Source organism: Oncorhynchus tshawytscha, linkage group LG07 (assembly GCF_018296145.1).
Source record: "Oncorhynchus tshawytscha isolate Ot180627B linkage group LG07, Otsh_v2.0, whole genome shotgun sequence".
Classification (NCBI taxonomy): domain Eukaryota; kingdom Metazoa; phylum Chordata; class Actinopteri; order Salmoniformes; family Salmonidae; genus Oncorhynchus; species Oncorhynchus tshawytscha.
In genome coordinates, this window is record NC_056435.1 from 17511347 (window position 1) to 17645731 (window position 134385).

The following is a 134385-nucleotide window of genomic DNA, read 5'->3' on the forward strand; positions in this document are numbered from 1 at the left end:
GGGAGAGAAACCTTCGGGAGGAACATCCTAATGGGGCACCTAAAATTGAAGGTTAAAGATGTTCTATGCCTTCAGGGAACCCAATGGAGAAGGGGTTTGATGTAACCCTATATTTGGAAGAAAAACACAATGAGATTATGAAGACGGTGACGGAAGGGAAAGAAGAAGGTCCCCTGTGTCATTACACGGTGACCAGCCTGGCAAGAAACAACTTCAGGGTGGTCACCGTAACCATGTACAATCCGCACGTGAAGGACGAAGAAGTGAGGGCCTTTCTGGGGAGGTACATGGACAATGTCTCCTCAGCGAGGTACCTCAGGGACTCCCTGGGTTTCTGGAATGGGAAGAGAGGCTTCCAGGCGTTACTCAGGAGTCCCGAAGAGTGTGGATGGCTACCTCCATCCTCCGGCAATGTTCTCCCTGGGGGCTGACAGGGGAACCCTATACTATGCACGTCAGCCCCCGTTCTGCAGGCGTTGTATGGCCTATGGCCATATCCTGGCCTCGTGCAGTAACAAGAAATGTCGGTTTTGTGGGTCGGAAGAGCACAAGGCCAGGGAGTGTGACGAGCCCAAGGCTTGCCACGGGTGTGGCTCCAGAGAACACCTGTGGCGTGATTGCCCGGATCGTCACAGGTCATACGCGTCTGCAGCTGGGGGGGGAGCGGGGGATGGGGGGAGGAAAGAAGGGACGCGTGCGGATTGTACGGATGGCACAGGGGAAAAGAAGGCAAGAGAAGAGGATGAAAGAAGGAAGAAATGAGAAGAAAGAGGCGGGAAGAAGGAAAGAGTGGAAAAGAGAAGGAAAAGAAGGCAGAAGAACGTAAAGGAGCAGTGAAGGGGACAGTGGTGCGAGAAGGAGTGGAAGAGGGAACGGGGACAGTGACGGAGAAGGAGGGAGGAGTGGAGGTGGGAGGGGGGAGATGGGGGAAGGAGTGGGGGGACAGCCTGCCGGGCTTCCTCGAGGTCGAAATGAGGGATTTGGTGGAGGAGTTAGCGGGGATGGGACGTTGTGTCTCCCCGCTACCTCCTTCACCAAAGAAGAAAGGGATGAAGAGGGGAGCTTGGCAGGAAGTGAGAGGGAGGGGTGTGTGGAGGGGAGGGGGGCTAAGAGAGTGGCGGGGGGAGGGGAGGGTAATTTGTCCTCCCGGTTTGCCTCAGCCCCTTGCATTTTAGTGGATGACTCCAGTGAGGGGTCGGTGGGCTGTTTGCTAGAGGGATCCCAACTCCTGTTTGAGGAGGTGGGGTCCCCTACATGCAGCCCCGAGGCAAACAGGGAGGGGGATGGTGGGTGGGGAGGGAGGGAGGACCCAACACACTGCCTGGGTCATGGGTTGGGATGGAGGACGGGGGGTGTCAGGAGAGGAGAGGACGTCCCCGCCGGTGGAGATGGACCAGGGGAGCATCGGGTGAGTCTCCTGTTTTTTTTTGGTTTTTGGGGTTTTTATTTGTTGTTAATAATTAAATGAATAGTTCTGTTTCTTTTTTTAGTCTAAATGTTAGGGGGTTAAGGAATAATGTTAAAAGGAGGGCGGTTTTTTGTTATTTAGAGGGTGTGGGGTTTGATTTCTGTTTTTTACAGGAGGTTCACCTGAGGGATGGTGGGGATGTGTGTAGATTTAAGAGGGAGTGGGATAAGGGGGAATCTTTTTGGGGCATAGGAGGGGTGCACTCAACAGGAGTAGGGATTTTGTGTGGGCATAGAGAGGTTAAAATAGAGAACACTTTTGTAATAATGCAGGGTAGAGTTTTGGGGATAGATGTTAAGTTTAGAGAAGCTAGATATAGGTTAATTGGGGTGTATGGGCCACAGGTGGCGGCAGACAGGAGGGAGATGGTGGACTGTCTGGCGCCCCTGTGTGTTACAAACAGGCACTTGGTGATAGGAGGAGACTTTAATATAGATTTAGGGGTAGGCGGTGATAGCAGTGCAGGTGCCATCTCTGGGCTAATGGCTTGCCATGGTCTGGTTGATGGTGGCCTGCACACTACTCCGGCAATGGTCGGTCCTACATGGCGCAACTCCAGGGGGGTTGCGCGGAGGCTCGACTACATTTTTGTATCCAGGTCTTTGGGTCAGTTGTCTGGGCGGCTGTTGCCTGTTTTCTTCACGGATCACGACGGGGTGTTCCTGCAGGTGGGGTCGCCAGTCTGCCTCTTCGGTAGGGGGTACTGGAAGTTAGATCGGGATATACTGGAGGAGCAGGCTTTCGTTGACGCATTTTTTGTTTCTTTCGGAGGCTTGACGGCCTCCGGTCCATGTGCGAGGGGGTGTTAGAGTGGTGGGATTTAGTTAAGGTGAGGATTAGGGCTTTTATAATAGGATATTGTAGAAGGAAAAAAAAGGGAGGAAAGGAGGGAGGTGGATCGTATCCAAAGGTTAATTGAACTCGAGTACGAGGCAGGCAACCTCGGCGGGTCGATCGACTGGGAGAGATTCGCAGCCCTAAAGGCGCAGCTCAGGGAGCTGCAGGAGCAGAAGGCTCGAGCTTTCCTGGAGCGTGCGCATAGTGGCTTTCTAGAACATGAGAGTTGTTGAGACTTGACTTGAGACTTGTTCCGCTATGTTCTTTAAGTCGGTTAGGGCCAGGCAGAGTAGGAAGGTAATGCAGGGAGTTAGGGAAGAAAATGGTAGTATAGTAAGTAAACCAGAGGAAATGGTCAGGGTGACAACTGATCATTTCCAAGGTTTATTTAAGGAAAGGGAAATAGATGTAGAGCAGGGAAACGTGTTTTTAGAACACTTGTCCCGGCGGTTGCCAGAGGACATTAGAGACGTGATGGAAGCCCAGATCTCACTAGAAGAGGTTGAGAGCGCTCTTAGGAGGATGGGAAAAGGGAAGGTGCCTGGGATGGATGGGTTGCCGGCTGAGTTTTACCTCAAGTTTTGGGGTATACTTGGACCAGTGGTTCTCGAAGTCTTGAAGGCCATCCTTGAGACGGGGGTCCCGGGGGGATCAATGGTGTGGTGTGCTGTCACTTCTTTATAAGAAGGGGGAAGCAACTGACCTTGGCAACTGGCGGCCATTGACCATGCTGTGCGTAGATTACAAGATTCTTGCAAAGGTTTTAGCAGACCGGTTGCGCACAGCCCTTCCCTAACGTCGTCCACGAGGATCAGACGTGCGGGGTAGAGGGCCGCTCTATAAGATGGAACCTACAGTTGATCAGGGATTCCATCGCTTGGGTTGAAGATAGAGGGCTGCCTTTAATGGTAGCAGCGCTAGATCAGGCGAAAGCTTTTGATCGCGTGAATAGATCTTTTCTATTCAGGGTGTTAGGTAGATTAGGATTTGGGGAGAAGTTTATAGGATGGATCCGTACTTTATATGTCGGAGCGGGGTGTCGAGTTAGTGTAAATAGTCACTTAGGTGACGTTTTTGACCTCTCGTCTGGGGTCAGGCAGGGATGCCCACTCTCGGCTCTCCTCTTCGTTCTGTACATGGAGCCTCTGGGGGCTGCCATTAGGGCAGACACAGGGGTGGAAGGCTTGTTGATCCCTGGAAGCGGTGGGCTGCGTGTTAAGATGACGCAGTACGCCGACGACACTTCCTTGCTGTTGTGCAAGGACTCGTGCCTGACAAGGTCCCTTGCCATCTTTGGGGATTTCACCCGAGCGTCGGGAGCAGTTCTGAACCATGCAAAGTCTTCCGTCAAGTTTTTCGGAAGATGGCGCGGTAGAACGGATGTGCCTGGGGGGTTCTCGCTCTGTGAAGGGGCCCTGAGGATTCTCGGGGTTCATTTTGAGACCTCCGGCTCAGCGACGCTAAACTGGAACATGCGTCTCGCAGTGGTACAGAGGAAGCTAGCAATGTGGAAGGCTAGGTTTGTCTTTTATGGGCAAAGTCCTGGTCCTAAAGGTGGATGTGTTGCCGTCTCTTTTGTATTTGGCATACATCTACCCATTGCCGGCTTGTCTGAGGAGGCCTCTAGTGAGGCTTGTGTTTCAGTTTATGTGGAGTGGCAGGTGCGAGTGGGTCGCCAGGGCACGCATGATCTGTCCCATCGGGTAGGGGGGTACCACATTTCCCCTTCAAGCTGGACGCCATTTTTGTTTCTTTCTTGTTGACGGAGCTTGCTCGTCCGGTTATACACCCGTCCGGTTACCTCCTGTGGGTGTTCTTCTCGTATAAGGCGAGAAGCGTAATGGTGGTCTAACGCGGGTCCTCGGGCGGAACAGCTGCCGTGGCACTTTGGCCATGCGGCCAAGTGGCTGCGTGCGCACCCTGAGGTTGAAGTTGCCCGAGTAGGTTTAGACCACAGGCACCTGTACGAGGAGGTCAGGCAGGCAGGGAGTCCTGCGCCTGTAGCGGGCATCTCGTCAGTGGTCTGGGAGGGAGTGCAGGCGCGGGGCCTGGACAATGGGCTCAAGGACCTGAATTGGTTGGGCCTCCATAAGTGCTTGCCGGTACGTGCCATCTTGTACCGGTATAGTTTGGTGCAATCCCCCACCTGTCCAAGATCCTCTTGTGGCAGGGAGGAGACTGTGCGCCATGCTTTCTGGGACTGTGCCTTTGCCGGACTAGTCTGGGCTAGGGCACGGGTGATGCTAGGTGTGGTTAGGAGTGATTTTGTTTTGACATGGGCTAGGCTAGAGAGAGGCGTAGGGAGAGCAAAGGGAACGGATAGGGACAGGTTTCTGCTCTGGCTTCTCATGAGTCTCTTTAAAAGGGGACTGTGGGAAGCCAGGCAGAATTTAGTCAAGACAGGGAGAGATTGGGGGTGGAAGGGATAGTGAGAAGGGTGGAAGGTGATTTGAGGGGGAAGATGAAGAGGGAGGAGAGGAAGTGGGGAAGCATGCGGCACGGGAGAGGTGGAAGGGGGTTTAGGGCTGGGAGTGTTAGAGTGAGTTTGGTAAGGGGATAGATTAGGGAAGGGGAGATAGGGAAAGGGTTAGGTATTGGTTAGGTATGACGGGGAGGGACAATGCTCCCGAGGTTTGTTTTTGTTTGATGTTTTTGTAAATAGAATTAATTAAGAATGAATGAGAATTATGATTTTGTAATAGTATGAATGGTATGGATTGTAATAAATTATTTTAACCACCTTTTTGTTCTCTTCCTGTCTTTATTTTTATTTTTTTTGTGTGTTGCTTTTCCTCTTTCCATTGTGTTGCATCCATGTCTAAAATGTGCTGTATTAATAAAGCTGGATTTGAACATATTGTAAGTCAAATGAACCTGTTGACCAATCAACAGACTCTTGGTCCCTCTTAGTTGAAAAACAGTATCAATCCCACTTTTCCAGTCTGCTGAAGGCGTGGTAAACACCACCCTCGGCTCTACCAGGGGCTTGAGGTGGTCTCCCACAGCTCTGATTATGTCATGTTCTGTGGCCTTGCTGTTCCATTTCTTGACTGCAACACAGAAACACATTTAGTCACATTATATAAATCACTCAAAGTAATAGATATGGAGCATCTATTTTCTCAGTTACACCTGGCACCTAAATGTGACTTCTGTCATCTGATCACTCCAAGCAGCATTAGGTTCAGATCTACCAGGATGGGCATTTGACATAGTCTGGATGTAGTCAGGCCACCAAATATAAATAAGCAATGTAAAGAGATGGGGTGAATGAGTGGGGAAAAACGTATTACACAAATTACCTTCATAATATCAAAGAACAAATGTGTGCCTGAGGGGAAATTAACTTTCATACAGCCAAGAGGGGTGAGAAATTACACCAATATCAGTGGACAACTTGCACTAATGTAAATAAAGATTGTTCCATCATCTTACTCCCTTTTGCTGACGTGATGAACCGCTAAGGGGACATAAATATTTACCATCTAAACCATGTGTGACCTCTCACCTCTCTGGCTGTAGAAGTGTTCTTCCTAACCAGTCCCCCAACAGCTTTCTGACTGAGCTCCACTCTCACTGGGTCTTCAGAGGAGAGGAAGGATCAGTCAGTGAATTAAGTGTATAGCTGCTGTCTGACAAAACCACAATTGATTCCACTCCATCAATACAAGCAGTGAACATTTGAAATTCACATTCACCTTTGATGCACATGAAACAAGTTATCTGCACATTTTGATAAAGAGGGAGAAGTAAGGCTTCAGCACAGACCTATACAGGAAACCATATAGGGATAACCAGGGATGTTCTCTTGACAAGTGAACCCTTTTCCTGTCCTGCTAAACATTCAAAATGTAACAGGGACTTTGGGTTGTCAGAGAAAATGTATAAGTGCAATATTTTCTTTAGGAATGTATTGAAGTAAGTGAAAGTTGTCAAAAATATAAATAGTAAACTACAGACACCCCCCAAAACAACCTGAGTAGTATTTTTACTATTTTAAAGAATTTTTACTTAAGTACTTTTACAGCACTGTAAGAATTTGACCCAGGATGACAACCGCTCAACCTCCCCTCCCTCCAGACCAACATGCTCAATGCTTCCTTCAGTACTCCCCAAACCTCCAATTCTCCCCCAAATAGGCCAAGCCTCCAAAGACCCTGTCTTGTATTGACAAACAGAACAAATCATTTAACATTCAAATATGTCATTTGAAACAGCTCAATTCAATCCAGCTGGGCCTTTTTAACACAGACAGTTGTTCCGGCTGTAGACGTTATGCTTTTGTACAGATCTAGGATCAGTTCTCCTCCACAATGCATATACAGTACCGGTCAATTGTTTGGACACACCTACAAATGCAATGTTTTTTCTTTATTTTACCTACATTGTAGAATAATAGTGGAGACATCAAAACTATGAAAACTAGTTTGGAATAATTTAGTAACCAAAAAAGTGTTAAACAATATATTCAATATTGAAAGATTAGTGGAATCTGTGTGGGTAGCTGGACAGGTAGGATGACTGACAGTGAAGGTGAACAGATGGTCACGTGTCAGGTGACAGGAATGGATGAGACTGAGGCAGGAATTCCTTTAACCATAGTGGTATATTTACTGAGTAGTCTGTGCTGCATCACAAAGGAAACAAATAACATGTATCCAATCAAATTCATAATCAAAGATCAAATCATATCATTCATTATTAACATAATTTAGGGAATTCAACAGTCCAGTTCATTAAGAAGTCAATAGTAAACATCCGCGAGTCATTTAGGCTCGTAACTATTTATCATAAATTATGAAAGAATACAAACAGTGAATGGTTCTTCAATCTATAATCCCCATTATCAAAGTCGATCAGTTAGCAAACAATGACGTTTCTCATTTCACTCTTTCAATTGTCTTCATGTGCACATATAATTAATTTCAATACTTAAGAACCATATCGATTGCATAATTGGCCTATGAGGATCCGTAGGGCCGTGATCATTGACAATTCACATTACACAATATGTTTGAAGCGTGCGCAACAAGCCGCGCTCCGCGGTAATAACTATAAACAATAACTGACGGCCCATCTCCGGATCGCAACAGATAGTTCAGATGAAAGGTAACATGAACCGTAACAGAGTCGGTGGACTTACGTGGATTCATGGACGCACAGAACTTCTGGATCAGATGGAGATAAGGAAGAGAAAGCAGCGAGATCAGGCGATGGCAATTTCCTCCTTTTATGGAGTTGAGATCTGTCGGACATTTCCACCTGACCTAATTATTAAAGCGCCCCTGGCCCAATAAATGGCAATGAATTAAAGGATTATTCCACCAACTCCATTGGCCTTTTCTACAAATATTTTATATTCTCCAAGTTAATAATTTTAAAAGGCTAACTGATCATTAGAAAACCCTTTTGCAATTATGTTAGCACAGCTGAAAACTGTTGTTCTGATTAAAGAAGCATAAAAACTGTCTTTCTTTAGACTCGTTGAGTATCTGGAGCATCAGCATTTGTGGGTTCGATTACAGGCTCAAAATGGCCAGAAACATAATAACTTTCTTCTGAAACTCGTCAGTCTCTTCTTGTTCTGAGAAATGAAGGCTATTCCATGCGAGAAATTGCCAAGAAACTGAAGATCTCGTACAACGCTGTGTACTACTCCCTTCACAGAACAGCGCAAACTGGCTCTAACCAGAATAGGAGGCCCCGGTGCACAACTGAGCAAGAGGACAAGTACATTAGTGTCTAATTTGAGAAACAGATGCCTCACAAGGTTTCAACTGGCAGCTTTTTCAAATAGTACCTGCAAAACACCAGTCTCAATGTCAACAGTGAAGAGGCAACTCCAGGATGTTGGCCTTCTAGGCAGTTGCAAAGAAAAATCCATATCGAATACCGTTTTAAAGAAAAGATTAAGATGGGCAAAATAACAGACATTGGGCAGAGGAAGATTGGAAAAAAAGTGTTATTGATAGACAAATCTAAGTTTGAGGTGTTCGGATCACAAACAAGAACATTCATGAGATGCAGAAAAAATGAAAAGATGCTGGAGGAGTGCTTGACGCCCTCTGTCAAGCATGGTGGTTGTCAATGTGATGGTCTGGGGGTGCTTTGGTGGTGGTAAAGTGGGAGATTTATACAGGGTAAAAGGGATCTTGAAGAAGGAAGGCTATCACTCCATTTTGCAATGCCATGCTATACCCTGTAGACTGAGCTTAATTGGAGCCAATTTCCTCCTACAACAGGACAATGACCCAAAGCACAGCTCCAAACTGTGCAAATAACAATTTAGGGAAGAAGCAGTCAGCTTGTATTCTGTCAATAATGGAGTGGTCAGCACAGTCACTGGATCTTAACCCTATTGAGCTGTTGTGGGAGCAGCTTGACGGTATGACACTTAAGAAGTGCCAATCCAACTTGTGGGAGGTGCTTCGGGAAGCATGGGGTGAGATCTCTTCAGATTACCTCAACAAATTGACAACTAGAATGTCAAATGTCTGCAAGGCTGTAATTGCTGCAAATGGAGGATTCTTTGATGAAAGCAAAGTTTGAAGGACACAATTATTATTCCAAATATAAATCATTATTTATAACCTTGTCAAAGTCTTGACTATATTTCCTATTCATTATGCAACTAATTGCATGTATGTGTTCATGGAAAACAAGGACATTTCTAATTGAACCCAAACTTTTGAACGGTAATGTAGGTTCAACAGGTTTGAGCAACACAGAATTTAGAAGAGTCACATTATTATAGATGACGTCCAACACGCCCTCGAGCGTGGCCAGCGTAGCCTTTATGTCGGCCAGTTGATAGCAATTTGTGTGCCTCTTTGATAGTAGCCTATGCTATCCTAGCGTTGCACCCGGAAATCGAGCACGCACTTTAACTTGATGTTAAAGTTGCTCGATTCCTTGGTGGGATGAACGAGGATGACCGTGTTTGTCATGTTAATTGAATGGCTCTCTGTCCTCTTTCTAGCACAGATCTCATCTCAACACGGCGTGTTAACTACAGACTCCCACAGCAGAAATGACAGCGACGGAGACGAGAAACCCCAACAAGCAACAAAACAGAGATGCTGTGGTGGCAGAAACGTCTACGAGAGATGATGTTTTTGATGATAGCTATAAAGCAAAAGAGGGCCCTAAACGGCGGATGAGATTGGTGTGGAGAAACGTCATATTAATGGTTTTATTACATGCTGGAGCGCTTTACGGACTGATGCTCGTGCCCTCTACCTCGGCCTTAACTCTGGCCTGGACTGTTGTGTGCTTCTTGCTCAGTGCCCTGGGTATAACTGCGGGGGCCCACCGCCTCTGGAGTCACAAGTCCTACAAGGCCTCCACCCCTCTGCGAGTCTTCCTGGCCCTTGCCAACTCCATGGCCTTCCAGAATGATATTTACGAGTGGGCGAGGGACCACCGGGTTCACCACCAGTACTCCGAGACGGACTCGGACCCCCACAATGCACTGCGGGGCTTCTTCTTCTCTCACATTGGCTGGCTGCTCGTCCGTAAGCACCCTGACGTGATCGAGAAGGGAAAGAAGCTGGAGCTGACGGACCTGAAGGCAGATAAAGTTGTCATGTTCCAGAGAAAGTACTACAAGCTCTCTGTGGTTCTGCTGTGTTTCCTGGTGCCCATGTGGGTGCCCTGGTACCTGTGGGGTGAGTCCCTGTGGGTGTGCTACTTCATCCCGGTCATGCGGTACACCCTGGTGCTGAACGCTACCTGGCTGGTCAACTCTGCAGCTCACATGTGGGGCAACCGACCCTATGACCATAACATCAACCCCAGTGAGAACCGTTTCGTGGCCTTCAGTGCCATTGGCGAGGGCTTCCACAACTACCACCACACCTTCCCCTTTGACTATGCCACCAGTGAGTTTGGCATTAAGATGAACATCACCACTGCCTTCATAGACCTCATGTGCTTTCTGGGCCTGGCCAAGGACTGCAAGAGGGTGTCCCACGAACTCGTTTCAGACCGTGCCCAGCGAACAGGTGACGGCAGCCACAAGACTGGCTGAGTAATGTTGTCTCAAACCGTTACGGACTTGATGCGACCGATACCAGATACGATAAAACAGGCTAAACCAATGAAAGAAAGAATGTAGCTGTAGTAAATTGCAGTATTGATGATGGAGTTAGTAGTGCTGCAGTTAGTAGTGATCAAACCATGGTCCATTGATGTCTGCTTCTGTGTTATGAGTTAAAAACCTATACTTGAGTTCCTCAGACGAATATTGGCTTTAAAATCGGTCCTAGACCTTTCAGTAAAGTGTTTTTTAATTTTTTAATTTTATTTTTATGAATGACGCGTGAGGTGACTAAGCAAAGTGATCTATTGGCCTGGCTATGCTAGGTATGTTAGCACAGAGATTTAACGAGTAAGTCACTATTGGTAGAAAAAACTGAAGTGTGTGTGGCGGAGATAGACGCTGTAATGCGTGACACTATTACACCAACCAAACTACCTGCCTGTGCCATCTTTACCAACAATGAAGATGGTAGGACATTAACCTCTAATTTATTCATGAGCTATATTATTTTGAAATTGTGAAAAACGTTTGAGGTTTCTTCACATTTTAGGCTAAGTAGGTGAAATTTGTTTTGATAATGTGTCGATTTCAATTTGGGCTGAATGATTCTGACATATGGATCCAAATCTTTCTATCAGTCACGCTTTGTTGACATTCATTCACTAAGCGTGGAGTAAAAATTCTTTAAAATCCTTGAAGTCCACCTTTTGTCAAAAGTTTACATTTACATTTAAGATGAAATGTAAGTTTTATAATTTAACATGATTTGCTTTTTATTAAGCCACCCTACTTCAGTCTTATTTTACTATAAGCTGCTGTGTTGAAACAGCCCTACTTACTTCTAAGTCAACATACTGTTGAGCTGTCATTGTATACCAGACCATATTCCATATAGGCTGGTGTAGAAGTGCAGTTGTGCGGCAGCATTGCATATTATTGCACCAGTTGACTCCTCCTGTCCAAGTTGCTCTTCACAGGAGATTATTTCCTCTTGTAGAAGAGGATGAAGGTATCAGATCTCAAGTTGCACATATATTCCCTGTATAGTGCATTACTGTTGACCAGGGACCATTGTGGGCTCTGGCCAAAGGTAGTGCACTGTATATGGAATCAAGTTCCATTTGGGATGTACATAAGGTCTCTTCATTTGTGTATAACACGATTTATATCTCTGGATATTTTGTAGGGGCGATGGTGCCTGTGACTACAGTCGGATGGTCGAACAGAAGCCTGGTTGGGTTTTTTCCAATCCTGCTTCAGACACTTCTGCACTGAAACGTAGTTAAAACGCAAACTCTGATCAGTCTTTATTATACAAAATAATACTTGTTTGTATTTATTTTTTACTCTTACTGCAGCTGAAGTTAAAAGCGTTAGGGACTTCTGTCTCCCTCCAATAAGACAAGGTGAAAGAGGCTGAGAGCATTTGCGTACGTGTCGTCTCTCGGGATCTTGAATTAAATTTAGTCTACTCTCGCCCACTTAGTAGACGTGGACATGTCTAGAAAAAGATGGATGCGACAGGGGAGGTAAAGGACGAGCCAATGGTTTAGTTAATTTGGTTGTACATCAATTGTAAGTTAACACTCTAGGGGGACTATAGGAATTCTACTTCTGAGTACTGAGGGGAAAAAATGGCATTTTGAATATTTGCTTTGGAGCTGTGGTTGAGTTATTTAATGACTTAATAGCTATATGGGAGAGAAAGTAATGGGAATAACTTATTTAACTCAAAAGTAAAAGGAAAGACCATGTGCTTTGCATCCTTGGGATATTCTGTTTAGTATCAGATTCTGAGGGATTAAGGACACATTTTTGCATAATGGTTAAACAAATGTGTTTGGCTCTGAAGAAAATAAGATTCCAGATTAGTTACGAACTCATGATATTGTCATTTGTCACACTTTGGTCTACCTTTCTCAGTGCAATTATTGTGTGCAGTGTTAACTTCTTGAAGTCTGAATGCCTTAAAAAAAACTGCAGCATTTTTTTCTAAGAATGTTCTACCCACTGTAAATAAACCAAATTTTCTACATGTTGAAAAGCAAAAAAAAAAAAAAAACGTAGCCTTTATGTCATCTACTAAACCCACTGGCCATTTTCGAGAGCATTGAAATCCATGCTGAATTGTGGGTAAATGGTGACTGGCTGACTGATTTATAAATAATAATGAGTAGTTATTTATGATGTAAGGTGATTTGAAAATCAGTCAGTTGGCAGTCGCCTGCAGTGTCGAACAAGCCCAATACCAAACAAATCAGGTTGTTGTTCGATGAAATGAAGCTTCAAACGTCATTGATGACGTGCTGTTGATAAAGTGATATCGGCACACTCCAGGGCGTTTTGAAGTATACAGTTTAGCGATTTCGAAGCATGCCTCGTAGCTCCGGAATAAACATAATTTACCTACCGAAAAGTTGACAAAACCAAAAGGAGCAAGCAGGTATGATTTTCTCATTGGTTTTGAGCCCAATGCAAGAAGGCACCAGACCTACCATGCTAATGCGTTCCCACTAGAAAACACAACCACACGGTACATGGAAAACATGAGGTGTGGCTAACATTTGCAAGCTTGAGCTAGCTACCAAGCACAGAGTACATCCTCCAAATGGCATTGAGAAATAGTGCATTGTGGGAAGTTTAGAATATATCTGGATAAGTGAATAAATATGTAAAGACGCAAAAACATAACTGTTTGTGCTTATAGGTAACCAGTTACTAATGCTTCAACCACACTGTTTTGTTACACTGGTGAGTAAAAACGAATGCTTTCTACACTTTAACCTGTTGTCTGAAGATAAAATGTACATTTTACTCAACTTCGTTACCCACTCCAGTCAGCAGATGGCGGTGTGGGAATTTACGGTTATGCTGTTGGTGTGACGAATATTCTAGTGGACGGAACGCTTCTTTCAACAGCAGCAAAAGTTAGCCAGACACCTCTGTAGCTTGCTAGACAAAATAGCCGAACCAATAAAGCTCTTTAGACGCTTTCATATATATTAACCACTGTGTTCTAAACCCTCTTCCGTCGTCTAGTTAGTTATCCGATTGAATTTAATATTTACGGTGTTGTTATTAGTCAGCTAGCGGGGCTGGTTAAATTCGCATTAGCCTAGCTAGCTAACATCCCCGACCATGAGTTTACGAAGGTACTCTCCTAAGAAAGAAGAGGAGGTCTGCTGGACGGAGAAAGAGGGTCTGTGGCTGAACGTTGTCGTGAAAGAGGAGGAAGAGGATGTCAAAATACAAAAACAAGTAGAGAGTGAGGCTGTTACAGTGAAAGAAGAAGAGAAAGACCTTTCAGTGAAAGAGGAGGAAGACGCATTCAGAGTGAAAGAGGAGGAAGATGTTACAGTAAAAGTAGAAGAGGATGAGGAAGATGCCGTTTTTGAAGTTAAAGCGGTGGAGGGGGAGATGACTGTCACATCGAGAAATGAGGAGGAAGAAGAGGATGAAACTGGATATCTGGGCCATAAGATGGTTTTGAGAAACCGGGCCCTGATGAACACTAGTAAGTACTGGCACACATTTGTGCCGTAGTCTAGTTACATGTTGTTACTATAGTCTAGTTCCATGTTGTCACTATAGTCTAGTTCCATGCTATTACTATAGTCTAGTTCTATGCTATTACTATAGCCTAGTTCCATGCTGTTACTATAGTCTAGTTCCATGCTGTTACTATAGTCTAGTTCCATGCTATTACTATAGCCTAGTTCCATGCTGTTACTATAGTCTAGTTCCACGCTGTTACTATAGTCTAGTTCCACGCTGTTACTATAGTCTAGTTCCACGCTGTTACTATAGTCTAGTTCCACGCTGTTACTATAGTCTAGTTCCACGCTGTTACTATAGTCTAGTTCCACGCTGTTACTATAGTCTAGTTCCACGCTGTTACTATAGTCTAGTTCCACGCTGTTACTATAGTCTAGTTCCACGCTTTTACTATAGTCTAGTTCCACGCTTTTACTATAGTCTAGTTCCACGCTGTTACTATAGTCTAGTTCCGCGCTGTTACTATAGTCTAGCTCCACGCTGTTACTATAGTCTAGTTCTATGTTGTTACTATAGTCTACTTCCATGTTGTTACTATAGTCTAGTTCCACGCTGTTACTATAGTCTAGTTCCATGCTGTTACTATAGTCTAGTTCCATGTTGTTACTATAGTCTAGTTCCATGTTGTTACTATAGTCTACTTCCATGTTGTTACTATAGTCTAGTTCCATGCTACTATAGTTACTTAGTCTAGTTCCATGTTACTATAGTTACTGTAGTTACTATAGTCTAGTTCCATGTTGTTACTATAGTCTAATTCCATGTTGTTACTATAGTCTAGTTCCATGCTGTTACTATAGTCTAGTTCCATGTAACTATAGTTACTGTTGTTACTATAGTCTAGTTCCATGTTATTACTATAGTCTAGTTCCATGTTGTTGCTATAGTCTAGTTCCATGTTGTTACTATAGTCTAGTTCCATGTTACTATAGTTACTGTAGTTACTATAGTCTAGTTCTATGCTGTTACTATACTCTAGTTCCACGCTGTTACTATAGTCTAGTTCCACACTGTTACTATAGTCTAGTTCCACGCTGTTACTATAGTCTAGTTCCATGCTGTTACTATAGTCTAGTTCCATGCTGTTACTATAGTCTAGTTCCATGCTGTTACTATAGTCTAGTTACGCTGTTACTATAGTCTAGTTCCATGCTGTTACTATAGTCTAGTTCCACGCTGTTACTATAGTCTAGTTCCATGCTGTTACTATAGTCTAGTTCCATGCTGTTACTATAGTCTAGTTCCACGCTTTTACTATAGTCTAGTTCCGCGCTGTTACTATAGTCTAGCTCCACGCTGTTACTATAGTCTAGTTCTATGTTGTTACTATAGTCTAGTTCCATGCTATTACTATACTCTAGTTCCATGCTATTACTATACTCTAGTTCCATGCTATTACTATAGCCTAGTTCCATGCTGTTACTATAGCCTAGTTCCATGCTGTTACTATAGTCTAGTTCCATGCTGGTACTATAGTCTAGTTCCATGCCGTTACTATAGTCTAGTTCCATGCTGGTACTATAGTTACTGTAGTCTAGTTCCATGCTGGTACTATAGTTACTGTAGTCTAGTTCCATGCTGTTACTATAGTCTAGTTCCATGCTGTTACTATAGTCTAGTTCCATGCTGTTACTATAGTCTAGTTCCATGCTGTTAGTCTAGTTCCATGCTGTTACTATAGTCTACTTCCATGTTGTTACTATAGTCTAGTTCCATGTTGTTACTATAGTCTAGTTCCATGTTACTATAGTTACTGTAGTTACTATAGTCTAGTTCCATGTTGTTACTATAGTCTAGTTCCATGCTATTACTATACTCTAGTTCATGCTGTTACTATAGTCTAGTTCCATGCTGTTACTATAGTCTAGTTCCATGCTGGTACTATAGTCTAGTTCCATGCTGTTACTATAGTCTAGTTCCATGCTGGTACTATAGTTACTATAGTCTAGTTCCATGCTATTACTATAGTCTAGTTCCATGCTATTACTATAGTCTAGTTCCATGCTGTTACTATAGTCTAGTTCCATGCTGTTACTATAGTCTAGTTCCATGCTGTTACTATAGTCTAGTTCCATGCTGGTACTATAGTCTAGTTCCATGCTGTTACTATAGTCTAGTTCCATGCTGTTTCTATAGTCTAGTTCCATGCTGTTTCTATAGTCTAGTTCCATGCTGTTACTATAGTCTAGTTCCATGTTACTATAGTTACTGTAGTTACTATAGTCTAGTTCCATGTTGTTACTATAGTCTAGTTCCACACTTTTACTATAGTCTAGTTCCATGCTGTTACTATAGTCTAGTTCCATGTTGTTACTATAGTCTAGTTCCATGTTGTTACTATAGTCTACTTCCATGTTACTATAGTTACTGTAGTTACTATAGTCTAGTTCCATGTTGTTACTATAGTCTAGTTCCATGTTACTATAGTCTAGTTCCATGCTATTACTATAGTCTAGTTCCATGCTATTACTATAGTCTAGTTCCATGCTGTTACTATAGTCTAGTTCCATGCTGTTACTATAGTCTAGTTCCATGCTGTTACTATAGTCTAGTTCCATGCTGTTACTATAGTCTAGTTCCATGCTGTTACTATAGTCTAGTTCCACGCTGTTACTATAGTCTAGTTCCACGCTGTTACTATAGTCTAGTTCCACGCTGTTACTATAGTCTAGTTCCACGCTGTTACTATAGTCTAGTTACTATAGCTGTTACTATAGTCTAGTTCACATGTTGTTACTATAGTCTACTTCCATGTTGTTACTATAGTCTAGTTCCATGTTGTTACTATAGTCTAGTTCCATGTTACTATAGTTCCTGCTGTTACTATAGTCTAGTTCCATGTTGTTACTATAGTCTAGTTCCATGCTATTACTATACTCTAGTTCCATGCTATTACTATACTCTAGTTCTATGCTGTTACTATAGCCTAGTTCCATGCTGTTACTATAGTCTAGTTCCATGTTGTTACTATAGTCTAGTTCCATGCTGTTACTATAGTCTAGTTCCATGCTGTTACTATAGTCTAGTTCTAGTTCCATGCTATTACTATAGTCTAGTTCCATGTCTATTACTGTTATAGTCTAGTTCCATGCTGTTACTATAGTCTAGTTCCATGCTGTTACTATAGTCTAGTTCCATGCTGTTACTATAGTCTAGTTCCATGCTATGTTACTATAGTCTAGTTCCATGCTGTTACTATAGTCTAGTTCCATGTTACTATAGTTACTATAGTCTAGTTCCATGTTACTATAGTTAGTTCCATGCTGTTACTATAGTCTAGTTCCATGTTGTTACTATAGTCTAGTTCCACACTTTTACTATAGTTACATGCTGTTACTATAGTCTAGTTCCATGTTGTTACTATAGTCTAGTTCAGTTTTACTATAGTCTAGTTCCATGCTGTTACTATAGTCTAGTTCCATGCTGTTACTATAGTCTAGTTCCATACTGTTACTATAGTCTAGTACCATGCTGTTACTATAGTCTAGTTCCATGCTGTTACTATAGTCTAGTTCCATGTTGTTACTATAGTCTAGTTCCATGCTGTTACTATAGTCTAGTTCCATGCTATTACTATAGTCTAGTTACTATATAGTCTAGTTCCATGCTGTTACTATAGTCTAGTTCCATGCTGTTACTGTAGTCTAGTTCCATGTATAGTTACTAGTTCCACGCTGTTACTATAGTTCCATGCTGTTACTATAGTCTAGTTCCATACTGTTACTATAGTCTAGTTCCATGCTGTTACTATAGTCTAGTTCCATGCTGTTACTAAAGTTCTAGTTCCTTACCATGCTGTTACTATAGTCTAGTTCCATGCTGTTACTATAGTCTAGTTCCATGCTGTTACTATAGTCTAGTTCCATGCTGTTACTATAGTCTAGTTCCATGCTGTTACTGTAGTCTAGTTCCATGTTGTTACTATAGTCTAGTTCCATGCTATTACTATAGTCTAGTTCCATACTGTTATTATATTCAAGTTCCATGCTGTTACTATAGTCTAGTTTCATGCTGTTACTATGGTCTAGTTCCATTTTACTATAGTTACTATAGTCTAGTTCCATCCTGTTACTATAGTCTAGTTCCATGCTGTTACTATAGTCTAGTTCCATGCTGTTACTATAGCCTAGTTCCATGCTGTTTACTATGGTCTAGTCCCATGCTTTTACTATGGTCTAGTTCCATGCTGTTACTATGGTCTAGTTCCATGCTGTTACTATTGTCTAGTTCCATGCTGTTACTATGGTCTAGTTCCATGCTGTTACTATGGTCTAGTTCCATGCTGTTACATGGTCTAGTTCCATGCTGTTACCATGGTCTAGTTCCATGCTGTTACTATGGTCTAGTTCCATGCTGTTACTATGGTCTAGTTCCATGCTGTTACCATGGTCTAGTTCCATGCTGTTACTATGGTCTAGTTCCATGCTGTTACTATGGTTTAGTTCCATCCTGTTACTATAGTCTAGTTCCATGCTGTTACCATGGGCTAGTTCCATGCTGGTACTATAGTTACTGTAGTCTAGTTCCATGCTGTTACTATAGTCTAGTTCCATGCTGTTACTATAGTCTAGTTCCATGCTGTTACTATAGTCTAGTTCCATGCTGTTACTATAGTCTAGTTCCATGCTGGTACTATAGTCTAGTTCCATGCTGTTACTATAGTCTACTTCCATGTTGTTACTATAGTCTACTTCCATGTTGTTACTATAGTCTAGTTCCATGTTACTATAGTTACTGTAGTTACTATAGTCTAGTTCCATGTTGTTACTATAGTCTAGTTCCATGCTATTACTATACTCTAGTTCTATGCTGTTACTATAGCCTAGTTCCATGCTGTTACTATAGTCTAGTTCCATGCTGGTACTATAGTCTAGTTCCATGCCGTTACTATAGTCTAGTTCCATGCTGGTACTATAGTTACTGTAGTCTAGTTCCATGCTATTACTATAGTCTAGTTCCATGCTATTACTATAGTCTAGTTCCATGCTGTTACTATAGTCTAGTTCCATGCTGTTACTATAGTCTAGTTCCATGCTGTTACTATAGTCTAGTTCCATGCTGGTACTATAGTCTAGTTCCATGCTGTTACTATAGTCTAGTTCCATGCTGTTTCTATAGTCTAGTTCCATGCTGTTTCTATAGTCTAGTTCCATGCTGTTACTATAGTCTAGTTCCATGTTACTATAGTTACTGTAGTTACTATAGTCTAGTTCCATGTTGTTACTATAGTCTAGTTCACTTTTACTATAGTCTAGTTCCATACTATAGTCTAGTTCCATGCTGTTACTATAGTCTAGTTCCATGCTGTTACTATAGTCTAGTTCCATGCTGTTACTATAGTCTAGTTCCATGTTACTATAGTCTAGTTCCATGTTACTATAGTCTAGTTCCATGCTGTTACTATAGTCTAGTTCCATGCTGTTACTATAGTCTAGTTCCATGCTGTTACTATAGTCTAGTTCCACGCTGTTACTATAGTCTAGTTCTATTACACGCTGTTACTATAGTCTAGTTCCACGCTGTTACTATAGTCTAGTTCCACGCTGTTACTATAGTCTAGTTCCACGCTGTTACTATAGTCTAGTTCCACGCTTTTACTATAGTCTAGTTCCACGCTGTTACTATAGTCTAGTTCCGCGCTGTTACTATAGTCTAGCTCCACGCTGTTACTATAGTCTAGTTCTATGTTGTTACTATAGTCTACTTCCATGTTGTTACTATAGTCTACTTCCATGTTGTTACTATAGTCTAGTTCCATGTTACTATAGTTACTGTAGTTACTATAGTCTAGTTCCATGTTGTTACTATAGTCTAGTTCCATGCTATTACTATACTCTAGTTCCATGCTATTACTATACTCTAGTTCTATGCTGTTACTATAGCCTAGTTCCATGCTGTTACTATAGTCTAGTTCCATGCTGTTACTATAGTCTAGTTCCATGCTGGTACTATAGTTACTGTAGTCTAGTTCCATGCTATTACTATAGTCTAGTTCCATGCTATTACTATAGTCTAGTTCCATGCTATTACTATAGTCTAGTTCCATGCTGTTACTATAGTCTAGTTCCATGCTGTTACTATAGTCTAGTTCCATGCTGTTACTATAGTCTAGTTCCATGCTGGTACTATAGTCTAGTTCCATGCTGTTACTATAGTCTACTTCCATGTTGTTACTATAGTCTAGTTCCATGCTGTTACTATAGTCTAGTTCCATGTTACTATAGTTACTGTAGTTACTATAGTCTAGTTCCATGTTGTTACTATAGTCTAGTTCCACACTTTTACTATAGTCTAGTTCCATGCTGTTACTATAGTCTAGTTCCATGTTGTTACTATAGTCTAGTTCCACACTTTTACTATAGTCTAGTTCCATGCTGTTACTATAGTCTAGTTCCATGTTGTTACTATAGTCTAGTTCCATGTTGTTACTATAGTCTACTTCCATGTTGTTACTATAGTCTACTTCCATGTTACTATAGTTACTGTAGTTACTATAGTCTAGTTCCATGTTGTTACTATAGTCTAGTTCCATGTTGTCACTATAGTCTAGTTCCATGCTATTACTATAGTCTAGTTCTATGCTATTACTATAGCCTAGTTCCATGCTGTTACTATAGTCTAGTTCCATGCTGTTACTATAGTCTAGTTCCATGCTGTTACTATAGTCTAGTTCCACGCTGTTACTATAGTCTAGTTCCATGCTGTTACTATAGTTACTGTAGTCTAGTTCCACGCTGTTACTATAGTCTAGTTCCATGCTGTTACTATAGTCTAGTTCCATGTTGTTACTATAGTCTAGTTCCACGCTGTTACTATAGTCTAGTTCCATGCTGTTACTATAGTCTAGTGTCATGTTACTATAGTCTAGTACCATGCTGTTACTATAGTCTAGTTCCATGCTGTTACTAAAGTCTAGTTCCATACTGTTACTAAAGTCTAGTACCATGCTGTTACTATAGTCTAGTTCCATGCTGTTACTAAAGTCTAGTTCCTTCCTGTTGCTATAGTCTAGTTCCATGCTGTTACTATAGTCTAGTTCCATGCTGTTACTATAGTCTAGTTCCATGCTGTTACTGTAGTCTAGTTCCATGCTGTTACTGTAGTCTAGTTCCATGTTGTTACTATAGTCAAGTTCCATGCTATTACTATAGTCTAGTTCCATACTGTTATTATATTCAAGTTCCATGCTGTTACTATAGTCTAGTTTCATGCTGTTACTATAATCTAGTTCCATTTTACTATAGTTACTATAGTCTAGTTCCATCCTGTTACTATAGTCTAGTTCCATGCTGTTACTATAGCCTAGTTCCATGCTGTTACTATAGCCTAGTTCCATGCTGTTTACTATGGTCTAGTCCCATGCTTTTACTATGGTCTAGTTCCATGCTGTTACTATGGTCTAGTTCCATGCTGTTACCATTGTCTAGTTCCATGCTGTTACTATGGTCTAGTTCCATGCTGTTACTATGGTCTAGTTCCATGCTGTTACCATGGTCTAGTTCCATGCTGTTACCATGGTCTAGTTCCATGCTGTTACTATGGTCTAGTTCCATGCTGTTACTATGGTCTAGTTCCATGCTGTTACCATGGTCTAGTTCCATGCTGTTACTATGGTCTAGTTCCATGCTGTTACTATGGTTTAGTTCCATCCTGTTACTATAGTCTAGTTCCATGCTGTTACCATGGTCTAGTTCCATGCTGTTACTATGGTCTAGTTCCATGCTGTTACTATGGTCTAGTTCCATGCTGTTACCATGGTCTAGTTCCATGCTGTTACTATGGTTTAGTTCCATCCTGTTACTATAGTCTAGTTCCATGCTGTTACTGTAGTCTAGTTCCATGCTGTTACTATAATCTAGTTCAATGCTGTTACTATAGTCTAGTTCTATGCTATTACTATAGTCTAGTTCCATGCTGTTACTATATTCTAGTTCCATGTTGCTTTAGTTACTATAGTCTAGTTCCATGCTGTTACTATAGTCTAGTTCCATGTTACTATATTATAGTTCCATGTTACTATAGTTACTATAGTCTAGTTCCATGTTGTTATAGTTACTATAGTCTAGTTCCATGTTGCTATAGTTACTATAGTCTAGTTCCATGTTACTATAGTCACTATAGTCTAGTGCCATGCTGGTACTATAGTTACTGTAGTCTAGTTCCATGCAATTACTGTAGAATAGTTCCATACTGTTACTAAAGTCTAGTTCCATGCTATTCCTAAAGTCTAGTTCCATGCTGTTTCTATAGTCTAGTTCCATGCTGTTTTTATAGTCTAGTTCCATGCTGTTTCTATAGTCTAGTTCCATGCTGTTTCTATAGTCTAGTTCCATGCTGTTACTATAGTCTAGTTCCATGTTACTATAGTTACCATAGTCTAGTTCCATGCTGTTTCTATTGTCTAGTTCCATGCTGTTTCTATTGTCTAGTTCCATGCAATTACTATAGTCTAGTACCATGCTGTTACTATAGTCTAGTTCCATGCTGTTACTAAAGTCTAGTTCCATACTGTTACTAAAGTCTAGTTCCATGCTGTTACTATAGTCACGTTCAATGCTGGTACTATAGTCTAGTTCCTTCCTGTTGCTATAGTCTAGTTCCATGCTGTTACTATAGTCTAGTTCCATGCTGTTACTATAGTCTAGTTCCATGCTGTTACTGTAGTCTAGTTCCATGCTGTTACTGTAGTCTAGTTCCATGTTGTTACTATAGTCAAGTTCCATGCTATTACTATAGTCTAGTTCCATACTGTTATTATATTCAAGTTCCATGCTGTTACTATAGTCTAGTTCCATGCTGTTATTATAATCTAGTTCCATTTTACTATAGTTACTATAGTCTAGTTCCATCCTGTTACTATAGTCTAGTTCCATGCTGTTACTATAGCCTAGTTCCATGCTGCTTTAGTTACTATAGTCTAGTTCCATGCTGTTACTATGGTCTAGTTCCATGCTGTTACCATGGTCTAGTTCCATGCTGTTACTATGGTCTAGTTCCATGCTGTTACCATTGTCTAGTTCCATGCTGTTACTATGGTCTAGTTCCATGCTGTTACTATGGTCTAGTTCCATGCTGTTACCATGGTCTAGTTCCATGCTGTTACTATGGTCTAGTTCCATGCTGTTACTATGGTTTAGTTCCATCCTGTTACTATAGTCTAGTTCCATGCTGTTACTGTAGTCTAGTTCCATGCTGTTACTATAATCTAGTTCAATGCTGTTACTGTAGCTTCTTTCGATACTATGACTGCTTCTTCAGTTCTGTCCCCACAGCGACTGCAGTGAGAATAGCTATTGCATGAAATCTGTCTCCTTCTGTCCTGTTATCTCTGTTGTTTCTTCACGTCTGTTGAGGTGGCCTCCTGTATGCAGGAGGTGTGACAATATTATTACAGAAAACCTCACTTTTGGGGATGTGGCCTCCTGTATACAGGGATCTGTAGCTAGTCTTTCTTGTGAGGTGGCCTCCTGTATACAGTGATCTGTAACTAATCTTTCTGGTCAGGTGGCCTCCTGTATACAGGGATCTGTAGCTCGTCTTTCTGAAGAGGTGGCCTCCTGTGTGCAGGGATCTGTAGCTAGTCTTTCTGGTGATGTGGCCTCCTGTATACAGGGAACTCTAGCTAGTCGTTCAAGCGTGGTGCCTTCTCTGACAAACCCATTACTGAAAGTTGACAACAGTGTCTGAAATGACAACACTATCTCTGCTATTCTCACTGTGATCTGGTTATGTGTAACGTTCAATTTAACGTCATAGTCTGTGCATTGTACACAGTTAGCTGTCCTTCTACTACCAGCTATCCCCTGTAACAATATACACAGAGGAGTGGTGTCGTTCCCCAGAGACCCCAGAGACTCTATTAGCTGTCCCTCTCCTACCAGCTATCCCCTGTAACAATGTACACAGAGGAGTGGTGTCGTTCCCCAGAGACTCTATTAGCTGTCCTTCCTCTACTACCAGCTAATGCCTTGGTCTCCAGTCATATTACATTCTGCTCTCCCAATTCCCTGTAACATTAATACCTTGGTTTTTGGGACTCCATAGAATGACTGATATCGGTCCTGCCAGAATCTGCAACTAACATTCCATAAGACTGACCCTTGAACCCCCCCATCATACTGTCTACACTGTTGGATCTCTGTCAGTCACTAGTTCAGCCCCTAAATGAGTCTGTAAGTCTGTCTTAATCTGCTCATATGCATCTTCTTCCCCCTGATGCTTAACTCTAACAATAGTTTGGTTCCCATATTCCCCCCTTAGGATGTGGTCCAGATTATAATTACCCCAACAAGCTCTCTCTCCACTCCTCTACTTACTGTACTAAAAGACATTACTGGTGAAAATAACTCTCCCAGACAACTTCACCACACTAGTTGCTGTACTAAAGGACATTACTGGTAAATAAAACTCTCCCTGACCACTCCTCTAGTTGCTGTACTAAAGGACATTACTGGTAAATATAACTCTCCCTGACCACTCCTCTAGTTGCTGTACTAAAGGACATTACTGGTGAATAAAACTCTCCCTGACCACTCCTCTAGTTGCTGTACTAAAATAGATTACTGTTGAATAAAACTCTCCCTGACTGTTTCCCTCCTTCGGGAAACAGTAGTTATAGTCGTAACGTTAAGCTTGTCATTTGATGAACTTCAACTTAAATACGTTTGGACAGTTTTTTTTTTGTATTCAGATCTCTGAAATCAAATCAAATCAAATTTATTTATATAGCCCTTCGTACATCAGCTGATATCTCAAAGTGCTGTACAGAAACCCAGCCTAAAACCCCAAACAGCAAGCAATGCAGGTGTAGAAGCACGGTGGCTAGGAAAAACTCCCTAGAAAGGCCAAAACCTAGGAAGAAACCTAGAGAGGAACCAGGCTATGTGGGGTGGCCAGTCCTCTTCTGGCTGTGCCGGGTGGAGATTATAACAGAACATGGCCAAGATGTTCAAATGTTCATAAATGACCAGCATGGTCGAATAATAATAAGGCAGAACAGTTGAAACTGGAGCAGCAGCACAGTCAGGTGGAAGTTGAAACTGGAGCAGCAGCATGGCCAGGTGGACTGGGGACAGCAAGGAGTCATCATGTCAGGTAGTCCTGGGGCATGGTCCTAGGGCTCAGGTCAGTTGAAACTGGAACAGCAGCATGGCCAGATGGACTGGGGACAGCAAGGAGTCATCATGTCAGGTAGTCCTGGGGCATGGTCCTAGGGCTCAGGTCCTCCGAGAGAGAGAAAGAAAGAGAGAAGGAGAGAATTAGAGAACGCACACTTCGATTCACACAGGACACCGAATAGGACAGGAGAAGTACTCCAGATATAACAAACTGACCCCAGCCCCCCGACACATAAACTACTGCAGCATAAATGCTGGAGGCTGAGACAGGAGGGGTCAGGAGACACTGTGGCCCCATCCGAGGACACCCCGGACAGGGCCAAACAGGAAGGATATAACCCCACCCACTTTGCCAAAGCACAGCCCCCACACCACAAGAGGGATATCTTCAACCACCAACTTACCATCCTGAGACAAGGCTGAGTATAGCCCACAAAGATCTCCGCCACGGCACAACCCAAGGGGGGCGCCAACCCAGACAGGATGACCACAACAGTGAATCAACCCACTCAGGTGACGCACCCCCTCCAGGGACGGCATGAGAGAGCCCCAGTAAGCCAGTGACTCAGCCCCTGTAATAGGGTTAGAGGCAGAGAATCCCAGTGGAAAGAGGGGAACCGGCCAGGCAGAGACAGCAAGGGCGGTTCGTTGCTCCAGAGCCTTTCCGTTCACCTTCCCACTCCTGGGCCAGACTACACTCAATCATATGACCCACTGAAGAGATGAGTCTTCAGTAAAGACTTAAAGGTTGAGACCGAGTTTGCGTCTCTGACATGGGTAGGCAGACCGTTCCATAAAAATGGAGCTCTATAGGAGAAAGCCCTGCCTCCAGCTGTTTGCTTAGAAATTCTAGGGACAATTAGGAGGCCTGCGTCTTGTGACCGTAGCGTACGTGTAGGTATGTACGGCAGGACCAAATCAGAGAGATAGGTAGGAGCAAGCCCATGTAATGCTTTGTAGGTTAGCAGTAAAACCTTGAAATCAGCCCTTGCTTTGACAGGAAGCCAGTGTAGAGAGGCTAGCACTGGAGTAATATGATCAAATTTTTTGGTTCTAGTCAGGATTCTAGCAGCCGTATTTAGCACTAACTGAAGTTTATTTAGTGCTTTATCCGGGTAGCCGGAAAATAGAGCATTGCAGTAGTCTAACCTAGAAGTGACAAAAGCATGGATTAATTTTTCTGCATCATTTTTGGACAGAAAGTTTCTGATTTTTGCAATGTTACGTAGATGGAAAAAAGCTGTCCTCGAAATGGTCTTGATATGTTCTTCAAAAGAGAGATCAGGGTCCAGAGTAACGCCGAGGTCCTTCACAGTTTTATTTGAGACGACTGTACAACCATTAAGATTAATTGTCAGATTCAACAGAAGATCTCTTTGTTTCTTGGGACCTAGAACAAGCATCTCTGTTTTGTCCGAGTTTAATAGTAGAAAGTTTGCAGCCATCCACTTCCTTATGTCTGAAACACATGCTTCTAGCGAGGGCAATTTTGGGGCTTCACCATGTTTCATTGAAATGTACAGCTGTGTGTCATCTGCATAGCAGTGAAAGTTTACATTATGTTTTCGAATAACATCCCCAAGAGGTAAAATATATAGTGAAAACAATAGTGGTCCTAAAACGGAACCTTGAGGAACACCGAAATTTACAGTTGATTTGTCAGAGGACAAACCATTCACAGAGACAAACTGATATCTTTCCGACAGATAAGATCTAAACCAGGCCAGAACATGTCCGTGTAGACCAATTTGGGTTTCCAATCTCTCCAAAAGAATGTGGTGATCGATGGTATCAAAAGCAGCACTAAGGTCTAGGAGCACGAGGACAGATGCAGAGCCTCGGTCCGATGCCATTAAAATGTCATTTACCACCTTCACAAGTGCCGTCTCAGTGCTATGATGGGGTCTAAAACCAGACTGAAGCATTTCGTATACATTGTTTGTCTTCAGGAAGGCAGTGAGTTGCTGAGCAACAGCCTTCTCTAAAATTTTTGAGAGGAATGGAAGATTCGATATAGGCCGATAGTTTTTATATTTTCTGGGTCAAGGTTTGGCTTTTTCAAGAGAGGCTTTATTACTGCCACTTTTAGTGAGTTTGGTACACATCCAGTGGATAGAGAGCCGTTTATTATGTTCAACAAAGGAGGGCCAAGCACAGGAAGCAGCTCTTTCAGTAGTTTAGTTGGAATAGGGTCCAGTATGCAGCTTGAAGGTTTAGAGGCCATGATTATTTTCATCATTGTGTCAAGAGATATAGTACTAAAACACTTGAGCGTCTCTCTTGATCCTAGGTCCTGGCAGAGTTGTGCAGACTCAGGACAACTGAGGTTTGGAGGAATACGCAGGTTTAAAGAGGAGTCCGTAATTTGCTTTCTAATAATCATAATCTTTTCCTCAAAGAAGTTCATGAATTTATCACTGCTAAAGTGAAAGTCATCCTCTCTTGGGGAATGCTGCTTTTTAGTTAGCTTTGCGACAGTATCAAAAAGGAATTTCGGATTGTTCTTATTTTCCTCAATTAAGTTAGAAAAATAGGATGATCGAGCAGCAGTAAGGGCTCTTCGGTACTGCACGGTACCGTCCTTCCAAGCTAGTCGGAAGACTTCCAGTTTGGTGTGGCGCCATTTCCGTTCCAATTTTCTGGAAGCTTGCTTCAGAGCTCGGGTATTTTCTGTGTACCAGGGAGCTAGTTTCTTATGAGAAATTATTTTAGTTTTTAGGGGTGCAACTGCATCTAGGGTATTGCGCAAGGTTAAATTGAGATCCTCAGTTAGGTGGTTAACTGATTTTTGTCCTCTGGCGTCCTTGGGTAGGCAGAGGGAGTCTGGAAGGGCATCAAGGAATCTTTGTGTTGTCTGTGAATTTATAGCACGACTTTTGATGTTCCATAATGCTCTCTAAGTACGTAACATTTAGTGTCTCCTTATGTTATGCTGGGAAAACAGTTTTCATTTGCACAGAAATCCAAAATCATTTCAGAGTTTCCTTTATCCAATGGTTTTAACTGAGAGTCACCTTAACTTTATTGACAACACCCAAATGGAGACTGATTAATGCGGTTCTTCAATAATTACACATAATACTTAATACTGTAGCTGTTTAGTTAGTCACATGTTCAACTGTCATCAGCTAATCCAGATACAGTCACATGACAAACATCACGACATGCAACCACAACCAAAGTGCTTCTTCATTCATTACACTGGTAAAGACCGGTATGCTGTGCTCAAGTATGTCTGTAGTTATTGTGGTTCGGTGAAGTTTTGAGTCCTACAGTAGGTCTATGTTGTTAGGGGAAGTTATGGGTCCTACAGTAGGCCTATGTTATTGTTATGTGAAGTCATAGGTCCTACAGTAGGTCTATGTTATTGTTAGGTGACGTTATGGGTCCTACAGTAGGTCTATGTTGTTGTTAGGGGAAGTTATTAGTCCTACAGTAGGTCTATGTTATTAAGTGAAGTCATGGGTCCTACAGTAGGTCTATGTTATTGTTAGGTGATGTTATTGGCCAATTTGTTAAACACTTAGTGTACAAACCCTTTTTGTCAGGCAGATGAAAAAGATGGCCAAAGAGCATATTACTGGTTGAAGTGTTTTTTAAGTGTAAAGCAGATGATTTGCGACAATAACACAAACATATTAAGCAGGAGATTCAAACGAGCCTTACAATTATAATCCAAAAGTAATGTGAAATGCACTCATATGCAACCGGTAAATGGAGGCTATTTTTGCTGTCAGCCTATGAGAACTCCCCTGAGTTTTCCCCCATGGTGGTGAATTAGTGAATAGACACAGAGCTTAATGTGAGTTTCCTTGAGTAGCACTCCTGATCTTACACTGATAGTGAGCTGTAATATTCAGAATACATTGTGAAAAACGATCATCTTCGCTCACCATTTTTGCTCCTTGCAGATATACTACATCCATAACTGGTGGTTTCGTCATTAGCATGGAGGAGTTTCTGCAACCAAATTGCATGTGCATCGCTGCAGAAATGGAAATGGGCCTATATTGGAGGCCAAAAGTCATCTGGCACACTGCTTACGTCTTGACTGTCTTAAAATAGATTATCAAATCATTTAACAGATGTCAATTGTTGTACAACTTCATGGGTACTCTCTGGTTATCCCTTTTTACCTCAAATAAACAGTGGATTTCTGCTGTTGTGGGCATTTAACCATCTGTCTGACTTATTTGTTCACACAGGACAGATACGGGACAATCGTGGATCCTCTGGGGAGCCTCAACAACATCATGATGCTGATGAGGCAGAGAAGAGTCTCTCCACATCAGAACTCCTCAAGAAACACCTGCAGAGACCCACAGGGAAGAAATCTCACTGCTGCTCTGACTGTGGGAAAATATTAAACTCCTCAGTAAAACTTAAAATACATCAAAGAATTCACACTGAAGAGAAACCTTTTGGCTGTACCAAATGTGGGAAGAGTTTTGTTCGTTCTAGCTGTCTGAAGAGACACCAGAGAACACACACAGGAGAGAAACCTTTTAGCTGTAATCAATGTGGAAAGAGCTTTACCCAGTCAAGAAGCCTGATATCACATCAGAGAACACACACAGGAGAGAAACGAGAGAAACCATATAGCTGTACTCAATGTGGGAAGAGTTTTGTTCTCTCTAGCTGTCTGAAGAGACACCAGAGAACACACACAGGAGAGAAATATTTTAGCTGTACTCAATGTGGGAAGAATTTTGTTGATTCTTGGTGTCTGAAGAGACACCAGAGAACACACACAGGAGAGAAACCTTTTAGCTGTACTCAGTGTGGAAAGAGGTTTACCCAGTCAAGAAACCTGATATCACATCAGAGAAATCACACAGGAGAGAAACGAGAGAAGCCATATAGCTGTACTCAATGTGGGAAGAGTTTTGTTTGTTCTAGCAAGCTGAAGGTACACCATAGAACACACACAGGAGAGAAACCTTTTAGCTGTAATCAATGTGGAGAGAGTTTTATTATATCTAGCCAGCTGAAGGTACACCATAGAATACACACAGGAGAGAATCCTTTTAGCTGTAATCAATGTGGAAAGAGTTTTAATATATCTAGCCAGCTGAAGGTACACCAGAGAACACACACAGGAGAGAAACCTTATAGCTGTGATCAATGTGGGAAGAGTTTTACAACATCTAGCAATCTGATTATGCACCAGAGAACACACACAGGAGAGAAACCTTTCAGCTGTGATCAGTGTGAAATGAGATACCCTCGTAAAAGATCTCTGATCAAACATCAGAAAATACATACATGAAGTAGTTGTTTCATGACATTAGTGAAATAATGTAGAATGTTGTAACATAATAGTAGGAGTATTTTAATGATGTCACAATGTCGAACCCTAAATGTCTACCCCTGTTCTATTGATTTTAACATGATATGGATATTAGCATCAGGGGAAAGATCCAGGCTCTGAATTGAAAGAGTACTATTTATGTGATTTAATGCAACACTTCAAAATGTAGATAACTGTTTTCTACAAGTTGTCCCATAACCAGTGATGTACACATAATTTGCAGATTCCGTGTGGTTTCTGAGCTGTTCGATTTAGCGTTTTTGGTGCTTGTGCAGTTTGTAAGGTGCTTGTTTAAATAAATACTTAATATGATTATTGTGGCAGATGTTTGTGTATTTAGCACATTTTATGTTTAGGTTTTCAATTTATCACACACCTTTTCTGGATTTGGACTATTGATTTGGACAACTTTAAACTGTGACATTGGGGATATCCCACCTAGCAAAATGTTGGTGAAAATAAGACTGCCCAATGTACAATATAAGTTGTAGTTGAAAGTGAAATTTGACAAGAAATCTATTTAAAATCAACGTACTTGCATCCTATACACATGGACACAGTATTTTGAATTGAGTCTATAAGCAGTTTTAGGGACAGGAGTCCCGCTAGTTATACACATGGACCCAGTATAATGAATTGAGTCTATAATCAGTTTTAGGGACAGTAGTCCTGGTAGTCATGGTAATAATGGATCCGCTAGCTACGAAATGCACGAGGGGAGAGTGGATGGAAAGGTGATGCGCTTACAGCAGCAATAGCAGCGGCTATTGCTCTGTGTATATGTTGTCAATGCTGTGATGTTCACATTGGTGCGCAAGGCTTGTGTTATTCTATGTCACTGTACAGTAAACTATATCACACCCATTACACTGTGTCCCCTTGGTTGTTTTTATTCATATGAGGGTACTTGGTAAAGGAAATGAATGGAAGAGATTGGTTCATGTACAGTAATTGTGCTTTATTCAGATATTGCTGCATAGATATAAACAACACAGGTTCAAGCGAGTCTGGTGTCTATAGAGTCAAAGTGGTACAGTTGATCCTTGGAGTTGTCCTTCACTCTGTGATTTACCAGACCCTTTCGTCATCTTCTTCATGGGCATGTGTCAGTGCCATCCATTACACATTGTTTTTACTGCTTCTATCAGTTCGTAATGGTTGTGAAAGGTAGACAGTTCCCCTATGGCCTAATGGATAAGGCACTGTCCTCCTAAGCCAGGAATTGTTGATTCAAGTCCTAACTGGGGTGGTTGGAAACATTGTGGTGCAGCAGAAGTGTGCTGGACCCATAACCCAGATGTCCATAAATTGAAACCATTCTCTGCTAAACAGCTTATTTTTAGCATTGAAGTGCGAACAAAAAAAAAAGCGTAGTTTCTTTGCATGTGTAATTGCCATTATACACTTCTGCTGCGCCACTCTGCTTTTAGCCACTTCAGAAAAGACTAGAACTCACAATCCATGGTTTAGGAGGCCAGTGTCTTGGTCCTACGCATTCTTTAAAATTTTTGTTCGCACTTCAATGCTAAAAATAAGCTGGTTAGCAGAGAATGGTTTCGATCCATCGTCGGCTGCGTTATGGGCCCAGCACGCTTCCGCTGCGCCACTCTGCTTTCAGCCATTTCAGAAAAGACTAGATCTCACAATCCATGGCTTAGCAGGCCAGTGTCTTAGGCCACTGGGGTTCTTTCTAATCAATATGACCAATTTGAACTGATGGAAGATTTTTGTTAAAATGTATAATGGCACTTACACATGGAATGAAACTAAGCATTTTTTTTAAAAATTTGTTCGCACTTCAATGCTAAGAAAGCTGGTTAGCAGAAAATGTTTTTGATCCATCAAACTCTGGGTTATGGACAAGGCACACTTCCAATGCACCACTGTATTTCAACCACCCCAGATGGGACTTGAACCCACAATTCCTGGCTTAGGAGGCCAGTGCCTTATCCATTAGGCCACTGGGGCACTGTTTACTTTTCACAACCAGTACGAACTGATAGAAGCAGCAAAAACAATGTGTAATGGATGGCACTGACACATGCCCATGAAATTCCGCTTTCTTATTTCTGTTGGCGGTTCATTTTTAAAAACAGACTGGTTAGCAGAGGATGGTTTCGATACATTGACCTCTGGGTTATGGGCCCAGCACACTTCCGCTGCGCCACTCTGCATTTAGCCACTTCAGAAAAGACTAGATCTCACAATCCATGGCTTAGGAGGCCAGTGTCTTAGGCCACTGGGGTTCTTTTTAATCAATATGACCAATTCGAACTGATGGAAGATTTTTTTTTTTAAATGTATAATGGCACTTACACATGGAATGAAACTACGCATTTTTTAAAATATTTGTTCGCACTTCAATGCTAAAAAAGCTGGTTAGCAGAAAAAGCGTTTGATCCATCAACCTCTGGGTTACGTGCCCAGCACACTTCCGCTGCGCCACTCTGCTTTTAGCCACTTCAGAAAAGACTAGATCTCACAATCCATGGCTTAGGAGGCCAGTGTCTTAGGCCACTGGGGTTCTTTGTAATCAATATGACCAATTCGAACTGATGGAAGATTTTTAAAATGTATAATGGCACTTACACATGGAATGAAACTACGCATTTTTTAAAATATTTGTTCGCACTTCAATGCTAAAAAAGCTGGTTAGCAGAAAAAGCGTTTGATCCATCAACCTCTGGGCTACGGGCCCAGCACACTTCCGCTGCGCCACTCTGCATTTAGCCACTTCAGAAAAGACTAGATCTCACAATCCATAGCTTAGGAGGCCAGTGTCTTAGGCCACTGGGGTTCTTTGTAATCAATATGACCAATACGACCTGATGGAAGAGGTAAAAAATGTATAATGGCACTTACACATGGAATGAAACTACGCATTTTTTAAAATATTTGTTCGCACTTCAATGCTAAAAAAGCTGGTTAGCAGAAAAAGCGTTTGATCCATCAACCTCTGGGCTACAGGCCCAGCACACTTCCGCTGCGCCACTCTGCATTTAGCCACTTCAGAAAAGACTAGATCTCACAATCCATAGCTTAGGAGGCCAGTGTCTTAGGCCACTGGGGTTCTTTGTAATCAATATGACCAATACGACCTGATGGAAGAGGTAAAAAAATGTATAATGGCACTTACACATGGAATGAAACTACGCATTTTTTTAAATATTTGTTTGCATTTCAATGCTAAAAAAGCTGGTTAGCAATGTTTCAACCACCCCAGATGGGACTTGAACCCACAATTCCTGGCTTAGGAGGCCAGTGCCTTATCCATTAGGCCACTGGGGCACTGTTTACTTTTCACAACCAGTACGAACTGATAGAAGCAGCAAAAACAATGTGTAATGGATGGCACTGACACATGCCCATGAAATTCCGCTTTCTTATTTCTGTTAGCGGTTCATTTTTAAAAACAGACTGGTTAGCAGAGGATGGTTTCGATACATTGACCTCTGGGTTATGGGCCCAGCACACATCCGCTGCGCCACTCTGCTTTTAGCCACTTCAGAAAAGACTAAACCTCACAATCCATGGCTTAGGAGGCCAGTGTCTTAGGCCACTGGGGTTCTTTGTAATCAATATGACCAATACGTACTGATGGAAGATTTTAAAAAAAAATGTATAATGGCACTTACACATGGAATGAAACTGCGCATTTAAAAAAATATTTGTTCGCACTTCAATGCTAAAAAAAAGCTTGTTAGCAGAAAAAACTTTTGATCCATCAACCTCTGGGTTACGGTCCCAGCACACTTCCGCTGCGCCACTCTGCTCTTAGCCACTTCAGAAAAGACTAGATCTCACAATCCATGGCTTAGGAGGCCAGTGTCTTAGGCCACTGGGGTTCTTTGTAATCAATATGACCAATACGAACTGATGGAAGAGGTAAAAAAATGTATAATGGCACTTACACATGGAATGAAACTACGCATTTTTTAAAATATTTGTTCGCATTTCAATGCTAAAAAAGCTGGTTAGCAGAAAATGTTTTAGATCCATCAACCTCTGGGTTACGGGCCCAGCACACTTCCGCTGCGCCACTCTGCTTTTGGCCACTTCAGAAAAGACTAGATCTCACAATCCATGGCTTAGGAGGCCAGTGTCTTAGGCCACTGGGGTTCTTTGTAATCAATATGACCAATACGAACTGATGGAAGAGGTAAAAAAATGTATAATGGCACTTACACATGGAATGAAACTACGCATTTTTTAAAATATTTGTTCGCACTTCAATGCTAAAAAAGCTGGTTAGCAGAAAAAGCTTTTGATCCATCAACCTCTGGGTTACGGCCCAGCACACTTCCGCTGCGCCACTCTGCTTTTAGCCACTTCAGAAAAGACTAGATCTCACAATCCATGGCTTAGGAGGCCAGTGTCTTAGGCCACTGGGGTTCTTTGTAATCAATATGACCAATACGAACTGATGGAAGATTTAATGTAATAATGGCACTTACACATGGAATGAAACTACGCATTTTTTAAAATATTTGTTCGCACTTCAATGCTAAAAAAGCTGGTTAGCAGAAAAATTTTGATCCATCAACCTCTGGGTTACGGTCCCAGCACACTTCCGCTGCGCCACTCTGCTTTTAGCCACTTCAGAAAAGACTAAACCTCACAATCCATGGCTTAGGAGGCCAGTGTCTTAGGCCACTGGGGTTCTTTGTAATCAATATGACCAATACGAACTGATGGAAGAGGTAAAAAAATGTATAATGGCACTTACACATGGAATGAAACTACGCATTTTTAAAATATTTGTTCGCACTTCAATGCTAAAAAAGCTGGTTAGCAGAAAAAGCTTTTGATCCATCAACCTCTGGGTTACGGTCCCAGCACACTTCCGCTGCGCCACTCTGCTTTTAGCCACTTCAGAAAAGACTAGAACCTCACAATCCATGGCTTAGGAGGCCAGTGTCTTGGTTCTGGGGTTCTTTTAATCAATATGATTACGAACTGATGGAAGAGGTAAAAAAATATATATAATGGCACTTACACATTGAATGAAACTATGCATTTCAAAAAAAAATTGTTAGCACTTCAATGCTAAAAAAAGCTGGTTAGCAGAAAATGGTTTCGAGCCTTCGACCTTTGGGTTATGGGCCCAGCACACTTCCGCTGCGCCACTCTGCTGTTAGCCACTTCAGAAAAGACTAGATCTCACAATCCATGGCTTAGGAGGCCAGTGTCTTAGGCCACTGGGGTTCTTTGTAATCAATATGACCAATACGAACTGATGGAAGAGGTAAAAAAATGTATAATGGCACTTACACATGGAATGAAACTACGCATTTTTTAAAATATTTGTTCGCATTTCAATGCTAAAAAAGCTGGTTAGCAGAAAATGTTTTAGATCCATCAACCTCTGGGTTACGGGCCCAGCACACTTGAATGCCACCACTATTTTGGCCACCCCAGATGGGACTTGAACCCACACATTCCTGGCTTAGGAGGCCAGTGCCTTATCCATTAGGCCACTGGGGCACTGTTTACTTTTCACAACCAGTACGAACTGATAGAAGCAGCAAAAACAATGTGTAATGGATGGCACTGACACATGCCCATGAAATTCCGCTTTCTTATTTCTGTTAGCGGTTCATTTTTAAAAACAGACTGGTTAGCAGAGGATGGTTTCGATACATTGACCTCTGGGTTATGGGCCCAGCACACATCCGCTGCGCCACTCTGCTTTTAGCCACTTCAGAAAAGACTAAACCTCACAATCCATGGCTTAGGAGGCCAGTGTCTTAGGCCACTGGGGTTCTTTGTAATCAATATGACCAATACGAACTGATGGAAGAGTAAAAAAATGTATAATGGCACTTACACATGGAATGAAACTGCGCATTTTCTAAAACATTTGTTCGCACTTCAATGCTAAAAAAGCTGGTTAGCAGAAAATGTTTTAGATCCATCAACCTCTGGGTTACGGTCCCAGCACACATCCGCTGCGCCACTCTGCTTTTAGCCACTTCAGAAAAGACTAGATCTCACAATCCATGGCTTAGGAGGCCAGTGTCTTAGGCCACTGGGGTTCTTTGTAATCAATATGACCAATACGACCTGATGGAAGAGGTAAAAAAATGTATAATGGCACTTACACATGGAATGAAACTACGCATTTTTAAAATATTTGTTCGCACTTCAATGCTAAAAAAGCTGGTTAGCAGAAAAAGTTTTGATCCATCAACCTCTGGGTTACGGTCCCAGCACACTTCCGCTGCGCCACTCTGCTTTTAGCCACTTCAGAAAAGACTAGATCTCACAATCCATGGCTTAGGAGGCCAGTGTCTTAGGCCACTGGGGTTCTTTGTAATCAATATGACCAATACGAACTGATGGAAGAGGTAAAAAAATGTATAATGGCACTTACACATGGAATGAAACTGCATTTTCTAAAACATTTGTTCGCACTTCAATGCTAAAAAAGCTGGTTAGCAGAAAATGTTTTGATCCATCAACCTCTGGGTTACGGTCCCAGCACACTTCCGCTGCGCCACTCTGCTTTTAGCCACTTCAGAAAAGACTAAACCTCACAATCCATGGCTTAGGAGGCCAGTGTCTTAGGCCACTGGGGTTCTTTGTAATCAATATGACCAATACGAACTGATGGAAGAGGTAAAAAAATGTATAATGGCACTTACACATGGAATGAAACTGCGCATTTTTAAAATATTTGTTCGCACTTCAATGCTAAAAAAGCTGGTTAGCAGAAAAATTTTGATCCATCAACCTCTGGGTTGGGTCCCAGCACACTTCCGCTGCGCCACTCTGCTTTTAGCCACTTCAGAAAAGACTAAACCTCACAATCCATGGCTTAGGAGGCCAGTGTCTTAGGCCACTGGGGTTCTTTGTAATCAATATGACCAATACGAACTGATGGAAGAGGTAAAAAAATGTATAATGGCACTTACACATGGAATGAAACTGCGCATTTTCTAAAACATTTGTTCAATGCTAAAAAAGCTGGTTAGCAGAAAATGCTTTTGATCCATCGCACTTCAATGCTAAAAAAGCTTGTTAGCAGAAAAAGTTTTGATCCATCAACCTCTGGGTTACGGTCCCAGCACACTTCCGCTGCGCCACTCTGCTTTTAGCCACTTCAGAAAAGACTAAACCTCACAATCCATGGCTTAGGAGGCCAGTGTCTTAGGCCACTGGGGTTCTTTGTAATCAATATGACCAATACGAACTGATGGAAGAGGTAAAAAAATGTATAATGGCACTTACACATGGAATGAAACTGCGCATTTTCTAAAACATTTGTTCGCACTTCAATGCTAAAAAAAGCTTGTTAGCAGAAAAAGCTTTTGATCCATCAACCTCTGGGTTACGGTCCCAGCACACTTCCGCTGCGCCACTCTGCTTTTAGCCACTTCAGAAAAGACTAGATCTCACAATCCATGGCTTAGGAGGCCAGTGTCTTAGGCCACTGGGGTTCTTTGTAATCAATATGACCAATACGAACTGATGGAAGAGGTAAAAAAATGTATAATGGCACTTACACATGGAATGAAACTGCGCATTTTCTAAAACATTTGTTTGCACTTCAATGCTAAAAAAAGCTGGTTAGCAGAAAAAGTTTTTGATCCATCAACCTCTGGGTTACGGGCCCAGCACACTTCCGCTGCGCCACTCTGCTTTTAGCCACTTCAGAAAAGACTAAACCTCACAATCCATGGCTTAGGAGGCCAGTGTCTTAGGCCACTGGGGTTCTTTGTAATCAATATGACCAATACGAACTGATGGAAGAGGTAAAAAAATGTATAATGGCACTTACACATGGAATGAAACTGCGCATTTTCTAAAACATTTGTTCGCACTTCAATGCTAAAAAAAGCTTGTTAGCAGAAAAAGCTTTTGATCCATCAACCTCTGGGTTACGGTCCCAGCACACTTCCGCTGCGCCACTCTGCTTTTAGCCACTTCAGAAAAGACTAGATCTCACAATCCATGGCTTAGGAGGCCAGTGTCTTAGGCCACTGGGGTTCTTTGTAATCAATATGACCAATACGACCTGATGGAAGAGGTAAAAAAATGTATAATGGCACTTACACATGGAATGAAACTGCGCATTTTCTAAAACATTTGTTCGCACTTCAATGCTAAAAAAAGCTTGTTAGCAGAAAAAGCTTTTGATCCATCAACCTCTGGGTTACGGTCCCAGCACACTTCCGCTGCGCCACTCTGCTTTTAGCCACTTCAGAAAAGACTAAACCTCACAATCCATGGCTTAGGAGGCCAGTGTCTTAGGCCACTGGGGTTCTTTGTAATCAATATGACCAATACGAACTGATGGAAGAGGTTTAGAAAAAAAATGTATAATGGCACTTACACATGGAATGAAACTGCGCATTTAAAAAAATATTTGTTCGCACTTCAATGCTAAAAAAAAGCTGGTTAGCAGAAAATGTTTTTGATCCATCAACCTCTGGGTTACGGGCCCAGCACACATCCGCTGCGCCACTCTGCTTTTAGCCACTTCAGAAAAGACTAAACCTCACCTCACAATCCATGGCTTAGGAGGCCAGTGTCTTAGGCCACTGGGGTTCTTTGTAATCAATATGACCAATACGAACTGATGGAAGAGGTAAAAAAAAAATGTATAATGGCACTTACACATGGAATGAAACTGCGCATTTTCTAAAACATTTGTTCGCACTTCAATGCTAAAAAAGCTTGTTAGCAGAAAAAGCTTTTGATCCATCAACCTCTGGGTTACGGTCCCAGCACACTTCCGCTGCGCCACTCTGCTTTTAGCCACTTCAGAAAAGACTAATCTCACAATCCATGGCTTAGGAGGCCAGTGTCTTAGGCCACTGGGGTTCTTTGTAATCAATATGACCAATACGAACTGATGGAAGAGGTAAAAAAATGTATAATGGCACTTACACATGGAATGAAACTGCGCATTTTCTAAAACATTTGTTCGCACTTCAATGCTAAAAAAAGCTTGTTAGCAGAAAAAGCTTTTGATCCATCAACCTCTGGGTTACGGTCCCAGCACACTTCCGCTGCGCCACTCTGCTTTTAGCCACTTCAGAAAAGACTAAACCTCACAAACCATGGCTTAGGAGGCCAGTGTCTTAGGCCACTGGGGTTCTTTGTAATCAATATGACCAATACGAACTGATGGAAGAGGTAAAAAAATGTATAATGGCACTTACACATGGAATGAAACTGCGCATTTAAAAAAATATTTGTTCGCACTTCAATGCTAAAAAAAAGCTTGTTAGCAGAAAAAACTTTTGATCCATCAACCTCTGGGTTACGGTCCCAGCACACTTCCGCTGCGCCACTCTGCTTTTAGCCACTTCAGAAAAGACTAGATCTCACAATCCATGGCTTAGGAGGCCAGTGTCTTAGGCCACTGGGGTTCTTTGTAATCAATATGACCAATACGAACTGATGGAAGAGGTAAAAAAATGTATAATGGCACTTACACATGGAATGAAACTACGCATTTTTTAAAATATTTGTTCACATTTCAATGCTAAAAAAGCTGGTTAGCAGAAAATGTTTTAGATCCATCAACCTCTGGGTTACGGTCCCAGCACACTTCCGCTGCGCCACTCTGCTTTTAGCCACTTCAGAAAAGACTAAACCTCACAATCCATGGCTTAGGAGGCCAGTGTCTTAGGCCACTGGGGTTCTTTGTAATCAATATGACCAATACGACCTGATGGAAGAGGTAAAAAAATGTATAATGGCACTTACACATGGAATGAAACTGCGCATTTTCTAAAACATTTGTTCGCACTTCAATGCTAAAAAAAAGCTGGTTAGCAGAAAAGGTTTTGATCCATCAACCTCTGGGTTACGGTCCCAGCACACTTCCGCTGCGCCACTCTGCTTTTAGCCACTTCAGAAAAGACTAAATCTCACAATCCATGGCTTAGGAGGCCAGTGTCTTAGGCCACTGGGGTTCTTTGTAATCAATATGACCAATACGAACTGATGGAAGAGGTAAAAAAATGTATAATGGCACTTACACATGGATGAAACTGCGCATTTTCTAAAACATTTGTTCGCACTTCAATGCTAAAAAAAGCTTGTTAGCAGAAAAAGCTTTTGATCCATCAACCTCTGGGTTACGGTCCCAGCACACTTCCGCTGCGCCACTCTGCTTTTAGCCACTTCAGAAAAGACTAAACCTCACAATCCATGGCTTAGGAGGCCAGTGTCTTAGGCCACTGGGGTTCTTTGTAATCAATATGACCAATACGAACTGATGGAAGAGGTAAAAAAATGTATAATGGCACTTACACATGGAATGAAACTGCGCATTTAAAAAAATATTTGTTCGCACTTCAATGCTAAAAAAGCTGGTTAGCAGAAAAAGTTTTTGATCCATCAACCTCTGGGTTACGGTCCCAGCACACTTCCGCTGCGCCACTCTGCTTTTAGCCACTTCAGAAAAGACTAAACCTCACAATCCATGGCTTAGGAGGCCAGTGTCTTAGGCCACTGGGGTTCTTTGTAATCAATATGACCCTACGAACTGATGGAAGAGGTAAAAAAATGTATAATGGCACTTACACATGGAATGAAACTACGCATTTTAAAAAAATATTTGTTCGCATTTCAATGCTAAAAAAGCTGGTTAGCAGAAAATGTTTTAGATCCATCAACCTCTGGGTTACGGGCCCAGCACACTTCCGCTGCGCCACTCTGCTTTTGGCCACTTCAGAAAAGACTAGATCTCACAATCCATGGCTTAGGAGGCCAGTGTCTTAGGCCACTGGGGCACTGTTTACTTTTCACAACCAGTACGAACTGATAGAAGCAGCAAAAACAATGTGTAATGGATGGCACTGACACATGCCCATGAAATTCCGCTTTCTTATTTCTGTTAGCGGTTCATTTTTAAAAACAGACTGGTTAGCAGAGGATGGTTTCGATACATTGACCTCTGGGTTATGGGCCCAGCACACATCCGCTGCGCCACTCTGCTTTTAGCCACTTCAGAAAAGACTAAACCTCACAATCCATGGCTTAGGAGGCCAGTGTCTTAGGCCACTGGGGTTCTTTGTAATCAATATGACCAATACGACCTGATGGAAGAGGTAAAAAAATGTATAATGGCACTTACACATGGAATGAAACTGCGCATTTTCTAAAACATTTGTTCGCACTTCAATGCTAAAAAAAGCTTGTTAGCAGAAAAAGCTTTTGATCCATCAACCTCTGGGTTACGGTCCCAGCACACTTCCGCTGCGCCACTCTGCTTTTAGCCACTTCAGAAAAGACTAAACCTCACAATCCATGGCTTAGGAGGCCAGTGTCTTAGGCCACTGGGGTTCTTTGTAATCAATATGACCAATACGAACTGATGGAAGAGGTAAAAAAATGTATAATGGCACTTACACATGGAATGAAACTGCGCATTTTCTAAAACATTTGTTCGCACTTCAATGCTAAAAAAAGCTTGTTAGCAGAAAAAGCTTTTGATCCATCAACCTCTGGGTTACGGTCCCAGCACACTTCCGCTGCACCACTCTGCTTTTAGCCACTTCAGAAAAGACTAAACCTCACAAACCATGGCTTAGGAGGCCAGTGTCTTAGGCCACTGGGGTTCTTTGTAATCAATATGACCAATACGAACTGATGGAAGAGGTAAAAAAATGTATAATGGCACTTACACATGGAATGAAACTGCGCATTTTTAAAACATTTGTTCGCACTTCAATGCTAAAAAAAAGCTTGTTAGCAGAAAAAGCTTTTGATCCATCAACCTCTGGGTTACGGTCCCAGCACACTTCCGCTGCGCCACTCTGCTTTTAGCCACTTCAGAAAAGACTAAACCTCACAATCCATGGCTTAGGAGGCCAGTGTCTTAGGCCACTGGGGTTCTTTGTAATCAATATGACCAATACGAACTGATGGAAGAGGTAAAAAAATGTATAATGGCACTTACACATGGAATGAAACTACGCATTTTTTTAAATATTTGTTCGCATTTCAATGCTAAAAAAGCTGGTTAGCAAATGTTTTTTTGATCCATCAACCTCTGGGTTACGGTCCCAGCACACTTCCGCTGCGCCACTCTGCTTTTAGCCACTTCAGAAAAGACTAAACCTCACAATCCATGGCTTAGGAGGCCAGTGTCTTAGGCCACTGGGGTTCTTTGTAATCAATATGACCAATACGAACTGATGGAAGAGGTAAAAAAATGTATAATGGCACTTACACATGGAATGAAACTACGCATTTTTTAAAATATTTGTTCGCATTTCAATGCTAAAAAAGCTGGTTAGCAGAAAATGTTTTAGATCCATCAACCTCTGGGTTACGGGCCCAGCACACTTCCGCTGCGCCACTCTGCTTTTGGCCACTTCAGAAAAGACTAGATCTCACAATCCATGGCTTAGGAGGCCAGTGTCTTAGGCCACTGGGGCACTGTTTACTTTTCACAACCAGTACGAACTGATAGAAGCAGCAAAAACAATGTGTAATGGATGGCACTGACACATGCCCATGAAATCCGCTTTCTTATTTCTGTTAGCGGTTCATTTTTAAAAACAGACTGGTTAGCAGAGGATGGTTTCGATACATTGACCTCTGGGTTATGGGCCCAGCACACATCCGCTGCGCCACTCTGCTTTTAGCCACTTCAGAAAAGACTAAACCTCACAATCCATGGCTTAGGAGGCCAGTGTCTTAGGCCACTGGGGTTCTTTGTAATCAATATGACCAATACGAACTGATGGAAGAGGTAAAAAAATGTATAATGGCACTTACACATGGAATGAAACTGCGCATTTTCTAAAACATTTGTTCGCACTTCAATGCTAAAAAAAGCTTGTTAGCAGAAAAAGCTTTTGATCCATCAACCTCTGGGTTACGGTCCCAGCACACTTCCGCTGCGCCACTCTGCTTTTAGCCACTTCAGAAAAGACTAGATCTCACAATCCATGGCTTAGGAGGCCAGTGTCTTAGGCCACTGGGGTTCTTTGTAATCAATATGACCAATACGAACTGATGGAAGAGGTAAAAAAATGTATAATGGCACTTACACATGGAATGAAACTGCGCATTTTCTAAAACATTTGTTCGCACTTCAATGCTAAAAAAAGCTTGTTAGCAGAAAAAGCTTTTGATCCATCAACCTCTGGGTTACGGTCCCAGCACACTTCCGCTGCGCCACTCTGCTTTTAGCCACTTCAGAAAAGACTAAACCTCACAATCCATGGCTTAGGAGGCCAGTGTCTTAGGCCACTGGGGTTCTTTGTAATCAATATGACCAATACGAACTGATGGAAGAGGTAAAAAAATGTATAATGGCACTTACACATGGAATGAAACTGCGCATTTTCTAAAACATTTGTTCGCACTTCAATGCTAAAAAAAGCTTGTTAGCAGAAAAAGCTTTTGATCCATCAACCTCTGGGTTACGGTCCCAGCACACTTCCGCTGCGCCACTCTGCTTTTAGCCACTTCAGAAAAGACTAAACCTCACAATCCATGGCTTAGGAGGCCAGTGTCTTAGGCCACTGGGGTTCTTTGTAATCAATATGACCAATACGAACTGATGGAAGAGGTAAAAAAATGTATAATGGCACTGACACATGGAATGAAACTGCGCATTTAAAAAAATATTTGTTCGCACTTCAATGCTAAAAAAAGCTTGTTAGCAGAAAAAGCTTTTGATCCATCAACCTCTGGGTTACGGTCCCAGCACACTTCCGCTGCGCCACTCTGCTTTTAGCCACTTCAGAAAAGACTAAACCTCACAATCCATGGCTTAGGAGGCCAGTGTCTTAGGCCACTGGGGTTCTTTGTAATCAATATGACCAATACGAACTGATGGAAGAGGTAAAAAAATGTATAATGGCACTTACACATGGAATGAAACTACGCATTTATAAAAAAAAGTTTGTTCGCACTTCAATGCTAAAAAAAGCTGATTAGCAGAGAATGTTTTCGATCCATTGACCTCTGGGTTATGGGCCCAGCACACTTCCGCTGCGCCCACTCTCTTTTGGCCACTTCAGAAAAGACTAGATCTCACAATCCATGGCTTAGGAGGCCAGTGTCTTAGGCCACTGGGGCACTGTTTACTTTTCACAACCAGTACGAACTGATAGAAGCAGCAAAAACAATGTGTAATGGATGGCACTGACACATGCCCATGAAATTCCGCTTTCTTATTTCTGTTAGCGGTTCATTTTTAAAAACAGACTGGTTAGCAGAGGATGGTTTCGATACATTGACCTCTGGGTTATGGGCCCAGCACACATCCGCTGCGCCACTCTGCTTTTAGCCACTTCAGAAAAGACTAAACCTCACAATCCATGGCTTAGGAGGCCAGTGTCTTAGGCCACTGGGGTTCTTTGTAATCAATATGACCAATACGACCTGATGGAAGAGGTAAAAAAATGTATAATGGCACTTACACATGGAATGAAACTGCGCATTTTCTAAAACATTTGTTCACATTTCAATGCTAAAAAAGCTTGTTAGCAGAAAAAGCTTTTGATCCATCAACCTCTGGGTTACGGTCCCAGCACACTTCCGCTGCGCCACTCTGCTTTTAGCCACTTCAGAAAAGACTAAATCTCACAATCCATGGCTTAGGAGGCCAGTGTCTTAGGCCACTGGGGTTCTTTGTAATCAATATGACCAATACAAACTGATGGAAGAGGTAAAAAAATGTATAATGGCACTTACACATGGAATGAAACTGCGCATTTTCTAAAACATTTGTTCGCACTTCAATGCTAAAAAAAGCTTGTTAGCAGAAAAAGCTTTTGATCCATCAACCTCTGGGTTACGGTCCCAGCACACTTCCGCTGCGCCACTCTGCTTTTAGCCACTTCAGAAAAGACTAAACCTCACAATCCATGGCTTAGGAGGCCAGTGTCTTAGGCCACTGGGGTTCTTTGTAATCAATATGACCAATACGAACTGATGGAAGAGGTAAAAAAATGTATAATGGCACTTACACATGGAATGAAACTGCGCATTTTTAAATTTGTTCGCACTTCAATGCTAAAAAAGCTGGTTAGCAGAAAATGTTTTAGATCCATCAACTTCTGGGTTACGGTCCCAGCACACTTCCGCTGCGCCACTCTGCTTTTTGCCACTTCAGAAAAGACTAAACCTCACAAACCATGGCTTAGGAGGCCAGTGTCTTAGGCCATTGGGGTTCTTTGTAATCAATATGACCAATACGAACTGATGGAAGAGGTAAAAAAATGTATAATGGCACTTACACATGGAATGAAACTGCGCATTTTCTAAAATATTTGTTCACATTTCAATGCTAAAAAAGCTGGTTAGCAGAAAATGTTTTAGATCCATCAACTTCTGGGTTACGGTCCCAGCACACTTCCGCTGCGCCACTCTGCTTTTAGCCACTTCAGAAAAGACTAGATCTCACAATCCATGGCTTAGGAGGCCAGTGTCTTAGGCCACTGGGGTTCTTTGTAATCAATATGACCAATACGAACTGATGGAAGTAAAAAAAAATGTATAATGGCACTTACACATGGAATGAAACTGCGCATTTTCTAAAACATTTGTTCGCACTTCAATGCTAAAAAAAGCTTGTTAGCAGAAAAAGCTTTTGATCCATCAACCTCTGGGTTACGGTCCCAGCACACTTCCGCTGCGCCACTCTGCTTTTAGCCACTTCAGAAAAGACTAAACCTCACAATCCATGGCTTAGGAGGCCAGTGTCTTAGGCCACTGGGGTTCTTTGTAATCAATATGACCAATACGAACTGATGGAAGAGGTAAAAAAATGTATAATGGCACTTACACATGGAATGAAACTGCGCATTTTCTAAAACATTTGTTCGCACTTCAATGCTAAAAAAAGCTTGTTAGCAGAAAAAGCTTTTGATCCATCAACCTCTGGGTTACGGTCCCAGCACACTTCCGCTGCGCCACTCTGCTTTTAGCCACTTCAGAAAAGACTAAATCTCACAATCCATGGCTTAGGAGGCCAGTGTCTTAGCCACTGGGGTTCTTTGTAATCAATATGACCAATACGAACTGATGGAAGAGGTAAAAAAATGTATAATGGCACTTACACATGGAATGAAACTGCGCATTTTTAAAATATTTGTTCGCATTTCAATGCTAAAAAAGCTGGTTAGCAGAAAAATGTTTTGATCCATCAACCTCTGGGTTACGGTCCCAGCACACTTCCGCTGCGCCACTCTGCTTTTAGCCACTTCAGAAAAGACTAGGTCTCACAATCCAAGGCTTAGGAGGCCAGTGTGTTAGGCCACTGGGGTTCTTTGTAATCAATATGACCAATACGAACTGATGGAAGATTTTTTTTTAAATGTGTAATGGCACTTACACATAGAATGAAACTACGCATTTTCAAAAATATTTGTTCGCACATCAATGCTAAAAAAGCTGGTTAGCAGAAAATGTTTCTGATCCATCAATCTCTGGGTTATGTGCCCAGCACGCATCCGCTGCACCACTCTGCTTTTAGCCACTTCAGAAAACACTAAACCTCACAATCCATGGCTTAGGAGGCCAGTGTGTTAGGCCACTGGGGTTCTTTGTAATCAATATGACCAATACGAACTGATGGAAGAGGTATAAAAAAAAATGTAATGGCACATACACATGCCCATTAAACTCCGCATTATTTTACATTTATGTTTGCACTTCAATGCTAAAAAAAGCTGGTTAGCAGAAAATGGTTTCGAGCCTTCGACCTTTGGGTTATCGGTCCAGCACACTTCCGCTGCACCACTCTGCTTTTAGCCACTTCAGAAAAGACTAAACCTCACAATCCATGGCTTAGGAGGCCAGTGTCAGGCCACAATCCAGACTGAATGGTTTCTTTGTAATCAGCATGCGCCATGCTTTCAGCCATTTCAGAAAAGACTAGATCTCACAATCCATCACGGTGTCTTAGGCCACTGGGGTTCTTTGTAATCAATATGACCAATACAAACTGATGGAAGAGGTAAAAAAATGTATAATGGCACTTACACATGGAATGAAACTACGCATTTTTTAAAATATTTGTTCACATTTCAATGCTAAAAAAGCTGGTTAGCAGAAAATGTTTTAGATCCATCAACCTCTGGGTTACGTACCCAGCACAATTTGAATGCGCCACTATGTTTCAACCACCCCAGATGGGACTTGAACCCACAATTCCTGGCTTAGGAGGCCAGTGCCTTATCCATTAGGCCACTGGGGCACTGTTTACTTTTCACAACCAGTACGAACTGATAGAAGCAGCAAAAACAATGTGTAATGGATGGCACTGACACATGCCCATGAAATTCCGCTTTCTTATTTCTGTTAGCGGTTCATTTTTAAAAACAGACTGGTTAGCAGAGGATGGTTTCGATACATTGACCTCTGGGTTATGGGCCCAGCACACATCCGCTGCGCCACTCTGCTTTTAGCCACTTCAGAAAAGACTAAACCTCACAATCCATGGCTTAGGAGGCCAGTGTCTTAGGCCACTGGGGTTCTTTGTAATCAATATGACCAATACGAACTGATGGAAGAGGTAAAAAAATGTATAATGGCACTTACACATGGAATGAAACTGCGCATTTTCTAAAACATTTGTTCGCACTTCAATGCTAAAAAAAGCTTGTTAGCAGAAAAAGCTTTTGATCCATCAACCTCTGGGTTACGGTCCCAGCACACTTCCGCTGCGCCACTCTGCTTTTAGCCACTTCAGAAAAGACTAAACCTCACAATCCATGGCTTAGGAGGCCAGTGTCTTAGGCCACTGGGGTTCTTTGTAATCAATATGACCAATACGAACTGATGGAAGAGGTAAAAAAATGTATAATGGCACTTACACATGGAATGAAACTGCGCATTTTTAAAATATTTGTTCGCACTTCAATGCTAAAAAAGAGTTAGCAGCAAAAAGTTTTTGATCCATCAACCTCTGGGTTACGGTCCCAGCACACTTCCGCTGCGCCACTCTGCTTTTAGCCACTTCAGAAAAGACTAGACCTCACAATCCATGGCTTAGGAGGCCAGTGTCTTAGGCCACTGGGGTTCTTTGTAATCAATATGACCAATACGAACTGATGGAAGAGGTAAAAAAATGTATAATGGCACTTACACATGGAATGAAAACTGCGCATTTTCTAAAATATTTGTTCGCATTTCAATGCTAAAAAAGCTGGTTAGCAGAAAAAGTTTTTGATCCATCAACCTCTGGGTTACGGTCCCAGCACACTTCCGCTGCGCCACTCTGCTTTTAGCCACTTCAGAAAAGACTAAACCTCACAATCCATGGCTTAGGAGGCCAGTGTCTTAGGCCACTGGGGTTCTTTGTAATCAATATGACCAATACGAACTGATGGAAGAGGTAAAAAAATGTATAATGGCACTTACACATGGAATGAAACTGCGCATTTAAAAAAATATTTGTTCGAACTTGTTAGCAGAGGATGGGTTCGATACATTGACCTCTGGGTTACGGTCCCAGCACACATCCGCTGCGCCACTCTGCTTTTAGCCACTTCAGAAAAGACTAGATCTCACAATCCATGGCTTAGGAGGCCAGTGTCTTAGGCCACTGGGGTTCTTTGTAATCAATATGACCAATACGAACTGATGGAAGAGGTAAAAAAATGTATAATGGCACTTACACATGGAATGAAACTGCGCATTTTTTAAAACATTTGTTCGCACTTCAATGCTAAAAAAGCTGGTTAGCAGAAAAAGTTTTTGATCCATCAACCTCTGGGTTACGGTCCCAGCACACTTCCGCTGCGCCACTCTGCTTTTAGCCACTTCAGAAAAGACTAAACCTCACAATCCATGGCTTAGGAGGCAAGTGTCTTAGGCCACTGGGGTTCTTTGTAATCAATATGACCAATACGAACTGATGGAAGAGGTAAAAAAATGTATAATGGCACTTACACATGGAATGAAACTGCGCATTTTCTAAAACATTTGTTCGCACTTCAATGCTAAAAAAGCTGGTTAGCAGAAAAAGCTTTTGATCCATCAACCTCTGGGTTACGGTCCCAGCACACTTCCGCTGCGCCACTCTGCTTTTAGCCACTTCAGAAAAGACTAAACCTCACAATCCATGGCTTAGGAGGCCAGTGTCTTAGGCCACTGGGGTTCTTTGTAATCAATATGACCAATACGAACTGATGGAAGAGGTAAAAAAATGTATAATGGCACTTACACATGGAATGAAACTGCGCATTTTCTAAAACATTTGTTCGCACTTCAATGCTAAAAAAAGCTTGTTAGCAGAAAAAGCTTTTGATCCATCAACCTCTGGGTTACGGTCCCAGCACACTTCCGCTGCGCCACTCTGCTTTTAGCCACTTCAGAAAAGACTAAACCTCACAATCCATGGCTTAGGAGGCCAGTGTCTTAGGCCACTGGGGTTCTTTGTAATCAATATGACCAATACGAACTGATGGAAGAGGTAAAAAAATGTATAATGGCACTTACACATGGAATGAAACTGCGCATTTTCTAAAACATTTGTTCGCACTTCAATGCTAAAAAAAGCTTGTTAGCAGAAAAAGCTTTTGATCCATCAACCTCTGGGTTACGGTCCCAGCACACTTCCGCTGCGCCACTCTGCTTTTAGCCACTTCAGAAAAGACTAGATCTCACAATCCATGGCTTAGGAGGCCAGTGTCTTAGGCCACTGGGGTTCTTTGTAATCAATATGACCAATACGACCTGATGGAAGAGGTAAAAAAATGTATAATGGCACTTACACATGGAATGAAACTGCGCATTTTCTAAAATATTTGTTCACATTTCAATGCTAAAAAAGCTGGTTAGCAGAAAATGTTTTAGATCCATCAACCTCTGGGTTACGGTCCCAGCACACTTCCGCTGCGCCACTCTGCTTTTAGCCACTTCAGAAAAGACTAAACCTCACAATCCATGGCTTAGGAGGCCAGTGTCTTAGGCCACTGGGGTTCTTTGTAATCAATATGACCAATACGAACTGATGGAAGAGGTAAAAAAATGTATAATGGCACTTACACATGGAATGAAACTGCGCATTTAAAAAAATATTTGTTCGAACTTCAATGCTAAAAAAAGCTGGATAGCAGAAAAAGTTTTTGATCCATCAACCTCTGGGTTACGGGCCCAGCACACTTCCGCTGCGCCACTCTGCTTTTAGCCACTTCAGAAAAGACTAAACCTCACAATCCATGGCTTAGGAGGCCAGTGTCTTAGGCCACTGGGGTTCTTTGTAATCAATATGACCAATACGAACTGATGGAAGAGGTAAAAAAATGTATAATGGCACTTACACATGGAATGAAACTGCGCATTTTCTAAAACATTTGTTCGCACTTCAATGCTAAAAAAAGCTTGTTAGCAGAAAAAGCTTTTGATCCATCAACCTCTGGGTTACGGTCCCAGCACACTTCCGCTGCGCCACTCTGCTTTTAGCCACTTCAGAAAAGACTAAACCTCACAATCCATGGCTTAGGAGGCCAGTGTCTTAGGCCACTGGGGTTCTTTGTAATCAATATGACCAATACGAACTGATGGAAGAGGTAAAAAAATGTATAATGGCACTTACACATGGAATGAAACTGCGCATTTTCTAAAACATTTGTTCGCACTTCAATGCTAAAAAAAGCTTGTTAGCAGAAAAAGCTTTTGATCCATCAACCTCTGGGTTACGGTCCCAGCACACTTCCGCTGCGCCACTCTGCTTTTAGCCACTTCAGAAAAGACTAAACCTCACAATCCATGGCTTAGGAGGCCAGTGTCTTAGGCCACTGGGGTTCTTTGTAATCAATATGACCAATACGAACTGATGGAAGAGGTAAAAAAATGTATAATGGCACTTACACATGGAATGAAACTGATTTTAAAAAAATATTTGTTCGCACTTCAATGCTAAAAAAGCTGGTTAGCAGAAAATGTTTTGATCCATCAACCTCTGGGTTACGGTCCCAGCACACTTCCGCTGCGCCACTCTGCTTTTAGCCACTTCAGAAAAGACTAGATCTCACAATCCATGGCTTAGGAGGCCAGTGTCTTAGGCCACTGGGGTTCTTTGTAATCAATATGACCAATACGAACTGATGGAAGAGGTAAAAAAATGTATAATGGCACTTACACATGGAATGAAACTACGCATTTTTAAAATATTTGGCATTTCAATGCACTGGTTAGGAAAATGTTTTGAAACATTTGAATGCATTTTTTAAAATATTTGTTCGCATTTCAATGCTAAAAAAGCTGGTTAGCAGAAAATGTTTTAGATCCATCAACCTCTGGGTTACGGTCCCAGCACACTTCCGCTGCGCCACTCTGCTTTTAGCCACTTCAGAAAAGACTAAACCTCACAATCCATGGCTTAGGAGGCCAGTGTCTTAGGCCACTGGGGTTCTTTGTAATCAATATGACCAATACGAACTGATGGAAGAGGTAAAAAAATGTATAATGGCACTTACACATGGAATGAAACTGCGCATTTTCTAAAACATTTGTTCGCACTTCAATGCTAAAAAAAGCTTGTTAGCAGAAAAAGCTTTTGATCCATCAACCTCTGGGTTACGGTCCCAGCACACTTCCGCTGCGCCACTCTGCTTTTAGCCACTTCAGAAAAGACTAAACCTCACAATCCATGGCTTAGGAGGCCAGTGTCTTAGGCCACTGGGGTTCTTTGTAATCAATATGACCAATACGACCTGATGGAAGAGGTAAAAAAATGTATAATGGCACTTACACATGGAATGAAACTGCGCATTTTCTAAAACATTTGTTCGCACTTCAATGCTAAAAAAAGCTTGTTAGCAGAAAAAGCTTTTGATCCATCAACCTCTGGGTTACGGTCCCAGCACACTTCCGCTGCGCCACTCTGCTTTTAGCCACTTCAGAAAAGACTAGATCTCACAATCCATGGCTTAGGAGGCCAGTGTCTTAGGCCACTGGGGTTCTTTGTAATCAATATGACCAATACGACCTGATGGAAGAGGTAAAAAAATGTATAATGGCACTTACACATGGAATGAAACTGCGCATTTTCTAAAATATTTGTTCACATTTCAATGCTAAAAAAGCTGGTTAGCAGAAAATGTTTTAGATCCATCAACTTCTGGGTTACGGTCCCAGCACACTTCCGCTGCGCCACTCTGCTTTTTGCCACTTCAGAAAAGACTAAACCTCACAAACCATGGCTTAGGAGGCCAGTGTCTTAGGCCATTGGGGTTCTTTGTAATCAATATGACCAATACGAACTGATGGAAGAGGTAAAAAAATGTATAATGGCACTTACACATGGAATGAAACTGCGCATTTAAAAAAATATTTGTTCGCACTTCAATGCTAAAAAAGCTGGTTAGCAGAAAATGTTTTAGATCCATCAACCTCTGGGTTACGGGCCCAGCACACTTCCGCTGCGCCACTCTGCTTTTGGCCACTTCAGAAAAGACTAGATCTCACAATCCATGGCTTAGGAGGCCAGTGTCTTAGGCCACTGGGGCACTGTTTACTTTTCACAACCAGTACGAACTGATAGAAGCAGCAAAAACAATGTGTAATGGATGGCACTGACACATGCCCATGAAATTCCGCTTTCTTATTTCTGTTAGCGGTTCATTTTTAAAAACAGACTGGTTAGCAGAGGATGGTTTCGATACATTGACCTCTGGGTTATGGGCCCAGCACACATCCGCTGCGCCACTCTGCTTTTAGCCACTTCAGAAAAGACTAAACCTCACAATCCATGGCTTAGGAGGCCAGTGTCTTAGGCCACTGGGGTTCTTTGTAATCAATATGACCAATACGACCTGATGGAAGAGGTAAAAAAATGTATAATGGCACTTACACATGGAATGAAACTGCGCATTTTCTAAAACATTTGTTCGCACTTCAATGCTAAAAAAAAGCTTGTTAGCAGAAAAAGCTTGATCCATCAACCTCTGGGTTACGGTCCCAGCACACTTCCGCTGCGCCACTCTGCTTTCAGCCACTTCAGAAAAGACTAAACCTCACAATCCATGGCTTAGGAGGCCAGTGTCTTAGGCCACTGGGGTTCTTTGTAATCAATATGACCAATACGAACTGATGGAAGAGGTAAAAAAAAATGTATAATGCCACTTACACATGGAATGAAACTGCGCATTTTCTAAAACATTTGTTCGCACTTCAATGCTAAAAAAAGCTTGTTAGCAGAAAAAGCTTTTGATCCATCAACCTCTGGGTTACGGTCCCAGCACACTTCCGCTGCGCCACTCTGCTTTTAGCCACTTCAGAAAAGACTAAACCTCACAATCCATGGCTTAGGAGGCCAGTGTCTTAGGCCACTGGGGTTCTTTGTAATCAATATGACCAATACAAACTGATGGAAGAGTAAAAAAAAAAATGTATAATGGCACTTACACATGGAATGAAACTGCGCATTTTCTAAATATTTGTTCGCACTTCAATGCTAAAAAAGCTTGTTAGCAGAAAAAGTTTTTGATCCATCAACCTCTGGGTTACGGTCCCAGCACACTTCCGCTGCGCCACTCTGCTTTTAGCCACTTCAGAAAAGACTAAACCTCACAATCCATGGCTTAGGAGGCCAGTGTCTTAGGCCACTGGGGTTCTTTGTAATCAATATGACCAATACGAACTGATGGAAGAGGTAAAAAAATGTATAATGGCACTTACACATGGAATGAAACTGCGCATTTTCTAAAATATTTGTTCGCACTTCAATGCTAAAAAAGCTGGTTAGCAGAAAAATGTTTTGATCCATCAACCTCTGGGTTACGGTCCCAGCACACTTCCGCTGCGCCACTCTGCTTTTAGCCACTTCAGAAAAGACTAAACCTCACAATCCATGGCTTAGGAGGCCAGTGTCTTAGGCCACTGGGGTTCTTTGTAATCAATATGACCAATACGAACTGATGGAAGAGGTAATATGACCAATACGAACTGATGGAAGAGGTAATGTATAATGGCACTTACACATGGAATGAAACTACGCATTTTAAAATATTTGTTCGCATTTCAATGCTAAAAAAGCTGGTTAGCAGAAAATGTTTTAGATCCATCAACCTCTGGGTTACGGGCCCAGCACACTTCCGCTGCGCCACTCTGCTTTTGGCCACTTCAGAAAAGACTAGATCTCACAATCCATGGCTTAGGAGGCCAGTGTCTTAGGCCACTGGGGCACTGTTTACTTTTCACAACCAGTACGAACTGATAGAAGCAGCAAAAACAATGTGTAATGGATGGCACTGACACATGCCCATGAAATTCCGCTTTCTTATTTCTGTTAGCGGTTCATTTTTAAAAACAGACTGGTTAGCAGAGGATGGTTTCGATACATTGACCTCTGGGTTATGGGCCCAGCACACATCCGCTGCGCCACTCTGCTTTTAGCCACTTCAGAAAAGACTAAACCTCACAATCCATGGCTTAGGAGGCCAGTGTCTTAGGCCACTGGGGTTCTTTGTAATCAATATGACCAATACGAACTGATGGAAGAGGTAAAAAAAAATGTATAATGGCACTTACACATGGAATGAAACTGCGCATTTTCTAAAACATTTGTTCGCACTTCAATGCTAAAAAAGCTTGTTAGCAGAAAAAGTTTTGATCCATCAACCTCTGGGTTACGGTCCCAGCACACTTCCGCTGCGCCACTCTGCTTTTAGCCACCAGAAAAGACTAAACCTCACAATCCATGGCTTAGGAGGCCAGTGTCTTAGGCCACTGGGGTTCTTTGTAATCAATATGACCAATACGAACTGATGGAAGAGGTAAAAAAATGTATAATGGCACTTACACATGGAATGAAACTGCGCATTTTTAAAACATTTGTTCGCACTTCAATGCTAAAAAAGCTGGTTAGCAGAAAAAGCTTTTGATCCATCAACCTCTGGGTTACGGTCCCAGCACACTTCCGCTGCGCCACTCTGCTTTTAGCCACTTCAGAAAAGACTAAACCTCACAATCCATGGCTTAGGAGGCCAGTGTCTTAGGCCACTGGGGTTCTTTGTAATCAATATGACCAATACGAACTGATGGAAGAGGTAAAAAAATGTATAATGGCACTTACACATGGAATGAAACTGCGCATTTAAAAAAATATTTGTTCGCACTTCAATGCTAAAAAAGCTGGTTAGCAGAAAAGTTTTTGATCCATCAACCTCTGGGTTACGGTCCCAGCACACTTCCGCTGCGCCACTCTGCTTTTAGCCACTTCAGAAAAGACTAAACCTCACAATCCATGGCTTAGGAGGCCAGTGTCTTAGGCCACTGGGGTTCTTTGTAATCAATATGACCAATACGAACTGATGGAAGAGGTAAAAAAATGTATAATGGCACTTACACATGGAATGAAACTACGCATTTTTTAAAATATTTGTTCGCATTTCAATGCTAAAAAAGCTGGTTAGCAGAAAATGTTTTAGATCCATCAACCTCTGGGTTACGGGCCCAGCACACTTCCGCTGCGCCACTCTGCTTTTGGCCACTTCAGAAAAGACTAGATCTCACAATCCATGGCTTAGGAGGCCAGTGTCTTAGGCCACTGGGGCACTGTTTACTTTTCACAACCAGTACGAACTGATAGAAGCAGCAAAAACAATGTGTAATGGATGGCACTGACACATGCCCATGAAATTCCGCTTTCTTATTTCTGTTCATTTTTAAAAACAGACTGGTTGGCAGAGGATGGTTTCGATACATTGACCTCTGGGGTATGGGCCCAGCACACATCCGCTGCGCCACTCTTCTTTTAGCCACTTCAGAAAAGACTAAACCTCACAATCCATGGCTTAGGAGGCCAGTGTCTTAGGCCACTGGGGTTCTTTGTAATCAATATGACCAATACGACCTGATGGAAGAGGTAAAAAAATGTATAATGGCACTTACACATGGAATGAAACTGCGCATTTTCTAAAACATTTGTTCGCACTTCAATGCTAAAAAAAGCTTGTTAGCAGAAAAAGCTTTTGATCCATCAACCTCTGGGTTACGGTCCCAGCACACTTCCGCTGCGCCACTCTGCTTTTAGCCACTTCAGAAAAGACTAAACCTCACAATCCATGGCTTAGGAGGCCAGTGTCTTAGGCCACTGGGGTTCTTTGTAATCAATATGACCAATACGAACTGATGGAAGAGGTAAAAAAATGTATAATGGCACTTACACATGGAATGAAACTGCGCATTTTCTAAAACATTTGTTCGCACTTCAATGCTAAAAAAGCTGTTAGCAGAAAAGTTTTGATCCATCAACCTCTGGGTTACGGTCCCAGCACACTTCCGCTGCGCCACTCTGCTTTTAGCCACTTCAGAAAAGACTAAACCTCACAATCCATGGCTTAGGAGGCCAGTGTCTTAGGCCACTGGGGTTCTTTGTAATCAATATGACCAATACGAACTGATGGAAGAGGTAAAAAAATGTATAATGGCACTTACACATGGAATGAAACTGCGCATTTTTAAAATATTTGTTCGCATTTCAATGCTAAAAAAGCTGGTTAGCAGAAAATGTTTTGATCCATCAACCTCTGGGTTACGGTCCCAGCACACTTCCGCTGCACCACTCTGCTTTTAGCCACTTCAGAAAAGACTAAACCTCACAAACCATGGCTTAGGAGGCCAGTGTCTTAGGCCACTGGGGTTCTTTGTAATCAATATGACCAATACGAACTGATGGAAGAGGTAAAAAAATGTATAATGGCACTTACACATGGAATGAAACTGCGCATTTAAAAAAATATTTGTTCGCACTTCAATGCTAAAAAAAAGCTTGTTAGAAGAAAAAACTTTTGATCCATCAACCTCTGGGTTACGGTCCCAGCACACTTCCGCTGCGCCACTCTGCTCTTAGCCACTTCAGAAAAGACTAGATCTCACAATCCATGGCTTAGGAGGCCAGTGTCTTAGGCCACTGGGGTTCTTTGTAATCAATATGACCAATACGAACTGATGGAAGAGGTAAAAAAATGTATAATGGCACTTACACATGGAATGAAACTGCGCATTTTTTAAAATATTTGTTCGCATTTCAATGCTAAAAAAGCTTGTTAGCAGAAAAAGCTTTTGATCCATCAACCTCTGGGTTACGGTCCCAGCACACTTCCGCTGCACCACTCTGCTTTTAGCCACTTCAGAAAAGACTAAACCTCACAAACCATGGCTTAGGAGGCCAGTGTCTTAGGCCACTGGGGTTCTTTGTAATCAATATGACCAATACGAACTGATGGAAGAGGTAAAAAAATGTATAATGGCACTTACACATGGAATGAAACTGCGCATTTTTAAAATATTTGTTCGAACTTCAATGCTAAAAAAAGCTTGTTAGCAGAAAAAGCTTTTGATCCATCAACCTCTGGGTTACGGTCCCAGCACACTTCCGCTGCGCCACTCTGCTTTTAGCCACTTCAGAAAAGACTAAACCTCACAATCCATGGCTTAGGAGGCCAGTGTCTTAGGCCACTGGGGTTCTTTGTAATCAATATGACCAATACAAACTGATGGAAGAGGTAAAAAAATGTATAATGGCACTTACACATGGAATGAAACTACGCATTTTTTAAAATATTTGTTCACATTTCAATGCTAAAAAAGCTGGTTAGCAGAAAATGTTTTAGATCCATCAACCTCTGGGTTACGTACCCAGCACAATTTGAATGCGCCACTATGTTTCAACCACCCCAGATGGGACTTGAACCCACAATTCCTGGCTTAGGAGGCCAGTGTCTTAGGCCACTGGGGCACTGTTTAATTTTCACAACCAGTACGAACTGATAGAAGCAGCAAAAACAATGTGTAATGGATGGCACTGACACATGCCCATGAAATTCCGCTTTCTTATTTCTGTTAGCGGTTCATTTTTAAAAACAGACTGGTTAGCAGAGGATGGTTTCGATACATTGACCTCTGGGTTATGGGCCCAGCACACATCCGCTGCGCCACTCTGCTTTTAGCCACTTCAGAAAAGACTAAACCTCACAATCCATGGCTTAGGAGGCCAGTGTCTTAGGCCACTGGGGTTCTTTGTAATCAATATGACCAATACGACCTGATGGAAGAGGTAAAAAAATGTATAATGGCACTTACACATGGAATGAAACTGCGCATTTTCTAAAACATTTGTTCGCACTTCAATGCTAAAAAAAGCTTGTTAGCAGAAAAAGCTTTTGATCCATCAACCTCTGGGTTACGGTCCCAGCACACTTCCGCTGCGCCACTCTGCTTTTAGCCACTTCAGAAAAGACTAAACCTCACAATCCATGGCTTAGGAGGCCAGTGTCTTAGGCCACTGGGGTTCTTTGTAATCAATATGACCAATACGAACTGATGGAAGAGGTAAAAAAATGTATAATGGCACTTACACATGGAATGAAACTACGCATTTTTTAAAATATTTGTTCACATTTCAATGCTAAAAAAGCTGGTTAGCAGAAAATGTTTTAGATCCATCAACCTCTGGGTTACGTACCCAGCACAATTTGAATGCGCCACTATGTTTCAACCACCCCAGATGGGACTTGAACCCACAATTCCTGGCTTAGGAGGCCAGTGCCTTATCCATTAGGCCACTGGGGCACTGTTTACTTTTCACAACCAGTACGAACTGATAGAAGCAGCGTAATGGATGGCACTGACAAATGCCCATGAAATTCCGCTTTCTTATTTCTGTTAGCGGTTCATTTTTAAAAACAGACTGGTTAGCAGAGGATGGGTTCGATACATTGACCTCTGGGGTATGGGCCCAGCACACATCCGCTGCGCCACTCTGCTTTTAGCCACTTCAGAAAAGACTAAACCTCACAATCCATGGCTTAGGAGGCCAGTGTCTTAGGCCACTGGGGTTCTTTGTAATCAATATGACCAATACGAACTGATGGAAGAGGTAAAAAAATGTATAATGGCACTTACACATGGAATGAAACTGCGCATTTAAAAAAATATTTGTTCGCACTTCAATGCTAAAAAAGCTGGTTAGCAGAAAATGTTTTAGATCCATCAACCTCTGGGTTACGGGCCCAGCACACTTCCGCTGCGCCACTCTGCTTTTGGCCACTTCAGAAAAGACTAGATCTCACAATCCATGGCTTAGGAGGCCAGTGCCTGGCTTAGGAGGCCAGTGCCTTAGGCCAGTGTACTTCGCTGCGCCACTCTTAGGCCACTGGGGCACTGTTTACTTTTCACAACCAGTACGAACTGATAGAAGCAGCAAAAACAATGTGTAATGGATGGCACTGACACATGCCCATGAAATTCCGCTTTCTTATTTCTGTTAGCGGTTCATTTTTAAAAACAGACTGGTTAGCAGAGGATGGTTTCGATACATTGACCTCTGGGTTATGGGCCCAGCACACATCCGCTGCGCCACTCTGCTTTTAGCCACTTCAGAAAAGACTAAACCTCACAATCCATGGCTTAGGAGGCCAGTGTCTTAGGCCACTGGGGTTCTTTGTAATCAATATGACCAATACGACCTGATGGAAGAGGTAAAAAAATGTATAATGGCACTTACACATGGAATGAAACTGCGCATTTTCTAAAACATTTGTTCGCACTTCAATGCTAAAAAAAGCTTGTTAGCAGAAAAAGCTTTTGATCCATCAACCTCTGGGTTACGGTCCCAGCACACTTCCGCTGCGCCACTCTGCTTTTAGCCACTTCAGAAAAGACTAAACCTCACAATCCATGGCTTAGGAGGCCAGTGTCTTAGGCCACTGGGGTTCTTTGTAATCAATATGACCAATACAAACTGATGGAAGAGGTAAAAAAATGTATAATGGCACTTACACATGGAATGAAACTGCGCATTTTCTAAAATATTTGTTCACATTTCAATGCTAAAACCAAGCTGGTTAGCAGAAAATGGTTTTGACCCATCAACCTCTGGGTTATGGGCCCGGCAAGATAGCATTGCGCAACTCTGCTTTCAGACACCACAAATGGGACTTGAACCCACAATCCCTGACTTAGGAGGACAGCGACTTATCCATTAGTCCACTGGGGCACTGCCTAAATTTCACAAACATTACGAACTGATAGAAGCAGTAAAAACCATGTGTAATGGATGGCACTGACACATGCCCATGAAATTCCGCTTTCTTATTTCTGTTAGCGGTTCATTTTTAAAAACAGACTGGTTAGCAGAGGATGGTTTCGATACATTGACCTCTGGGTTATGGGCCCAGCACACATCCGCTGCGCCACTCTGCTTTTAGCCACTTCAGAAAAGACTAAACCTCACAATCCATGGCTTAGGAGGCCAGTGTCTTAGGCCACTGGGGTTCTTTGTAATCAATATGACCAATACAAACTGATGGAAGAGGTAAAAAAATGTATAATGGCACTTACACATGGAATGAAACTGCGCATTTTTTAAAATATTTGTTCACATTTCAATGCTAAAAAAGCTGGTTAGCAGAAAATGTTTTAGATCCATCAACCTCTGGGTTACGGGCCCAGCACACTTCCGCTGCGCCACTCTGCTTTTGGCCACTTCAGAAAAGACTTGAACTCACAATCCATGGCTTAGGAGGCCAGTGTCTTAGGCCACTGGGGCACTGTTTACTTTTCACAACCAGTACGAACTGATAGAAGCAGCAAAAACAATGTGTAATGGATGGCACTGACACATGCCCATGAAATTCCGCTTTCTTATTTCTGTTAGCGGTTCATTTTTAAAAACAGACTGGTTAGCAGAGGATGGTTTCGATACATTGACCTCTGGGTTATGGGCCCAGCACACATCCGCTGCGCCACTCTGCTTTTAGCCACTTCAGAAAAGACTAAACCTCACAATCCATGGCTTAGGAGGCCAGTGTCTTAGGCCACTGGGGTTCTTTGTAATCAATATGACCAATACGACTGATGGAAGAGGTAAAAAAATGTATAATGGCACTTACACATGGAATGAAACTGCGCATTTTCTAAAACATTTGTTCGCACTTCAATGCTAAAAAAGCTTGTTAGCAGAAAAAGCTTTTGATCCATCAACCTCTGGGTTACGGTCCCAGCACACTTCCGCTGCGCCACTCTGCTTTTAGCCACTTCAGAAAAGACTAAACCTCACAATCCATGGCTTAGGAGGCCAGTGTCTTAGGCCACTGGGGTTCTTTGTAATCAATATGACCAATACAAACTGATGGAAGAGGTAAAAAAATGTATAATGGCACTTACACATGGAATGAAACTACGCATTTTTTAAAATATTTGTTCACATTTCAATGCTAAAAAAGCTGGTTAGCAGAAAATGTTTTAGATCCATCAACCTCTGGGTTACGTACCCAGCACAATTTGAATGCGCCACTATGTTTCAACCACCCCAGATGGGACTTGAACCCACAATTCCTGGCTTAGGAGGCCAGTGCCTTATCCATTAGGCCACTGGGGCACTGTTTACTTTTCACAACCAGTACGAACTGATAGAAGCAGCAAAAACAATGTGTAATGGATGGCACTGACACATGCCCATGAAATTCCGCTTTCTTATTTCTGTTAGCGGTTCATTTTTAAAAACAGACTGGTTAGCAGAGGATGGTTTCGATACATTGACCTCTGGGTTATGGGCCCAGCACACATCCGCTGCGCCACTCTGCTTTTAGCCACTTCAGAAAAGACTAAACCTCACAATCCATGGCTTAGGAGGCCAGTGTCTTAGGCCACTGGGGTTCTTTGTAATCAATATGACCAATACGAACTGATGGAAGAGGTAAAAAAATGTATAATGGCACTTACACATGGAATGAAACTGCGCATTTTCTAAAACATTTGTTCGCACTTCAATGCTAAAAAAAGCTTGTTAGCAGAAAAAGCTTTTGATCCATCAACCTCTGGGTTACGGTCCCAGCACACTTCCGCTGCGCCACTCTGCTTTTAGCCACTTCAGAAAAGACTAAACCTCACAATCCATGGCTTAGGAGGCCAGTGTCTTAGGCCACTGGGGTTCTTTGTAATCAATATGACCAATACAAACTGATGGAAGAGGTAAAAAAATGTATAATGGCACTTACACATGGAATGAAACTACGCATTTTTTAAAATATTTGTTCACATTTCAATGCTAAAAAAGCTGGTTAGCAGTGTTTCAACCACCCCAGATGGGACTTGAACCCACAATTCCTGGCTTAGGAGGCCAGTGCCTTATCCATTAGGCCACTGGGGCACTGTTTACTTTTCACAACCAGTACGAACTGATAGAAGCAGCAAAAACAATGTGTAATGGATGGCACTGACACATGCCCATGAAATTCCGCTTTCTTATTTCTGTTAGCGGTTCATTTTTAAAAACAGACTGGTTAGCAGAGGATGGTTTCGATACATTGACCTCTGGGTTATGGGCCCAGCACACATCCGCTGCGCCACTCTGCTTTTAGCCACTTCAGAAAAGACTAAACCTCACAATCCATGGCTTAGGAGGCCAGTGTCTTAGGCCACTGGGGTTCTTTGTAATCACTGGTGGAAGAGGTAAAACAAAATTTAATTCCACTTACACATGACCATTAAAATACAGTCAATCAACGAAACAGTGGTCATATCATTGGTGCACAGTGATGTCATTACTTGTTGTCTTCAAATCGGTTTCTTTCAGTCGATACGTCCCGCAAATGGCCGATCATGTGTGGTTGTGTTACAAACAAAGCAGTTGATTGCAATGAAACCAAACATGACTGGAAAAGTCACGTTCTGTGTGGGTTATTTACCTGGAATGTATCTTCGAAAATGGAATGAGACGGAATTCACGACACAAGCGGTTTACAAAATGTTTCGTGTTAGGCTATAAAAACAGATTTTATCAAACAAAAGATCATTCATTGTGTAAAAATTAGCATTGGGATTACAAACAGACGAAGATCGTCAAAGGTAAACAATTTATTTTAATGCAGTATGTGATTTTGTTTCGCCTGTGCTGGTCGAAATTGTTGTTTTTTATGGGGCTCTATATGCAGATAATCGCATCAAATTCTTTCGCAGTAAATCCTTTTTTAAATCTGACAAAGCAGTTGGATTAGCAAGATTCTAGGCTTTCGATACATGTGAGACACTTGTATTTTCATGAATGTTTAATATGACTATTTATGTAGCGATCACCGTATGTTGTGGAATGTCAGCCTGCTACCAGGTTCCGTGCTCAATATCACCACAGAGACCAGTAAATGTATGCACAATACTGACTTACTGACTTGCACTTTCAATAGTCAATTGTTTTTATCAATTAAAAACTCCAGTCATTGATTTAACCTCAATATGGCCTTCAATTAGAAAGGAGTAGTACATCGTCTTTGAATGAGCGCTAAACTGGCCTCAGAATATGGCCATTCTGATATAAATGATCAAATTCCTCAGATAAGACCGAAAAAGTGTCTGGAAGTATCAGCAACCATCAGGGTAAGAGTGACAACAGGTCCAAATGGGGGAAATCATAAGAGGTAAGGCTGCGATCCCCATACAGGGATCAACATCAGGGGAAATTTCAGAGTGACAACTAAAAATAAAACGTCGTAACATTAAACATTCTTGAAAATGCAAGTGTCTTACATCCTTCAAAAGATTAGGATCTTGGTAATCAAACTACGTTTTCCGATTTAAAATAGCTATTTCAGAGAACAAATACCATGCTTTTGTTTGAGAAGAGCAATCAACAACAAAAACATTTTCCGCCATGACAGTTTTTACACATTCACATCTGAAGGTAAAATTATGACTTTACATTCTGATATCTTGCTCTTATTTCTCTTCCTGAGTGTCCCATTAATCAAATGAAGTGCCGTTTGCTTTGATAAAATCCATTTTTATAACCTAAATCGAAACATTTTGTAACCCGTTTGTGCCGTGAATTCCATCTCTATCAATTTTTTACGGAGCATTCGACGTAATTATACATGGTAAACAATCGTTTATCTACTCATTTCAGTGCATTCCTCTGGATGTTTGCAACACAGCCAAATGTCATTGTTTTTTTTTGTGGGGAGTATTGACCGAAGTGAACTGATTTGAAGACAACGATCAATGACTACCTTGCGAACCAATAATTTTAGCAAAGCTTCGTTGATTGACTGTTTTTCTGCCCAATGACCACTGATCTTCTTGAAATCTAGCTGGGTAGATAGCCAATGAGCTGAGGTAAACGCCAGTATGTAATGGTTTTGGGTTGGACCACCATTCCTTGTTTGTAAATGCATGCGTAACGAACTCCATTCTCGCCTTGACTATCAGAAGAGTTGCTGTGACGCTTGTTACGCGCAGCAGTATTTTGGAAAGTTGTATTTTCAACGATTTCATTGAAGACATCATGGTGAATAAATCAGGAAAAGCGAAGTCAAAGTCTAAAGTGAAAGTGAAAACGTGAAAGTGAGTCTGATTTTTTGTTTGAGGAATCTTTGAGTGTTATGATTCAAACAGGAGCTGAGGAGCTGTTTCTGCAAGGACACGACGTACTTCTGGACGGGTAAGTGCTAATGCCGTTTTATGAAATATATATATATATTTTTGCCCAAAAAATATATATATATATATTTTGCAATTTGCAATGAAATGTGAAACTCAGACGCGACCCATACAACTGCCGCTTGGACCGAGACGGTGCTAGTGGGACGGTGCTCGCAGCATACATCATGGAGATGAGGCTTCAAGAGGAGTTGAACCGCGGCCATGTAGATATTCCAGCGTCGCCAATAAACTTCTCTGGCAAAGCGTAGTGACCGGCGAGCATTTCATTCCCCACCCAAGGCAAACGGGCCTCTCTTTCTAGGTTGTGTGGTAACTCCATGAACATGTAAGCTAGGGCGCCCGCTCTCCTCCTACAGCCTGTGGTAACGACAATGCAGCGGGTGATCTCCCGAGCTAGTTTAAGCATTTCCTCTCTCCCCTCGTGCACCACAATTGCAATCCTTGGGTTTATAGGATACACATCAGGGGAGATGCTGTCGGCTAGGGGCAAGCGTTGCCATTACCTCTTAGAGCTCCCCCCTACTTTGTGCAATTAACGCCTGAAGACATACCCAAATCTAACAGCCTGTAGCTCAGGCACAGAACCAAGGATATGCATTTTCTTGGTACCATTTGAAAGAAAACACTCTGAAGTTTGTGTAAATGTGAATTGAATGTAGGAGAATATAACACAATAGATCTGGTTTAGATAAAACAATGAAAAAAAACAAGTTTTTTATTTTTATTTTTGTATCATCATCTTTAAAATGAACAAGATAAAACAAACATTCAGATAGGATGATGCGGACAATTTCAGTGAAAAATATAAGAGGGCATCAGTACTTGAGCAAAGTTTCAGAATGATAACATCCAAAATGATTGTGCTACAAGACATTTATCATACATTTTGAAACAAATAACTATATACAAAATACCAAAATGGTATTCTAACACACCCCCCCCAAAAGAAATTGGGGAAAAAAAATAATTGAAAAAAAAATAAATGAAAAAAATATACATTTACAAAATAACATGGGTAACTGTTTACACACTTTCAAAATTTGAAGACCCTCAGTCGTCTATCAAATCAAATCTATTACGCAAGTGCTGGTTGAATAAGTAGTTTGATATGGGGGTCTGTGCTCAGTTAATCGCAGCGTATTCTTTCGCAATAAATATTTTTTTTAAATCTGACAACGCAGTTGGATTAGCAAGATTCTAGGCTTTCGAACCACGTGAGACACTTGTATTTTCATGAATGTTTAATATGACTATTTATGTAGCGATCACCATATGTTGTCGAATTTAATCCCGCTAACGGGTTCGGTGCGCAGAGAGGTTAAGAACCTTAGACCCAGAGGTGTCCGACTCCCCATGTACAAACACGGGTCTCAGTCCACACCCGTAAACAAGCACGGTGTATACATCGTACATCAAGGAGAATAAATTGTGAGGTTTGTAATACTTTACTAGCCTGCCATTGTTGTCCAATTGAGCCCTGCCCCTGTAGTCCTCGTTGTGGACGGGCTCGAAGAACACATGTCCTCCGTCACAAGGGAGCCTGGGGATGAACTCATTTTCGAGACATGAATTGAGTAACATGAAACATGAAACTCCCCTCTCACGCCACTCACAGTTCACCATAATGGGCCCTGGGGTCCCGTTGTCTGTTTCTTCGCCTTGGTCTTCTTTGTGGTCTTGGTCTTCTTTGTCTTCTTGATCATCTACTTTGTCGTCTTCATCGTCTACACTCCCCTCTGATCCGCTGTCGACCTGATCATCAACCCCCTCGGATCTGCTTTCCTCGTCAGAGTCCCCGTCCGAGGACTCTCGGTTGCAGTCGGCGAACTCGGGTTCGTTTTCCTCCTGAGAGTCCCCATCCGAGAACTCTCCATTGCTGTCAGATAACTCTGGTTCGCTTTCATCATAGCTCACATCACAGCTCACGACTTCACCTTCCTTATGTCTAGCAAAGGACTCCTTGTAAATCAGACTCAAGTCAACCGGACTGTCCCGCTTGGTGTCATCACTGTGTCCATTGCAATCGTGACAGGGGGACGCGTACCACTCTCCGGGCTCGACTATCATGATTAGGTTTGAGATGGGCACCAGAACGTCACGTCTGAACATATTGAGTCCTTTGTTCACCACCTTACAAATACCTCTGGTTCACACCTTTTTGGTTGGGCACGTCAGCACCCGGGAGCACAAGTCGTCGAAGCCTTTCCACGCAGCCATGTCTCTGATTCGAGAAGGAAGGACCCGATGGTGTTTGTCCTCAGCCTCTGCGAGTGGAACGGCTCGTCCGTGCCCCCCGTCCACACCGATGACCCTCTGTTTCTAGTGAGGGTGATGAACTTGCACACAGGGAAGCAGTTTACCCTGCAGCTTTCCGCCAAATGGCTCAGGAGAGCATAGACCGGCGACAGTTCGCCCCTACTGTGCACGGTGAACTCGTAGTCGAGCATCACGTCTCCTACTGTCATGTCCGGCACGCACGGGTGAACGGATCTGTAGAACCAGGACAGACAGGCGCTCACGTCAAAGTTCCTCTTGGCACCGCGTGTGACAGAGACCCTGGTGCAGTGTCCCAGTAGCACTGCCTCGTCTAAGCATGCCTCGTAAACGGAGCCGCATTCACCTGGAGCCCTGTCTACCCTAACCATGGAGTAGTGATTGGGGTAACACTTGATTGTGAGGTTGAGATTGTGTCGACACTTTCCTCCAAATCTGTTTCTTTCGCTATCTCGATAGAAGGGAAGAACTCTCCATCTCCTATGGTGGACAGGGCCACCGAGGAGCCCAGCTTCTGCCTTTGCAACCTAAGCCAAGATCTCTTGTAGAGAGGCTGCTCACATCCAGGGTCTCCAATATCGGGGTTGTCGACAGCCACATCGAACAGGCACTGTTGTACCTTCCTGCGACAGGTCTTGAAGAGACGAAAGAGTTTATGTTCCTCGTAGCCTCTTGCGTTCTCGCTACATATGGCCTGCTCAATCTTCGACCTCTCGATGAATATACCCCCATCGGCAAAGGAACCCGAATCGACTTTGGTCCTGACGCTTTTGGGAGAGTAATTGTGTTGAAAGAAGCAGGCATTGTCATCGAGCAACTAAGTTTGCAAGGCACCGTATGTCTTCTCCGGTACAATGACACAGAAGTCATCGGTAAGCAATGTAGGTTCCCCTGCCCAGCTGGGTTGGGGTACAACTCCGGTCGTGTTCGGCATCTTCAACACAGCTCTGCTATATCCGTGCTTTGAGTTGAAGACTCCGCAAGCCCTCAATATTCTCAGGTTAACCAGCCCCAGAGTCCGTATCCCGATGGTGATCCACCTGAAACTCGAATTGCAACCTCACCCGCGGCCAAACAGGACCAAATGTCCCGTTCTCTGTCTGGTCCTCGGACCGGTGCCGATGACTGTGGATATGTTTGCTATGACTCGATCTTCGTTGTCCGTGTCATCCTCAGATTCACGATCAGAGCTACGGCACTCACTCTCTTCCTCACAGGCGTGGTTACTTTTCTCCTCACCTGTGTCTTTGCTTTCCTCTTCGTCATCTCCCTGAATGTCCTCCCAATCGTCATCTTCACTCTCTCCCTGGCTAGAGTCCTCACTGTCCTCTCTTTGCTCACTTTCCTCCCCGTTGCTATCCCAGTTGCTGTCATCCTTGCTATCGTCGCCAGCTAACCCATTTCGGATTCGCAATATCTCTGGGTTGGCCGAAACGATCTTTCTGAGTTCTGATAAAATGGAAAGCGATTTCACCATCAACCTGAAACAGCTCTTCTCCGAGGCGACAAATGAATCCTTCAGACACAGGTACGACAACAGCAGAGTCTGAGCCTCTCTCGGGCTCAGGGTGGACCTGAACGAAAGCTGAACGGGGCTGCTAGCGAGCTCTGATTTGGAGACACTTAGTTGCCTGAAGACATTGAACGCGTACATGATGGCGACACAGCCCGCGAAACGTAACACCAGTGGTGCGACGATGTCCATTGTTCCAGGCAACAGGCATACCGATTGATTGAAGATGTGAGTGCTTGACCTGAACCCTCTCGGTAGGACCCTTTCATAGGCTGAGTTCCTTATGACGTGTAGCCATACTTGTCATGTTAGCCATACTCTTGGGTACGATCACCACAGTGTCTCTCAATATGTGTCTCAACACCACAACGTCCTGGTTCTCCGCGAGAATAGAGAACCCTGAGGGGAGTCTGGTCATATCTCTCAGAGACGCTAAGCCCTCGTGATTACAGTGGTTAAGGGAGCTCGAGTGTTGAGCTGTGAGAGGCTCGAGTTTAATCTCCCCGGGATGCAGATATCTCCTAGTGTCGAGTCTGACTCAAGAGGGTTTCAGGTCTCTCAGATCCAAGCACTTGCCTTGATCGGGCAGAACACATTTAAGTCTGAACTGGATACCCAACTTGCAGTCACCTAGAGCCAGAGCGCACAGGGTGCGTACTATCTCCTCTCGACAGTCTTTGTCAAAGATCAGACATATATCGGTCTTCCACGAGGCGACCAAGCTGTACAGAGATACACTGTCTGTTGTGTAGATGTAGCCCTCTCCCACCTTCAGACCTCGAATGTCGCGTTCCTTCACAGTGTAACATGTCCGCCAGTTTGAACACAAGCCTGCCACGGTACCATGTGAGTCTGAGCGTCGACAGATCACCAGGGAAGGAGGAGATGGCGCTCCGCCACCTTGTAGCCTAAACGCCACGTCTGAGAACACGGATAGGGTCTCCTCAAAAACTGTAAATGCAGTCTCGCCAACGGACAGTTTCCTGGGGAGACGGAGGTCTGTGTAATTCTCTATTTGGACGACATGACCTCTGCTGTCAAATGTTGTGAACGTACCCTGGCCAGTCCACACCCTGTACACGTTATTGGATATACTGAGGGGTGACAAACCAAGAGACCTCTTGAGTTCTCTTAGGTACAAGACCCTGCACCTCACCATGAACCTAGATAGCCATTTAGGATCTAACTGGGCAAACACATCACTATGGGCGCCGAATAGGCTCGATAGTTCATCGTCCCTGAGCCGAAGTCTTCGCCATCTGAGACAGGTGTAGATGTAGAAGATGTACTTATCACACATACGAAGGAGAGATCTCGCAATACACTTTTTGGGGCTCATAGCAGAGATACAGTTGTATCCAGCACGACCGGGTAGGCTTGTATCAATGAAATGGCCAGCGGGAAGTGAACCCTTTTGCTCTGGAAGAGGGCTGACACTTTTGATCATTCTCTCCCCTTGAGAGCCACCTTGGCCAGGGTGGTTAAAGATATATTCTCAAAGTATGACAATATCTTCAGGGCTGAGGCGATGTCCTCTGTGAGGCCAGGCTCGGCTCAGTCGACCAGCGCGCTGGACCCTGTAAAGGGAGACACGTGAAATCAATGGAAGAAAGATCTGTGAAATATGAATATGAGAGCGAGAAGAATCCTGATTATTTCCATGACATCAGTATGAGTTCGGAATATTCCTTCGACATCGTACCTAGGAACCCGCTTAGAGTTATACGTTTTGGAAATAGCGACAGTGAAGAGAGCATTTCAATACCCTGCTCTGATCAGGGCAAGGACTACTACGATTACCATTATTACCACCACAATGACGACGACGCTCCCGGAACCGAACAGATACACGGTCCGTCATGGAGAGTTACAAAGTGGACCTCTGGAGACCTAGATAGAGAAAAGATGCCCGGAGGAGGGCACGGGGACCGATCGACCGGTTCCAAATGTAGATGCATCCGAAACGAAGCCTATGACGCCCACTGTAAGGCCACAGCTGAGAACTACAGATGGACCCTCGCCAGCTATACCAAGACCGTTTCTGAGCTTATGATAGGTTTCAAGAAGGTCCTAGAGTGGTACCCCGAGCTTAGAGTCGACTTGAGCGACGAGCATCTCCACTACATGGTGCAGGCTGCACTGGGACGCAACAACCTCGTGCAGGAGATGGTTCGGCTGGCTGCAAAGAGACAGGCTCTAGATGCTGTCAAAACTGAGCCTGAGCGTGAAGATGGTAAGTGCAACAGTGACATTGTTGCCGTACACGAAGCCCTCAACAAGTGCTATACCGACAGTGAGACGCTCAGGATGATCCTCCAGCGCTACACCAATCTGTACGTTAGATACATAGAGGTGTGGAGAGAGATGTGTTCCAAGGTTCAAGGGACATCACGGTGATGGAGTTTATCAACCTGACTCAGGACAGGCCTGGTGTAAGCCACGGGGAGCCTTGGTCTGAGGCAAAGGCCTACTTGGCTCGCATGCTACACAAGGTGGGCTCTATCACCCCAAGGGCCGTGGGAGAAGCTTGCGCTCAAGAAGATAGATTACAACCTCTCGTCAGCACCTAAGGATTTTGAAAAACGTAAAGGGCTCGTTGACACCTCGATACAGGACATCCGCAGCCGTTTAGACAACAGTTCAGCAACGTGGAGTTGGGACTCGTGCATGAACTATCTGCACTTTGATATCCGCAGCGACCTCTATGGTACTTGAGGCCATGATCGGGGCTGGGGAGATCTCCATGAAGACTCTGCTGTACGAAAGGTCTATGCTTGTCTCCCAAGTGAGAAAGATGACGAGGAACCAGGGCTCTCATGAGCTGCAAGTTGCTCATGTTCAAACAGAGCTCAGAGACTCGGTGTCTCGGTGCCGGTACGCTGAGATGAACGCTTTGCAGTGACCAACCCCCGCCGGCTGCAAGGCAATGTTGGAGTGGCGTGTGTAGGTACTAATCTTGCACTTGTATCGCGGATAGGGCTCCTACAGCATGGATTCGGGTTGTGAATACCTGCTCTACAGCAGAGGAGAAGATAACCGAGATGAGGACGATGTCAACTACGAGTCGTGTCTACACTGTTCTCATTATTGGAGTCAAGCAGAGTCAATAAGATGCAACGGCGTACACAACAGCCCCAAAGTACCCTTCCAAGTAGCGCGGACCGGGCGCATGGTACCTTACGTGGAGGTGTTCGAAGCAACCGACCAGGCAACTCAGGCCAAATGTACATTATTTGAAAAGTCTGAGACTCCCATACTCTATGTATATGCAGTTATATCCGTGCAAGGTGCGATACATATGCAGGATGTGTCGCCTAACGGCACGTGGCTATCAGAAAAGGATGAGTGTAGCCACTCGTTATTTCAGTTGAGACAAGCGGGTCTGATCTGCACACATATGCCAGAACTAAACAGAATAGTCCTTGAACAAAAGAACGACAATGGGCTACTTTATCTGGCAAACAAGTGGCTGTTGAACAAAAGCAACATGAACGAAGGCATAGAGTTATTCGGGCCCTTTGTCTTTGATGCCATGCCAACTCCGATGCTTCATTAAATCCTTCGTTCAGATTGGATCGAAGAGCGCAAAGAAGTATGCAAGACCAACAACGAGCTGAAGCTAGGATGGGCCCAGGAGTTTTATAATTGGAACAGTGTCATGAAAAACAGGACCGGTTCCATGGAATTTGCTCACTGTCGAAAATGTTCGATCAACCCCATTAATGCGCACAGTGACAGAATGGTAACATTAATCTTGGACAAGATGAGATGGTGCGGCTACACTCCTTGGTCCGCTGTGCAGGCAGTGCGCTGCTCTGAAGGTTGCATTAGCAGGATCACCTGTGGCCAATGTCAGAGTCGACTCCTGACATCGTGTGTGTTTCTCATGGAGTGTGCCGCAGTGGAGGCGTCTCGTCAGCGCGACTGGCTTGTGCGAATCGAAGCTGTGATTCAACTGTGCTGGCTTCTGTATCATATCCACAGGCTTCAGAGGTGTGATGTCCTGCACTTGCTAGAAGCATGGACAGAGTCCACAGTGATACACTCAGCAAGGTACCAGGACTACAAAGTGAAGGCAGCGTCGTCTGACCTAGAGGCTCTCATTGTGATGTTCGCCAATGATCACCTGCCAGTTGTATCCGAAGAGAGAGCCCTGAGCACAGGTACAACAACCGCGGCCCGATCCCAACCACGAGCTCTTACAGTTCATTATTCAAAACGACAGATTCTCCCCAAAGCGGGAGCCTGACGTGTACCAGATTAGAAGCGAGGACAACTTCAACGTCTAGACAGCCGTGGACGTACTAACCAAGGCCCCAGATGATATGAAAGCCAGAGCCCAAGACGTAGACGTGATAGCACGAGCCCTTGTGTTGTGCTTCCCTAGAGTTGCGGCCTCAGCTGTGGACGACCTCACCTTGAGGACTCCTAACATGCTCAGGTTCTCAGCTAGGTTATGGCCCGTCTTTATCAACAGCACCAGAGCGTGTTATCAGCTTTTCAAAGCGCTGGCCCTCCCCGTGTCACCAAGCCCCATGTACACACTCGAGCAGCTAGTTAGAGGGTGGAGATGCGTAAGTCCAGAATTTTTTTTGAACGTTTCATACCCATGAGCACAGGAGGCCGTGTCAAGGTCAGCTCCGATCATTACACAAAGCACCTTTTGGGTCCCGTCAACACTCTAGTCAGTCTCAGGCAGATAAGCGAATCAGAAAAGAACCTAACCATCAAGCTGTTGCACAAAGGTTTGCTACCTTGCTTTGCTGCAGAGGGTGACAGTGCGCCTGACCGACTCGTGAGCTCTACCATAGATTTAACGTTCGCAGCTTGTGGGACATGCGTGTTTGAGTTAGCTGAGGATGATGACACCACAGGCTCCCACACTGAACCTTGAGCGCCTGACTGAGGGCTCGTACCAATGCGCAGTCCTTGACAATAGAGAGATCATGCAGGCTCTACGGATAGTGTTCCGTGACCTGCTCGACACGGACACCGTACTAAGTGTCACAGAGCTATACGTTCCTGAACTGCTGGTGCAGCTGCCCTACGCCAGTAATCTTAACTTGATTCCGAACAGTGTCAAGAACGCAATAGAGAGCGGAGACAGATGGTTCGTCAAGGAGCACGGGGACGGGTTGTACCTCGAACAGAATGAACCTCCCTTCGCGTACCTTGGCACTCTGGCGCACAGCCTTCACAGTAGCATCAGGGGTAGCGTAACTAGGTATTGCGCTAGAACCATCACCAAGTCCCTTCATGGCCCAGACAGTGAGTTTGACCCATGGTGCAACACGCTCTGGGGTTGTAACGAGGACCAGGATCTGTTAGGACTCGATGATAGTTTACGCATGGCAATCAAAGTCGCCAGCGAGGAAACCTATTACAATTCAGATGACCTTGAAGAACACAATCCCTCAGCTGGGACCTCTGAGCCCGGTTCGCTTTCACCTGAACTTCACTCGCAGTCTAGTGAAGATAAGGCACCTGGGGTACCCGAACGAGAAGATGACATCAACTATCTTCGGTTATGCAAAGGGCTACTGGTGGAGAATGTAGATACGCTTGGGTTTCACAAAGGCCACAAATTCCTAACTGTGACACGATTGAGCCCCAAATTGGACACCAAGCAACCTGTTTCAGCTACTGTAATGAAAAGACCTTGCATGGGAAACATCGCCTCCACTGTGTACATGAAGATGAAGGGCAGCGTGGACGTGAGCACGTCTCATCACCTATGGTACACTCATAGAGGCACTGTGGGTCCTCTTCATGTACTCGAAGAGTGACTCTGTACCAACATCAACCGGGGCCAGTCTCTACTGCCAATGCATCTCTGGCCGTGATGGTACACCTAGCAGTGAAAAGTTTCAGCCTCGAAACTGCCACTGTCACGTTGCTTGGAGTCTGCAATGACATAAATGCAATGAACAAGGGTGCGTGCTATCAAGAGTCCCAATTTATACCCATCACGGCAATTGTAGGAGGCCTGTTTGGAGTCAGTATGGAGGTAAATGTCAACGGCTTCAACTATTATATCACGAACCAACACTACCGTAGCCTATGGGCTCCCGGTTCCATCTGCTACAATAGTGGCATCTGGTACGTGATGGTCAAGGGTCTGAACGTACCCGTGACGATACCCCATGAGCCGCATACAGCTGACTGTTATCACAAGGGCACATTAGAGGCCTACTTCAGGCTGAACAATCTTAAATTCACGCCTCGCTGGAAGCACCGCCTTCCACAGGTGATGAGCGTGAGGCTCGGGTTTATTCCTTAAATTTAAAACCGCTCTTCACCGACCCAGGATGGAGTGGGGCCAAACAGGTTTTGCACCTCGTTTCCCTCCTTCAGGGAACAGTAATTATAGTGTTAGGTTCTAATTTTTCAGAGTAAGTAACTCACGGACACTAGAGAAGCTTAACCAAGTTAAATTCTTCCCAAAGGGTCATTACCGCCATAGTTCAGACAAAAACATGTTCTCACCATCACAAGTATATATACCACACTTTGGACACTCCTCCTTCTCTCCAATACTTACATCTTCTGGGTCGACAGGAAGAGGGTAACAGGACACTAAACCCTTGTTACTCCTTTCAGGGGATCTGACCTGACCTCAACCCCTCCTTCGCCTAATCCACAGATGTCCATCCGCTTCCCTTATAGCAATCCTGTGATCTCCTCCCGTCCACCCAGCACATTCCACAGCCACTCTGTCTTTCAAAAGATCTCACTCCTTTATATACTCTGCGTCTGATCTATCATGTCTTTAATATCTCAATGTTCAAAGTTTAGCCCGAATCCAGTCATAGAGTTACACTCCCTACACTCCCTTTTAGTCGGTCAACTTGAGTAAAACATACTATGGGAAAATACAATCATTCCCCATGCCGACCCAAACGGATACTAAATGAAACAGCCCCTGGCAGACCACCCATACCTTACTTGGCAAGATTTGTCAATTTATTAATTGTATTTTGTTTGAAACACTCCTGTCAATGTTGAGTAAGGACACACACCCAATTACGCATAGAAGTAGGACTAGTCTACCTGTTCTTAGCGCAAATGTAGGCCTATAAATGTGCCCATTTGGTGATGTCTGATAGTATTTCTGATTGTCTTAACGCACCACCACTAATGAGTTGTGGAGCTTCTCAAAGTAATGCTTTATTCACCTCAAACAGCAAATAAACTAAGTCTAATCAAAAACAATTGCAAATGAGAATAGTTCCTCAAAGTATTTGAAAAATATTTCCAGCTCTCGCCCTTTCGATAACCACTCAGCACGAAAGGGAAAAACGTAATGCGCTGATCCAGTGGAAATGTCAAAATACCTGATTACTTCTTATCCCTTTCACAAATAGCCTACAGCTGTGTCGGTCGAGAACTCACTGGCAGGGGAAACTGAGGGCCCAGAATATTTTATACAATGTTGCAAGCTTGCTATCTCGAGTTTTGGGCCGACCCAGTAGATAGTTGATCCAATGTTTCCAGTTCGTTGCAGACAGGCGTTGTGTAGCCAATGAGTTGTATATGATATTTATTTATCAGGATATTTTATACATGCAGGCTGCAATGTTAGCATTTTTGAGCTTTATGTAGGTTATTTTTTTAAAACTTAGCAAGGGCAATAAACATGTTTCTTTATCATTTTCATTTAAATAGAATGTAGATTAACCACTGAGAATTATGTTGAGATAAAGACTATAATAATTATTATTACTAATATAAATTAAATTAAACTGTTCCAATAAAATGTGAATATGAAAATCTTAACTGGCACCAGATCAGTAGAAATGATCAGATAACTTGGCACCAATTGGAAAAGGTTGCTGACTGCTGGTGTAGCCTATTACCAGAAACTATAGGAGCATAACGACTGCTGGTGTAGCCTATTACCAGAAACTATAGGAGCATAACGACTGCTGGTGTAGCCTATTACCATAAACTATAGGAGCATAACGACTGCTGGTGTAGCCTATTACCAGAAACTATAGGAGCATAACAACTGCTGGTGTAGCCTATTACCATAAACTATAGGAGCATGACGACTGCTGGTGTAGCCTATTACCAGAAACTATAGGAGCATAACGAATGCTGGTGTAGCCTATTACCATAAACTATAGGAGCATGACGACTGCTGGTGTAGTCTATTACCAGAAACTATAGGAGCATTGAAGAATTGAATAAACCACATTTTTGGCTATGATAAAAGATATGCCTCTGGGGTCAAAATGATCCATGTCAGAAGTATGGTTCAATGCAAATATGTAGTGGGGTGTAAAGTTTGTTTTAAATGCTCACTCATTAAACACGAATCAATCAACACATGATTCTCTTTGAACGATTTAATATAATATTACACTTTTCTGGAATAAATGAGAAATTAACCTTTGGTTCCTCAACTGCATTGCTCACTCCAGTCAGCAGATGGCGATGTGTGTCTTTTAGGTTCAGGCGACGCTGCCAGTATGACGTATAATCTAGTGGACGGGACGCTCCTTCAACAACAACAGCTAGTCAGACACCTCGGTAGCTTTCTAGCAAACATAGCTACAACATTCACGATCTTTACACTGTGTTGGTGTATATTAGTCGCTGTGTATTAAACACTCTTCTGTCATATGTACTTGTTGGCCCATTTGATTATATATTTACGTTGTTTGTCAGCTAGCTGGTTTGCTAAGTTAACTTAGAACTAGGCTAGTCGCTAATGCTAGCTAGCTAACATCCCCGACCATGATTTCACTAAGCTACTCTCCTTCTGATAAAGAAGAGGTATGCTGGACGGAGAAAGAAGCTCTTGTGAAAGAGGAGGAGGAAGAGGAGGCTGTTACAATACAAAAACAAGTAGAGGGTGAAGCTGTTACCGTGAAAGAAGAAGGGAAAGACGTTACAGTGAAAGAAGAGGAAGATGCGTTCAGAGTGAAAGAGGCGGCTGTTACAGTAAAAGAAGAGGAGGATGCCGTTTTTGGAGTGAAAAAGGAGGAGGAGGGGGAGATGACTGTCACATTGAAAGAGGAGAAGGAAGAAGAGGAGGTTGGAGATCTGTTCAACACCAGTAAGTACCGTCTCTACAGTCTTTGAACCAATATGCAGTAAAGCGGTTGTACACTTTAATGTTGTTCTGTAGGAATGGCTGAAGCTTCACTATAACTTGTAGAACATCAAGAGTGGACCGTCAACAAAACGTTAACAATTGATCAAACGCATCCAATGACAATGCCTGAAATATTGTAGTCCTCAATATTTCCTATTAGATTAGCCCAATATGTAGTCTTAGAGGGGCAATCAGTAGTATCACTTAAAGTTAAAGTTTTAAGTATCACTTAAAATCACTTAAAGTGACTCATAGATAATTAACAAGAGAGTAGCAGCACTGTGAAAGAGGGGTCTTCTACACTGCCCACAATGCACTATTTCTCAACATCATATGGAGGATCTACTCTGTGCAACCGAGTTTGTATGCTAGCTTGGTAGCTAGCGAAAGCGTGCAAACGTTAGCCACACCTCATGCTTTCATGCACTTTGTGGTTGTGTTATCTATTGGGAACCCGTTAGCAGGGTAGGCTCTGGTGCCTTCTTCCCAAGGGCTCAAAATGAAAGAGAAAATCATACCTGCTTGCTCCTTTTATTCGGTGTATATACCGAGTAAAAAAAAGCTTATATTTTGGGTTCTGATGGTGTACGACAGTTTAACATTTATAGGCATTTATAACTCTACCTACATGTACATATTACCTCAACTATCCGGTGTCACCGTACATTGACTCTGTACCGGTACTCCCTGTATATAGCCTCATTACTAACCGGTGCCCCGCACATAGACTCTGTACTGGTTCTCCCTGTATATAGCCTCGCTATTGTTATTTTACTGCTGCTGTATAATTATTTGTTACTTTTATTTTGTATTTTTTTACTAAACACTTATTTTTCTTGACTTATTTTTGGTTAAGGGCTTGTAAGTAAGTCTGTAGCCTTGAATGTTAGCCAATGTGTTACTATGGTTACTGTTGTTCCATGTTGTGAATGTTATCCAACGTGTTACTATGGTTACTGTGGTTCCATGTGAAGCTTTGAGCACCGAGATTTCTTAGATATATATTGACAATTATTTTTACTCCATTACATTAAACCTACCTCGAATCCATGCCATTAAACATACCTAGATTCCATTACATTAAACATACCTAGATTCCATGCCATTAAAGATACCTAGATTCCATGCCATTAAACATACCTAGATTCCATTACATTAAAGGCAAAACATACATAGATTCCATTACATTAAAGGCAAAACATACATAGATTCCATTGCATTAAAGGCAAAACATACATAGATTCCATTGCATTAAAGGCAAAACGTACATAGATTCCATTACATTAAAGGCAAAACGTACCTAGATTCCATTACATTAAAGGCAAAACGTACCTAGATTCCATTACATTAAAGGCAAAACGTACCTAGATTCCATTACATTAAAGGCAAAACGTACCTAGATTCCATTACATTAAAGGCAAAACGTACCTAGATTCCATTACATTAAAGGCAAAATGTACCTAGATTCCATTACATTGAAGGCAAAATATACCTAGATTCCATTACATTAAAGGCAAAACATACCTAGATTCCATTACATTAAACATACCTAGATTAAATTACATTAAAGGTGAAACATACCTATATTCAATTACAAAACATACCTAGATTCAATTACATTGATGAATTGGTTTGGAACCTTTGCTTTAAACCCTTCTCAAAGTTGGTTCCTTGACATCTTTGTAAAAAAAAAAACACGGTTTGTCATAAAACACATTTTTAAAATATTTGTTTAAATATAACCTTTATTTAACTAGGCAAGTCAGTTAAAAACAAATTCTTATAGGCGGACTGCCTAACCCGGACGACACTTTGCCAATTGTGCACCGCCCTATGGGACTCCCAATCACGGCCCGGTTGTTATAGCCTGGTTCAAATCCAGGCTGTGTCTGTAGTGACGCCTCGAGCACTGAGATGCATTGTTTTAGACCGCTGCGCCACTCGGGAACCCCAAATTCATGTTCTAGTGCTGTCCCCAACTAAAATAAATATTGGTCAACCAAGAGTCATCTGTTTTTTCTACCAATCGCCCCATGTGTTTTTATAAAATCAACTATATGTACATAACTTGTCTGATGCTTTAAGCACGCTGTTTGATTAAATAATTACAGTTACACAAATTACTAGAGGGAGCCAGTCATCAATATAACCTAACCAGAAGAAGAAAATTATACAAATCTAAAAGTAACTTTTATTGCCAACTATGTAAAAATAGCCTACATAAAGCCAAAAATTAAAACATTGCAGGTAGAAAATATCAGGATAAAAAATAAATATCCTATAAATCACATTGGCTATACGAACTTGAAACATTCTATCAACTGGGTCGGCCAAAACTCGCAATAGCAAGCTTGCGACATTGTCTAAAATATTCTGGGCCCTCAGTTTCCTCTTCCAGTGAGTTCGGGACAGACGCAGCTTTAGGCTAATTTTGCAGAGGATAAGAAGTCATCTTAAATACGGGATCTTGTTGTCAGACAGTTTTTTGTATTCAGATCTCTGAAATGCACTTGAACTACCTATCATTTAGTGTCTCCTTATGTTACGCTGGGAAAACAGTTTTCATGGGCATAGAAATCCTACATAATTTCAGTTTGCTAAATCCAATGGTTTTAACTGAGAGTCATCTGAAGTTGATTGACAACAGCCAAATGGATACTGTCATTAACGTGATTCTTCAGAAATGTCACATCATTCTTAATACTGTAGTTGTTTAGTTACAGTCACATGTTCAACTATCATCAGCTGATTCAAGAAATCACTTTCTGAATCGGTGTCAAATGACAAACATCACAACATATTTGTTGTTTGGTGACCTTATGGGTCCTACAGTAGGTCTGTTATTATTAGGTGACGTTATGGGTCCTATAGTAGATCTATGTTATTGTTAGGTGATTTTATGGGTCCTACAGTAGATCTGTGTTATTGTTAGGTGATGTTATGGGTCCTACAGTAGATCTATGTTATTGTTAGGTGATGTTATGGGTCCTACAGTAGGTCTATATTATTGTTAGGTGAAGTTATGTGCCAATTTGGCAAACACTTACAAACCCTCATTGTCAGGGTGATGGCAAAGCTAGCCAAAGTACATGTTACTTGTTGAAGTGTTTTTTAAAGTTTAAAGCAGATGATTTGCGACAATAACACAAACATATTAAGCAGGAGATTCAAGCAAGCTTTACAATTATAATCCAATGTAATGTAAAATGCACTCATAAGCAACCTGGAAATGGAGGTTACTCCCCTGAGTTTTCCCCCACGTTGGTGAACTAGTGAATAGACAGAGCTTAATTCTTAGGGCTAGGCCCCTTTTTTCTCCACTTCCTGTCTGAATGACATGCCCAAAGTAAACTGCCTGTTGCTCAGGCCCTTGAAGCCAGGATATGTATTTAATTGGTACCATTGGAAAGAAAACACTTTGAAGTTTGTAGAAATGTAAAAAAAATAATGTAGGAGAATAACCCAATAGATATGGTAGGATAAAATCTAAAGAAAAACCAAACAGATTTATTTTTGAGAGAGACTTAGAATTGCAAGAGAAAGGGCATACTGAATATTAGCTCCCAGGATGTAGTTCCTATGGCTTCACAGGGTGTCAGCAGTCTTTGTTCAAGGTTTCAGGCTTGTAACTTCCAAAACGAATAAGAAATATCAGTTTTAGTTCAGGGACACAGTCATGGAAATTCGTGTTTGCACACGCGACATGAAGACAGGACGCACCTGCTAAAATCGGTTTCCTAATTGAACATACTTCTTTCCGTAAGAAATATTAAAGTTTGATTACATTTAGAGTATCTGAGGAGTAAATAGAAACATATTTTGACTTGTTGAAACCAAGTTTAGTGGTATCTTTTTGGATTCCTTTGTCTGCATGTTGAACAAGTGGATTACTCAACAATTTTTTACAGACAGATTATTTCACTTATAATTCACTGTATCACAATTCCAGTGGGTCAGAAGTTTACATACACTAAGTTGATTGTGCCTTTAAACAGCTTGGAAAATTCCAGAAAATGGTGTCATGGCTTTAGAATCTTCTGATAGGCTAATTGACATCATTTGAGTCAATTGGAGGTGTACCTGGGGATGTATTTCATGGTCTACCTTCAAACTCAGTGACTCTCTGCTTGACATCATGGGAAAATCTAAAGAAATCAGCCAAGACCTCAGAAAACAATTGTAGACCTCCACAAGTCTGGTTCATCCTTGGGAGCAATGTCCAAGTGCCTGAGGGTACCACGTTCAACTGTACAAACTATAGTTCGCAAATATAAACACCATGGGACCACGCAGCCATCATACCGCTCAGGATGGAGACGCGTTCTGTCTCCTAAAGATGAACGTACTTTGGTTTCGAAAAGTGCAAATCAATCCCAGAACAACAGCAAAGGACCTTGTGAAGATGCTGGAGGAAACAAGTACAAAAGTATCTATATCCACAGTAAAACAAGTCCTATTTCGACGTAACCTGAATGGCCGCTCAGCAAGGAAGAAGCCATTGCTCCAAAAGCGCCATAAAAAAGCCAGACTACGGTTTGCAACTGCACATGGGGACAAAGATCGTTCTTTGTGGAGAAATGTCCTCTGGTCTGATGAAACAAAAACAGAACTGCTTGGCCATAATGACCATTGTTATGTTTGGAGGGAAAAGGGGGAAGGAAGGAAAAGTATATGGATATATTGAAGCAACACCTCAAGACATCAGTCAGCAAGTTAAAGCTTGTTCGCAAATGGGTTTTCCAAATGGACAATGACCGCAACCATACTTCCATAAGATGAGGCAAAATGGCTTAAGGACAACAAAGTCAAGGTATTGGAGTGGCCATCACAAAGCCCTGACCTCAATCTTATAGAAAATGTGTGGGCAGAACTGAAAAGGCGTGTGTGAGCAAGGAGGCCTTCAAACCTGACTCAGTTACACCAGCTCTGTCAGGAGGAATGGGCCAAAATACACCCAACTTATTGTGGCAGGGTGTATAGTGTGAAAGGCCGAAACACCCTAGGAACCAAAGGTACACTACTGATGATGCGAACCCCAAATTTCACCACCACGCTCACTGTTCATTAATTCTTGGAAGTGCTTGCACAAAGGATAGTAACATCTCATCCTGTGTTCTTGGAATCTGAATATCTGGACTTGTCCAGTGACTGCTGAGAAAGATCAGCTGACAACAGGGGAAAGTCCTTGTGGCGGCACGGAGAGACGGCTGACCGGAGGGAATAGACCCCACTGGGACAGTCATGGGGTAGCTTCCCATTTCTGTAGTTTCCCATGCTTCGCAGTATGTTGGAAACACCCGCTTTAGCTACAGAAAGTCAACATACGAGAATACCCCTAGAGTCTGCGAGAGCGGGGGCGGAAGATGACTCATCGGCTGACAACATGGTAACGACTGGACTGGAAACGACTACGAGTAATGAGAGCACAGCACAAGAGAACACCACAGCAACTGTCACAAGTTCTGCTGCAACAGTGGGCCACAAACAGATGCAGGTATGTGTCTGTGGTTGGAGGAAAGTTACATCACACCATGGGTTGAGGATCCACCAGGGGAAGAAGGGGTGTTTGGATAAAGAGAGACAGAGAACTCGCATTGATTACTTTCTGCGAAAGCGATCAAATCAGTCGAATGAAGCACAGCAACTGGACGTAAACCATAGTTTGCAGTGCATCAGTACCACTGTCATGGAGGACGTAAACTCAAGCACCGAAGTAACAACTGAGGTGGAACCAACAACAGGAGTGGAACTCACCCAGCCTCCCAGACCTGCAGTCGAGAGGAGACTGCCAGGGCACAGACCGTATGTGAAGTGGCCTGGCGCCAGTGACAAGAAGTTGTGGGAAACAGTGAATACTGACCTTACCTTGACCCTCGAGAAACTTCGAGGCACAGTGGAGAAGAAGTTGGAGAGGATGGGGGACATCATCTATGAGTACGGGACAGAAAGATTTGGAGTGGAAGAGGCAAAAGGCGGGAGAAAGGTTCCAACCCCACCAGTTTCCAGGAGGCAACAAGAAATCAAGTGCCTCGTTCAAGAAAGGCGGCAGCTTAAGAAACAGTGGAAGAAGGCCTCGGAAGTGGAAAAGGAGGGCATAGAGGCACTTCAGGCTGACATCAAAACCCGGTTGGCATCCCTCCGTAGAGCAGAGAACCTACGGAAATGCAGAAGGAAGAAAGAGCAAACTAGAACTCGATTCTATAAAGATCCCTTCAAGTTCCTTAAGTCTCTTCACAAAGGAAAAAAGTGGAGCTCTAAAAACAACAAAGAAAGACCTAGAGGAGCACCTGAGAACAACAAACTTTGACTCAAAGCGACATGAACATCTGGCCATCCCATCAGATATCCCACCCATTGAACCCCCGGAACATCATATTGAGACCAGCCCTCCGACATGGAAAGAGGTGGAAAACACAGTTCGACGGGCAAGAACAGCATCAGCCCCGGGGCCAAATGGAGTCCCGTACAAAGTGTATAAGAACGCACCAGACGTCCTGAGGTTCCTCTGGAGGCTTATGAGAACAGCTTGGCAGAAGAAGATAATACCCAACGTGTGGCGTAGGGCAGGCGGGGTCCTGATCCCTAAGGAGAAGGATGCAGTGAACATCAGCCAATTCCGCCCAATCTCCTTACTGAATGTCGAGGGTAAAATCTTCTTTAGGGTCATTGCCCAGAGGATGGCCGAGTACCTGCAGAGGAATGTGTACGTCGATACATCTGTACAGAAGGCAGGAATATCAGGGTTCTCTGGCTGCTTGGAACATTTTGCTGGTTGCTGGTGGACAGCGAGTCGACTCTGGTTTCCGCCTCCCTCCACTCAGAGCCTACATGGACGACATTACAACATTGACCACCACTGTCCCATGCACCAGGAGACTGCTCAGAAAACTCGAGGAGAACATCAGCTGGGCCCGTATGAAGATTAAACCATCCAAGTCACGCAGCATCTCGATTGTGAAGGGAGTACTCTCTGACCTGAAATTCTTCATCGGAGATGACCAAATCCCAACAGTGTCTGAGCAGCCGGTAAAAAGCCTTGGAAGGTGGTATGATGCAAGCCTGAAGGACAAAGACCAGGTGCAACAGCTGTGCAAAGACATCAGTAGTAGCCTACAGTCCATCGACAACACCCAGCTACCTGGAAAGTTAAAGGCCTGGTGTCTGCAGTTTGGTCTCCTACCCCGGGTGTTGTGGCCCTTAGCACTGTATGAGGTTCCAATCTCAACAGTGGAGAAGATGGAAAGAGGAGTCACAGGCTACTTAAAGAAGTGGCTCGGAGTTCCACGATGCCTTACCACCATAGGCCTCTATGGAGATGGTGTCCTCAAGCTGCCCCTCACCAGTCTAACAGAGGAATTCAAGTGTGCAAAAACCAGGCTCCAGATGACACTGAATGAATCTCGAGACCCAGTGGTGAGCAACAACGTGCCGACCTTGGCAACTGGGCGAAAATGGAGGCCAGGAAAAGTAGTCCAGGAGGCAACAGCAGCCCTCAGACATGCTGACATTGTGGGTCATGTTCAGCAAGGGAGAGGAGGCCTTGGGCTAACTAGCCGTGCTGCTTGGAGTAAGGCCACTGCACCCGAGCGGCGGAAGATGGTAGTGCAGGAAGTACGTCATCAGGAGGAGGCTGCAAGGTGGGCCAAGGCAGTCTCTCTTGCCAAACAGGGACAGTGGAACCAGGAACCAAAGGTACACTACTGATGATGCGCTCCCCAAATTTCACCACCACGCTCACTGTTCATTAACTCTTGGAAGTGCTTGCACAAAGGATAGTAACATCTCATCCTGTGTTCTTGGAATCTGGGAAGCTTGTGGAAGGCTACATGAAATGTTTGACCGAAGTTAAACAGTTTAAAGGCCATGCTACCAAATACTAATTGAGTGTATGTAAACTTCTGACCCACTGGGAATGTGATGAAAGAAATAAAAGCTGAAATAAATAATTCTCTCTGCTATTATTCTGACATTTCTTATTCTTAAAATAAAGTGGTGACCCTAACTGATCTAAAACAGATCATTTTTACTAGGATAAATATCAGGAATTGTCAAAAAACCTTGTTTAAATGTTTTGGGCTAAGGTGTATGTAAACTTCCGACTTCAACTGTATATGTACCTAAATGTTTAATATCCATCATTTTTATGATTATAAATTTGAATTGTGCGCCCTCCAGTTTCACTGGAAGTTGTCACGCTAACGGGATCCCTAGGCTTAAGAATGTGAGTTCAAATAGACTGAAGAAGTTCATGTGAGTTTCCTTGAGTAGCATCCTGATCGTGCGCTGTAATATTCAGAATACATTGTGAAAAACAAATCTTTGCTCACCATTTTTGCTCCAGGCAGATATGCTACATCCAAACTAGCGGTTTCCTCGTTAGCATGGAGGAGTTTCTGCAAAGAAATTGCGTGTGCATCACCCTCGTGGCGCAATTTCAGCAAACACAGAAAGAGTCCTATATTGGAAAACAAAAGTAATTTGGCACACTGCTTAGGATTTTAACAACTTTAATAACTTTTTCCTAGCCTACAATAATCAATGTTACTGCTAATGTGAAAACGAGATGAAAATATGACTGTTCTTTCTCATTTTAAGACATTTTGTTAAATAATTGTAACATTCATTACAGACGGTCAATTGTTGTACAACGTAATGGCTAATGCTGTCGGCATCACCTTTTACAGTGGATTTCTGCTGTTGTGGGCCTTTAACCGCCTGTCTGACTTTGTTGTCCACACAGGAGAGAGACGTGACTATTGTGGATCCTCTGGGGAGCCTCAACAACCTCATGATGCTGAAAAGGCAAAGAAGAGTCTCTCCACATTAGAACACCTCAAGAAACACCAGCAGAGATCCAAAGGGAAGAGAACTCACTGCTGCTCTGATTGTGGGAAGAGATTCACCTCATCAGGCATTACAATGCACCAGAGAATCCACACAGGAGAGAAACCTTTTGGTTGTACTCAATGTGGGAAGAGTTTTACTCAGTCAACCAGCCTGATATCACACCAGAGAACACACACAGGGGAGAAATCGTATAGTTGTACTCAATGTGGGAAGAGTTTTACTCAGTCAACCAGCCTGATATCACACCAGAGAACACACACAGGAGTTAAACCCTATAGCTGTGCTCATTGTGGGAAGAGATTCACCTCCTTAAAAGTCGTTAAAGTGCATCAGAAAATCCATACAGGAGAGAAACCTTTTAGCTGCTCTGACTGTGGAAAGAGTTTTCTTCTCTCAGGACAATTAAAATCACACCAGAGAACACACACAGGAGAGAAACCCTGTAGCTGTGATGAATGTGGGAAGAGTTACACGACATTTAACAATCTGTTGGTACACCAGAGAACACACACAGGAGAGAAACCTTTTTGCTGTGGTCAATGTGGGAAGAGTTTTACTCAGCCACATACCCTGAAATCACACCAGAGAACACACACAGGAGAGAAATCTTATAGCTGTAGTCAATGTGGGAAGAGTTTTTCTTGGCCACACACCCTGATATCACACCAGAGAACACACACAGGACAGAAACCTTATAGCTGTGATCAATGTGGGAAGCATTTTACTCAGTCAAGCCACTTGATAGCACACCAGAGAACACACACAGGAGAGAAACCTCATAGCTGTGCTCAATGTGGGAAGAATTTTACTACATCTAGCCAGCTAACTACTCACCAGAGAACCCACACAGGAAATAATCCTTATAGCTGTACTCAATGTGGGAAAAGCTTTACTCAGTCAAGCCACCTGATATCACACCAGAGAACACATACAGGAGAGAAACCTTTTAGCTGTGATCAATGTGACAAGAGATACTCTGATAAAAGATATCTGATTAAACATCAGAAAATACATGCATGAAGGAGTTTTTTCATTATATCAAACATTGTAAAAGGAGTATTTGGTTGCTGATTGTCTCAAGGGTGGGCAGTTAAAACGTTTTGTGTTTTGCTTTTAGTCAGTGCATCACAATTTATTTTGACTGCAAGTTTTTCCGTATTGGAGATGAGTTTTGTTTGGGCTCAAAAGAAGAGTTGGTTACACTTAGAGTTGAAACAAAATGTAGCAAGCTTTTTTTTTCTCATTATTTGGGCAGTCAAAAGATTATCAGGCGTTCAAGAAGCTAAAGTGAGTTTTAGTAAGACGTGAGTTCTAGAAGCAAGTGAGTTTTAGTAAGACGAGAGTTCTAGAAGCAAGTGAGTTTTAGGAAGATGAGAGTTCTAGAAGCTAGTGGAGTTTTTTTGCTAAATTTGTTTTAAGATTCTTTAGAAAGAAAAAGGTGAGAAATAATACTATTGTATATTATTATTTGGAAATACATGTTTTTTTCTTGTTTTTAATTGTTGACAGCCAGTAGACACCATGTTAATATTGTAGAAGGTGAAGCATTGTAGTTGATTATAATGTGAAATGGAAGTTGTTTTCTGTTGGTGGTGCGCATACTTTTCCAACAAAAATATAGGATATATTTGTTGTTGTCTTAAAGGGGGAAGGTGTTACTGGCTTTGGTTTTTCCATTTATGTTTTGAGGTTAGACTTTGAGGTTGTTAGCACGTCTAGGTCGTTAGCACGTAGGGCGCACTGATTGGTGTCACCTCGTTAGTCAGTATGTGTTACACCAGTTCTTTTGTTGGCTGTTACTGTTTACTCTGTTTACAGCCAGTAGACACTGTTTTATTTGCTTCCTGTCTTTAAGTTTGTTGTGGTTGTTTTTCTTTTGTAAGCATTCTTCTTGGGCAGGTTTAGTGGATCTTTGGTTTTGATTAATGTTTTGGTGGGCTTTTAAAATGTAATATTCAAGGGGCACTGACATTTGAGCAATCTTATTTCAGATGCACCTGTGCTGGCTTTCCATCCAGATGGGAAGGTGTTTCACCTGAGCTGGTCCAGCTTCTATTTAAGAGTGTCTGGCCCAGTGATCCAGTTGTTTATGTCCCAGTTGTTGTTACGAGTCAACTTTCAGTGGACACTGAGAGCAAAACTGCAACATTATGTTATAATACTTTTATTGCATCAAATGGTTGTTTTATGTAACAGAATAGAGGGTTCTTAGAACTATTATCTGTGTGTTCTACTGAGGATGGGCCTCTGGGAGATGACACTGACAGGATATTTACAATGTCTTTTGGGTGATAAAACCTAAAGAGACCGCATTCCAGAGCATGAGTTAATGTTTCTGTTTTATATGGTACCAGGGAGAGATGACCTCAGGGCCAGACCCTGGTCTCTACACAAAGAGTACTGTTTTTACTGCAGATACTGTCTGCTGAGAATTATAAGTATCTTTCATACAAATCTTAACCTTGTGACCCGTTCTATACATCTGTTGTTGGTCATGTAGGTTGAAAGGGGTGTATCTTGGCTATAAAAGACCTTTGTACTTTTGTCTCATGGCTCTCAATGAATCATCTGGGGGTGATTCATCGACCAGTCATCATTATTGTAGAGCACTCAATTGATTCACTTTTTATTTGTATGTTGTATTGACCTGCTCCCTTATTAAGTGAATAAAGATTTAGATTAACTCTGACTTGTGTGATAAGTTTTTCTTAGTCTCCTCATTTGATATGAAAGAAATTAACCACATTTGGGGATGTTAATCTTCACTTGGTGACTGCTCCTGGTGACCTGGGTAAATGGTGCACCAGGGATCCCTCAAACTTGGGATCTCAGGGAGACCACACTTTGGGAATGGAGCAGATGGACCCACCTTTCATCTGAGAGGCAGCGGGCCGAGTGGATACCACATCTCAAACCTAGTTTAAAAAAGGGGGTTAGCGAAACACGCCAAGTGTAGTTTTTTATATAAAAGTCTTGTAGGCTCTGAGTGTGTATTCCTGTGTGAGGGGGGGCACCTTGGTGGTGTAAACAGGGCCCAGTCAGTAGGCTCTGAGTGTGTATTCCTGTATTTTCCCAGGATGGGGGCAGTTGCGGTGTAAACAGGGCTCCAGTCAGTAGGCTCTGAGTGTGTATTCCTGTGTGAGGGGGTCACCTTGGAGGTGTAAACAGGGCCCAGTCAGTAGGCTCTGAGTGTGTTTTCTGTGTGGGGGCAGTCACCTGTAAAAGGCCCAGTCACAGGCTCTGAGCCATCTGCTGACTGGAGTTGGTTAAACAGGGCCAGTTGATGAAAATACTTTCAGACGTTGCTAAACCTAGCGACTGCCCCTAAAGGGGCACTGAATTGAGTGGGGTCACCTTGGACTGGGTTCTGTGTGAAACCCTGGTTAAACCATATTGGAAGAAGTACCTCATTCTGAGATGTATCTGAGAGACCCTCAGAAGTGGTGAATTCCAATTATTTTAAATGAGCTGGCCAGGTATGCCCTGGGTTTGGTCATTTAGCGTTAAATATCTAGAATCTGTGCAAACTGTGTTTACTAGTTATAACCATTTATGATATCGTAGAAGATAGTAAGGTGCATCTGTAATTGTTTTAAACCTATACCCCATTTTAGAAGTTGTCACGGTGCTGACTTTTGCCCAATACCTGCAGTAAATGTCCTCTGGCTGGGCAAGTACTTTTATCAATATACACTCTAAATAGTAAACGTTCCTAGAGGTTCTTCAAATTGACCCCTTATCATGGTTCCTCTAAGAACCTTTTGGAGTTCATTTTTTTAACTCCATGTCCTCCCTCCCTCCATTATAAAAACATATTTTAATAATAATAACAACAATATTGATTTAAATAATTGATTATTTAGTGGCACCACCAATATGAATTGATATTTACCAAACAATTTACCAAACAAAACACATTACAAAATTGCAACATTTTTGAAGACTATAATAAATATAATAAATAATACATTTACTTTGTATAGTACTTTTCAGCTGTACATTAAAAACTAGTATATAAATAATGAATTTTAAAGTTATATTATTGTCCACACAATGAAATATTACTTGCAGTACAATCACTTTAACCTACCAGGGTCCTTTCATTTTGTCAACACGTTTGCTCTCCAGATCGTTAATCTGGCCTAAGTTGTGTTTGCTTTCAAAAAGTCATTTGATTTTTGTCATATAAAAAAACATTATTACAAAATGGTTCTACAGTAAACTAACTAATTCAATAGACTTGATGCTAAATACAGATTGCAAAGCTTTAGTGTGTATATCGTATCCACAATATTGTTAAGTTTGCCATCTTTATATCAATTCTTAAATCACCCCAACTTCTCTTCTCCCCAGAGCACAGTCACTTAACTAAAAGTATTTTTTGACATTTTGGGGAAAATAAAAAAAATACAGCCGTAGCAGAGCCCCAAGTCCTATGGGGACGTCCTCGAGGGCGTGGATTTCAAGCTTTTATTAAGTCACTCTGTTTTTTGGTCTTATTTCCCCATCAAAGGCCCCCTGGGATTTCAGCAGAGTTTTTTCACGGTGAAATGGATTTTCTTACAGCAAATTGCAGTGAAGAGTGGTGAAATCTGTCAACAACTGTAAGAAATGATGAATAACGGTACATACAAAGAACATATGCTAAATGTTCTGCTGATTTCACTGTGTGACATGCCACCTACGTTTATGAAACAGATGATTGTGCAAGGCACCCCTTGTCACGGACAAAGGACTCAGTTCTCGGGTAAAGAGGTAGCTTAACCAGGCAGAATCAGATAGTGTCTCCAGTCCTAGTAAAGTAAAGCAATGATAACCTACACTTGCTAATTGTTCTAGTTAACAAAATACATTAGTGAAAGCAATTTGTATGAACTCCAGCAAATACCTCTTCTGCATTGTCCATCAGGGACTGTCAAAATTGATGATGCTCTATATACCTCAGGGGAGTCTCGCTCTGTAGTGCCTTGAATTCTCTTTTTGTCTACATCCATTCAATGGAGCTTGATTCATTTCTGAGAAGATCTGTAAACTGCATCATTTGATAGCTTTGTATGCTGCACAATGATAGCTCTGTTTGTACAATGATAGCTCTGTACTGTTACAATGATAGCTCTGTAAACTGCACTGATAGCTCTGTACTGCACAATGATAGCTCTGTACTCTTCTTGATAGCTCTTAAACTGCACAATGTAGCTCTGTAAACTGCAAAATGATAGCTCTGTAAGCTGCACAATGATAGCTCTGTAAACTGCACAATGATAGCTCTGTAAACTGCACAATGATAGCTCTATAAACTGCACAATGATAGCTCTGTAAACTGCACAATGATAGCTCTACACTGCACAAAAAAAATAAAGAACTCTAAACTAACACATCCTAGCTCTGAATGAATGATAGCTCTATTAAATACAATGATAGCTCTGTTCTGCACAATGATTTTCTGTAAACTTTTTTTGATAGTTGAATCAATCAAACAAAAATTAGCTCAATGCTGAAATCAAATTGATCAATTCATGGAGGTCTGGATTTGAGTCAAACTCAAAATTAAAGTGGAAAACCACATACAGGCTCTTCCAACTTTGATGTACTGTCCTTAAAACAAGTTAAAATGAGGCTCACAGAGTTGGCCTCCACGTGCCTGTATGACCTCCCTACAACGCCTGGTTTTTGCTCCTGATGTTGGCGGATGGGTCTCCTGAGTCTCATCTCCTCCTAGACCTGATTGACTAAACTACATCTGCCACTCCTGGACAATCCGTGGTTGGTGGATGTTAGGAGACATGATGTCCCAGATGTGCTGTTTGATTCAGGTCAGGGCACGGGCGGGCCTGTCCATAGCATCAATTTTTCCTCTTGCAGGAAAAATTTAAACATGTCTTGCATTGAGGAACCCAGGGCCAACTGCACCAGCATATGGTCTAGAAGGGGTCTGAGGATCTCATTCGGGACCTAATGTCAGTCAGGCTACCTTGGCGAGCACATTTTTGAGGGTGCCGGCCCCCCAAAGAAATGCCACCCAACACCATGACTTTGGCCAAACCAGTCATGCTGGAGAATGTTGCAGGCAGCAGAATGTTCTCCACGGCGTCTCCAGATTCTGTCACTGTTTGTTTTTGTCACATGTGACTCAGTGTGAACCTGTTTCATTTGTGGAAGTTAGCACAGGGCTGCCAGTGTTTTTGAATACTTATTTAAATTTGCCCCCTTTCTTGTGTTTAAAAATAAACCAAAGTCCTGCATTGGTGGGTTGTCTGTGATTTTGTTCCCACCTGTCCTTTTCTCATAATTTCATGAGAGATGTTTCTGATCCCGTTTGACTGCAGACACATGACATTTGTGGCCTGCTGGAGGTGATTTTATGTTTGGAAAAGCATCCTCCTTGCAAAATGAGAGGTAGTGTGACTGTGCTGGGTTGTTGCCAGTCCTAATACGTCTTTGATGTACTGGCCTGTTCCTGGTAGGAAAATCTATCCATGCTCTGGACACTACCTGACAGAGACAGCATACCTTCTTGCCACAGATCTTGACTGTCCATCCTGGATGATGTCCTCACTACCTGAGCCACTTGCTGTGGGTTTGACATTTTTTTTATTTATTTCACCTGGAAGTCTCCTTTTTGTCTCATGCTTCCATGGACTTGATTCACTTCTGAGAAAAATTTGACCAAAACATCAGCCAAAGATTTCAGTTTGAATTGACTGCTATGTGGTTAAATGTCACGTCAAATGCAGAACCCTACAACATATCTGGGGGTTCTTGATCCCAATTGCAATTGTCCATGTTCTGTCCTATAAGAATTTAGCAAAGGAAGAGAAAATGTGTCAAAGAATAGTCTTACAAGTGTAAAATATGAAACAGGCAGAAGTTGATTGACTTGAGTTATCACTGTGTTGCAAAAGTGCTTCGGCCTTTATTTTTATAAACCCAGTGTACATATATATATATAGTGTATATGAAATATTGAAAGATAAATGGCATCGACATACAATGTAATGTAAAATAGAAGAACATATTGGAGAAAGCACTAGCCAATACAGTACTGCCATACAGGCCTAACATCACATTTCAAGATATCGTTGTACACAAATTGTTCAATATTTTATCAGGCTGACTTGAAGGATTATACGCAACATTTTGCTGCGTGGCAATACTGTGTTTGGATTCTGAAGGGCCTTTATACAAAAGAGGTAGTCTAGACACTGTATTAATACCATTATGAATTTGAATCCCATCTACAGCTTCCATCTAATATATTAATTTCCCTCCATAAGGGGGAGTACATGTAACGTTTCCAAAATGGGATAGTATTGTCCATGTAACGTTTCCAAAATGGGATAGTATTGTCCATGTAACGTTTCCAAAATGGGATAGTATTGTTCATGTAACGTTATGCCCCCTTGTGAGTTAATAGTTTTGCATGCTGTAGCAGGCTATATAAAGAGGAAGACCTCCATTGATGATTCAGTTCGTTGTACATCTCGTCTGGACAGGTCACCGTCCTTAGTTAGTTAGTTAGTTAATTCATTCTCACAAAAGTGAGAACTGCTCTAGAGAAAACTTACGTTAATGAGATGTAAAGCCAGTTTGTTCAGTATGATATGTCTGGAGGTCAAAGGACTTAAAGACAGAATTTTGCCAGGTTCAATAGCCTTGTTTGTGCATTGTACAAAACTGAGAACATGGAGATTGGAAACTTACGGTTATGAGATGTAAAGCCATGTTGGCTTTATGGAAACGATATACAATACAATATATGGGAAAGAATATAGTTGAGGGAAATAATCCAAACCTAGTTGTGCCTAGTTAGGACATAACGTTATCTAGCTAGATAACGGTACTGTACTGTAGCTCATACAACTTCGACGGTCAAACCCGGCTTTCTATTATTTACGGTAATTAACTATAGGAACCTTATTGAAGATATTCACAGAAAACCATAATTGTCTTAGTTATTCATTATTAGTATGTTATATTATTATAATAATTATTTCTAGACATATTCAGAGCCAAACATCAACCCAACTTAACCTTTTTAACTTGTTGTCGCATCCAAACTTGTCACCATCGTTTTCAGTTGTAATTGCGAAGTTCCCGGAAAAAGTCCAGCAACAACGGAGGTTCCTCGATGAACCCACCTTCTAACAAGTTCTTTGAAGAACCTTTTGGGGCTGTTTTTCATTGACCAAGAACCCTACGGTTCTTAGGGGATCTGAGAACAACTCCAGTTGAACCCTTCATTTTTGGAGTTGTAATCGGATCTATTTACTCTCAGATTCAAAACATGATGATTAGCATCAACGAACTGACGTTGAACTGGGCAGTCAGCTGCTGCTGCTCCAATACAGTATGAGGTGAGACGGTGAACTGATGTTGAACTGGGCAGTCAGCTGCTGCTGCTCCAATACAGTATGAGGTGAGACGGTGAACTGATGTTGAATCATAATAATTAAGTTAATTAAAATTAATTAGTGAAACTGTTAAAAAAATAGTGTATGGCATATTAAATATATTAGGCTATTGTTATCATATAGAAACATCATGGAATATTGTACATCATATTAGCATCAACATACATTATTGTTTCATTCAATTTCACATTATATGGATATTTCATTTTTTCAAGTTCAGAAGTCAGAACCCATCACCTGCTATGTAAAAGAGACAGAAGAATGCACAATGGTCAATGCTATCTATCAGGGATCCTTGGGACATCCCTACCCTAAACCTACCGTAACCATTTAAATGTAAACTTCAACGGGCTAGTGACTTCCCAAGAATCTATCTCTACCTGAAAATACATGATCTAAGTGATTAATAGTTGGTATTCAGCAGTCATAAAGCCTTATTTCCTTTAATGAACTACTAAAATAGTGATTTTGTCAGACAGCAGCTCTACACTTTATTGACTGACTGATCCATTCATCCTTCCAACCCTCCTCAGCATTCCTCTCCTCTGAAGACCCAGTGAGGGTGGGGCTCAGTCAGAGAGCTGTTGAGGGACTGGTTATGAAGAACACTTCTACATACAGAGAGGTGAGAGGTCACAGATGGTTTAGATTGTAAATATTGATGTCCCCTTAGCGGTTCATCACGTAAGCAAAAGGTAATATGTTCCATCATCTTTGTTTATTTACATTAGTACAAATTGTCCACTGATATTGGTGTAATTTCTCACCCCTTTTGGCTGTATGAAAGTTAATTTTCCCTCAGACCCAAACATTTGTTCTTCGATATTATGAAGGTAATTTATGTAGAATTTACTTTTCCCCACATCTCTTTACATTGTTTATGCATATTTGGTGGCTTGACTGCGTCCAAGGCCCATCCTGTTAGATCTGAACCTAATGGAGCGATCAGATGACAGAAATCACATTTAGGTGCCAGGTGACATAAGCAGAGCTGTGGGAGACCATCTCAAGCCCCTGGTAGAGCCAGGGGTGGTGTTTACCTCTCCAGCACGCCTTCAGCAGGCTGGAAAAGTGGGATTGATCCATTTGTCTGATTTTCATACGAAGAGGGACCAGGAGTCTGATGATTGGTCAGTCATTGGGTTCATTTGTTGAAATCAAACCAAGCTTTATTTATACAGCACATTTCAGACATGGATGCAACACAATGGATTCACAGGAAAAAACAATGAAAATAAACAAAAATATTCAGTACACAAACATAAGAGTATAAAAAATATAAATATAATATAAAAACAGAATAATAACAAATGAAAGACTAATGAACATTAAGGAAATTCCATTGATTAAAATATTAATTGGATGCAACATCCAACCCAAAATATAAACTTGTTTTTTAGGAGGGGTTCTGAAAGACACAGGGGTGTCCACTGAAAGTTGACTAGTAACAACAACTGGGACATAAGACACCCACCATGAGACCCAATAAATCTGCCCAAGAAGAGGGAAACAAAAGAAAAACCCACACCAAACTTAAAGACAGGACGCAAACCAAAAAGGTGGTTAAAATAATTTATTACAATCAATACCATTCATACTATTACAAAATCATAATTCTCATTCATTCTTAATAAAATTCTATTTACAAAAACATCAAACAAAAACAAACCTCAGGGGAGCATCGTCCCTCCCCGTCATACCTAACCAATACCTAACCCTTTCCCTATCTCCCCTTCCCTAATCTATCCCCTTACCAAACTCACTCTAACACTCCCAGCCCTAAACCCCCTTTCCACCTCTCCCGTGCCGCATGCTTCCCCCACTTCCTCTCCTCCCTCTTCATCTTCCCCTCAAATCACCTTCCACCCTTCTCACTATCCCTTCCACCCCCAATCTCTCCCTGTCTTGACTAAATTCTGCCTGGCTTCCCACAGTCCCCTTTTAAAGAGACTCATGAGAAGCCAGAGCAGAAACCTGTCCCTATCCGTTCCCTTTGCTCTCCCTACGCCTCTCTCTAGCCTAGCCCATGTCAAAACAAAATCACTCCTAACCACACCTAGCATCACCCGTGCCCTAGCCCAGACTAGTCCGGCAAAGGCACAGTCCCAGAAGGCATGGCGCACAGTCTCCTCCCTGCCACAAGCAGATCTTGGACAGGTGGGGGATCGCACCAAACTATACCGGTACAAGATGGAAAGTACCGGCAAACGCTTATGAAGGCTCAACCAATTCAGGTCCTTGAGCCCGTTGTCCAGGCCCCGCGCCTGCACTCCCTCCCAGACCACTGACGAGATGCCCGCTACGGGCGCAGGACTCCCTGCCTGCCTGACCTCCTCGTACAGGTGCCTGTGGTCTAAACCTACTCGGGCAACTTCAACCTCGGGGTGCGCACGCAGCCACTTGGCCGCATGACCAAAGTGCCACGGCAGCTGTTCCGCCCGAGGACCCGTGTTAGACCACACCATTACGCTTCTCGCCTGATACGAGAAGAACACCCGCAGGAGGTAACCGGACGGGTGTATCACTGGCTGAGCAAGCTCCGCTAACAAGAAAGAAACAAAAATTGAGTCCAGCTTGAGGGGGAAATGTGGTACCCCCCTACCTCCCTCCCCGATGGGACAGATCATGCGTGCCCTGGCGACCCACTCGCACCTGCCACTCCACATAAACTGAAACACAAGCCTCACTAGAGGCCTCCTCAGACAAGCCGGCAATGGGTAGATATATGCCAAATACAAAAGAGACGGCAACACATCCACCTTTAGGACCAGGACTTTGCCCATAAAAGACAAATACCTAGCCTTCCACATTGCTAGCTTCCTCTGTACCACTGCGATACGCATGTTCCAGTTTAGCGTCGCTGAGCCGGAGGTCTCAAAATGAACCCCGAGAATCCTCAGGGCCCCTTCACAGAGAGATAACCCCCCAGGCACATCCGTTCTACCGCGCCATCTTCCGAAAAACTTGACGGAAGACTTTGCATGGTTCAGAACTGCTCCCGACGCTCGGGTGAAATCCCCAAAGATGGCAAGGGACCTTGTCAGGCACGAGTCCTTGCACAACAGCAAGGAAGTGTCGTCGGCGTACTGCGTCATCTTAACACGCAGCCCACCACTTCCAGGGATCAACAAGCCTTCCACCCCTGTGTCTGCCCTAATGGCAGCCCCCAGAGGCTCCATGTACAGAACGAAGAGGAGAGCCGAGAGTGGGCATCCCTGCCTGACCCCAGACGAGAGGTCAAAAACGTCACCTAAGTGACTATTTACACTAACTCGACACCCCGCTCCGACATATAAAGTACGGATCCATCCTATAAACTTCTCCCCAAATCCTAATCTACCTAACACCCTGAATAGAAAAGATCTATTCACGCGATCAAAAGCTTTCGCCTGATCTAGCGCTGCTACCATTAAAGGCAGCCCTCTATCTTCAACCCAAGCGATGGAATCCCTGATCAACTGTAGGTTCCATCTTATAGAGCGGCCCTCTACCCCGCACGTCTGATCCTCGTGGACGACGTAGGGAAGGGCTGTGCGCAACCGGTCTGCTAAAACCTTTGCAAGAATCTTGTAATCTACGCACAGCATGGTCAATGGCCGCCAGTTGCCAAGGTCAGTTGCTTCCCCCTTCTTATAAAGAAGTGACAGCACACCAACAGCCATTGATCCCCGGGACCCCCGTCTCAAGGATGGCCTTCAAGACTTCGAGAACCACTGGTCCAAGTATACCCCAAAACTTGAGGTAAAACTCAGCCGGCAGCCCATCCATCCCAGGCACCTTCCCTTTTCCCATCCTCCTAAGAGCGCTCTCAACCTCTTCTAGTGAGATCTGGGCCTCCATCACGTCTCTAATGTCCTCTGGCAACCGCCGGGACAAGTGTTCTAAAAACACGTTTCCCTGCTCTACATCTATTTCCCTTTCCTTAAATAAACCTTGGAAATGATCAGTTGTCACCCTGACCATTTCCTCTGGTTTACTTACTATACTACCATTTTCTTCCCTAACTCCATGCATTACCTTCCTACTCTGCCTGGCCCTAACCGACTTAAAGAACATAGCGGAACAAGTCTCATTATGTTCTAGAAAGCCACTATGCGCACGCTCCAGGAAAGCTCGAGCCTTCTGCTCCTGCAGCTCCCTGAGCTGCGCCTTTAGGGCTGCGAATCTCTCCCAGTCAATCGACCCGCCGAGGTTGCCTGCCTCGTACTCGAGTTCAATTAACCTTTGGATACGATCCACCTCCCTCCTTTCCTCCCTTTTTTTCCTTCTACAATATCCTATTATAAAAGCCCTAATCCTCACCTTAACTAAATCCCACCACTCTAACACCCCTCGCACATGGACCGGAGGCCGTCAAGCCTCCGAAAGAAACAAAAAATGCGTCAACGAAAGCCTGCTCCTCCAGTATATCCCGATCTAACTTCCAGTACCCCCTACCGAAGAGGCAGACTGGCGACCCCACCTGCAGGAACACCCCGTCGTGATCCGTGAAGAAAACAGGCAACAGCCGCCCAGACAACTGACCCAAAGACCTGGATACAAAAATGTAGTCGAGCCTCCGCGCAACCCCCCTGGAGTTGCGCCATGTAGGACCGACCATTGCCGGAGTAGTGTGCAGGCCACCATCAACCAGACCATGGCAAGCCATTAGCCCAGAGATGGCACCTGCACTGCTATCACCGCCTACCCCTAAATCTATATTAAAGTCTCCTCCTATCACCAAGTGCCTGTTTGTAACACACAGGGGCGCCAGACAGTCCACCATCTCCCTCCTGTCTGCCGCCACCTGTGGCCCATACACCCCAATTAACCTATATCTAGCTTCTCTAAACTTAACATCTATCCCCAAAACTCTACCCTGCATTATTACAAAAGTGTTCTCTATTTTAACCTCTCTATGCCCACACAAAATCCCTACTCCTGTTGAGTGCACCCCTCCTATGCCCCAAAAAGATTCCCCCTTATCCCACTCCCTCTTAAATCTACACACATCCCCACCATCCCTCAGGTGAACCTCCTGTAAAAACAGAAATCAAACCCCACACCCTCTAAATAACAAAAAACCGCCCTCCTTTTAACATTATTCCTTAACCCCTAACATTTAGACTAAAAAAGAAACAGAACTATTCATTTAATTATTAACAACAAATAAAAAAAAAACTAAAACCCCCAAAAAAACAAAAAAAGGAGACTCACCCGATGCTCCCCTGGTCCATCTCCACCGGCGGGGACGTCCTCCCCTCTCCTGACGCCCCCGTCCTCCATCCCAACCCATGACCCAGGCAGTGTGTTGGGTCCTCCCTCCCCACCCACCATCCCCCCTCCCTGTTTGCCTCGGGGCTGCATGTAGGGGACCCCATCTCCTCAAACAGGAGTTGGGATCCCTCTAGCAAACAGCCCACCGACCCCTCACTGGAGTCATCCACTAAAATGCAAGGGGCTGAGGCAAACCGGGAGGACAAAATACCCTCCCCCGCCACTCTCTTAGCCCCCCTCCCCCTCCACACCCCCTCCCTCTCACTTCCTGCCAAGCTCCCCCTCTTCATCCCTTTCTTCTTTGGTGAAGGAGGTAGCGGGGAGACACAACGTCCCATCCCCGCTAACTCCTCCACCAAATCCCTCATTTCGACCTCGAGGAAGCCTGGCAGGCTGTCCCCCCACTCCTTCCCCCCCATCTCCCCCCCCCACCCCCTCCCCCTCCACTCCTCCTCCCTCCGTCACTGTCCCTGTCACTGTCCCCGTTCCCTCTTCCACTCCTTCTCGTACCACTGTCCCCTTCTCCCTCTTCTCAGCTCCTCCACGTTCTTCCACCTTCTTTTTAATCTCTCCTTCTTTTTCCTTCTTTCCATCTTCTCTCCTCTTTCTTTTCGCCTCTTCCTTCTTCCCTTCTTCGTCCTTCTCCGTCCTTTCCCCTGTGCCATCCGTACAATCCGCATGCGTCCTCTCTTTCCTCCCCCCATCCCCCGCTCCCCCAGCTGCAGACGCGTATGACCTGTGACGAGCCGGGCAATCACGCCACAGGTGTACTTTCGAGCCACACCCGTGGCAAGCCTTGGGCTCGTCACACTCCTTGGCCTCGTGCTCTTCCGACCCACAAAAACGACATTTCTTGGCGCTGCACGAGGCCAGGATATGGCCGTAGGCCATACAACGCCTGCAGAACGGGGGCTGACGTGCATAGTAGAGTGTTCCCCTGTCAGCCCCCAGGGAGAACATCGCCGGAGGATGGAGGTAGCCATCCACACTCTTCGGGGACTCCCTGAGTAACGCCTGGAACCCTCTCCTCCCGTTCCAGAAACCCAGGGAGTCCCTGAGGTACCTCGCTGAGGAGACATTGTCCATGTACCTCCCCAGAAAGGCCCTCACCTCTTCATCTTTCACATGCGGATTGTACATGGTTACGGTGACCACCCTGAAGTTGTTCTTCGCCAGGCTGGTCACCGCATAATGGCACAGGGGTCCCGTTTTCTCCGCTTCCTTTGCCATCTTCAATACATCATCATGTTTCTCCTCTTTGTGAAACGTCACATCGAAAGCCTTCTCATTCGGGTTCCCTTGAAGGCAGAGCACCTCCTTCACCTCTATCCTGAGGCATCCCATCAAAATGGTCCTTCCAAATGTCTCTCTACTCCACGGCTCCATCTCCTTTTCAGTCCAGGCAAATCGTAATGTATTTGCCATACCAATCCCCGGAACCGATCTTGTTTGCTTGTATTGATTCATTTTTAAAAATAAGCTCTCTTCAGAAAGAAGCTTCAACCTGAAATGAAAACATTTTTAAACCAAAAAGGTGGCGCAACTAAAGGTGTTGACTCTCCACATCTATCAAGACAACTAGAGCACTGGGCCAGACACTCTTAAATAGAACCTGGACCAGCTCAGGTGAAACATCTTCCCACTAAGGAGATGGACAAGCCAGCACAGGTGTAACACATACTGACTAACGAGGTGACACCAATCAGTGCGTCCTACACGCTAACGAGCTAATGTTCAACCTCAAAACATAAATGGAAAAACCAAAGCATGTACAACAAATATATCCTATATTTTTGTTGGACAAGTTTGCTCACCCCCAACAGAAAACAACTTCCATTTTACATTATAAATCAACTACAATGCTTAACCTTCACCAATATAAACATGATGTCTACTGGCTGTCAACAATTATAAACAATCTATTATTTTTTTCACATTTTTCTTTCCAAAGAATCCTAAAACTCACTAGCTTCTAGAACTCTCATACCCTTGGAAAGAGCCCAAACAAAACTCAAATAAAATTGTATTAGTCACATGCGCCGAATACAACAGTGAAATGCTTCCTTACGAGCCCCTAACCAACAGTGCAGTTTCAATACGAAAAAGAATAAGAGATAAAACTCCAAATAAATTGTGATCATGGTAACACACTGGCTAAACACATTTTTGACTGCCCACCCCAGAGATAATCAGCAACCACGTTTTCCTTACCACAGACATGTCTGATTTCAAGAGTAAACTCCTGCGATATCCGTAGTAACTTTCCACCTCACTGCGGAGCTTCTCTCTCTTTTCAGGGTTCACTCGTTTTGCAGGTTGTTGGATCGGGGCCCAGTCCCCAATGTCATGCTCTAGTACATTTGGGTTGGCACATCTGAGAATGAACCCTGATATTCTAAAAGCAGGGCAACAATGTCGATATAATTGTACCAAAAAATGGTCAGTTGGTTGCATGAATAAATATCACTACCAAATGTTACATGAAATGTAAATATTAAATATTTGATTGCATAGTCTTATTTTCAATGGCATTTTGCTTGGTGGGATAGCCCAATGTCAAAACACAGTTTTAACGAGTCCAGTATGCAGAAACAGTTTGGGATAAATTGAAAACCTAACATGTGGCATATACACAAACATCTGCCACAATAATCACATTACTTGTATTTTTTAAAACAAGCTCCTTATAAACTGCATGTGCACCAAAAACGCTGTTGTTTTGACAAGTAGCAATAAATCAATGATATCGATTAGGGGGGGAAATTAGGTTGTACGTGCTGTTGAAACTGTATTTTATAAATATATTTTACCTCACTGGTTAGAGGACAACCTGCAGAAGAGTCAGCTACATTTGGGAGTGATGCATTTAAATTTAGGGGTCGCTAAACAAGGGAATGCAACACTTATTTGTCATCACTCATGATATCATGCTAAAATAATTTGTGAGAGTGGAGAGAGATGAGGTTGTACGTCCTGTTAAAAATAACAGCTCAAAAACCACACGGACTCTGGAAGTAATGTGTACATCCCTGGTTAGAGGACAATACGTAGAAAATAGCTAGCCACATTATGAAGTGTTGCATTTTGATTCAAGTGGGTCACCAACGTGGTAAGTGTAACACAACTCAAAATTGTCCCTAGAATTTCTAAGCAAACAGCTGGAGGCAGGGCTTTCTCCTATAGATCTCCATTTTAATGGAATGGTCTGCCAATCCATGTGAGAAACATAGACTCGGTCTCAACCTTTGGGTTGTGCCATGGCGGAGATCTTTGTGGGCTATACTCGGCCTTGTCTCAGGATGGTAAGTTGGTGGTTGAAGATATCCCTCTAGTGGTGTGGGGGCTGTGCTTTGGCAAAGTGGGTGGGGTTATATCCTTCCTGTTTGGCCCTGTCGGGGGTATCATCGGATTGGGGCCACAGTGTCTCCTGACCCTTCCTGTCTCAGCCTCCAGTATTTATGCTGCAGTAGTTTATGTGTCGGGGGGCTAGGGTCAGTTTGAAATATCTGGAGTACTCCTCCTGTCTTATCCGGTGTCCTGTGTGAATTTAAGTATGCTCTCTCTAATACACTCTTTCTCTCTCTCGGAGGACCTGAGCCCTAGGACCACGCCTCAGGACTACCTGGTATGTTGACTCCTTGCTGTCCCCAGTCCACCTGGCCGTGCTGCTGCTCCAGTTTCAACTGTTCTGCCTGCGGCTATGGAACACTGACATGTTTACCGGACGTGCTACCTGTCCCAGACCTGCTGTTTTCAACTCTCTAGAGACAGCAGGAGCGGTAGAGATACTCTTAATGATCGGCTATGAAAAGCCAACTGACATTTACTCCTGATGTGCTGACCTGACGCACCCTCGACAACTAATAATAACTATTATTATTATTTGACCATGCTGGTCATTTATGAACATTTGAACATCTTGGCCATGTTCAAATCAAACCAAATCAAATTGAATTTTATTTGTCACATACACATGGTTAGCAGATGTTCATGCGAGTGTACATCTGTGTGTAGCGAAATTCTCTTACAATCTCCACCCGGCACAGCCAGAAGAAGACTGGCCACCCCTCATAGCCTGGTTCCTCTCTAGGTTTCTTCCTAGGTTTTGGCCTTTCTAGGGAGGTTTTCCTAGCCACCGTGCTTCTACACCTGCATTGCTTGCGGTTTGGGGTTTTAGGCTGGGTTTCTGTACAGCACGTTGAGATATCAGCTGATGTAAGAAGCGCTATATAAATACATTTGATTTTAACTCTTTTTTTGTTTGTCAATTTTTGTTAAATCACATAAATAGTACTCTTCCATTTCAGAGCCTGGATTTTTCCCCTGGGGCTAACATCCATGTCATGTTGAAATCAATTCATAAGGGGGAAAACATTTAGGCTTCTACATTGTGAAATCATTAGAATACCCCTACTACAATGTTAAAACATTCTACATTGTGACATTAATTCATTAAAATCATGAAACAACTCCTTCATGTATGTATTTTCTAATATTTGATCAGAGATCTTTTACCAGATTATATGTGGTCACAGCTATGAGATTGTTCTCCTGTGTGTTCTCTGGTGTTGAGTCAGCTGGTCAGATTGACCAAAACTTTCTCACATTGACCACAGATAAGGTTTCTCTCCTGTGTGTTTTCTCTGGTGTATTGTCAGACAGCTAGATGTAGTAAATCTCTTCCCACATTGATCACAGCTATAAGATTTCTCTCCTGTGTGTATTCTCTGGTGTACTGTCAGATGGTTAGCTTGAACAAAACTCTGCCCACATTGATCACAGCTATAAGGTTTCTCTCCTGTGTGTGTTCTCTGATTAATTTTAATGCCTGATGAGGAGGTGAATCTCTTCCCACAGTCAGAGCAGATTAAAGGCCCACAACAGCGGAAAACCACTGTAAAAGAAAGTTGAGGCCAACAAAGTAGCTATGATGTTGTACAACAATTGATGTCTGTAATAATGGAAAAAATGTTTGACAATTGTCTTAAAATGAGCAAGAATAGTCATATTTGCCTTTTCACATTAGTAGTAACATTGATGACTGTAGACTAGAAGTTATTCATTTTGTTGAAACTCTAAGCAGTGTGCCAGACGACTTTTGGTTTCCAATATAGGCCCCTTTCTGTGTTTAATAAAATTGCGGCGCAAGGGCGGTGCGCACACAGTTTGATTGCAGAAACACCTCCCTGCTAATGAGGAAACCGATAGTTATGGATGTACTATATCTGCCTGGAGCAAAAATGGTGAGCAAAGATTTGAGTTTTTCACAATGTATTCTGAATGTGAATGGGGGAAAACTCAGGGGAGTAACCTCCATTTCCAGGTTGCTTACGAGTACATTTCACACTACTTTGGATTATAATTGTAATGCTCGTTTGAATGTCCTGTTTAATATAATGTTTTCTACAGTATTAAGAATTATGTGTATTTGTTGAAGAACCGCGTTAATGACAGTATCCATTTGGGTGTTGCTAATAAAGTTAAGATTTTATTTTGTATTTCACCTTTATTTAACCAGGTATGCCAGTCGAGAACAAGTTCTCAGTTAGGGGGAGTGATGAGCTCTACAGCAGAGTCTCACAACTCAATCGCTGGTTGAAAACTGTTTTCTGCCCCTCCCAAAAGATAGAATTTGTAGATAATTGGCCCTCTTTCTGGGACTCACCCACAAACAGGACCAAGCCTGACCTGCTGAGGAGTGACGGACTCCATCCTAGCTGGAGGGGTGCTCTCATCTTATCTACCAACATAGACAGGGCTCTAACTCCTCTAGCTCCACAATGAAATAGGGTGCAGGCCAGGCAGCAGGCTGTTAGCCAGCCTGCCAGCATAGTGGAGTCTGCCACTAGCACAGTCAGTGTAGTCAGCTCAGCTATCACCATTGAGACCGTGTCTGTGCCTCGACCTAGGTTGGGCAAAACTAAACATGGCGGTGTTCGCCTTAGCAATCTCACTAGGATAAAGACCACCTCCATTCCTGTCATTACTGAAAGAGATCATGATACCTCACATCTCAAAATAGGGCTACTTAATGTTAGATCCCTTACTTCAAAGGCAATTATAGTCAATGAACTAATCACTGATCATAATCTTGATGTGATTGGCCTGACTGAAACATGGCTTAAGCCTGATGAATTTACTGTTTTAAATGAGGCCTCACCTCCTGGCTACACTAGTGCCCATATCCCCGTGCATCCCGCAAAGGCGGAGGGGTTGCTAACATTTACGATAGCAAATTTCAATTTACAAAAAAAAAAAATGACGTTTTCGTCTTTTGAGCTTCTAGTCATGAAATCTATGCAGCCTACTCAATCACTTTTTATAGCTACTGTTTACAGGCCTCCTGGGCCATATACAGCGTTTCTCACGGAGTTCCCTGAATTCCTATCGGACCTTGTAGTCATAGCAGATAATATTCTAATCTTTAGTGACTTTAATATTCACATGGAAAAGTCCACAGACCCACTCCAAAAGGCTTTCGGAGCCATCATCGACTCAGTGGGTTTTGTCCAACATGTCTCTGGACCCACTCACTGTCACAGTCATACGCTGGACCTAGTTTTGTCCCATGGAATAAATGTGGTGGATCTTAATGTTTTTCCTCATAATCCTGGACTATCGGACCACCATTTTATTACGTTTGCAATTGCAACAAATAATCTGCTCAGACCCCAACCAAGGAACATCAAAAGTCGTGCTATAAATTCACAGACAACACAAAGATTCCTTGATGCCCTTCCAGACTCCCTCTGCCTACCCAAGGACGCCAGAGGAGAAAAATCAGTTAACCACCTAACTGAGGATCTCAATTTAACCTTGCGCAATACCCTAGATGCAGTTGCACCCCTAAAAACTAAAAATAAATTCTCATAAGAAACTAGCTCCCTGGTACACAGAAAATACCCGAGCTCTGAAGCAAGCTTCCAGAAAATTGGAACGGAAATGGCGCCACACCAAACTGGAAGTCTTCCGACTAGCTTGGAAAGACAGTACCGTGCAGTACCGAAGAGCCCTTACTGCTGCTCGATCATCCTATTTTTCTAACTTAATTGAGGAAAATAAGAACAATCCGAAATTCCTTTTTGATACTGTCGCAAAGCTAACTAAAAAGCAGCATTCCCCAAGAGAGGATGACTTTCACTTTAGCAGTGATAAATTCATGAACTTCTTTGAGGAAAAGATTATGATTATTAGAAAGGAAATTACGGACTCCTCTTTAAACCTGCGTATTCCTCCAAACCTCAGTTGTCCTGAGTCTGCACAACTCTGCCAGGACCTAGGATCAAGAGAGACGCTCAAGTGTTTTAGTACTATATCTCTTGACACAATGATGAAAATAATCATGGCCTCTAAACCTTCAAGCTGCATACTGGACCCTATTCCAACTAAACTACTGAAAGAGCTGCTTCCTGTGTTTGGCCCTCCTATGTTGAACATAATAAACGGCTCTCTATCCACTGCATGTGTACCAAACTCACTAAAAGTGGCAGTAATAAAGCCTCTCTTGAAAAAGCCAAACCTTGACCCAGAAAATATAAAAAACTATCGGACTATATCGAATCTTCCATTCCTCTCAAAAATTTTAGAGAAGGCTGTTGCTCAGCAACTCACTGCCTTCCTGAAGACAAACAATGTATACGAAATGCTTCAGTCTGGTTTTAGACCCCATCATAGCACTGAGACGGCACTTGTGAAGGTGGTAAATGACATTTTAATGGCATCGGACCGAGGCTCTGCATCTGTCCTCGTGCTCCTAGACCTTAGTGCCGCTTTTGATACCATCGATCACCACATTCTTTTGGAGAGATTGGAAACCCAAATTGGTCTACACGGACATGTTCTGGCCTGGTTTAGATCTTATCTGTCGGAAAGATATCAGTTTGTCTCTGTGAATGGTTTGTCCTCTGACAAATCAACTGTAAATTTCGGTGTTCCTCAAGGTTCCGTTTTAGGACCACTATTGTTCTCACTATATAGTTTACCTCTTGGGGATGTTATTCGAAAACATAATGTAAACTTTCACTGCTATGCGGATGACACACAGCTGTACATTTCAATGAAACATGGTGAAGCCCCAAAATTGCCCTCGCTAGAAGCATGTGTTTCAGACATAAGGAAGTGGATGGCTGCAAACTTTCTACTATTAAACTCGGACAAAACAGAGATGCTTGTTCTAGGTCCCAAGAAACAAAGAGATCTTCTGTTGAATCTGACAATTAATCTTAATGGTTGTACAGTCGTCTCAAATAAAACTGTGAAGGACCTCGGAGTTACTCTGGACCCTGATCTCTCTTTTGAAGAACATATCAAGACCATTTCAAGGACATCTTTTTTCCATCTACGTAACATTGCAAAAATCAGAAACTTTCTGTCCAAAAATGATGCAGAAAAATTAATCCATGCTTTTGTCACTTCTAGGTTAGACTACTGCAATGCTCTATTTTCCGGCTACCCGGATAAAGCACTAAATAAACATCAGTTAGTGCTAAATACGGCTGCTAGAATCCTGACTAGAACCAAAAAATTTGATCATATTCCTCCAGTGCTAGCCTCTCTACACTGGCTTCCTGTCAAAGCAAGGGCTGATTTCAAGGTTTTACTGCTAACCTACAAAGCATTACATGGGCTTGCTCCTACCTATCTCTCTGATTTGGTCCTGCCGTACATACCTACACGTACGCTACGGTCACAAGACGCAGGCCTCCTAATTGTCCCTAGAATTTCTAAGCAAACAGCTGGAGGCAGGGCTTTCTCCTATAGAGCTCCATTTTTATGGAACGGTCTGCCTACCCATGTCAGAGACGCAAACTCGGTCTCAACCTTTAAGTCTTTACTGAAGACTCATCTCTTCAGTGGGTCATATGATTGAGTGTAGTCTGGCCCAGGAGTGGGAAGGTGAACGGAAAGGCTCTGGAGCAACGAACCGCCCTTGCTGTCTCTGCCTGGCCGGTTCCCCTCTTTCCACTGGGATTCTCTGCCTCTAACCCTATTACAGGGGCTGAGTCACTGGCTTGCTGGGGCTCTCTCGTGCCGTCCCTGGAGGGGGTGCGTCACCTGAGTGGGTTGATTCACTGTTGTGGTCATCCTGTCTGGGTTGGCGCCCCCCTTGGCTTGTGCCGTGGCGGAGATCTTTGTGGGCTATACTCAGCCTTGTCTCAGGATGGTAAGTTGGTGGTTGAAGATATCCCTCTTGTGGTGTGGGGGCTGTGCTTTGGCAAAGTGGGTGGGGTTATATCCTTCCTGTTTGGCCCTGTCCGGGGGTGACCTCGGATGGGGCCACAGTGTCTCCTGACCCCTCCTGTCTCAGCCTCCAGTATTTATGCTGCAGTAGTTTATGTGTCGGGGGGCTGGGGTCAGTTTGTTATATCTGGAGTACTTCTCCTGTCCTATTCGGTGTCCTGTGTGAATCTAAGTGTGCGTTCTCTAATTCTCTCCTTCTCTCTTTCTTTCTCTCTCTCGGAGGACCTGAGCCCTAGGACCTGAGCTCCAGGACTACCTGACATGATGACTCCTTGCTGTCCCCAGGCCACCTGGCCATGCTGCTGTTCCAGTTTCAACTGACCTGAGCCCTAGGACCATGCCCCAGGACTACCTGACATGATGACTCCTTGCTGTCCCCAGTCCACCTGGCCATGCTGCTGCTCCAGTTTCAACTTCCACCTGACTGTGCTGCTGCTCCAGTTTCAACTGTTCTGCCTTATTATTATTGGACCATGCTGGTCATTTATGAACATTTGAACATCTTGGCCATGTTCTGTTATAATCTCCACCCGGCACAGCCAGAAGAGGACTGGTCACCCCACATAGCCTGGTTCCTCTCTAGGTTTCTTCCTAGGTTTTGGCCTTTCTAGGGAGTTTTTCCTAGCCACCGTGCTTCTACACCTGCATTGCTTGCTGTTTGGGGTTTTAGGCTGGGTTTCTGTACAGCACTTTGAGATATCAGCTGATGTACAAAGGGCTATATAAATAAATTTGATTTGATTTGATTTGATTTACAACTGCGACCTGGCCAAGACAAAGCAAAGCAGTGTGACAAAAAAACAAGAGTTACATACACTTGGGATAAACAAATGTACAGTCAATAACACAATAGAAAGTCACAATAGAAAGTCTACAGTGTGCAAATGGAGTAAGGAGGTAAGGCAAATAGGCCATAGTAGTGAAATAATTACAAATTAACACTGGAGTGATGGATGTGCAAATGATGATGTGCAAGTAGAAATACTGGTGTGCAAAAGAGCAAAAAAAGTAAATAAAACCAGGGGGATGCGGTAGGTAGATGGATGGGCTATTTACAGATGGGCTGTGTACAGCTGCAGCGATCGGTAAGCGGCTCAGACACCTGATGCTTAAAGTTAGTATGGAAGATTTGTCTCCAACTTCAGCGATTTTTTGCAATTCGTTCCAGTCATTGGCAGCAGAGAACTGGAAGGAAAGGAGGCCAAACGAGGTGTTGGCTTTGGGGATGACCAATGAGATATACCTGCAGGAGCGCGTGCTATGGGTGGGTGTTGCTATGGTGACCAGTGAGTTAAGCCAGCCTAGCAAAGACTTATAGATGACCTGGAGACAGTGGGTTTGGCAACAAATATGTCGCGAGGGCCAGGCGACGAGAGCATACAGGTCGCAGTAGTGGGTGGTATATGGGGCATTGGTGACAAAATGGATGGCACTGTGATAGACTGCATCCAGTTTACTAAGTAGAGTGTTGGAGGCTATTTTGTAAATGACATCGCAGAAGTCAAGGATCGGTAGGATAGTCAGTTTTACAAGGGTGTTAGGCAGCATAAATGAAGGAGGCTTTGTTGCGAAATAGGAAGCCGATTCTAGATTTAATTTTGGATTGGAGATGCTTAATATGAGTCTGGAAACAGAGTTTACAGTCTAACCAGACACCTAGGTATTTGTACTTGTCCACATATTCTATGTCAGAACCGTCCAGAGTAGTGATGCTAGTCAGGTGGGCGCGGGCAGCGATCGGTTGAAGAGCATGCATTTAGTTTTAGTAGCGTTTAAGAGCAGTTGGAGGCCACCGAAGGAGTGTTTTATGGCATTGAAGCTCGTTTGGATGTTTGTTAAGACAGTCAAGTGAGCAACAATCACATTTTGTCTTATTTTCACATTAGTAGTAACATCGATGATTGTAGACTAGAAATAAGTTATTAAAGTTGTTGAAATCCTAAAAAGTGTGCCAGACGACTTTCTGTTTGCTGAAATTGCGGCACGAGGGCGAAGCTCACACAATCTGGTTGCAGAAAATCCCCCATGCTGATGAGGAAACCGCTAGTTATGGTTGTAGTATATCTGCCTGGAGCAAAAATGGTGAGCAAAGATTTTAGTTTTTAACAATCTATTCTGAATATTACAGCTCACTATCAGCGCAAGATCAGGAGTGCTACTCAAGAAACTCACATTGTCTATTCACTAATTCACCACCGTGGGGGCAAACTCAGGGGGGGGTTCTCATAGGCTGACAGCAAAAATAGCCTCTATTTACAGGTTGCTTATGACTGCATTTCACAGTACTTTTAGATTTTCATTGTAAGGATCACTTGAATCTTCTGTTTGTGTTACTGTCGCAAATCAAATGCTTTATACTTTTTTTAAAAACACTTCAACCAGTAAAATGCTCTGGCTTTAACATCAGACTGACAATGAGGTTGTACACTAAGTGTATGTCAAATTGGCCCATAACTTCACCTAACAATAACATAGACCTATTGTAGGACCCATTACTTCACCTAACAGGCCTACTGTACGACCCATAAATTCACCTAACAACAACATAGACCGAGGACTATGAATCATTTCATATTTCAGGTGAAACATGGAAACTAAAATGTCTTTGTCATGACATTTCATACCCTGATCACCAGATAATTTTGTGAATAAGCCCACTAGGCTACTCTGTAATGTGTTATTCTAAATGTCCTAAATAAAGGAAAATAGCTCTGTGTGTTGAACAATAGCCTATCCATCAAGGAACAGTTCTCTACACATTATGAGCAAAGTATCAGACTAACGACTAACGAGACAAACAGACTAACGAGAACCTACTGTAAATCAAGCAGACAATAACACATTATAAACACCAATTTGTTAGGGATGTTGAATCCAACGTGGAGCACGGCATAACTGTCTTTACCAGAGTAATGAATGAAGAAGTACTTTGGTTGTTGTTGCATGTTGTGATGTTTGTCATTTGACTGTCCAAAAAATTGTCAGACAGCAAGATCCAGTATTTAAGTTCATCATATGACAAACTTAACGTTATGGCTATAACTACTGTTCCCTGAAGGAGGGATACTAAACGGCCCATGACCTGACCCCACAAGATGCATCAGTTTTATCAATTTACTCATTGTCTTTCATTTGAAACACTCCTGTCAATGTTGAGTAAGTATGCACACCTGAATACACATATAGAAGTAGGACTAGTCTACCTGGCCTGCATGCAAATATAGGCCTATAAATGTGCCCATTTGGGGATGTCTGATAGTATTACTGATTGTCTTAACACACACCACCACTAATGAGTTCTGGAGTTTCTCAAAGTATTTTTTCTTCTTCAACTCAAACAGCAAGTAAACAAAGTCTTCATGAAATCCACACTGCATGAGAGAGTGGTTACATTTCTCCAGCCCCCATCCCTCAGCTGTTTACCAAACCAAGTCTCTGGGCAGCCATTTTGTTTGTTTAAACCCTAGGATGTCCCTTTAAAAAAGCCACATACATCAATCAACCAACTTGCAGTTGAAACAATAACAAAGCTGTAATAAAGAGAAATTGAGAAATATAACTACTCTCAAATTCATAGACAGACCTATGGATGCAAGGACAGCCCATCCATGATATCAACATTATAGTTTTAACCATGTTGAGGCTATACACTGTTGGTTTACATTGTTTCTAAACATTGGAGTAAAAAAAAAGCTTATTTGGGGTTCTGATGGGGTACAACAGTTGAACTAAGCTCATGAGGCATGTGTTATATTCTTCAAGAATCAATGGCTATAAATAAATCATTTAAAGGTCCAAATATGGATGTAGCAATTGCAGATTTCCCCTTTAACACCAAACATCAGTTCAACAACTGCAGAGTTTATATCTCTGTTTTTAAGACAGTACTTACTAGTGTTAATCAGGGAACGTTCATCGTTAGAACCATTGGATGCCTTAAGATGCCTTTGGGAAACCTGGCCCAGATATCCCGTTTCCTCCTCCTTTTTCGATGTGACAGTCATCTCCCCCTCCTCCTCTTTCACTTCAAAAACTGCATCCTCCTCTTCTTTTACTCTGAACACGTCTTCCTCTTCTTTCACTGAAACGTTTTTCTCTTCTTTCACGGTAATGGCCTCACCCTCTACTTGTTTTGTATTGTAACATCCTTCTCTTCCTCCTCTTTCACTTCTTTATCAGGAGAGTAGCTCAGTGACCTCATGGTCGGAGATGTTAGCTAGCTATGCTAAATGCTAACTTAACCAGCCCGCTAGGTGACTAATAACAACAACACAGTAAATATGAAATTAAATCGGATAACTAACTAGACGACAGAAGTGGGTTTAAAACACCGTGGCTAATATACACTAAAGCGTCTAAAGTAATGTATTGTATTGTAAAGTAATGTATTGACAAACTGTTGCTGCGTCCACTAGATTATACGTCACACCAGCAGCATCGCCTTAAAGTCGCAGACCGCAATCTGCTGACTGGAGTGGGTAACGCAGTTGAATAAAACGTATATTTAAAATGTTCAGACATGTTCATGTAGGAAGCATGAGTTTTTGGTCCCGGGGATAGAAATGTATAAAGTTGACGTTACATCATAAAATCCACCTTTTACATCGTACGTTTATGTTTTAGTAACTACTGTTGTTGGTTCGGTGTCAAGTAAGCCTCACTTTATATTTCAATGAAACAGGCAGGGAACATGTCTCGAGCCCGAGGTCCGGCGCGCTATCGACAATGCCGCAAAAGCTTGCTCGTGCGGCAAAATCGATTTCCGCGCTTATAAACCCTGCTTTCAATGAGCGCGTCCTCGAGCTAGCTTGCGGCTCTACATCTTAAAGGAACGCGCTCACCGGTCAAACACACGCACTGTCGTGGATGCAAGGTCCGATCACTTCCGACACCAATGTAATGAAACAGGCAGGGACCTCGACCTTCTAGCCCGAGGTCCGGCGCGCTATCGACTGCCGCAAAAGCATGCATGCTCGAGTCGATTTCCGCTTATAAACCCAGGGACGTTACGATATGTTATTTGTCCGAATCTCAGTTTTCCATGTGGGTTTTATGCTAAAGTTCTCTCTTTCAAGTTGGTAGCTAACTGGGAAATCTAATCAAATCAAAAATCAAATGTTATTAAATCATACATTAGCAATTTATGTTTTAGTATCTACTGTTGTTGGTTTGGTGTCAAATAAGCCTCTCTTTATATGTTATTTGCCGAATCTCAGTTTTCCATGTGGGTTTTACACTAGCTAAAGTTCCCTCTTTCAAGTTGGTAGCTAACTGGAAAATCAAATGTTATTGGTCACGTATACATGGTTAGCAGATGTTAATGCGAGTGTAGCGAAATGCTTGTGCTTCTAGTTCTGACAGTGCAGTAATATCTAACAAGTAATCTAACAATTCCCCAACAACTACCTAATACACACAAATCTAAAGGGGTGGATGAGAATATGTACATAGAAGTATATGGATGAGCGATGGCTGAGCGGCAGTGGCGGACTGGCCATAGGGAGAACCAGTAAATTTCCCGGTGGCCTGAGGGTAGTTTTGGCCTGAGGGTTGTTTTGGCCTGAGGGTCATTTTGGCCTGAGGGTCGTTTTGGCCTAAGGGTCGTTTTGGCCTGCTGTGAATAGTCAATTGACCAGCGATAATATAGCAAGCAGGAATGAGTTGATGGAGAATCCATGCATCAGGCGCGACTCTCACTCTCTCGCTGCAGTGTCCCTGCGCAGAAATTACATCACTCAGGTCTCTCCGCAACGCACATAGCAACTGTCAACATGCTTCTCTACCGATAACATTTTAGACAAATCACACTGCGAAATGGACGGTCAGAAAAGGAAAGATGGAGCAGAGAGGAAGAGAATATAAAAAGAGAAAGGCCCTTGCCACAGACGCAGCTAAATGCTGCAAAATAAGCAACATATTCACCAGTAAGGGACCAGGTCATTCAAAAACACACACACTGATACACACACACACGACACCCAGCATGGCTAGCTAAGTAGCCTAGCTAACAATAGTGACACAACGGCCGGTAGGCTAAACAGTTTGCGCGTCTTACGTCTTCATGAAGAAATTATATCATAGCAATGAGTGCAACATAGCGATCATAATATGACATTGAAGGCAATATGTTTCAACTAATAGTAAACCAAGACTATGGACTTGCTAGCATTCGGTCATGACATATACACTGTACAGCGAAACAGGCTACAGTAACGTAACCATAATACATCCATGAACAGTAGCCTGTGTGACACAGCACAGGAAATGACAAAGATCATTAGTGCCATTATTACCAGCATTACAAGTTACAATAATATACAGAGCTGTATTAATGTGGCCTACTGATACACTAATGATAGTATGATAATAGAGTATTTTTTCCTGAGATCAGAGAAAAGGCCTTCCAAAGACAGCCATGAAGGAGCTCAGCAAAACTGCAGACTGGAATTTGATGAACACGCCTCTGTTGAGGCATTGCAGGCTGAACTGAACTGCACAACAGTGGGAAAGACTGAAACAGTCAGCATTGGAGGAGTACAACACCAGGGCCGCCGCCGCCAGTGATGAATCAGGGGAAGGCTTTGAGGATCCTGATGAAAGTGTGGAGTTGGTGACCAGAAGTTGTTCCACATGTAAAAACTGCCCGATATGCTGCTATCTTCTCCTGGCTCAGTACAATCTGCTCACGGATGCGTATCACATCATTGATTTGGGCTACAAGTTCCTCCTCACCCTATCCATCACTCTGGTGGCTTGTGAGAGGACCGTCTTCACCATGAAATTCGTGAAGAACCGCCTAAGAACCTCCCTCACTCAAGAGAACATTGAAGCGTTCCTTTAAATGGCAACAGAGAAGGAGATTCTTATGGGACTTGACAAAGATGATATCATTGACAAGATGTCAGAGAGCAGTGAGTTACTGCGCCGCCTACTGGTTTACTAGTGGTAATTACTTCCTGGTTACACTGAAGTAGCTTTGCTTTGACTCTTCCTTAACAGGTTGACAAGGGGGAAAGAACATTTGCTGTGAGTTAAAGCTTTTGTACAGAGGCATGGTTTTGGGACTTTTGTATTATACTTGCAGTTATGTAGCCAATGTTCAATTTCATTGACTCAGTGTTTATTTTTGTTCTGTTTGCTTTATGGACACCAGTAAGTGAACATTGTAATCTACATTTTTTTGTAGAGGAGCTTTTCGACTTTTGTATTATACTTACATTGTTGTAGCTTATGTTCAAGTTCAGTGGATGTGTGTGAAGTTTTTTGACACTTTTGATATGCTTGATGCTGGAATATAAAGATAATCATTTGAACATTTCAGCTAACTCTGAATATCTCATTCTCTTTAAAATAAAAGTGTAGGCTAATTGTTTTGTGTGTCTAGCATTGTACATTTGTATGTGCTATGATTGGTGTATTCCTAGTGAGTTTTTGAGGGTGCACCCATAGCCATAGCATATCTGAAAAGTCAGTGTTCAGACAGGCTACTTGTTGGTCAGTCCCAAATGTTGGTATTTTGTAATGTGGATAACTTTCTTCCCAGATAAACAAATGTATAACTAGTTTGGTACATGTTACATCACAAAAAGGGTTAGCCTACAATATGAGCGGTCTGGTGGTTTACCTAAACAGGGTGGCCTGGGATGGAGTCAAATTCCTTGGTTCAGTTCGCCCCTGCCAAGCGGCATAGGCAAGGTGCAGTAGATGGTATAAAATACAGTATATACATGTGATATGAGTAATGTAAGATATGTAAATATTATTAAAGCTCTAGTTTGCCAACCTCATGAGGTCATGCTAGGTTGATATCTAGCTCAAGCTTCACCTCATGCTTTTCATGAACTGTGTGGTTGTGTTATCTAGTGGGAACCTGATAGCACTGTAGGCTCTGGTGCCTTCTTGCAGTGGGCTCAAAACGACAGAGGAAATCAACCTGCCTGCTCCTTTTTGTTTTGTCAACTTTTTCATGGGGATGTTACGTTTGATACCGGAGCTACGAGGGGTGCATTGAAATCGCTTAGTAGTATACTTCAAAGCAGTGTGCCGATGCCTGTATCCCTTTATCAGCAGCATGTGATCAATGACGTCTGAAGCTTAATTTTGTCGAACAACCACCTGTTTAGTTTGGTACTGGGCCTGTTCGACATTGCAGCCGACAGTGCAGGCGACTGCTGACTGACTGATCTACAAATCACTTTGCATCATAAATAACTACTCATTATTATTTATTAATCAGTCAGCCAGTGACCATTTACCTACAATGCAGCATGGATTTGATGCTCTCGAACAACGCCAGTGGTTTAGTAGGACATAAAGGCTACGCTGCTATGCACTACGGTGTGTGGGACGTCATCTTTAAAAATGTGGCTGCTCTAAATTCTGTGTCGCTCAAAGCCTTGAGTAATGAATCGATTTTTGACACAATGGGTTCGAAAGCATCAATGCTTCAGGAAGCTTTGTTTCCCATCAGTACTTTTCAGCATGTTCTTTGTGAAGTGGACTACAGGAGTTTTGTAAGGTTTTCCACTTTGGCTTACTGCGCGCTAGCTGACTGACATCAGAAATCTATCTATTTTGAATGTTTGTGGATTTTCCCTGCCATTCTTCTGTATGTCTCTGCTCTCTTGATCTGCAGTTGGGTTTTGTTAGTTGGGTTCTAACTGGTCTCCGGTAGTTAGGCTCCAGCTCGCTGACCATAGTGTCACGAACCGGCTCGTTGGCTAATTAGCTAATGTTGACTGCCTGGCTAAGATATTATTTGGTTCGATGGCGTTATGTATTTCCAAAACATTGGTTTACTTTAATCGCACAAATCATGAGTGCAAACGATTGGTTTAATTTGAAGATATACACTTGAAATTATTTCTGTTGTATTTTACATGACAGGGAATAGAGCCTCCATATTACTTCAAACCTGACTTCGCCATTCTGATCGGTTTTATGTAATAAAACATAACTGCAACTTTTAAATGTTATAAACAATACGAAACATACACATACAAACATTAATTGCATCACACCTGCCCAGAACCACTAGCACACACCTCCATCTCCATTAACTACATCACACCTGCCCAGACCCACTAGAACACACCTCCATCTCCATGAACTACACCACACCTGCCCAGACCCACTAGAATACATCTCCATTAACTACATCACACCTACCCAGACCCACTAGAACACACACCCATCTCCATTAACTACATCACACCTGCCCAGACCCACTAGAATACATCTCCATTAACTACATCACACCTACCCAGACCCACTAGAACACACACCCATCTCCATTAACTACATCACACCTGCCCAGACCCACTAGAACACACCTCCATCTTCATTAACTACATCACACCTGCCCAGACCAGCATCAGCACCATTTTATTTCTCTCCGTCACTTTAAACTTTTAAATAATAAAGCATTTGAAGTTTCTATTGAATTAACAACAGAGGATTGGTTGATTTCCATCTATTAATAAGGTATAATTTTTAAGATGATTGACGAGAAAAGTATTGTCCAACTCTGGGGTATCTCACTACACAGACAGATTAAAAGTAATTTTACATTGTATAACTACTTCTGACAGCCAACTTTCTAACTCCTCCCATAACTTTATGAGGCCATAACATTCCCAGAAGGAATATTGAGTCATTGTTCGTTTTACACTTAAGACATGACTCTGCCGTTGTGCTGTAGAATTTGTGAATTATGTCTCTTGTATAATAAGGGAATATCATTTGTCCCAACATCACAGGCCACAGACTTTGATACAGTTGAAGAATTCCAAAGGTGTTTCCTCTGTTTGAAATCAGCTGTTTTTTTTACACCTGCCAATTTAAATCCATTAAAAGAGACAAGTCACCAGACAGGACATATTGCTAATGTTCTTCCTATTGATAACCTGAATGACTATTAACTTGTGGGCGGTGGTGATGACGGCCTATTGGATGATGTCGTCCATCGGGATTCCCCAAAAAAGAAGACACTCTGGATTGATCACTGTAGTCAGATGTGAAGGAGGAGGTTGATCATCAGGAGTCAGATGTGAAGGAGGATGTTGATCATCAGGAGTCAGATGTGAAGGAGGAGGTTGATCATCAGGAGTCAGATGTGAAGGAGGAGGTTGATCATCAGGAGTCAGATGTGAAGGAGGAGGTTAATCATCAGTGAACCTCTAGGATTGTGGCTGGGCTGGTGTTTACACTTCCAGCTTGGTCATATATTTTGATACATTGAATGTTGATATTGTGAACCTATGTTATATATTTGTACCTCCTGTTTCAGGAAGTGATGTCACTAAGTACTGCCCCTATATTTACAGCGCATTTGGAAAGTATTCAGACCCCTTCACTTTTTCCACATTTTGTTACATTACAGCCTTATTCTAAAATGGATGAAATTATTTTTTCCCCTCATCAATCTACACACAATACCCCGTAATGACATCACAATACCCCATAATGACAAAGCAAAAACAGGTTTTTATAAATGATTTTAATTATTATTATTTTCTTTCAAAGACAAGGACATTTCTAAGTGACCCCAAACTTTTGAACGGTACTGTACATCTACATGATGTATTGTTACACCATGTATGAGCAGTATAGACATAGTCTGTTCATGATATACATCTACATGATGTATTGTTACACCATGTAGGAGCAGTATACACCTAGTCTGTTCATTATATACATCTACATGATGTATTGTTATACCATGTTGGAGCAGAAAAGACTGACAGTAGCTAGCTAATTATTTAGATTTAGTTAGACTTAATGAAACTGCCTTAAATGTGCTGTAGTAAACATGTTTTATTCACACTAATCAATCAACACATTCAGGTCTTTGTGTGTCTCAATATAATCGTATTAATGAATTAAATCCATTTAAAATAATCTTTGTCTGAAAATAAAATATGATCCTCAACTGCGTTTCCCCTCCAGTCAGCAGACGGCGATGTGCGTCTTTCAGGCGACGCTGTCAGCGTGACGTATAATCTAGTGGACGGTTCTTCAGAAACAGCTCGTCAACCACCTCGGGAGCCTGCTAGACAACATAGCCGAACGATTCAAGCTATTTATACGTTTTCTGTCTATATTAGCTACTGTGTTTTAGACACACTTCTGTCGTATCTACTTGTTAACCTATTTAATTTAATATTACGTTATTTTGTATTAGTCAGCTATAGTATCTGGCTGGTTAAATTAGCACTAGCCTAGTCGCTAATGATAGCTAGCTAACACCCCCGACCATGAGCTCCCTAAAATTCTCCCCTCCTGTTAAAGAAGAGGAGGTCTGCTGGACGGAGAAAGAAGCTCTGGGGCTGAACATTATCGTGAAAAAGGAAAAGGAAGAAGAGGATGTCACAGTAAAACAAGAAGTAGAGTGTGAGGCTGTGACACTGAAAGAAGAAGAGAAAGACGTTTTAGTGAAAGAAGAGGAGGATGTTACTGTGAAAGAAGAGGAGGATGTTACTGTGAAAGAAGAGGAGGATGTTACTGTGAAAGAAGAGGAGGATGTTACTGTGAAAGAAGAAGAGGAGGAAGAGAAAGGGGAGGATGCCGTTTTTGGAGTGAAGATGGAAGGGGAAATTACTGTCACATTGCAAGATGAAGAGGTGGAGATAGGAGATCTGATTAACACCAGTAAGTACCGCCTTAAATTTGTTTTTAACTTTGGATATTCGGAGTTGGCTCGTCAATACCTCTTCAACGGAGGGCCCTAGGATGATGACAGATATGTCTAGAATCAGACGAGGTAGAGAGCAAGCTACCCCTTGTTTTCTCCGTTCCGTTTCCAAAAAGTGACTTAACATATCTATTTGAGAAGGGTCAATCTGCTGACCACAGACTGGGGGGCACGGCATGTAGTGATTTTTCATGTAGTGATGTTTTACTACACACCGTGCCCCCCAATCGTGCCATGCGAGTTTGATTGGCTACACCAAAGATTGTAGATATACTGACAAGATGTCTCTCAGCCATAGCAAGGGGAGTTGATGTCCACAAAGCGGCACTGCGGGTTGTCTAGCTCCGCCTATCCTGTCTTTTGATTGGTGAATTCATCTTTTTATTGTAATCTATTGTTTATATTCTATGAGGCTTGTTGTCGTCAACCGCCTGTATTCAATGGAGAGAGATGCTAAGCTACTAGCATGAATATGCATAGCGATCTGGAGACAACTCCTATAGCTTTTCTATCAAAGTTGTCAGTATGTCACGTGTCCACATAACAACTTAAGCATTACGAAACTTCTGTTGGTTCAAGTAAACTTCACGCATCAAATAAGCCTTTCATTTTGCTGTTGACAAAATTCAACACTTTCCACATTAAATTGATAATTGTTTCCACTTGGATAGATACAACCACTTGGATACAACCTACTGTATCCTACTGGCATGACCTAGAGAGATACAACCTACTGTAACCTAATGGCATGACCTAGAGAGATACATCCTACTGTAATCCACTGGCATGACCCACAGAGATAAAACCTACTGTAACCTACTGGCATGATCTGGAGATATACAACCTACTGTAACCGACAGGCATGACCTAGAGAGATAGAACCTACTGTAGTCTACTGGCATGACCTAGAGAGATACAACCTACTGGCATGACCTAGAGAGTTACAACCTACTGTAGCCTAGTGGCATGACCTAGAGCGATACAACCTACTGTAACCTACTGGCATGACCTAGAGAGATACAATCTACTGTAGCCTACTGGCTTGACCTAGAGAGATACAACCTACTGTAGCCTACTGGCATGACCTAGAGAGATATAATATGTAAACTGGCATGACTGTTACAACCTACTGGCCTACTGGCATGACCTAGATACATCCTACTGTAATCCAGATACAGAGATAAAACCTACTGTAACCTACTAGCCTACTGGCATGACCTAGAGAGTTACAACCTACTGTATTCTACTGGCTTGACCTAGAGAGCTAAAGTTGTAAAATTCCTGGATTTTAAATGAATATTTTTCAGTAATAATGATAATGTGTACAGTGGGGCAAAAAAGTATTTAGTCAGCCACCAATTGTGCAAGTTCTCCCACTTAAAAAGATGAGAGGCCTGTAATGTTCATCATAGGTACACTTCAACTATGAGAGAAAAAATCCAGAAAATCACATTGTAGGATTTTTAATGAATTTATTTGCAAATTTTGGTGGAAAATAAGTATTTGGTCAATAACAAAAGTTTATCTCAATACTTTGTTATATACCCTTTGTTGGCAATGACCGAGGTCAAACGTTTTCTGTAAGTCTTCACAAGGTTTTCACACACTGTTGCTGGTATTTTGGCCCATTCCTCCATGCAGATCTCCTCTAGAGCAGTGATGTTTTGGGGCTGTTGCTGGGCAACACAGACTTTCAAATCCCTCCAAAGATTTTCTATGGGGTTGAGATCTGGAGACTGTCTAGGCCACTCCAGGACCTTGAAATGCTTCTTACGAAGCCACTCCTTCATTGCCCGGGCGGTGTGTTTGGGATCATTGTCATGGTGAAAGACCCAGCCATGTTTCATCTTCAATGCCCTTGCTGATGGAAGGAGGTTTTCACTCAAAATCTCACGATAATGCAACTCAGCATTCTTTGTCCTCCAATTCTTTGTCCTCCAAACACGACGAGTTGAGTTTTTACCAAAAAGTTATATTTTGGTTTCATCTGACCATATGACATTCTCCCAATCTTCTTCTGGATCATCCACATGCTCTCTAGCAAACTTCAGACGGCCTGGACATGTACTGGCTTAAGCAGGGGGACACGTCTGGCACTGCAGGATTTGAGTCCGGTGTAGTGTGTTACTGATTGATGGTAGGCTTTGTTACTTTGGTCCCAGCTCTCTGCAGGTCATTCACTAGGTCCCCCCGTGTGGTTCTGGGATTTTTGCTCACCGTTCTTGTGATCATTTTGACCCCACGGGGTGAGATCTTACGTGGAGCCCCAGATTGAGGGAGATTATCAGTGGTCTTGTATGTCTTCCATTTCCTAATAATTGCTCCCACAGTTGATTTCTTCAAACCAAGCTGCTTACCTATTGCAGATTCAGTCTTCCCAGCCTGGTGCAGGTCTACAATTTTGTTTCTGGTGTCCTTTGACAGCTCTTTGGTTTTGGCCATAGTGGAGTTTGGAGTGTGACTGTCTGAGGTTGTGGACAGGTGTCTTTTATACTGATAACAAGTTCAAACAGGTGCCATTAATACAGGTAACGTGTGGAGGACAGAGGAGCCTCTTAAAGACGAAATTACAGATCTGTGAGAGCCAGAAATCTTGCTTGTTTGTAGGTGACCAAATACTTATTTTGCAAATAAATTCATTAAAAATCCTACAATGTGATTTTCTGGATTTTTTCTTCTAATTTTGTCTGTCATAGGTGAAGTGTACCTATAATGAAAATTACAGGCCTCTCTCATATTTTTAAGTGGAAGAACTTGCACAATTGGTGGCTGACTAAATACTTTTTTGCCCCACTGTTTCTTCCTATCCACACGTGGAATCTCTCCTTTGTCGTCCTCTCTACACCAATAACAGACGACTACTGTGGGATCCCTCTCCTTTGTCGTCCTCTCTACACCAATAACAGACGACTACTGTGGGATCCCTCTCCTTTTGTCTTCCTCTCTACACCAATAACAGACAGCTACTGTGGGATCCCTCTCCTTTGTCTTCCTCTCTACACCAATAACAGACAGCTACTGTGGGATCCCTCTCCTTTGTCTTCCTCACTACACAAATAACAGACAACTACTGTGGGTCTCTCAATCACAGCCGGATGTGATACAGCCTGGATTGGAACCAGGGACTGTAGTGACGCCTCTTGCACTGAGATGCAGTGACTTAGACCGCTGCGTCTGTGTGTGTTCACTTTTTAACTGTACTAGAATGCTTAAAAGGCCACTAAAAATTTAAATATCGGTTATCGGTATTGTTTTTTGGGGCAAGACAAATATTGGCCAAAAATGTAATATCGGTGCATCCCTTTATTCTAAAATGGATTATTATTTTTAAATCCCCATCAATCTTCACACAATACACCATAATGCCATCACAATACCCCATAATGCCATCACAATACCCCTTAATGCCAAAGCAAAAACAGGTTTAGATTTTTTGCAAATTTATTAAAACTATTCCCCAGGATAACTATTCTGAGTAATGTAAGATCCCAGGATAACTATTCTGAGTAATGTAAGATTCCAGGATAACTATTCTGAGTAATGTAAGATCCCAGGATAAATAGTCTCAGAGTAATGTTAGATCCCAGGATAACTAGTCTCAGAGTAATGTAAGTTTCAGATAGTTTAACCCATTATAGCCTAAGCCTTGTCTGAGGGGGAGGTCCTTCAAAGCTATGTGGAATTGTTTTAAGAAGGTTTAAATAACACGAAGGGCTTCCCCAGTATAGTACTGTAGAAACACCCTAGAACATGAAGGGCTTCCCCAGTATAGTACTGTAGAAACACCCTCCATCATGAAGGGCTTCCCCGGTATAGTACTGTTTTAAGGTTATACCAAGGATAATTAGGCTTTCTGATTTTGAATTGTAAGACTCCTTGAAGTATCAACCAAAAATATTCACAAGTTAATTTATGTCAAATTACTAGGCCATACTGCTATAACCCATAGTAACACATTGGATAACATTCACAACATGGAACAACAGTAACCATAGTAACATTGTTTCCCCCAAAACATCTGAAGGAAGTTTGTTCTGAAGTGTCTGGTTTCCTAATTAGCAGGGAGGAGTTTCTACAACCAGATATACCACATCCATAACTAGTGGTTTCCTCATTACCAGATATACTACACCCATAACTAGTGGTTTCCTCATAACCAGATATACTACATCCATAACTAGTGGTTTCCTCATTACCAGATATACCACATCAATAACTAGTGGTTTCCTCATTACCAGATATACTACATCCATAACTAGTGGTTTCCTCATAACCAGATATACTACATCCATAACTAGTGGTTTCCTCATTACCAGAGATACTACATCCATAACTAGTGGTTTCCTCATTACCAGATATACCTACACCCATAACTTGTGGTTTCCTCATTACCAGATACATTACATCCATAACTAGTGGTTTCCTCATTACCAGATATACTACACCCATAACTAGTGGTTTCCTCATTACCAGATATACTACATCCATAACTAGTGGTTTCCTCATTAGTTGATATACTACATCCATAACTATCAGTTTCCTCATTAGCAGGGAGGAGTTTCTACAACCAAATTGCATTTGCATCACCCTCGTGCCGCAATTTTATTAAACGCAGGAAGGGGCCTATATTGGAGACCAAAAGTCATCTGGCACACCGCTTACAGTTTCAACAACATTAATAACTTATTTCTAGCCTACAATCCTTGATATTACTACTAATGTGAAAACAAGACAAAATATGACTGTTCTTGCTCATTTTAAGACAAATGTCAAATAATCATTACATTCATTACAGACGTCAATTGTTGTACAACTTCATAGCTACGCTGTTGGCATCACCTTTTACAGTGGATTTCCACTGTTGTGGACCTTTAACCATCTGTCTGACGTTGTTCACACAGGAGAGAGACGGGACTACCGTGGGTCCTCTGGGGAGCCTCAACAACCTCATGATGCTGACAAGGCAGAGAAGAGTATCTCCACATCAGAACACCTCAAGAAACACCTGCAGAGATCCACAGGGAAGAAATCTCACTGCTGCTCTGACGGTCGGAAGAGACTCACCTCCTCAGCAGGCATTACAATTCATCAGAGAATCCACACAGTGGAGAAACCTTATAGCTGTACTCAATGTGGGAAGAGTTTTACTCATTCAACCAGCCTGATATCACACCAGAGAACACACACAGGAAAGAAATCTTATATCTGTAGCTGTGGTATATGTGGGAAGAGTTTTACTCGGCTGAGCACCCTGATATCACACCAGAGAACACACACTGGAGAGAAACGAGAGAAACCGTATAGCTGTGATGAATGTGGGAAGAGTTTTGATACATCTAGCCATCTTATTGTACACCAAAGAACACACACAGGAGAGAAATCGTATAGCTGCACTCAGTGTGGGAAGAGTTTTTTTACATCTACCCATCTGAAGATACACCATAGAACACACACAGGTGAGAAACCTTTTAGCTGTACTCAATGTGGGAAGAGTTTTACTCAGCTAAGCAGTCTGATATCACACCAGAGAACACACTCAGGAGAGAAACCGTATAGCTGTAATGAATGTGGGAAGAGTTTTACTCACCTAAGCAGCCTGATATCACACCAGAGAACACAGACAAGAGAGAAACCTTATAGCTGTAATGAATGTGGGAAGAGTTTTATTAGCCGAAGCAGCCTGTTGTCACACCAGAGAACACACACAGGAGAGAAACCTTATAGCTGTACTCAATGTGGGAAGAGTTTTGTTCAATCTGGCAATCTAAAAGTACACCAGAGAACACACACAGGAGAGAAATCTTATATCTGTGGTCAATGTGGGAAGAGTTTTTCCTCATCTAGCAGCCTGACTCAACACCAGAGAACACACACAGGTGATAAATCTTATATCTGTGGTCATTGTGGGAAGAGTTTTACCTCATCTAGCAGTCTGACTCAACACCAGAGAACACACACAAGAGAGAAATCTTATAGCTGTAATAAATGTGGAAAGAGTTTTAATACATCCAGCATTCTGACTCGACACCAGAGAACACACACAGGAGAGAAGCCTTATACCTGTGATCAATGTGGGAAGAGTTTTACTCAGCTAAGCGGCATGATATCACACCGGAGAACACACACGGGAGAGAAACCATATAGCTGTGATCAATGTGGGAAGAGTTTTGCTACATCTGGCCAGCTTACTTTACACCAGAGAACACACACAGGAGAGAAACCCTATAGCTGTAATCAATGTGACAAGAGATACTCTGATAAAAGGTGTCTGATCAAACATCAGAAAATACATGGAGTTGTTTCATGATATCAATGAATTAATGTTGAATGTTAACACTTTGCAGTAGGAGTATTTTAATAATGTCACAATGTAGAAACCTAAATGTTTGCCCCCTTATTATTTGATTTCAACATATGGATATTAGCCTCAGGGGGAAAATCGAGCCTCTGAAATGGAAGAGTACTATTTATGTGATTTAACAAAAAGTGACTAACACAAAAAGAGTTGTGTTACACTTACCATGTTGGTGACCCACTTGAATCAAAATGCAACATTTCAAAATGTATCTAGCTGTTTTCTACAAATTGTCCACTAACCAGGGATGTACACATTACTCCTTGATTCCGTCTGGTTTTTGAGCTGTTAGTTTTAACAGGACGTACAAACTCATCTCCCTCCTCTCGCACAATTGATTTTAACATGCTATCGATGAGTTGTGACAAATAAGTGTTGTGTTCCTTTGTTTAGCGACCCCTACATTTTAAATGCATCACTCCCAAATGTAGCTGACTGTCTTCGGCAGGTTGTCCTAGAACCAGTGAGCTAAAAGATATCTCACATTTCCATGTGTTTTTTTAGATGTTAGTTTCAACAGCAAATACAACCTGATTTCCCCACTAATCGATATCAGTGATTTATTGCTACTTGTCAAAACAACAGGGGTTTTGGTGCTTGTGTCCATGGTGAGGACAACTTGGTTTCTGATTGTCTCAAGGTTGGGCAGTCAAAATATTTGTGTTTTGTGTTTAGCCAGTGTGTTCCATGGATCACAAATTATTTTGAATTTCTGTATTGGAGATGAGTTTTGTTTGGGCTCGTTCCAAGGGGACGAGAGTTCTAGAAGCTAGTGGGTTTTAGGAAGGGAAAAATTCAAAAAAAATTATTGTTTTTAATTGTTGATAGCCAGTAGACACCATGTTTATATTGGTGAAGGTGAAGCATTGTAGTTGATTATATTGTGAAAAGGAAGTTGTTTTCTGTTGGTGGTGCGCATTCTTTTAAGGTGTTGGTCTTTGGTTTTTCCATTTATGTTTTGAGGTTGGACATTAGCGAGTATAGCTCGTTAAGCTCGTTAGCGCGTAGGACGCACCGATTGGTGTCACCTCTTTAGTCAGTATATGTTACACCTGTGCTGGCTTGTCCATCTCGTTAGTGGGAAGGTGTTTCACCTGAGCTGGTCCAGGTTCTATTTAAGAGTGTCTGGCCCAGTGTTCTAGTTGTCTTGATAGATGTGGAGAGTCAACACCTTTCGTCCATCGACCTTTTTGGTTGGCTTCCTGTTTTTCTCTTCTTGTGCAGATTTAGTGGGTCTCATGGTGGGTGTCTTTTGGGTCCCTGTTGTTGTTACTCGTCAACCTCCAGTGGACACCCCCATAGTGTCTTTCAGAACCCCTCCTAAAAAACAAGCTAATATTTTGAGTGGGATATTTTAACATTTTAATCAATTACATTTCCTTAGGATGCTCATTTGTCTTTAAGTTTTTTTTTTTATCCTCTTATGTTCATGTACTAAATATTTCTGTTTTTCAGTTTTTTCCTGTGAAGCCATTATGTTGCATCCATGTCTGAAATGTGCTGTATAAATAAAGCTTGATTTGATTTGAACATATTGCAAAACAAATTAACCCAATGACTAACCAATCAACAGACTCTTGGTCCATCTTAGTATGAAAAACAGTATCAATCCCACTTTTCCAGCCTGCTGAAGGTGTGGTGGAGTGGTAAACACCACGGCTCTACCAGGGGCTTGAGGTGGTCTCCCACAGCTCCGCTTATGTCATGTTCTGTGGTCTTGCTGTTCCATTTATTGATTGCCCCTGCAACACAGAAACACATTTAGTCATATTATCAAACACTCAAAGTAATGGATATGGAGCATCTATAGCCTCAGTTACACCTGGCACCTAAATGTGACTTCCGTCATCTGATCACTTCAAGCTGCATTAGGTTCAGATCTACCAGGATGGGCCTTTGACATTGTCTGGAAGTAGCCAGACCACAGAATATGCATACGCAATGTCAAAAGATGAGTGGGGAAAAGTACATTTTACACAAGTGACCTTCATAATAAATCAAATCATATGTTATTGCGGGTGTAGAGAAATGCTTGTGTTCCTAGCTCCAACAGTGCAGTAATATCTAACAATTTCACAACAAATACCTAATACACACAAATCTAAGTAATGGAATAAGAATATATAAATATATGGATGAGCGATGTAAAAGCTGCATAGACTGATACAATAGTATAGGATAGAATACAGTATATACATATGAGATGAGTAATGCGAGATATGTAACAATGATTTCAAGTCTGTGTATGTAGGCAGCAGCCTCTCTGTGTTAGTGATGGAAAAACAGCTTCTGTCTCTCGGTCCCAACTTTGATGCACCTGTACTGACCTCGCTTTCTGGATGATAGCGGACTGAACAGGCAGTGGCACTAATGTAAATAAACATAGATAATGGAACATATTCCCTTTTGCTTACGTGATGAACTGCTAAGGGGACATAAATATTTACCATCTAAACTATCTGTGACCTCTCACCTCTCTGTCTGTAGAAGTGTTCTTCATAACCAGTCCCTCAACAGCTCTCTGACTGAGCTCCACCCTCACTGGGTCTTCAGAGGAGAGGAAGGCTGAGGAGGGATGGAAGGATGAATGGATCAATCAGTCAATAAAGTGTAGAGCTGCTGTCTGACAAAATCACAATTTTAGTAGTTCATGAAAGTAAATAAGGCTTTATGACTGCTGAATATCAACTATCAATCACTTGGATCATGTACTCTCAGGTAGAGATACATCCTTGGTAGTCCCTAGCCCATTGAAGTTGATATTTAAAACGGTTAAGGTTAGGGTATAGGGTAGAGATGTCCCAAGGATCCCAGATAGCATTGACCATTGTGCATTCTTCTGTCTCTTTTACATAGCAGGTGATGGGTTCTGACTTCTGAACTTAAATATATGAAATATCCTTATTATGTGAAATTGAATGTAACAATAATGTATGTTGATGCTAATATGATGTACAATATTCCATGATGTTTCTATATGAAAACAATAGAGTAATATATTTAATATGATGTACAATATTCCATGATGTTTCTATATGATAACAATAGCGTAATATATTTAATATGCCATATACTATTTTTTAACAGTTTCCCAAATTAATTTTCATTAACTGAATCATTATGACACACCCCTCACTATTGTCATTGGTTACACTAATTGCACTGTCTGTACACATAACCTGGTTCAAGTATTCATGACATCACCCTGAAGAAGGCACAGTGATGCAGAAACATTGGTAAAAAAAAACATTAAATTGCTGGGAGTTTATACATGGAGAGACTTTATTTTGATAGTTTATAGTTTACTCGCCGTTAGTCAGCACCTCCACACAAACTATTTTTTTCTGGGTGTGTGCCAGCTCATGATTTTTAAGGGTAGGTAACAACACATCCGCCACGCTGATCCTCAACACAGGGGCCCCTCAGGGGTGCGTGCTCAGAATGAATGACTGACTGCCCAGTTCAACATCAGTTCACCGTCTCACCTCATACTGTATTGGAGCAGCAGCAGCAGCTGACTGCCCACGTCAACGTCAGTTCACCGTCTCACCTCATACTGTATTGGAGCAGCAGCAGCTGACTGCCCAGTTCAATGTTCAGTCTCCCCTCATACTGTATTGGAGCAGCAGCAGCTGACTGCCCAGATTAACATCTCACCGTCTCACCTCATACTGTATTGGAGCAGCAGCAGCTGACTGCCCAGTCAACATCAGTTCACCGTCTCACCTCATACTGTGTTGGAGCAGCAGCTGACTGCCCAGTTCAATGTCAGTTCACCGTCTCCCCTCATACTGTTCAGCACTGACTGCCCAGATTAACATCAGTTCACCATCCCACCTCACACTGTATTGGAGCAGCAGCAGCTGACTTGATCGTTGATGCTAATCAGCATGTTTGAATCTGAAAGTAAATAGAGCCGACTACACTCTAAAAATGAAGGGTTCAACTGGAGTTGTTCTCAGATCCCCTAAGAACCGTAGGGTTCTTGGTCAATGAAAAACAGCCCCAAAAGGTTATTCAAAGAATTTGTTAGAAGGTGGGTTCATCGAGGAACCTCCGTTGTTGTTGGACTTCTTCCGGGAACTTCACAATTACAACTGAAAAGGATGGTGACAAGTTTGAATGTGACAACAGTTAATCTTCCATAACGTTACTACAGTTAATTACCGTAAATATTAGAAAGCCGGGTTTGACCGTCGGCGTTGTATGAGCTACAGTACAGTACCGTTATCTAGCTAGATAACGTTATGTCCTAACTAGGCACGGATTATTTCCCTACACTACTTTCTTTCCTATATATTGTATATCGTTTCCATAAAGCCAACTTGGCTTTAGACTCATTAACTTAACTTTACAATTTAGACTTTCCAATGTTTCAACGAACTGAATCGTCAATGGAGGTCTTCCTCTTTATATTTAATATACCTTTATTTAACTAGGCAAGTCAGTGAAGAACAAATTCTTATTTTCAATGACGGCCTAGGAACAGTGGGGTAACTGCCTTGTTCAGGGGCGGGCGGAACGACATGATTTTGTACCTTGTCAGCTCGGGGGTTTGAACTTGCAACCTTCCGGTTACTAGTCCAACGCTCTAACCACTAGGCTACCTGGCCGCAGTCTGCTATAGTCTGCTATAGTCTGCTACAGCATGCAATACTATTAACTCACAAGGGGTCATAACGTTACATGTACAATACTATCCCCATTTAGGAACGTTACATGTACAATACTATCCCATTTTGGAAACGTGACATGGGCAACACTATCCCATTTTGGAAACGTTACATATACTCCCCCTTGTGGAGGGAAATTAATATATTCGATGGAAGCTGGAGATGGGATTCAATGCATAATGGTATTAATACAGTGTTTAGACTACTTCTTTTGTATAAATGCCCTTCAGAATCCAAACACACTATTGCCACACAGCAAAATATTAAACCATTTGTGTACAAAGATATCTTGAAATGTGACATTAGGCCTGTATGGCAGTAGTGTTACTGTATGGCAGTACTGTATTGGCTAGTGCTTTCTCCAATATGTTCTTCTAATTTACATTCAATTGTATGTCGATGCCATTTATCTTTCAATATTTATGATATATATATATATATATATACACAGTGTGGCAAAAAAGTATTTAGTCAGCCAATTGTGCAAGTTCTCCCACTTAAAAAGATGAGAGAGGACTGTAGTTTTCATCATAGGTACACTTCAACTATGACAGACAAAAGGAGAAAAAAATCCAGAAAATCACATTGTAGGATTTTTAATGAATTTATTTGCAAATTATGGTGGAAAATAAGTATTTGGTCAATAACAAAACTTTGTCTCAATACTTTGTTGTATACCCTTTGGTGGCAATGACAGAGGTCAAACTTTTTCTGTAAGTCTTCACAAGGTTTTCACACACTGTTGCTGGTATTTTGGCCCATTCCTCAATGCAGATCTCCTCTAGAGCAGTGCTGTTTTGGGGCTGTTGCTGGGCAACACGGACTTTCAACTCCCTTGCGACCTGGCCAAGATAAAGCAAAGCAGTTCGACACATACAACGACACAGAGTTACACATGGAGTAAAACAAACACACAGTCAATAATACAGTCTATACAAGTCTATATATGATGTGAGCAAATGAGGTGAGATAAGGGAGGTAAAGGCAAAAAAAGGCCACGGTGGCAAAGTAAATACAATATAGCAAGTAAAACACTGGAATGGTAGATTTGCAGTGGAAGAATGTGCAAAGTAGAAATAAAAATAATGGGGTGCAAAGGAGCAAAATAAATAAATATATAAAATAAATACAGTAGGGAAAGATGTAGTTGTTTGGGCTAAATTATAGGTGGGCTATGTACAGGTGCAGTAATCTGTGAGCTGCTCTGACAGTTGGTGCTTAAAGCTAGTGAGGGAGATAAGTGTTTCCAGTTTCAGAGATTTTTGTAGTTCTTTCCAGTCATTGGCAGCAGAGAACTGGAAGGAGAGGCGGCCAAAGAAAGAATTGGTTTTGGGGGTGACCAGAGAGATATACCTGCTGGAGCGCGTGCTACTGGTGGGTGATGCTATGGTGACCAGCGAGCTGAGGTAAGGGGGGACTTTACCTAGCAGGGTCTTGTAGATGACATGGAGCCAGTGGGTTTGGCAACGAGTATGAAGCGAGGGCCAGCCAACGAGATGGTGGGTAGTATATGGGGCTTTGGTGACAAAACGGATTGCACTGTGATAGACTGCATCCAATTTGTTGAGTAGGGTATTGGAGGCTATTTTGTAAATGACATCGCCGAAGTCGAGGATTGGTAGGATGGTCAGTTTTACAAGGGTATGTTTGGCAGCATGAGTGAAGGATGCTTTGTTGCGAAATAGGAAGCCAATTCTAGATTTAACTTTGGATTGGAGATGTTTGATGTGGGTCTGGAAGGAGAGTGAAAGTCTAACCAGACACCTAGGTATTTGTAGGTGTCCACGTATTCTAAGTCAGAGCCGTCCAGAGTAGTGATGTTGGACAGGCGGGCAGGTGCAGGTTTGATGAGCATGCATTTAGTTTTACTTGTATTTAAGAGTAATTGGAGGCCACGGAAGGAGAGTTGTATGGCATTGAAGCTTGCCCGGAGGGTTGTTAACACAGGGTCCAAAGAAGGGCCAGAAGTATACAGAATGATGTCGTCTGCGTAGAGGTGGATCAGAGACTCACCAACAGCAAGAGCGACATCATTGATGTATACAGAGAAGAGTGTCGGTCCAAGAATTGAACCCTGTGGCACCCCCATAGAGACTGCCAGAGGTCCGGACAGCAGACCCTCTGATTTAACACACTGAACTCTATCAGAGAAGTAGTTGGTGAACCAGGCGAGGCAATCATTTGAGAAACCAAGGCTGTCGAGTCTGCCGATGAGGATGTGGTGATTGACAGGAGTCGAAAGCCTTGGCCAGATCAATGAATACGGCTGCACAGTAATGTTTCTTATCGATGGCAGTTAAGATATCGTTTAAGACCTTAAGCGTGGC

General features: G+C 42.6%; 3 protein-coding genes, 1 long non-coding RNA gene, 7 other non-coding genes and 1 pseudogene across 11 annotated transcripts; 4 read left to right on the forward strand and 8 right to left on the reverse strand.

Moving 5' to 3' along the window:
• Positions 1-5007: 5007 nt before the first annotated feature.
• Positions 5008-7488, reverse strand: LOC121846779. The gene is made up of 3 exons (XR_006083706.1): positions 7449-7488; positions 5814-5887; positions 5008-5355 (listed from the first exon to the last, which is right to left on the reverse strand). It is a non-coding gene; the product is annotated as an uncharacterized LOC121846779 (long non-coding RNA).
• A 1581-nt stretch (positions 7489-9069) lies between these two features.
• Positions 9070-11634, forward strand: LOC112253760 (acyl-CoA desaturase-like). The gene has a single exon (XM_024425735.2). It carries the CDS (start codon positions 9336-9338, stop codon positions 10332-10334), a length of 999 nt encoding a protein of 332 aa, XP_024281503.1. The 5' UTR covers positions 9070-9335; the 3' UTR covers positions 10335-11634.
• A 1178-nt stretch (positions 11635-12812) lies between these two features.
• Positions 12813-31196, forward strand: LOC112255222 (gastrula zinc finger protein XlCGF57.1-like). The gene is made up of 2 exons (XM_042324156.1): positions 12813-13860; positions 29224-31196. The coding sequence occupies exons 1-2, from the start codon at positions 13485-13487 to the stop codon at positions 30285-30287; spliced, it is 1440 nt and encodes a 479-aa protein (XP_042180090.1). The 5' UTR covers positions 12813-13484; the 3' UTR covers positions 30288-31196.
• A 1028-nt stretch (positions 31197-32224) lies between these two features.
• On the reverse strand, positions 32225-32297 carry trnar-ccu. Its single transcript has one exon. It is a non-coding gene; the product is annotated as a tRNA-Arg (tRNA).
• A 1247-nt stretch (positions 32298-33544) lies between these two features.
• Positions 33545-33617, reverse strand: trnar-ccu. The gene has a single exon. It is a non-coding gene; the product is annotated as a tRNA-Arg (tRNA).
• A 2122-nt stretch (positions 33618-35739) lies between these two features.
• trnar-ccu lies at positions 35740-35813 on the reverse strand. The gene has a single exon. It is a non-coding gene; the product is annotated as a tRNA-Arg (tRNA).
• An 11619-nt stretch (positions 35814-47432) lies between these two features.
• trnar-ccu lies at positions 47433-47505 on the reverse strand. Its single transcript has one exon. It is a non-coding gene; the product is annotated as a tRNA-Arg (tRNA).
• An 11254-nt stretch (positions 47506-58759) lies between these two features.
• Positions 58760-58832, reverse strand: trnar-ccu. Its single transcript has one exon. It is a non-coding gene; the product is annotated as a tRNA-Arg (tRNA).
• Positions 58833-61568: 2736 nt separating this feature from the next.
• Positions 61569-61641, reverse strand: trnar-ccu. Its single transcript has one exon. It is a non-coding gene; the product is annotated as a tRNA-Arg (tRNA).
• Positions 61642-62339: 698 nt separating this feature from the next.
• Positions 62340-62412, reverse strand: trnar-ccu. Its single transcript has one exon. It is a non-coding gene; the product is annotated as a tRNA-Arg (tRNA).
• Positions 62413-77447: 15035 nt separating this feature from the next.
• LOC112254089 lies at positions 77448-87618 on the forward strand (annotated as a pseudogene).
• A 32677-nt stretch (positions 87619-120295) lies between these two features.
• Positions 120296-129441, forward strand: LOC121846772 (zinc finger protein 883-like). Its single transcript, XM_042324155.1, has 2 exons — positions 120296-120987; positions 125932-129441. The coding sequence occupies exons 1-2, from the start codon at positions 120594-120596 to the stop codon at positions 127335-127337; spliced, it is 1800 nt and encodes a 599-aa protein (XP_042180089.1). The 5' UTR covers positions 120296-120593; the 3' UTR covers positions 127338-129441.
• The last annotated feature ends 4944 nt before the right edge of the window (positions 129442-134385 follow it).

Bases quoted from the DNA above. Each gene is read 5' to 3' on its own strand.
- LOC112253760 (XM_024425735.2), top strand. From the start codon at position 9,336: ATGACAGCGACGGAGACGAGAAACCCCAACAAGCAACAAAACAGAGAT.
- LOC112255222 (XM_042324156.1), top strand. From the start codon at position 13,485: ATGAGTTTACGAAGGTACTCTCCTAAGAAAGAAGAGGAGGTCTGCTGG. The intron at 13,861-29,223 runs GTAAGTACTGGC...TTGTTCACACAG, and splicing joins CCGGGCCCTGATGAACACTA to GACAGATACGGGACAATCGT.
- LOC121846772 (XM_042324155.1), top strand. From the start codon at position 120,594: ATGAGCTCCCTAAAATTCTCCCCTCCTGTTAAAGAAGAGGAGGTCTGC. The intron at 120,988-125,931 runs GTAAGTACCGCC...TTGTTCACACAG, and splicing joins AGGAGATCTGATTAACACCA to GAGAGAGACGGGACTACCGT.